Here is a 144,179-nt window from a genome sequence, read left to right on the forward strand (position 1 = left end):
CACTGCGCCCAGAGGCACACTTGTTTGTATTGTTGATTTTCTATAGCACTGTTGGTTAAATGTTAATTGAGTTTTTCATTATCGATTTGTGCTGAGTTAAGTGTCTCACAATCAAAGGAATTTCTTCCCAAATTAGCTTTAAGGGTCTCTGCAGGTGTTGCCATTCCACTCGCAGTGCTAGGTTCTGTGGGCATAATTGTTTGTTGTTAAACCATGTTTCTTCGGTTATGAGCACGTCTGTTTGGGTTTGGAACAGTAAAACGGGATTGACCTACTGACAGCTCCGAAGTGCTACAACTTACATCGTCCAAGCAGAATATACTGTTTTCATCCCACAATGTAATCAATGACAGTACAGGATCTCTGAAGCATCTTTGTTTTAGCAACTTTCCACTGACTACATGCATCCAACCCCCCATGAGATCTTTGCTGTTTAAACATAATCAATGGACTGCAATTTCAAAAACCCTTCTGTCTCGTGGCACTGTAATTACTCGCAACGTATTTCACCTACAGAACATATTAGCATATGCCTAATCATACTGAGTGAGATGTGTGTGCTGTGCAGCTAATGAAATGGAACATGTTTTAGAATAGTAACAGCAATTTGACAGGGCTCTGCAGCAGTCGTTGAACACCCAATCAAGTTATAATAAAGCAACTGTGCCTTAAAGCCCATCGAGTATAACAGAAAAAACACTGCAGACAATGAAACTGTTTTCTTGCCTTAATCGATGGCTTAAAGGTGTGAGATCTGCAAATGGATCCTAAACCCCTTCTAAAGAGCCTATTATACGTAATGCAGTTATGTAAGATTTTTGACATGTGTTTGTTGTAGCTGACATGATAAAGAATTGTCACGTGAGGGTATACACAACAGTGGATAAAATGTTTGTCAGTTTAATGACAACAGTACCTTTACTTGGAGGACATGTTTAATTCTAGTGAGAATCTTCTTGCTTTGGACAGCAATCAATTAGCCAAAAGAGTCATGAACATGGCACTAAAGAAAACATGAACAGCAAGTTTTTATTCATGCACTACATCATTGGATTTATGCAGGCTTTCGTTGACTTGGGTACGTATCAGAGCACTGAGGTTAGGGCTTCAGAGTTTGCAGTTAGTACGCTTAATATTTTAAACCACTCTTGTTTTGTCAGACACAGAGATAAGGGAATGGAGAAGCGTAACTGAGGAGTTTTAAAGAAAATGTGGAATATGCATGTGATAATAGACATAGACATTTTTGTTGTTGTTTTTGAAATAATGTTACGTTATTTATCTTTATTTTTTATAGGTTTGAACAATGGGCGCCATAATTAGCATTTTGTTGGAAATAATAGATCCATTTGAAGATAATATTTAGCTATGCACATGCACATATTTATAGAAAGAACACCATTAAACGCATGCAGTTACTTGGCACAGTGTAAACCAGTGAATGGTAATGCGATGGAAGCCTGTCTGAAGAAAGTAAGACAACAGTAACTATAGAGTAAAGCACAGAGAGGCAGAGATCGACACGAACAGTGACAGGCGGTGAGAGGAGAGTTGAGGAAGAGTTGCTCTGAGCATCGCCTAAGTCATGCTCAGGGCTATGAGCATGTGACTGAGGCAGTGTGAGTACTGCAGTGGCAGCATTTGGTAATTACCACTGTATCACAACATGTCCTCTGTGTCATCATTTCATTAGCTACGCATCCGCTCCCAATATATGGTGGGAAAACATATTACCATCCCCCTACCTTTTTTTTCTTTTCTCTCATTATACCATTTCTGATTAAAGTTAACAAGCTGTGGATGAAGAACACTGCATAGTTCACAGGCGTTTAAAAAAGTACAGATTTTTTTATTATTCGCAGCACATCAAATTGGAATGGTTTACAACATATGTATCTGTGTCACACATACTGTAAGTCTATAGTACGTGTGGTTCAATGTATTCCATAAAAATGCATAATTTAATGGTGTTTTCCCAGTCAGCAACATCACTCAATCCCATTAATGTTTATAAGATAAAGACTCCTGGCTGTGTTGCAGTACTGAATAGGTTAAAAAACCTTTTGTAGATATATTAATTAAAGCTGTCCTGCTCTCTCTCTCTCTCTCTTGCACTCCCTTATGCATGGTCCACAACAATGAGGCAAGCAGCCTCCTTTACTTTTTACAGTAAGACATGGGTGGAAAGTTTTGTTCAAACAACACGACTCCCCAAGGACCTTTCTCTGGGGTAAGGAGTGCAGCTACCTGAAATTTAAGTAGGCTGGATAGCCACAAGCCAAATCCACAGCAAGCAACAGCAGAGAAATAGTGTAAACTACTAACGCATGAATAAAAACATAAATGCAAATGCAGATGCGCATTTTATGCACATGCTTACCACACACATTCGCAACCGCAAGCACAACAAAATTTTGGTTTGCTTCAAAATTCCGAGGTGCAAGGGGGGTATTGTCTGCTTCACAGTCCATGGCAAAAAGAGTCACAATTTGTGTTTCATTGACGTCACACTCGATCCAGACTCACTGATTACGACTTATAAGCTATAAGATTCAACCACACACTAGATCACTAAGGCACTCTGAACATTTCCACAAGCCAAATAGACCAATGCATTGAATATTTGTTATTAAGTTAAAATGTTTTTTTTTTTCCCTGTGTGGAACCTTTTTTTAATTAGAGGAAGAAAATCCTTCTGCATTTATCCTCATGAGGACGTATTAGGGCCCTTCAGCTCAGCATGCTGTGAATGAGATGCCAGCTCTGTACATCAACACACACAGGAAGTTGTGTTTGTCACACAGCATGGATCCATACCATAGGTGGCAGCCTTTGGATTCAATGACTTTAAAGACCTTTGCTTGACATGTAAAGAGACATAAAAAAAAAAAAGAAAAAGTTTCTTGTATAGCAGTTGGTATTTGGATGTGCATACACTTCAAAACTTGCTACTGAGTTCAGTTCCGACTTGACAAATCGAGTGCAAATTAGTCCTCTGAAGTGACACAAACATGCCCAAAACAGTGACGACAAATCTCCCAATGTGATGAAAGTGTCAATCAAGATAATTTAGAGCTCCCTCAGTGTGTTAGCAGCAAGAAGCTCCAAGTGTATTACAGTGGTATATGACATCCTCTTAAGCGGAAAGACTGTGTGTGAAAGAGTTTGAGTTTGAGAGTGTGTGTGTGTGTGTGTGTGTGTGTGTGTGTGTGTGGGTGGGTGGGTATAAGGGGGAGGACTTTTCCCCTCTCATCATTTCTCTCTACCGGCATAAATCATCCTCATCCAATTATGATAAAGTCTGTAGCCTAGATTACATGGGTTTACCATAGGGCAGGGAGAAGATCATTCTTACAGACGTCTTCTACTGTGAATAAGAGTGAGAATTTCATTTGGGCTTCAACGGGGCATGTCCTTTTAATTAATGGGCTCAGCTGAGTTGGAGACGGTGCAGCTTTTTAAAATGCTAAATGGTTTTTTCGGATTTTTTCTCTTTCTTGCTTAACAGAACACACACATTTACCTCTCCCTCTCTCAGTGCTGTCAGACTCACTCTTGGTGGCATCTGTGATTAATTTTGCCAGCGCTGAGAGGTTGTTCTGGTAGGGTATGAAGTGTGTTGTTGTGTGTGTGTGTGTGTGTGTGTGTGTGGTGTGTGTGTGTGTGTGTGTGTGTGGTGTTGTGTTGTGTGTGTGTGTGTGGTGTGTGTGTGTTGGGGGTCTGGGTGTGTGCATGTGGCTTAGGTGAAGGAGGTACAGACCAGTGATGAGTTGAGAGGATAGTGCCTCATGTCATCTGCAATCTGGCATTAGGCTGGTGTTTTAAACAGATCCAGCGAGGGTAGATTGTTTGTATAGGGAGGATCGGAACCACAGCACCACACGCACCTGGTGAATTTGTCCTGGAGGAAGGACAGGACAGACCCTTATGGAGGACAGCGTCAATGAGGTTAGAGAAATGGAGAGGGTGACAAGAAGGGGAATGTGGGAAAATGTGGTAACCAAACGTAAATGAGAAACGTTGCAATTCACAGCTATGAAGGTGTAGGAACTTTGTATTATTGATAGGTTGTTATATGTCTGAACCATTGTAACGTACAATGGCCTTTTGTTAGAATAGCACATGGAGGAAGCTGTTTGACGGACAGGTGGAAGGATTCCCTCTGGATAAACTACAAGCTTTTCTGCATAATTAGAATGACAAATCAGAAGAAGTGATAATTCTCCATTGGTGCATCATGCCATGATGAATTTCTAAATACCCATTTTAAAGCATGACAAATGAATTTGGCAGTGTTGCGGTACTAGCAGGTAGAATCGGGATGTACTGTTAAAACTGCTGGTTTGTGCACATTTTCAACCTACCTATCAGTCTTTAAAGACAGTGCAATATTTAAGGAAGTGCATATATACACTTTTTGCAGAGAGTTTACATAACAGGATCAATGCCAATCTAATATCAGTCCGCTAAATATGAAGCACTCTATTTTATTGATGTGTTTCTTGGATGGGGGCAGTGACTTCCTGGAGTCTTGTCATCATGAGGTTGCCAGGCAACCAGCAGAGACTCTAGGAAATCACTAGCAGATTAACAATATGACATTATGTGTTAATTAGTGAGTTTTTAGAGGTGCTAGTAGGTTTTTGTGCCTTTGGACAAAGCCGAGCTAGTTGTTTTCCCTTTTCCAGTCCACTTTATGCAAAGCTAAGCTAACCAGCTGCAAGCTGTAGCTTCATATTTACTGTACAGATATGAGAGGGATATCAGTCTAGTCTACTCTCAGCAAGAAAAGTTTGTCGTGTATTTTGCTACTGCTTTAAGGTGGAGTAGCTTGGCAGGACCATATGTACTGACCTTGCTGTTGACTTGAATGCTACCTAATGCTATGAAGGCTTCAAACAACTACCACTATATCTACAGCTGTGTGTCATCATAGAAAATGAGCCAATAAATGGTAAATTGTAGATGTTCCATCAGACGGTCTTATTTGGACATGGCAACAAGGGGCAGAGGGAGAATTCTGGCTGCACTGCAGATAGTTTACCCTCTGAAGCCCTCGATAACCTCCCAACCCCCCCTCCCCCCCTCCCCCCCCATCCCCTGCATGCACCGTCACCCCCTCGCCCCTTCCCACCTCCTTCCCCCCCTAACCCACTGGTCCCTGGGGCTACCATTTGTGAATTCATCTCTGCCCTCACAGCCCTGCTCAGCTGTCACATCGCATCTCGCACGCGCAGACAGTCAACGATAACAGTGTTAGGGCTTTTTATATTCCATACACCCAGTTTCCACCTCCCTGCATGCAGCGTTACCCACAGTCTCTCTCTTCTGTTACCCCAGCAGAGTGCTGGTCAGCCATCACCATGGCTGTGGATGGGTGGCAAGAATTAAGCTCTCCCCTGCTGTTTGTTTCTGTTTTGGTTTCCTCTAGTTTTCTCCTTAAAATGTCTTGAATGTTTTTTTATTTTTCACTGAGATCTTAAAAACGATGCCCTTAAAATCTATGTGAGAGCATCACACGCTGTTTTTTCACTTAGATTATTTTCAGTGCTGCTGCTTAAAAAATAATTACAAGGAATATTGAATGAATCATCTTAAAATAGCAAATCTAGGAGGTTTAAACTAAAAAGCTAAAACACCATGGCAACCATAGAGTGGTGCTTAGTACACACACGCACACACACACACACACACACACATACACACACACACACACACACATGTTGTAATGAAACTGTTAGAGGTTGAAATCTCGAGGCCAGAGTTTAATTTTTACATAATATATGAAAGCGTTTATAATTGCGTCATAAATTGTTCCCGCCTCCTTTGAAAGCTGGGGTAGGGAGTCATCTTTGGTGTCAATGGGTAAAAAATCCCTTATCACCTTTCAGCATATTGTAATTCGAGTAGTCTGAGATCATTGGCACCTCCTCTTAGCTCCATTTTCAGACTTTAGAAAAACAAGACTGTGTCGGGAGACTTTGGCCAGTCACAGGTCTTTTAAGAGAGAGAGAAAGAGAGCTTTCCTAGTGGATGTTTTACAAATGCAGGTGCGTGTGCACGTCTGTCCAGATGGACGTGTCAATATCGTTGAAGTGTTTCAGAGATGGAGAGAACTTGCCGTACTTCTCCTCGACAGATTACAGGCTCCCAACTTCATTGTCCTGTAATATCTAAATATATTGCAGCGGTTGCTTGTGTAGGTAGAATTATCATAAAAAAAGGTGATGAGTGGCTATATTGAATGTTGCTAATAGTTTAGCCTTCTGCTAACTGTAGCCAAAGGCTCAGGGCTGTGGCTGTGTTGCACGTGTTGCGTGTGTGTATGAAGCACATGCTTATGCCCATGTGAAATCAATATTTTTATATTTAAGATTTGGAGTTTTACACTGATGATTGTGTTCAGACAACAGAAAACGCTATCGGACACAGGGCGAGTCCTTGAACAAAACTTTTCCAGAATTCTTAAGACTATTTTACACAAGAAAACAGTAGAATTTTGGCTCACACTTCATGCTTGGATACAAACAAAGATGGCAGCCAGAAATAATAGCTGTCTATCTAGCTGTCTTCCTTGTTCAGGTGAAGGCAAAGACAGCTTGATAATAGGGCACACATACAGATGTGATGAACTCTTGTGGAATGCCAAATGAGTTCAAGGTAGATGTCGGGCCCCACACTGTCCCTGTCATTATCAAACATGGTTGATATTTGATACTGACTTGCTGATCCTGTCCCTCTGGCCAGTGTTATGTCCACTAGCATGTGAAATCTAAGCAATACCTTCTACATGATTGTAGAATTGTATCTGCTGCTATTTTGAATTCAGCTAGTAACACTGGTGAAAACAGGATCAGAACTCACTCTGTTGGGTACCTGATTAGAAAACACTCATTTTGCTCGTTTTGATGGAACCTCGACTTGTTGGTGTATCTGCAAACTGCAAACTGAATCTTGTGCCCAGAACTGTCAATTTATCTTCCAGGGTGCTCACTGTTCAAACATCAGGACATACGAAAACAATAAAAAATATAATAAAAATATAGTATTTATGTAATTTATACCCTCCCTTCTATATAAGTGGTTTCTCTGTCCAGACTCACATTTTATATATAAAAGCGAGAGAGCATCAGAAACATCTAATCATAAACCTTGGGGATCTGTGTTTTAATGGAAGGTAGAATTTACGACAGGATACAAGAGGAATGGGTTTAGCTGGAGGGAAAAAAAAATGTTTTGTGAAAGCTGGTCAAGTGCACTGTGCGCAGTGAGTGAGTGAGTGAGTGAGTGAGTGAGAGAGTGCAGTGTAGGGACAGGAGGTCAGTGGGATAGAGATAATGAGAGTTTGGCAGAAAACAGATGAAGTAAAAGAAAGGAAGATGGTACGAAACAGGGCAAAAGTCAAGGTGAGGAAAAACATCTTTCATCTTCTTTAACAACATGGGTTTTACTTTCCTAATTTTGATAATGCATCAAATCAGTTAATTGTAATAATCAAGATGTTATCATTATCAGTGGTAAATGGAACCATGGCTGACCATGGGGAACTTTTTCAGCCTCTGAAAGGGGGGCATGCCAGAAAAAGTTTGAGAACCACTGGTTTAACAGGAGAAATGAACAGTGGCTATTGTACTAGTGATGTCAGTCATTTTCAACTAAATTGTTAGAACTATAAAAAAAAAGAGGAAAATCAAACAGAAAATCAGAAAAGACAGGTGTTCCTTTACTCCAAATGAAGAATTTCTTTTGGCAGCACATCCCCCATTACAGTACCATGGAGACAGCACTGCAGGTCAGTGGGATGGAGAGACTTCAAACGCACGCTGCAGGCTGCAGTCTGTCAAATTGATAGCACCTCCATGTGCATCCCTGTCAAAACAACTCCAATGACTACATGAAAGGCCTGTTGCAGGCATTGCACTTGAAACTTTTCTACGAGTTGTGTGAGAAAAACAGTTGAACTTTAAACAAAAACTCGTTGAACTTGATACACATTTGCAGTAGTGGGGCAAAACAGTACATTCAAGTTATTCTGAAACAGAAAAACTTTTGGCTGTAACATGCCACCAAACACAAGTGACTGTCAGACTAACTTACCATCAACCAAGTCCAGGGTGGGCATTAAAAAAAGTTAAATGGCAGTAACATAACTGCCTTGTTTTACATCTTGAGTGAAAATGGGAAATACTAGCGGGGCAAAACAAGCACCTTTAGGAGAATCCAAGCCACAGGGAATCCTTAGAAATGAAGACACGCTAGAGAATTCAAGAATTAAGAGAGTATGTATGTCTCCAGTTTGGAGATGAGGCCAACAATATTCTTTATCTGTGCTGCCCCTAATTTGAATTGTATGAACTGAGACGTTTAACATATTGGATGACAACCAAATTTATATGACAACCAGAATAACAGTTTTGGAATACACCCTTCACAACCCAGGTAGATTATGTTGCTTTGGATGAATGCATTATTACAGAGATAAAGCCACGCAAAGCAGTGTTTGAAAAGTTGTCGTTGTGAATAACTGCCAGAACGTGGCGAACCACTGAACCGTTGCCTGTGTTATGTCCTCGCGTGCTGATATTAATTTTTGCTGACAGTCCCTTCCCAAAACCCCTTTATCACACCCCATTCTCCTGGACATATTTGTGTAGCATGTCAAAGGAAGGTCTCTCTCCCTCAATCACATGGATGCAACCTTCCAGATGCAGACACACAAGTTTTCAGGTGTCACGAAAGTGCGTTGCTTAAATCAGCTGCCCCATTCAGCGCGACGATAAGGAAAAAGTTGAGCATGAGAGAAAAGGGGAAATAATAACACGGCGTCACTCGACTTGAGTGAGTGACTGACTCAACTTGTTATTGAACTATGCAAAGCTGACAAATAAAAAAAGGAGATGAAAACACAGTATGTCAGTTCTTCAATTTCACGCAAGAATGCCTTGCATCATTGCAGTGTATCCCTATAATAAGGAGCCTTTGCGTTCTGAATAGTGATTACCTCTCTTCCCTCAACGGTGCCACACAGCTGCTCATCTAGCTACTTCAAGGATTCTTCACACACAGCGGCGCCTCACGCCTGACCTTAATCCAGTCATAAAAGGACACCTTGGTGTTTGTTTGCCTATGCGTCTGTATGTTTGCTTATGTGCTAAAGCGTCCGTTAAGCTCGAACGTGACTTTGCGTACAGGTCACTTGCAACACATTAAAGAAGGAGCCGCAGAAGCAGGTGTCTCTCTGTTTCACCTTTGTCTTTGTCGGTGCTTTCCGTATCAACTGGGACACCTGTCACATGAACAGCCCTCTAGGGTGCTTGCGCCTCGGTGAGGAAAAGAGAAGAAGCAGGAGAAACAAAGTGGTGCAAGAGGAATTAGGCCGACAAGGACACCTGTCAAGCTAGCAGGCAGGTTGCCCAACATGGTCCTGCAACTGTGAATGTGATCGATATCGGGCTGACGTTGTAGACAGATGTACACACACGAGCACAAGCACGCACATAACCCAAGCCGCAACTATCTCTACTCCCTGATTACCCTAACTCACTTATTTATGTGTCCACTTATGCCAGCAAGAAAAATGTCCTGCATCAGCACTGTGCTTCTGGGCCGTGTTTGCCATTAAGCTTTTGATTGCATTATGGGACATAAGCATGATTGATGCAAGTGGGGAAAATGGTGATGCTGCAGAGAAAGGACAGTGCGCCTCCACAGATAAGTCAATCCATTTGCAGATTGATTATTTAGATCATTGCGTAGATGACTTGTTCAAGCGAAGTCTGTTGATAATTGTCACGAATCTACAGTGAAAACTATATTAATACACAGAGACAAAGTATATACACCAAGATACTCCGTTCTAAGCTTCATATTTATAGATAGCAGCTTTATAATTTGAGTAGAAACTGCACAAGCTGAAGCTGAACTGCGTTGCTGCCTTGGATTTGTCTGAAGCAGTTGAAGTTGAAAAAGGGAAAAGGGATGAAGAATGCAAACTGTAGTGGAAACAGTGAAAAAAGTTTAGATGTGAGTCACATTGTGGAATTGAGTTGAAGTACATAAAGAGGAACTGAGATGCATTGCCTCATGCATAGACTAGACTATAAATCCTAATTGGCTCACTCAACTTAAAAGTGTATTTTAAATGGCCTGCACACAAAACTTGTTTAAATGCATAAAACCTACGCATCATAGGTGCTCTCCAGTACTTAAGCAAATAGCACTAAAGCCCTTGCTGTCAATGTATATTAATGATTTCTCAACACAAACAATGATGTGACTAAACCAAATCATTTTGTGTACAATTAACTGATATGTTAATAATATGTTAGGAGTAGACTGTAAATGCTACCATTGTGCTCATTTTCAGTTTATTGCTAGTTTTGTGCTGTGAAATTTTAATCCACAGTAATATTCCTTTACCAAACACCCAAAGGTTAAGAAATACATGGTTGACAGCCTATATAAATTCTACACTCATTTTCACTATTAGCCAATAAACATGAAAGATAGCCAACTGAAATTAGCATTAGCATTACCTACATCCACAGCTCTTGTTACATTAGCGTACCTTTACTCTGTGTGCGAGCCTGCATGTTTTTCAGAGATATGATGCTGCATATCAGTGAAGCCATACAGTTAAATCAACTCCTGAAGAGGAGATACTTGGATTACTTGCGTGTGAGAACTGTAGTTTTGAGAATGCGGCAAACAATCACTTGTTTTTCCGTTGTATAAGGACGCCTTAACACTCTTGTTAGACTGTCTGATGATATAGCCTACACAGGTACAAAGTATGTCCAGGTGAAAATAAAAACTCTTATAGGGTAATTTATTTTGAGGCTTTTTTAAGGTGACAGTAAAAATGAATTTATTTAGAGCACCAACACAGGCTGGAAATCAAGGATGAACTATTTCAAACATGATGTGCCACAGGATGGAATTGCACTATAAGGAATAACCTGCCATAAAAATACATCCTAATAATAACCTTGTAAAATCATTAATTCATAGCCTGATCAACTGAGAAAGGAGTAATTTACTTTCATAATATGGCGTTTGCCCTTTACATTAAGCCTGGATGCTGAGTCAGAGCATTATTCTACATTGTTACTGCCTAAGCCTGCTCCTCAGGGCAGGGTCTGCAGATGATGACCATGACTGATGACTTGGTTGTGCTGTTCTTGCCGTGTGGGTTTCTGTTTCTTAGACCTAACATAGGGATTACTCCCATATCACTTCTGATTAAATCAGATGTATGCCTGATGCTCCGTTGTTCTTTCTTTCTCGTGATAGCTCTGTCACATTCACTCATCGTTGCCATTTAATTCACTCCAGAGCCCCAGCTCTCAGATGTAGTTCCTGGTTTTGCTCTTACAGCTACAGCTGAACATCAGGCACATTGTCATCGTGTTTGGAGGGATTCAGTTACATCTGCAGTGGAGTTCATAACACCATACTTCATCTTCCCCCCTTACCCCTTGTCTTTTCTTTCTCATTCTCCAGTTGAAGAGAGATGACAAGCTGATGTTCTGGAGCCAGCCAGTCACGCGCTAGCGGACGGTCTTCGGTGTAATGAGTGACAACTCCATCCTAGTCAGTCCCAGCAAATCAACAGTGAAAACAGAGAGAGCTGATCCGCAGGCCTAATGGAAACCACTGGTCCACTGGTAAGTGCCCGTCTAATGGGCCGGCCACACAGACACACATACACTCTCACACAGAACACAGTAAGTCAGAAAGGATCGAATCCAAGGATATTGTCCGTTCTTGCCAAAAGTATCTCTCATGTTGGATAATTCTACAGATTCCTGTCACCACTGCCACTTGACTACATTAGACTCAGAGAAAAAAAAGATGGACCTTTGAAATAACAGATTATGCCTGTGTCAAGGGAACTAGTGTGCCCATTAATAATTCATGGTCAGACAATAAGAGAACCATAATATATTTTTTTCTTCTCCACTGTGTGAAAATGCGGTATACTCTTTGCTGCAGGGGAGGGCAACTCTACACTTCTTTTCACTTCTATTCTATCCTCAACTTCCTCTGTTTTTCCTGGTAGACCATCTGACCAAACCATCCTCCGGTCCCCCTAGGCAAAACTGGTGGCAGACAAAGGTCATTAGTAACCGTCTGGACATTCTCCCCAAATAGCACCCACTATAGGAAAACCACCTGATATTAGCCCATGCGCCTATCATATTGTATTTCCTGCAAGCTGATGATGGCTGGCACCTCTGTTGACAAGTGTAGACTCTATGCCCCCCCAAGCCCCAGTCCTGACAAGATCTTGAAAATCCTGGACACCTTGTCTCTGACACCCCTTCAGTCATCCCTCAGAGGCTGACTGGGGGATGGATGGAGAGAGGCAGGGATCCAGTGAAGGGAAGGGCTCGCCAGCAAAAGGCTCTTAGCAGCTCCTTGTCTGTGCACTTTGATACACACGAGACTGGCAAAAAGTGAATAACAGGGAGCTTTGTGAGAAGTAATCAGTCAGAAAAAAATCTGGAAGGTCACAGCACTGAGATAAGGGAAGTCCCCACCTCATGGCTGTCACTTTTCATTTGGGATCAAGTCATCTTTTTGGAAATCAGATGGTTATATTTAACCTCTGTCAGGTATTCAGCTCAGGCTCAGTCATTTGAGACACATGCAGCATCCAATCCACTTTTTCTGCTCTGTTCTTTTCAACACCGAAACAGCTCTTGTTGATTACTGAGACCATTTGATGCCAGGTGGCAAGGCCTATGAAGTGCCATTTAATAAATAATGATCTATAATGGTGGTGGTTCACAAGTACATTTAACCTGTGAGTAATGCTGTCATTTTCTCACTTGTGTGGGTGCTAAAAGTCTGAGAGTCCCCAATTGCCCTAAATGAGCAGTGCAGATGAGTAGCTCAGTAGTTGGATTGTGGTCTGTGACTGGCTTTTGCCTGAGCTAAATTGAGGCTATCTGTGGGGGGAAACCACTGATCTTCTTCTTATCTCCACTGATGCTTCTCACTAAATGTAAAGGGGCAGGAATCCTATCAGAGAGAGGCATGTGGCGTAACAGTGTGCGATCTGTGTGCCCACCAGCCCAACTTGAGTGTCTACTCCAATTATGATGCTCGCTCTAACTCGCTATCTGCAGTGTGCTTCCCTTCTCGGGTTTTCGCTTGTTTGACGCCATAAGGTAACTGGCTCAATTACAGCCCTCATTCAGAGAGACATGTCTGGACGTAAACACAATTGCCTCAAAGACAGAAAGGTGGAAAAGAACAAATAAGGATGAAAGAAATGTTGAATGTTTTTGTGTCGGAACTAAGTAAATGTACCCTTTTCCAAATCCACGGGTCAGCATGACTCGGTAATGATTTCCTGGCGCATGATTCAGTAAAAGAAATAATGCTCTCTGCACCTGTGCAGGTAGTCAAAGCTGGTCCAGCTGTGTGATTCTAGCTCCTTTTGTGGGCACTTAGCCAACATTTGCATTTATTTATGCTGTAGCTTGCTCACCCAAGAGGCACCGTGATACCCTGCCAGTATCATCTCATCTGCTGCCTCCCGTTTTAGTGCAAACTTACATTCTCACCTCAGGCCCCCATACTTAGACATGAGTTGAATTATGCATGACCACCTCACCTTACACATACACACACACACACACACACACACACACATTCATATATACATACATTCTAGACTTCTTCTAGCCAACGCAGTATCACATCAGTTCATGTCCAGGTACACAAAATTTAATCTATTGATTTTGTGTACCTGAACACGAATTGTTCTTCCTTTTTTTTCGTGACACACAGCATGAAATGGAAATATATTTTTTGGATGAATGTAGTGCTAAATTCATTAACAGAGGTAGGTTGGGGTGGATGGCGGGTGTACAAAGCCCACAACATTCACATCCAGATTTTGGTCACCACATCCAGATTTTGGTCAAAGTTAGGGAAAGACCATGGTTTTGGTAAAATATACCTACCTAAACAAAAGCATAAAAAAGTTTAATAATGCTCTAGTCACCAAAACTAGATATTTGTCGGTCACGAAAACAACGAGAAGTTCCTGTAAATGTAGAGGAATCACAACATTTTGTAATCCTTTTTGTAATGCTTTGACCAGCATCTGTTTTGCAGGTCGTGCTGCTCAAAAATAATAGTAATTTCTGATATGTGTCATTATACATCTGAATATTATTTGACCTCTACAGTATGGCAACACACAAATTGGTTTTCTTTGGGACTGAAAAAAAAAAAAAAACTAATGTTTTTGCAATGAGAGGTAATATTCACAACAAGACAGGGGGAAAAAAATTGCATGTTACCTTTCACCATAGTTTTTCTTCCAGCTCTTCTTCATTAATGTGAGATGAGTGTTGTGTATAAAACAACATAGCCTCAAACTGTTGGCTCGGCTCCATCGTAAATGTGCAACTTGGCTGGCAACATCAAGTAAACAGCAAAATGACTGGGAGGTATAAGGGAATGGTAAATCCCTGTTAATAGGCTGTTGAAGAATGTAAACAGGGTTAATGTCAAGGTTGCAAAGACTGATGAAAAAAAAAATCAACTCAATAAGTGGTGGTAACTCTTTAGTTACTTGCAATCTAATAAAACAGAATGTTATAACTTTTAATATAAAATGTAGAAATGTTAATACATACAATATCATATTCCCTAAAAACATGTTCCCTGAAGTAATCACCCATTTAAAGCATCTGTCACCTCATTATTGTTCATATACTAACTGCAGTATATTACAATTACCATGTACTGGAGAATAGAAATTTAACAGGCTCAGTCAGAATGAACAGTCCATGTGATACAATGTAACATACAATATAATCAGAGCTCAACGTAGTTTACACTGAACAGAGCCATGACTGAAGTGTAAACAGGACATTTCCTGTCTGGTCTAGACTCTAGACTGTCACATAACCTGCCGTGTAAACAGAGCCCAGCGTCACAAAGTGTGAAAGAACACTGGCGTGTAGTGTACAGGAAGTTCAGGTCTCTCACCTGTCTTTTCTCAGCCTCCTCCTCTGTGTGTGTGTGTGTGTGTGTGTGCGTGTGCGTGTGCGTGTGTGTGTGTGTGTGTGTGCGTGCGTGCGTGCATGCCCGAGCGCGCGTGTGTGCGCGCATGTGTGTGAGAGGGAAACAAAGACACACTTAGTTGCCCTCATATGCCTCTGAAACCATCCCATTCCTTAATCCACATATCTACTGGGCAAAGACTTCACTTTTATGAAACAGCATCATGAGAGTTGCCATGCCTACAGGCTCTCCTTGTTCTCTGTAATTGCTTTCACTGCCATTAGCCCAACCAGCTCTTACTGCTCTCGCACAGGACATAGCCTGTCATCATCACAAGCAAGGCACTGACCAAAAAAGGAAAAGAAAAAAAAAACACCATACTTTCTCCTCCACAGGCCTATCTCTCAGGACGCCTCACCAACAGATGTCCAGGGATTACCCCATCCCAGTGGAAAGACACTGGCTCTGTTTTTGTTTGTGAATTTGCTTTACTCACTCGAAAATGTCAAGTATTTTTAGACAAGACTGTGCTGAGATGCTGAATGAGTGGGCTGCATAGAACATGCATCAACACACTGGAAATCTTCCGTTGTGACAGCAGGTGATGCCTCTGCAGTGTGCCATGGTTTTCTCTGTTCCTCACTCCTGTGTATACTGCGTGAAAGGAAGTGTACCATTTCAAGTTAATAAGACTTATGCAGACTGGACATGACATTACACGGGTTGCTTCATATAAAGACGTAGTGCACTATTCAATCATAATTTAACCTTTATTCATTTTAATTCGGGATACAGCATATATTTTTTGCATTTTTGCATTACCAGAGAATAAAACTGCCAAATATTACAACCAACTTACAATGGTCGGTACTATAATTTGATTGGTTCAATTTAGGCGTGCAATAAAAATAATTCATACTATCACTACAGATCTAATGGCCATACAAGCAGTTAACTGAGTAGGGGGCGACATTAGCCATTGCTTTCTTGCCTGGCTTAATAGCATGAGGGGTGCTGCAAATGCTGATGTTGCAAAGGGACAGACGTCTTAAATCACCACTTAAATCTCAAGATCACATAGCTAGTGCTATGTAAAAACATTGTAGGCGACAGCGTTATGATATGCTTCAGCTGGTAGCCCACCACAGAAACTAACAGTGCATGTCCTAGCATTGCTGGCCCTAAGACAAACCTCACTCAAACAGCGCCATGGGAAATGTACCCCCAAAATGCCATGAAAGTGACAGTTTCCGGCATAACAGCATAACAGCTAAATTTATGTTTGATGTTAAATATACCCTTCAAGTGAATGGGAAAGTGGTTGAACACTTTTGGACCCCATCTTATAAAAACCTTTTACAGGCCCACTGTCCCATTAGCAGCTTGCACGCACGGCAGCAACCTGTTTTGCAACTAGTATCGTAAAACCCAGAAACACAGTAACTAATACAACAATAAAATACAGATGGTGTATATGCTTTCTCTATACGCATGCAGTATGTCTGTATTTTTACATTTAGTTTAATTATGATCTATATGCAGTAATACTGTATATAACAATATTACATTCTATAAAAATATATATATATATATATATATATATACACATACATATATATATATATATATATACCATTGTACATTTTACCACATACTGTTTATCGATTTTTTTTTTTTTAGCTGGTGGTGTTTTTGTGGTGTGCTTAATTATTTACACGGAGGAATTTCAATGTGTGTTGCTTCTGCTTCTGCCTCGCTCTTCCTATCTATCTTAAAGGCTCTTCTGCCTGTCAGTTATTCTATTCCCACAATGACTCCCTGCCATCTGGCTATCTGATATATTGATACAGATTAGCGCTGGAGAGACACATATTAAATCGTAAGAGAAAATTTAGTTAACCCTCTCTCGCATGAGAATCCATTTCCATCAAGTTCCTTTGCAAACTATTTATGTTCTCTGCTTCCCTCACACCTATTAACCTTTTGTTTCACTCAATTGAATTTGCAAATGATTCTCTTGTGAAGGCAAACTCAGAGATAAATTCTCCACCGGACTGAGGTAATTGTCTATCGATGGAGATGTAGCCGTTTGAAGTGCTAGCTCATGTGAGGCTTTGAAAGAGGTTCTATGAGTGTGTGTGATAATAAATGCTGCACACACACACACACACACACACACACACACACACACACACACACACACACGCTCACTCACACAATCACTCATACTCTAAGGACTGCTGCTTCAGTAGAAAGAGAGAGAGAGGGGCAGGCCGGCAGAGAGGTGACAGCATCCAAGCCAAGGTGACCCTCTTAAATCTATCAGCTGCTCTTAAGTGTGTGCACGGCTGGGAAATACGATGGGCTCCAGAGGCGACAGCATGCCCACTAAATGTGGTTTCATCCTGGCATGAAGACATGAGCACCCCCGCTTTAGATGAAACCTTCTGTATTCTAATAATGTTTCAGTACTTCAAAGCCCACAGTGCTGCTACCGTACAGTATATTTCACTAAGCTGCTGTGTTTTGAAACTACACTAAAAAAACGGAGGATGGAGGAGTATGGCGAAAGACCATGTACATCTGCAATACATTTTATCAGACTTAGTAAACTATTTTTATGCAGATATTATACTGAGTTACAGTGGCTTAAAGGAAGAGTGTGGCATTCACATTCTTGCCAAGAGTTAGGTTAGAAGATCAATACCACTAAAAACGATGCTACAGCCTGTGGACAGTTAGCTTAGCTTAGCTGGTCCTGACCAAGAATTAGTCCTGTGCGTAACCCTCTGTTAAACCAGTTTTTTGTACAGATTAAACAAATGATAAAGTGCTATAGTGAGCAAGCTTTAGAGGTGCGAGTAAGTGCATTTTCTTACCTTCAGACACTAAGATAAGCTAACCAGCTGCTGACTGCAGGGTCCTTTTTACTGGACAGATATAATAATGGTATTGATATTATCATCTTACTACTGCGCAGATGGTGAATAAGCATAGTTTGACTTAATAAATGTCAAACTAGTCAACATATTTTGTCTTAAAAACTGAAAATTCATCAAGTCATTGCTTTAGTGTGGACATGAGTTTTCAGTCCTTTACCAAGATTCTTTTAGTAACATAATTTAATTTGAAGGATATCAAGGCATCTGATAACCAATAATAATTGTATAAAAACAATATGTTCACAACTGAGCCTGCATCTTCTCAAGAACTATCAAAAGGACGCCATTCACTATGTCCAAATCTTTGTAAGTGAATATGGGTATTAAAAGTGCTCTGATATTAAGGTGCAGCCAGGGCCTCAAAGCTCTTCTCTTAACACAGTCATAAAGACGTATATTTACCTTCCTTGGATGTAATTAAAGTGCTCGTCCACTGGGACAGTGAGACGAGCCTGCTCACTCTGATATGCCGCTAATTGAGACCACCTTCTCGTACTTGAAAAGGTCACAGGGTGTTCCTCCCCCCTCTTTCTCCTACAGTGCAGCCACAGCCACAGAGAATTCTTCCGGTATTGGTAGTACCATGTTGACAGATGGACGAGAATATATTCAATGAACCATAACACCTCTGGGTCAGTTTCACTGACGTGGTTGTCCTTGGATTGTTGTTGAGGGAGGACTTCTATAAATGGTGGCACTTTTTCTTTTGTCTGAGCTTATCCTCTTTTTTCCACAGTTTGAAGACAGCTCCTCTCTCTTTGCCTCCCCCTCACTCTTACCCCCCACCGGCAAAAGCTCTGGCTCTTTCCTCCATTTGCTTTGAGCAGACTAATTACAATAACTGCACCTGCGGGATCCATTTTTTGGTTTGACACATTGGGTAATAGAGAGCAGCGATTAACTGCTGTGATTCATTGTTCACTTCACTGCAGTCATGTGACATGATGGGAGTTTGCTCTCCCTGCCCAGTGTGTGTAGGTAGACAAACAGACAGATCTGCTGTGAACATTTCATTTTATATTTAACTGCAGGCATCATTAATATACAATTAGAAAAGTTTTAGTAAATCTTGAAGTTATTTTTCCTCAAAGGTGCTCTAACAAAATCAAAGAATTCAGATTAACCTTCTGTTTCTGATTAATATGTAAATTTAATATCATCAATTGACAGTTTATAAACCTTAAATGTTATATAAAGTGTGTCCCTAATGACATTGGCCAATGGGCACAGTAATGTGTTCTGTAATTGTATTTAGTAAGTAAACAACACTCGAGCTGAGAAATTAGCTAGATGAGTGCATAAACAAAATGTGTCCCTAAGCTTGTTAGCCCACCTCCTATCACAAACTAATTACAACAAAGTTGGATTTTTTTTTTTTTTTTTTCACAAAATGGTTGCAGTGTGTCCCTGGAAATACAAACACAATAGGTCCCAGTGAGTGACACCTGCCAGCAGACAAGGCGTATCTCTGCATTTCCATTAAAGCAGATTCTTCAGGGCAACGGACTCCCCTTCCTTTGTCCTTTAAAAATCAAGGGGCTGAAAAAAAATAAAATCAATGCTGCTTTATTTTGGTTCTCCGTCGGACACGTACAATAGTAGGATGGTGAATGCCTTGAAGGAGGGGAGGGGCTAGTATTTGGAGGAAATCAATACATTTTAAGTAATAATACAAACAACAATGTCTGTAAATTAAATGTAAAAAATAAATACATTTCTAAAGCAATCTTTTGTTGACCTATTGGCTTATGTCAATTGCAGATTTGGAATGAAGAAAATGTTGATCCACCAAAAAAGAAAGACCACGGTAAGTCCCTCATTTTCTAAGTCATTCTTCTTTTTACTGCTCCAGTTATGGCAAAGGGATTTGATTTGGCTGTCCCAAGATCATCCAGAGGTCCCATTATACTGTATCTGCCAAGCCAGATGTGAAGAAATGTCTTGGTAAGAGGTGCAGGGGAAAGGTTCCCTCCCTAGAAGATGAAAACAATGAAGGTAATCACCTCTTGAGTGAAGAGAGATAAGCCGTTGAGAACTGAAGAGGTATGCTCCTAGGGTTTAACATACTCGACCTCGTGCCCCTGTGAGATCAAGCAATCAAAGTCAAAGCTTGATGTTGAAGTCAAATCAGCCTTATTCTCACACTCAGAAGGGGAATATTGAATGTGTCTGTGGGTAGGAATCCAATGTAAGTTTTACAGAAAACATTTACAGCAAAGCTTGTTTCAATAGCTGATTTATTTCTCTGCAGCAGCTTGGCCTGATCGATGTTGTGTTCAACCTCAGGAACCTATGTGAATCTTTATTCTTTCTGTAATGTTTCAAAGTTAGTGCTGACGTGACATTTGTCTCATACTGCATACTTATGGGTTGAAACCAGAGCTTGAATTAATAGGGCTAGTCACTCACTAAAGTACAGTGTTGGGCAGTTAGGCTACCTACTTTCCATCCACAAGACTTAAATTCTCCAGTGCCCAAGGACATCAGCTGCCCTGTTAAAAATCTCCATCTGTCCAGTCCCATCTGTGTGGAAACATGGATTTGCTGTCCAATTGTTCACAGGTGAACTTGACCAGTGATCAAGGTGAGCAACCACCTGCACTAGTATGTATGACAGTTGGATTGAATAGATTTTCAACCAAAAGTGTTTCTCCTGAAGGAGAATGAATTTATAGACTTCCTGATATTGTATTGTTTCAAAGGTGGACTGACAGGGTCAATACACAGCACTATGAGCAATAGTATTTTCTGGAGAAGCTGCAGATGAGAATTTGTACATTTCCAAGGACATTTTCTTTTTATTTATTTATTTATTTATTGTAACAAGCAAGATACCTTTAATTGTTTAAGGATTACATTAAATTATATATTTCTACTGTATTTTCCATGTGAAATAGAATACACTTGGCCATTACAAGGGTCATTCCTATCCGTACTAGGAATGTCCGTACTGAGAATACAAAGTGCTATATGGCTTCTTTTTTTTTTACTAATGTCAGCAACATGCCAACATGGGGACAGTTCTTCAAATATTCCTAAAGTCATCGTTCCACCGAAGCGTTTTTTAATTCAGCTGACTAATCCAGCCACGCTGCTATATCATTCAGTTCTTTTTTTCCTATTCAGTGGGCACTTCTGAAACAAGACAAGGCTGTGCAGGAATAAACCATCTGTCCTTCAACTTAGTACAGCAATACATTATTGAAAACGTCCCAAAAAACAGCATTGTCTGACTCTTAAGTTCCTTTCTCATGTGCCATTAAGCCATCATGCTAAGCTGCTAAGCAGTCAGACCCATTCAAACTTGTCTTGTTCATCCATGTTCGTCGGCGATCAGCTGAAGGGTTTAAATTGTAGAGGCAATCTTGGCATCTCTGCCTGTCTAAATGTCTTTTATTGCCCAAAGTGCTTTGGATCCTGAGATCAAAGAGGAAGATGCATTTATGTCCATGTGAATTACTCTAGAAATTCAGAGCAAAAAAAATTTCCCTGTTTGCTCTCTACTTTGTTTTTTAGCTTTTAAGCTTTCAAGTGCGGATAGATCTCTGTTCCTTTGTTGTCAGTTCTATTCTACTCAGCACACTCTGAGCTGTAATTGTGCCTGTTAGACAGAGAAAGTCTTAAGAAGTTCAACAAAGTTGCTGTCATGATGTAAAAATGAGTGACTCATTTACAGTACATGTACTGTGGATTAAAGAGGAGACTGGAACGTGGCCTGCAGAGTTTTCACTCACAGCAATAATCTTACGAATCTTATGAACTACTTTCTACAAGAGCCAACAAAGACTGTCCCTGAGGGAGAATGACTTGAAACCTGTTTTTTTTCCACTGTACCACATTGTTAGGTAGAGTTGCAAGAGAGGGGGGATGTAGACCTTAGTCAAAGGTGGGCCAAATTGTTTCTTCCAAGGCTTTGACTTTTATGAACTTGACTATTTTGTTAGTATCATCAGTAAATGCTGGCCAATCTTAATACCAGAATCAGATAGCTAAAGAAACCTCTGACTGAGTTACAGGCAGTGAAAAAAAAGCCAGAAAATGGGATGGAAAGTCAGCTCATTAAAGTTTCTCAGTGGGATTGACAATACTAGCAAAAGTTTATTCACTTTTAATATCAACGTTTTAAGTAAATGTAGGACTTTTGGTGCAAATTTATAGTATTTGTATGATGGACTTTACATAATGGTCTTAGATATTATTTGTTTATATGCAGACTTGATTTCGTGATTGAACTATACGTCTTTTTTAGGTCATTAATGAGATCAACGCAGGGCTTCAAAGATGTTTGTAGGTCCGCACTCGAATAATCAGACAACCAGGTTTGCCTCCGACTCTTGAAAGCGGAGTCTGTTTGTCAGGAAGTGAAGTTTTAAGCCCCGCAGAGGACCAGACTGGAGCCTCGTGGCAGCTCCGCAAAAGGGAGCTTTATTTTTAGCTGTTGAACAACAGGAAGGAGAAAAGGAGGCCAATTCTACCTGGCAAGATATTTAGGAATGATGACATCGGCTCAGTGGAGTGTAAACTGAGCATGGGGAGGTTGGTACAGTTTGATAGGTAGAACACTGTTGGGGGGGAGAGGGGGTGAAAAGTGAGGTAAAGAGAGAAAATAGACAGTGGAGCAGTGACAGAGGTTGCGCAGTATAGGACTCAGGTCAGAAAGTTTCTCTGATGATCACCGCAGGAATGATATATAGAATTCCCATGATCCTCTGGTTAAAGAAAGAAAGGAGAATTCAATAAACACAGTTATCGTTCATGCAAATTGGCTCATCATAACCCCAGTCAAAGTCATATTCTGGAGAAGCTATTTATATATCTTTAAATATCAAACACAATTGTCTCTGTAAACACTTAGGAGATGAGCTATAACAAATATTACTGAGGGGGAAAAAAGGCTAGAGTAAACAGCAAGAGATAATATCAGCATATTTCAAGTTTGTACCATCCTTGAATTTATAATCAGAATATGACCTTTTACTGGCTGGCATCCGCATTACACTATTTGAATACTTGCATATCAAAGTAACATCAGAATATTAATGTACAAGAAAAAAACAACAACAATACAACTTGGTATAATTATCGAGCCTATTCCCAGAGTTGTCCGACACCATCAGTGTGTAGGGCAAAATAGTGCTGTGTGACCAAATTTTTCACACCACCAATGGATGGTTTCAGCAGATTGAAAACCCTGCTCAGTTTGCATTGTGATGGTATTGAACACTGACATTAGCAGCAATGCGGGGACTTGATTTCTTTGATTCAAGATACTCAATTCACCAGCAATTCTTGCAAATATTTTAGCGAGTGCTTATATTTTGACATTTTGTCCTATATGTATCAGTTATCCATATGTATATAACAAATATCAATACATTAAATGGCCATTTTATTTTCTCATATTGCAACAAATTCTCCTGCCACCTGGTAGCAGTTGTTCACCTTTGACCGCTCCTCCTCACACAGCTTTTGTACTGTGCTGACAGCTCTCAGTGTAGGCACGTGATCCGTATACTCTCCAACTTGGCTCAGTATTCCATTGGTGGTACTGCATGTTGGAGATACTGCTGTACTCAGTAAGTGCCGCTTTTCAGTGATTCGTTCAGGTACCAGAAACCCGTGAATTCTGTGCTCGTCTCATGACAGGCTGCCGATGCTGCGCCCGCAGTGTTTGGCGAGGCAGGCTTTTGTAGCTTTGTTGTTAGTTTTGTTGTTGTTTTGAGAATGGGTGTATTAGTGTATGAGAAGACTCAAACTGCCAGCCACTTCGCCAGTATTCACCCGCATGAAAAATACAGTATATTCCCTCAGCAAACTGTTTACTCAACTTTTTATTTGTCATCCGAGATATCGCAAAATTGTGCTTACAACAGGAGGGATGAATTGCATCCTGGCTTTGAATTGCGTGAGGTCTGTCAGAGTGAGAATGGAAGAATTCAGTTTGACATTCAGCAGCCCAAAATGAGTAGTTTAAAACACACAGTGCACTCTGCATGCTCTCAATCCTAAATGATCACAGAAGACAAGCATCATCTTCAGCTTGTTGTGCTCCCTCTGTATCACCTGTATGCTGCACAACCCCCCCCCCCCCCCCCCCCCACACACACACACTTGAAGTACTGCCAGCACTTTAAATGCAAATAACATATCAGGACAAACTATACAGCAGCCTTTTTAGGAGGCATTTTTGTAGATAGAGATTAGTGAATAATTTAATGGCAAATCCAATCTGCAAGTCACAGGGGTGGCATGCCTGTGTGTTAACTTGGCTTACAAGGTAGTGCTGCAGGGGAAGGCCTTCTCTTCTTTTCATTACAGAGGGCAGATTGGGAAATGGATCAGGCTCTGCATTCATTAGTGTGCACACAGCGGCGTGATTACGGCACACAGACCTCCAATTCCTCACCTGTCGAGATTTTCTCACAGGGAAGTATTTTTCAAAGGGGAAAATGAACGTTTCCCCTCATAAACACCTTTGATTTCAGCTTTGTCCAAGTATGACAACCATTAGCAGTTAAATGGCATTAGGTGCAATTAAAAGAAATGATGGGGAGGTAATCACTGGGTGCCCAGAGCTATCACCTCCACTGATGTGTCTGAAATATGCATAAGGAGGAGAAGGCAGTGGCACAGGACCGGGTTCAGCCTCTAATTAAGAGAGAATGCCCCCAGTAACTCAGATGTCACGGAAACAGCTTGATGGTAAAATCTCAGGGGATGAAAGGTCAAACTAGAAACCCAACAAATCAAGATACTGTATGTACACGTGGTCTCAGACTATTTTACCAAACTCCCTCAAGCAGACTTTTCAGACTTCACAATTATAGTATTAAATGGTCTGAGATTGTGCTCTTTCTAAATTTTAAGAAAGCTTTTCATCTCTTTTGGAGATCACTTTAATAATAGCCTTATGAATCAGAGCGCACAATGAGCTAATTAACAAACATCTGATATCCCACAATTCATACTCACTTGTGTATTTTTCTTGTTTCAAAAATGTTATCAATAAATAATGCTGGCAGCATCCAAGAGTGTGACTGAAATGTAAATGAGATTTGGGTTTTAACTCCCATGTTCTGCTGTTGCATTCTGGTCTTCCAGGGAGTTATTTTTGAGCTAAATTTAGGTCATGACTTGCAAGGTGTTATTTTTAAACATCAGCCCCTTTAGCCAGTGTCTCAGTCACAATAACTTCAAGCAGGCTTGATTTGCATTTTTAAAAGGGACAGCTTGAAGATCTGTTTTTTTCAAGAACACGGAGAGAAGTGAGTTGTTGGCTGTGGTCAGATCCATTGTGATGTGGAATGAAACAAGTCATGCTTGAAGACACTGTGTCTGAACACCCTCACTCTCAGCATATTGAAGTGAAAGTGGCTGACTTGGATGCTTGCGTGGCACTGTGAGTCACACAGACGGGCTTTAATTAGTTTCTAGGTTCCGTGTTTCAATCCTCAGTGTCTATATTTGGATGTTGAAAGGCTTACTTCTCATATTTGTTCCGGAGTTTAACTTCACCATTAATGTTTGGCTCTGGTGACTGACCACATTTTTTTTTCTTTTTTTTCTTTTTTTTGCATAGAGGTAAATGATTTGCGAAAAATGACTTCCAAGGCCACAGTAGGCGTACGTGTCATTGATGGCTTTTCCACTTGACCCCTTTTCCATTACAGAATTTGACAGAGCTAGTATTTAATATTCTGCTACTATTCTGGGTCTTTCAAAGATCCAATTAGACTCCTGAATTTACTGGATTATGACACGACCATTTGGGATTTAAAAAGCTTTGGTTCAGTCTTTGTAGAGGATTTATCATAGATATTTTACAGGGGAAAAATTTAATTGGAGCTCTATTTGTGTGTGTGAAAACATACAAATGTGTAAAAAACCATCAATTTGCCTTCCACTGTGAACACAAATGCAGACACGATTTTTCTGCAATTTTTACATTTCACACTTGTATTGAGATACCAGATATATGGCTGTAGTGATGCTGGCTGTCTGTAAAATGTATATAATATAAGACATATCATGAGTGAAATAAGCAATGCCATGACTGCATATTTCCACCTTGGAACTGTAGTGAACCACTGACAGTCTCATAAAAATGGATTCAGACAGGCAGGGCTTCATACATCACAAACCTAAGGAACCAATCCCGTTAACTGGCGGGGACGGAGAGTTTGCATTGGTACATCCCTAACACTGTGTCAGCTACCGCCAGTTACTAGCTAACAAACAATAAAAATAAGTAAAAGATGCTAACTACACCAGATATTCTGAAACTCTGCTAGGCATTAATTTTGGTGCACAGCATACTCCTCATCTGACTCTGGGTCTGACTGAGGATCAAATGTGTGGCTAAGGCTCTCTGATGTTTCCTCAAACACCTAACCATCTTGATATGTACTGCTCTTTCACCGCTCACCAAAACCTTGTCAGTCAGAGAGTAAGAGTTTGCATTAGCACAGCTATTACTAGCACTGTGTCAGCCATTGTCGGTTACAAGCTAACATCCCGATATGCACTGCTCTTTCACATGACAGCCTAGAGCAAGCAGCAGCAGGGCATGATTTCTGATCCAGAATTTCTCAATGAGGAAGTAGGCGTAGATGTGCTCCCAGCCCCAGTTTTCAGAGTATTTTTACATAGTTTAAAACATGTCTGGGGAGGAACTTTAAATAATATGATGACTTTTTTTTTTTAAATTGCCCAGAATGCCCCAAAGTAATCCACTGATAGTAGTAGAAGTTCATTCATAATGTGCCCTCAGATTGATCTCTCAGTAATACACTGAGAAAATTCATTATTTACTATACTTCATTATGCTGTTTGGTTCACACCTGCTCATGGTACCATACACACACTAATGTCACTCTGTTCTGTAAATGTATGCCATCTTGCTTCAAGGAATGCCATCAGACATCTTTGTTGTGGTACTGGTAGGGAAAAGTGTGACCTACATGATGTTAACAACAGCCTCCCTGTTACACTGCACATCCAATTTACACCTTCAGATGTTTTATTTTGAAAACAGTATCGCTTTTACATTGCCATGGCAAGTAGCAAATTAGAAATCATATTGCAGATGACTGGCTGTATTTGTTTTCCATTGCCTTCTGAATCTCATCTGCCGTGCTTGACTGATGCCCCTCTTCAAGTGGTGCAGGAGCCCACACCGTTTGTCTGAGCTCCTCCATTTTTTATGTGCACAGGAGGTCTTGCAGTTTTTTTTTTTTTCCCTGTCACATTTTGAGTAATTTGTTTGCTGAATCACACAAAAGCCACTCTCAGTTCAATGAGCATCCCTCAGGTTTGGCCAGGGAAAAAAAAAAAGTGTGCTCCTTCAAGCACAACTCTCATGTCCATGCAATGTTCTGATATTTTTCCCGGTTGTTTGGCGTGCCAGGGGAAAACACACATTGTGTATTCACCAATCACAAACAGCAAGTGACAGAGGATATTCCGCCACAGTGGCCAGATATGTGAAATCTCTGGGAATGAGTTTCTGCCTGCGCCGTGCCAGAGTGATCTGCAAGTATAATGGTTCTGGCTTGCATGGGCTTATCCAAAGTAAGGGAAGTATTTAATGAATTTAAAAGACCTATTTAGTATTACACCATTGTGGAGGGAGGCATCCATCATTTGTTGGACTATTCCCTCACAGCCTTGTCTACTTGACCATGACATTGCCACTATAGTGGTACCGTGAAATGGATGTAATTAGAGTCATTGTATTGGACGTTCACACAATTAAGTGACCCAAACATCTGATGCTCTCCTCTTAAGGTTTTCTTCTAAGTGTGCTCCTTACTCAGCCTGGGTTGTGATATTCAACCAGGCTCAAGGTGAATTCTCACTGTGCATGTGTTTTATGGCATGTCTGGAAATGATTCTTGTTTGTTGCGGACAGGCGAGCGATATATCACCATACCGTCTTTGCCTTCCGCTTCCTCTCCGTGTACTTCATTTCTTCCTGTTGGAGCTCATTAAACGGGGCTAAGGGACTGGGTGAAGTGAGCTGTATGTCCTGAGGAGGAAGCTTGTCTTCCAAAAGCATTACCATAACCTAGCGCATCTATCCTCCAGGCGTGCCAGTCTGCCTCTCCCCACTCTGTTTGCAGTGGCCCTGAGCTATGTGTGTATATTTGCTATTATTAGGTGGAGAACTGCTGGAAGGTATAGAAATATGCCAGGGAGGGCAGCTATTTTTAACAGCTGGTGCTTGGCCTTGATCCTTCTTTTTCCTCCCTCTTTTTTTTCATGTTTGAGCATGCTGTGTTTTCTCTTGCACTGCTGTGAATTGTTCCATGTGCTGGCTGGCCATCAGTGCATTGCCCCCTCTTTCAACTCCCTGTCTACCTTCCATGCCCATGTGCTGATAAATCACAACGCTCTTCCACCTCTTTTAGCTCCCTCATGGCAACAGACGAGTAGACGTGGAAGTTGGCTGCAGAGACAGAAAAGAGTGCGACGTATATTAAGGGAATCACAGAATTGTGTAGAGTCTATTTTTAGAAAACGTATCTCACACCTTTTAAATGGACTCAGCCTGCAGCCAATTAATGAACCGCATAGCCTGGCTTTTAAATAGTTTCTTGCAGGAGCTATGCAAAAATCCATTCATATAGTCCATGATATACACCGTAGTCCTCACTGACATTGCAGTGCTAATGCAGGCAAGAGAACCCCTCCTCTTCCACTATGCAAGCACCACAAGCTGAGAGCAGCTCCAGAAGCAGCTCTCCCTCTCTCTCTCTCTCTCTCTCTCTCTCTCTCTCTCTCTTCCTCTCTCACACATGTACTCGCTCACTCTCTCCTCAAACATTTGTCTTCACAGTTTTGTTTGACTATCATTTCCTCCTCTCCCTCCAACACTACAGAACACTTTCCACTTGCTTTCCATTCAGTTTTTTTTTTGGCTTTGACCCCTAACTATCCCTTTCTATCCTGCCAAAAGAAAAGAAACGGGTGGGAAAAAAAGAAGAAAAGCTCTCTCCTTCCTTTCCCCTGTTTCAGCTGCTTGCCTCAGACGCACACAGCAGTGTTATCAACCACTTTAAAAATCATCAGATAAGATAATCTCTTGATTGCCTTGATCATATTGTTCCTGGGACACTTTTGAAGGCAGACAAAGACATGAGAATGATATGACTGTGTGATTATATCATCCTCTAAAAATTTCCAATTTGTGATCTGTCATTCTTACCTGGAGTGTAGCAGCACAGTGGAACTGCTCCTCTCTTCTACCCATTCATCTGTAAAAACAAAAAAATAAACAACATGATTTAACTGTTCTGCATCCAGAGAGTTATTTTTGGTGTGGAACATAAGAGGTATAATTATGACAGCCATATGGCATTTTATTTTCTTATCTGTATTTCGACGGCAGCGCAGAGGTCATTCCACCCGTGTTCCACGCTGAAGTTAACAGTGTTGTCAAGGCTACCACATGCAGAATGTGAGCCCGGTGCAGAACACATCATTTTCTTTTTCCATTTTTAAAGCCATGACCACAGCCTATGCTGCATGCATAGCCTGATGTTTTCACATTATACGTCTGATTATGAACCCCACGCCGGCTTAAAAGAAGCTTGTGTCTCATTTGAGTTTGGGAATCAAAGTGGACAAAAATGCATATCTGGATTTTCTGTGGCACTAAGAGATTTTACCAGGACTGAAGGCCTGTAGCGTCAACCTCTGCTATTACACGCACCATAACGGTGAATGTCATCACCCACGGAGATAGAGGAACGAAAGAGAGAATGACGGTTATGAAAGACTGTAGATGGAAAACGAGAGAGAAAGTGACAGAATGAGAAGACAGAGAGGCTGCACAGCTGGCATCAGCCCAGCAAATTCATTTTGTGGGGCCACAAATCAGTCAGTGTTATGTGAGTCAGAATCCACAATTTGTGTTTGCAATGAAACAGCAGCAAGTGCTCACGGTGTTGGAGCACGATCAAAGTGGATTGCGGTGCAAGTGAACACACCCACTGGAGCAGACGTGGAAAACATTTTGCTTTTAATTCACTTAAGTTCCTTGTTTAGCTTATTTAATGAACACTTGTGTTAGAAGCATTAAATACAGTCCTGTTATCCACCTACAGCGCAGCAGCTGACCCTACGTGGTGCAGACCAGTTCAGTCATGCATAAATGGCAACTATCCCCACGAGGCATGTCGTGTACAAAAAATACCTTGTTTAACCTTATCTTGTGAGTGTACATTCAGTAAAACTGACTTTCACCATTTTATAGAGGAGAGTAGCATTAGGCCTGACACTTCCTATACCAGTGTAATATATTAGTAGTGAATATTATTAAGTGTATACAACCCACTGATCAAGCTAGCAAATGAAAACACACACATCCTGGAATGTGAGGTGAATACAGACCAGGATTTCTCTGTGATACACTACAGTGTGTCCTTATTAGAAATACCTCTCTTTTTCATGTGCAGCAGCCATAACGCTCAGTACATTAATGAGCTAGGTGATATTTAGTGGGTGGCCCTCCTGACTAAAGCAAAGTGACAGCTGCATGCTAGGTTGTAATTTGTTTCTTATAAAACCCCAGTTCAGTGTCCAAGCTCATTATATGTGAGAATGTGTCACAAGCTGTATTTCACTGGTAAGTAAACAGCAGTTTCAAGCACACAAAACCTACAATTTCAAGGGCTGATGCAAGATGGAATCATATCTCTGCTAAGATATGTTGTACCGAACTGCAGCACTATGCTTTTGACACAATACAACTGACATTTTTCTGGTGCAGTGTGGTGTGCTGTGTTTTAAAAATGCACTGGTTTACAAGTTGTTGGCTCACCAAGAATTAGAAAGAAAAACATGATTTTTGTCATTCAGATTTATTCAGTCTGAACGTTCTATTCCAAACGTCTTCCTTAGACAAATACCAATATCATAGACAATATTCAGACAAATAAAAACATGGGTGTGTTAAAGCTCTGCCCTAGAACAGCTAATGCAGTGTGTATAAACTTGCATCAGTCTTTCATCAAGCTTAAAATCAGAGAGACATGTAAAGTCTGGGTCACTCACACCAAAATGTGTTGTTCCATATTATGCATATCTAATGGGGAATAAATACAATTTAAGTCTCATTTGGTGAGGTGCATGTGAGTCATTACCCTTTATGTCCCATTAGCAGATTTTACGTCTTAAACAAAAAATAAGAGATTCAAAAGATTCATGTTTACTACGTTGCCTTTTGGTGATTATTTCATAAAACTAAGTGTGCTCCTGAGGTTTGGAAGCCTCAATATGTTGTGGCAAATAATGTCATCCTCTGAGGCCATGTTTTTGATTAGTTCTGATATTTGAATTAACCAGCTCACCTACCAATAAATTAATTTTGCCCCAAAACAAACAACAAACAGCTAATTAGCTATCAGGATACATTACCTGACAATATAGGAACAAGGACATGTATCAGGAAGAGATAAGCAACATATGTTTAAGGAATAGTGCACTGAAAATCTTTCTTTTTTTTTGTCTGTTTTAAATACTTATCGCCTATAGGCTCGACTTGTGAATGTGGAAAGTTTTTCGGTTGCTCTTTTGCAGAGGACAGCAGTTGTTATTAGCCTGGATTTACTTTTGAGACCAGTCCTACAGCATAACCTGATTCTCCACCGTTAGTTTGTGTGTTCAGCATGTTCCAAATATACAGCTAGCTACACAAGCTAGCTAGATACAGAACTTTATGTCAAAGTAATGTACACAGTGTTTATACTCAACAGCAGAAGTGAAAAAGTTGCCATATTATTGTGTTTAGCATTACTCAGTAATAAGTTTTTCGGATGCACCCTGCCTACATCACACTCATACAAGCCCAGATGGATGAATGGCTGATTTTAACAAAGCAATATGGTGCATACTCACAAGCCTGCACACGGAGAGGAACGCTATATACTACATCATGCTAAATATGTCATATTGAAATAAACCTCCTTAAATTATTCACAGAAAATCCTCTAGAAATGTAAATACATTAAAATTCAACCAATTCTGTTTTAGGTCTATTTATGTGGTGTGTGCATTTGAACACTGTTAGACTATTTTTGTGGCAAGAGGTTGAAGCAATCTCTATTTAGAGTTAGCTGCAAGCCATCCCAGAGGACCCGGGACTTGTAGCTGCATTTGATTGTGTTTCTTCTGCCCATGTCTCTGGAGCGTTTGCATCTACTCAAGCATGAGAGTTTCCATAGAATGTGCCACTTTACCTGATTCAAACATGATTGACATGTGAGGCAGACTGAACCTCCATTATCATATTCATTACCTGTGTTATTGGAAACCACACATGCAGGGCTGAGCTTGCCACCTCATATGCAGGCAAGCTTCCCCAGGAGGCATGAAGTTACCCGTGCCTCTTTTTCTCTGGCTAATGTTAGTCTTATATATGGAACTACTCCCATCACAACTTGTCCTATCCATGCTGTGACTGGGTGTGCACGTGGTCAGATCCCATCAGGATAAATTAGGAAGACTATGAATAAACTTGTCTGTGAGGATGGAGACAGGGAATCAAGACAGACATTAGAGTAGCACCTCCAAGGCATTAAACTGAACTTATATGATGACCAGAATGTTGGTACTAACTGTTGTGCTTTCATCAGAAAGAAAAAGGAGTGGTCTATAGAGATATCTTTTTTTTTCTAACTTTGGTGATAAATGAAACCTGTACCCAGCCTGAAAGGTCAGGACAAAGATGGAGGCTTGCATTCACAGCCAGAAAGGTGATAAATTGAAACGGTGATAACCAGAAATGAACTTTTTATCCGTATAGTTGGCTGCTTTGTTTTTGATAATCTATTCCTATAACATCCCATCCATCAATAAAAACACATTTGATGTGAGTTGGCAGACAATGATAATCATTCACACTGTTTGCTGACAGCATCATGAAAATGAGAATTGAAAAGAGAATGTTTTACCTTATATCTTAGCCTTTTCATTTTCTTTTCTGTGATCATGGAACAGTCTCATTTTGTATGTGTGCATGTGTTACTTGTGAGAGCTGAAGTCAAGAAATCATGCAGAACCAAACACCAGTTTCAACGCACTATGAATGGACAAATCAATTGATTGATTTGTGTAAGTGTGTAAATCCCAGTCGCCTGCAGATGGTCCTAAAATCTCCTCAGTGTGATTAGCAGCTTCCTGCTGAGAATGCTAAGTAGCCCAAACAGCACACATATCAGAGCTCAGCAGTGGCAAAGTGTGGAGTATTAGAGCTACGCCTTCAACCAACCAATCCCCCCCTGACTGTCCTTTTACTTGCCTGTCACAACTAATTTGAATTTTGGCCAATAATTCTTTTGTTTTTGCTATTTTTCTAAATTAAGCCTAAACAGAGGGGGCAGAAAATACAACTTTAAACTATACCCCCCTTTACACTGATCAAAAAAACCCACTAACACCTGGCTTTTGTCACCAATGTGAAAATGAACAATAGGCCTGTTTGGTGATATTGGTTACAGCTCCAATCAGCAGTGATGTAAACATGACACCCAGGTGAACAGGCTAAATTTCATCCCTTTTCCGTGCTGTGACATCTTTCAGAACACAGACACTTAACAGACCTGTCACCTGCCCAGCACTGTGCTGTTAGACCAGAAACACTGGGACTACACTTTTTGCTGAGTGTGCTGCGCTCGGGGCTGCACTCAATAAGTTTTAAAAACCCAACCAGGGGATAAGACGCGACGGATCCATTTTACCAGTCTCCACAGCAGCTAGCAGCTCACCCTTTTCATCTTGGTTGTGAGCAAGTATAAAGTATAAATCTCATGCAAAACAGCGTAGCAACACGCATAAAGGTAAATACTTAAACTTTTGTCAGTATTGTCATGCTACACATTGTTAGCTCAGGTTTTATAGAAAATGAGGCTAAAATTAGAATTAGAAGAGGATAATTATTGAATGAGAGTGATTAAATATAACATTTAAAATGCTGATATGTTTGGCCTTCTCTGAAGGCCTAGAAGACCCTGAGGGTTTCTCACTGGAGCTCAGACAGAGGGAGTTGTGTGTGTGTTCTGCTGGCAACATTTGGTATTTCTCTGAAAGGCAGTTCTCCTAATTGCGTGATCACTGTGATGATACAATGTCAGTGTGGAGAGGAATGTGTTTCTCCTTTAACCCCTGAGAAAGAAAGATATTTATGGAGCATCGGTGATGTTTCATCGGAGTAACCCAGGCTCAGTGAGGCACAGTGATGCCTCATGATCTTCTGTATCACAAAAAAATCCCTGCACAGTCAGACGTTGGTCTGTCTGTGTGTATGTGTGTGCATCACATGGTTCACATTGCCCAATACGGATATTATTGCATTGTGCTGAACTTTTCATTTCTTGGCGTTCTTTCTTGGTAGGGCTTGTCAAAGAAATGATCTTGCTTCACTGGTCCCTGCATCAGTCATGCTTCAGCCCATAGTTGCTCTAGAAAATTGCCTGGGCTTTAGAATAGTCTCCAGCTCGGGCCATGGAATTGTCTGTGACCAATATCGTTTTTTTGCCTTTAGAAAATGATTTGTGTTTTTTTTCCAATTCTAGGGTTATTCAGGCAGCCCCCAAAGCACGCACGACATAATCCTACATCATTTTTTGTCTAGTTCAAAAAAAAGAAAAATCACATAGCTCATTTTATCCTTTGGCTCCATGTGTCCCTACTTTATTTATTTATTTCTTTTTTCTTTTTTCTTTTTTTTTTACTTGGCCATGTCTTTATCCGACAGGAGTTCCCTTATCTTCACAAGGGAAGTAGCACAAAATCATGCATATGTGATAGCTGCCACATGGTGAGTCAGTCACTCCTCAACTGCTGACATAAATCTGTCAAAAAGTAAATACTGCATGTAACAATAATGACAATATGAAATTATTTTCACCTTTACTGATAGATATCTAATCAGGAAGACAATTTAAAAGACAATATTAGAGTGAAAATATAAACCTACCTACAAACATTCACATCTACCCTTCTCTTCTCATTTACAAATTGATTTCATTCATGTCTCATAGTGGCTGATTATATGAACTGTTGAGTCCTAGTCCTAGTTTCAAGGCATATTTCAAATCACAAGTGTCTGAGTCATATTTAACATCCATGCCTCCACTTAAATTTGCAGTAATCGATTTGGCCAATTTGGCAACTTGAGGGTAGTAGAAACAGGCTGCAAGCAAATTTGTTGGCAAACAGTTTTTTAATTAAGCATCCAACAGATACAGAGCAACATTAGCATTAATTTGCTGTCATGTTTGTCTCCACCTAAATCCACCATTCACTCATTGAGTCTCCTCTCCTTTCCATTCACTCTACACCTCCTGAGGGAAATATCTGGCTCTTTAGCAGCAAAATGCTCCACCATGTTCACCAGCTTCTTGCTAATTGTGTCTGTCTGCTGCTTAGTACTGGACAGGTAGCATACAGTCGTGGTCAAGTGAACCGAAACAGTAAAGTTGCATGAAAACCAAATTAATGAGTAAAAAGATACTGAGCTGAAGGGAACTGCAGAGTCTTTGATAATTCTCTCTTCTTATTATTACTATTGTTAATATAAAATATTGATTATAGCAGCTTTAAGTAAAATTTTTAATGAAGAGGGTACCTTCTAAGGTACATATATTTCTATTTCTACTTCCATAAATGATTTCAATACCTTCATCTGAGCATGATTGTTCCTGTTTTCCATTTTTTTTTCCTCAAGCACATCAAGCCTCTCTCCATATCAAATCATTTTACATCTATGAATTGAAATAAAGTCCTTTTGGCCTCAGCTTAGTGACAAATCTTTTGGGTACAAATAGCCCTTTCATAAATGCAATCACACATTTGACCTTGCGGGCTCCACTGGCCAAGAGAGTAGCTATAAGGAGCTAGAGAAGTGTCCCTCAGTCATTTAACAGACAAATGGAACAGGTTTGTTCAAAAGCCCCTTGAAATCCTCGATGAAATCTGTGTGTTCAAAACCTCTGAACACACACACACACAGACACACACACACACACACACACACACACACACACAGTGTCATTTGCACAGTTGCCCTTCACTACTGGAATTAGAAGCAGTGGTGTCTTTTTGTGCAGAATGGTGTTTCAGTTTTCATTGAGTGCAGCTACTACTAAGTAAATGGTTCCCCAGTGGTATGGATATAGTATGTGAGACTGGGGGTAATTCTTAAATATGCCCTGTGGTGTTACTCTGTAAGTGTTTACCAACAGCTTGGTCATTTCCCCGAGTGATGAATAGAGACATGTTGAAGATGGATGCCCCCCAGCTACACCCACACCTGACATACAGTATGATGCAAAGCGTCTGTTGATTTATGCCGGCTCTTCGCCACCATATGGCTCACATCAGTCACTCCCCAATGACCAGGATGGAGACCACTTCATCAAGGAAAGGGCAGCAGTGGTAATAGTCATGGTTAAGATTGGACAAGGGGCAAGGAGGTGGGGGGGGGATTTCAAAATCAGCCAAATCAAACAAACGCCCTCAGCACTTCACATGCTCACCCTCCACTTGTTCCTCAATCAAGCTGGTCTTGTTTGTTTGCGAAACAAAAACGGGCTTGCGAGCCCTCCGTCCTGTGTCAATAAACCTGAAGAGGAAAAGCGATCAATGACAAAGAAGCCATTCAATTTACGTTTAAATCCGAGGCTAATCAGCTAATTTGTTTGGTTCAGTGTGGTATTCTAAGCTCCCCACAAAAGGCTACTCAAATGTCCTGGTAATGAACATAAAGGTTGTTTTATTTTACACAAGTCAGTTAACTGTGGTTGAAGGAATTTTGGTTATACAAATGCCACAGTTTCTCTTATGTATGAGCTTATTTTGTCAGAAAAGGTTTGCTCTCATTGAATAATGGTGCTATATAAGAACAGAAAAGCTTTTGGGAGCAAAGTGAGACACAGAAGATTGAATTCATGCTCAGGTCGTATTCTTGTTATTAGCAGATTGTGGTAATAATGCACACATTAGCTTACAAGCACAGGTTTATTTGTCAGGACGAGCTTCAGAGATGAGGTCATAAATATGATGAAGGTGCACTTTTAAATGAAATGGCAGGATTTCACTTCTCAGCTTACATACGACACCTTGATGGTAATAGTGTGGTGTTCTTTTATACTCTCTTACTAATGGAAAGGCATGTTTAAATAGACCAAACAACCTCCGTCAATTAAAAATTTATTAGATTTTTCTTTTCGGGTGGTTTCTAGAGACGGGCAGGATGCGGCATTTTCCTGTATCCGCTGGTGTGGAAAATGCCAGTGTTGAGGAAAACAAATTCTAATGCAGCATGCAGTGTGCTGGAAATTATATTCAGACGTGATTGATCTGTTTATCCAGGATTGGAGCGGGCCACAATTTAACATTATTACCTTTCCCAAAGTCAGAGCCGTGTGATTTAAAATAAACAACCATCAGTCTTATTGCACTCCTCCAAATGACACCATCATGTGTGTTTGGCTTATTCAGCCGTGTACTCTTGCTTTGGTTGATGAATTCATTCATTCACTCATTCATTCAATCATTCCCATTCAGCACATTCACTTACCCACAGACCCGACTAAGAGATGTCAACTAACAACGGGTTTTGTTGTTGGGTTCCTGGATGCAAATCCATCGTCTGAACCTCTCCTTTAATTAGAGCATGATAACATGTTTTTAAGCTCTATCCTTTTCTGCCTCATGTTCCCTGCGAAAGGCTCATAAATAAATTGAGGAGGAACATCCACTCTTGAACTCACTGGGCTTTACAGTCCAAGGAGACAAGTGCGCTCGGAGTAATGTGGAGCAGGAAGTGGTTTAAAATAGCTATTAGCTCCTTGTCCTATATCACAGTTTGTGGTAATGATGAGCATAGAATGCAGATACTTCAAATTTTAGATTTTAAAAAAATCTGTCGAATGTTAATACGTAAAATAAAATGAAATCATTTCATATGGTTGTTGGTCTGACAACTTAGTTTACTCTCAGTAAAAGTCGTGATGCATATGAGATGGGAAATGGAAAAAAAACATGTACACTATAGTCTCAGTCGGATCTTTATATCAGTGGTTGTGTTCTCTACACTGTACAGCACTGCTGTTTAACACAGCTCTGACTGTCAGGATCAGCTGTGTGTTTAAAGAGAGGCTAAAATAATGAACATTGACCTGGAGTACATTTATTTTATTGGCTAAAGAAGAGGCTGACAATTTGAATACTCCTGAGGTGGGGTTGGTATGGTACAGGAGGGAAAGAGCTTTACTGACGCATAAACAAATATCCGATTTGGATCAATAAGCCGAGTGGCCAATGCCGCCTTGAGATCCTCGCCATAAATCTCAGAGGGCCACCCTCTCCCTCATTAAATTATAAAGGCTCTGTGAGCCGTGAAACACTAACAGCGGAGCATCACACTGGTTGCTAAAAATAGAGAGGCCTAAACAAAAGACAGTTTTTTTTTTTTTCTCCACATCCATATTGTTACTCAAGAATCCTTTTAACTATCCACTTTTCTCATTCCCTGAGGTCAGGAGAGAGAGGTGGCCGAAGCCTGGCATCCCGGCGTGCTCGCGTGTGTTTGCAGGGTGTCGTCCATGCATCAACAAAACACTAACACATCCCTGTGATGTCATGATGAGGGAGATACAGCTGTTCTGGCGGGATGGGAACTCTTGCAGAAGCGCTCTGTCTCTGCCAGGAGGGTCCGAGATGCATCTTGTTGCTTCAATTTAAATTGCAAATCCACTTAAAGTACATAAGTCAAGAGTGCTCCCAGCTAAAATGCAAGCCGTGTTGGGTCGGAAGATTTTTAAAAAATCATGGGCCTTGCACTTAGGAGGATTACATTTTCATGCGCTAAAAAGAAAAAGAAGGAGAGGGGGGGAGGGGGGGTCCCAATATATCATCATCATCACCTCAAAAAAGGGGCAGTGCGCACAGCAAATAGTATTTATTCTGAAACAATATCACACATTTCTCCTCAAGTCTTATAATAAATTTCAAAACTGCTCATATGTTTTGAGTGCAGTGAGAAATGGGTGTGCAGGGATTGCTGAGCTCTCGGTGATGTGAAACTAATCAGGGAGAAAGAGCAGTTTCCACACTAGTGACTTTTCAAGGCCCCATGGTATAAATATCAACCATCTGTGAGGCCATCTGCATTGGGGTGCTATATCATGCACCAAGGCCAAGCCACCAAACGCAGGCAGGTTGCCTCCCATGGCACCATCCACACTACATGCGGGACAAGTAACTTATCGCGGAATCACCACTATTAACAATGGATGTGCCCTAATTTCTAGTGTAGTGTGTAGTGTTGTCATCCGTTTAAACATAAGTGAGGTCATCTTTCAAAAGGTGCAATCATGATAACCTCAGAGCTGTATAATGCATTCTGTAGCTGCATAGTCTGCCTTTCCTCCAGCTCTCATCTTTCTGTAGGAAAAAAAACTGCTTTTGGGGGGAAAAAAACTGAACATAGATTTAATATATGTTGGCTCTCAGTTGCTTTTTCTTTTTTCAATCAAGTGCTTTTTTATCTGGATTTTTGTGATTGCAGGGGCAAACATGTCTGTTATAACCAGCCATCCATCATAGTTTGACAGCTGATCGTCGCGGGTTTTAATGTAAGGCTGGACCTAAATGCAGACCAAAAACTCCAATGCGTGAAGGTGGAATGAAAGGACTTTACTGAATCAAAAAAAACTCAAGGAAACATTGAAAATCCAACAGAAGTTCCACAGGGTAAAACAGGGTAAAACAGGATAAAACAGGATAAAACAGGGTAAAGCAGGTAATCCAAACCGAGTAGTCTCTGAGAAACACGAGGGAACTGAACAGGAAGCAGAAGCATGAGGTAACACTGAGAACTTAAAAAGACAAACTGATTCAGACAAAGGGGGAGCACAGAGACTAAATAGACACAAGGGAGGCAAGGGTGATTGAACACAGGTGAAACACATTAGGGCGGGGCAGACAATCAAACTACAGGGAAACGGAACAAAGACAGGAAGTAAAAACATAATGAGACAAAAGGAAAGTAGCTACAAAATAAAACAGGAAATGACAATGACCAAACTCATAAAGTGCATACATAACACAAAAGCTCAAACATAAAATATCTGTCATGGCAACCCATGACACTGATATTGTAACAGTTGAGAGTAGTTTTTGCTTTTGCACCCTCTCTGTGCTGTGGCGTCTGTGACTTCCACAGAGATGTGTTGCAATGAGACCGTGACCTTTTAAATCCAGGTACAAATACAAAGAAAAACCGAGCAACACAAAGAAAGATGCCAAGTGTTGTTATAAACAAAATGCCCGGCCACACGAGACTGAAGACACCACTTCACCGTGTCTTATCTGCCTCTGTTATGTTGCAGCCTCTGTGTCTCATCAACTGTTCACTGTGTACATGTGTTTCTTTGTGTCTGTGTGTTTGTGCAAGACAGAAAAAAAGAAGAGAATGGGTGTGTGTGTGTGTGTGTGTGTGTGTGTATGTGTATGTCTGCTTGTGCATGAGAGACATTGTTTCAAGCTATCTAGTTATTGGAACGGAAAGGAAAGGAGAAAGGCTGGTGCTGAAGAGCAGGCCACTTGAGGGGGGAAAGAGAGAGCAAGAGAGAGCAGAGGGGCCACCGGCGAGCAAAAATCCTTTTGTTATTTCTGTAGTTGTTGAGACACAGAAGAAGGGGGGGATTAATTTGTCTCAAGGCCTGAGAGCAGCCATCAGTACACAGCTTCCCCCCTCCTTTTTGCTGTTTGTTTACCTAACTTAGACCATGCTGCTCTCGCAAAATATCTGACCCAGAGACAGTGCACGGGATAAATCTGGTGTGGCAGTTTTGAAAAGATTGATAGAATAATCCTAAGATTGAGAAGCTGCTGGACAAAATAAAAAATGGTAAGCGAACAAAAATACGCCTTCTGGTTCAAAACAGATGTTTAAACTGCCTTTGATCAGGAGCCTGTGTCATCACAGCCTGCAAAAATATAAATATCCCAGAAAATGTTTCATGCTTATGAATTTCAAACACGTGCTACTGCTTGTTTCTTCCTCTGAAATCACACCCAGTGAGCAGTGGCAATCCAAATCCCTCAAAAATTATAAACAAACACACACATAAATAACTAAACCTAAATACGATAAAGTAGTGATGGGCCTGCAAGTAACAATTATATTCATCACTGATTAATCTGATGTTTATCTTCTTGATGCATCAATGAATCAATAATATATCTGTATAATTTGGTCTATGAAATGTCAGAAAACATGACAGTCACGGTCTGTTAAAGCCCAATGTGATGTCATGAAATTGCTTGTTTTCTCCAACCAACACTTAAAAAAAAAAAAGCTAAAGATATTGAGATTATGATGACATAAAACGAGCAGCAAATAATTACATGTGCAACAAGAGAAATTCGAGCAGTGTTGCTTGAAAACTGATTTTAAGGATGAATCGATCAACTAATTGACTAATCGACTGAGCGACTAATCGTTTCAGCCCTAAAAATATAATAGAGTATTGTGAAACAGTGTAAAATAATGTATATTATATGTAGCAGTGTCATAGTGATGCTTCAGTATATTGCACAGCAAACTACCTCAAGATAACACTGTTCCAATATTAACATTAGAGTCAGATGGTGAAATTTAAGATTTAAAAAAACCGACCATATTCTCATTGAATCCCAAAGTCTCACTCACTATAAAGCCTATATGCAATTCTATAGTGTAAGACTATTATTAGCTCATAACATAATCTCCTTAAAGGCAATTTTATTTCCATTCAAATGACAGGAATCAGCTCACTCGTGCTCACAACAGCTAACAAGAGGACCCACACCCTCCCAACCAGCCCGTCAGTGTTTGTAGCAGGATGCTCGGGCTGTGTAAGAGAACTTCAGACTCTAGAGGTCTCCATCCTTCAGCATCCCCTCATCATCCACCTATTCACCCCCCTCCTCCGCCTCCTCCTCCTCCTCCTCCTCCTCCTCCTCCTCTCTGGCATTTTGTGCAGCGGAGGAGGAAAGGAGGAGAGACTGCTGAGTAGGAGACAGAGGGGACCCTGAGACAACACGTCCCACGCCAGAGCCAGACAGCCAGGGAACTTTGATTTGACGCCAAGTAGCCTGCGATGAAAATGACGATGAAGAGAAAGAGCCACGTTTCTTGTTCTGCTTCTTCTTCTTCTTCCTGGGAGGTTTAGATGTGTCGGGCGTGTGCAACATATGATGTCCTTGGACTCATGTGCTCAATGAAGATTCCTTTATCTCTGATTTTGCTGCTGAATTCGCTGATGGTGCCGCGTCGTTGTGCCCGCACTTAGGTCAGCCGAATGAATGTGAAGGCAGTCTGAGCGCATTGTTTCCAAGCTCCGTTGCATATGGGATTTCCAGCCGTGATGTCTGCAATATTTCGCTCTTTGTTTCTGGGTAAGTCACTTCCCATTCCCCTTAAAAGATTATGAATTCATACAGAAAGCAGCGGAGCGTGTTCGACTGTCATTTGTCACTGAGGATGTGGACGTTGATGTCTGTCGTTATTATATTTCCAAAGATTTTTGTGTGTGTGTGTGTGTGTGTGTGTGTGGGTGTGTGTGTGCGTGTGTGTGTGTGTGTGTGTGTGTGTGGGTGTGTGTGTGCGTGTGTGTGTGTGTGTGTGTGTGTGTGGGTGTGTGTGTGCGTGTGTGTGTGTGTGTGTGTGTGTGTGTGTGCGCGCATTTTTATTTTTTAACGTCCTTAACACGTCTGCCAAATGTTTTCAGCACCGATTTGGGATGATGTCAGAATATATTTATTTCCGTTGATTTCCTATAGTCACTTGTGCACTTTATAATGCTGCATATGAGAAGAAATTGCTACATTTGCATGTATTTGAAAAATGAAAAAGCACCAACCCTGTTTTCCAAAACCACAGCCTGCTGTACTTGGGGGGGGGGGGGGGGGTAGGAAAAATGAGAAGGGGATAAAAGTTCACCTGACCCCTCCCTTTAAATCTGCTACACAGATTTATCCAGCATGCACCTACAGTATATGTGCATGTGTTGACACCAGATTTTCAAAGGCATGGCTTCCTGCAGATAGGCAAAATGCTTCTTGCCATTTCAATGCGGGCAAAGAATTTAAAATGTAACACATGCAGAAACCACTGAAATTTTCCATATGCTGTTGTTTATTGTTTGGCCCAATTTAAAGTGTTGTGAAATGAAAAATAGTTCAGATTTTCAAAGCAACATCATTTGTTTTTGAGTTTGAAATTAGACTTTAAAAGGTTAATTGATGATCATAAAAGAAGGCTTCCTTTATCTACCAGTAGTGACAGCAATTGATGTTATCACCACCACTGCTGATACTAATACCAACACTGCTGTTATTACGACTATTGCTGCAGCTATCACTGATATTACAGTAATGCAGTTAAAGCCTGGAGGAGATTCCAGGTACGGAGCTAAATGGAGGATTGTTTAATACCACTGTGACTCCGCTGACTGGAAGTTACTGTGAGACTGTGTGTAAAAATGACTTCCAGTAAGAGGTTTCACACTCATCATCTGCAGTAAAACGGAGGGAGGGGGAAACAGAAAACTCCTCGTTGGCTATAACTGGGGGAAAACAAGAGACCCCTGAGTTGAAGTAAGAGTGGTTTAGAGTGGTCGTATGAGGAATAATGCAGCTTGACTGTTCTGGTTTGAGTCCAAAAGTCGTGCTCTCGTCTGCTTGCTGTTCATGTTGCAGTGTAGAGAAAAATCAAGACACCAGCATTTGTGTTTAACTTCTCATTTGATTCGTTCAGACATACAACTGATGTTATTTGCTTCTGCTTGATGTGGCTTGTGCTGTGGGCTTGTAAATGCCTAAAGAGGTTGTTATCTTCAGCTCCCCATTATTCTGTTACTTCCATACTGTGGTGACCTCTCAGGGGAGCACCCTGCCCTTTGCCCAAAGCATTCTGGGAAAAGCTCCAGTTCCCCTGTGACCCTGAATAAGATAAGCAGCATAGAAAATGGAAAAATTGACATATTCCGTGGACCTGCAAACATGCTGACGTGTTAGGGGTTACACTGGTCTGCCAGTGAATCCAGAGTATGTGCTCAGTGGTGATGGTCACTGATCCTTGGTTTAACTAAAGGAGCTGACTCGGCATTGGACACTGCATACCAAGACATTTTTTTTGATTCAGTTCATCAGTCTTCTTCAAGCCAGATACCAATGCCTTACTGATGATGATTATGATGATAATGATGTTGATGATGATAATAAAAACACAAGCAGTTCCTAGCTGGCACAGTGGATCCAGCAATGGGAAGGCGTAAACTTAACACATTAAACGACACAATAGCACTTTATTCCCTAATAAAAATAATAATGATACACTTTTCTTAAATTAACCATCAGGCTATGCCAAGACTATTAAATGAGTTGTTGTTGCCATGGTGAGGCATTTTCTCCTCTCTCTGTCATGTCACAAGATATGACTGTATAAAACAATTCATGCGGCTGAAAAATGATATTAGGCTTGATGTCCAGCACTGTTGCAACCTGGGTCATGGATCTCTCATGCAGGAACAAAATATCTGCCAGTCAGCCAAAAGAGCAAGGAAATATATGTAGCTTTTCAGGCTAGGCTGCTCTGCTGTGCCAGACTGAAGGACATTTTCCCGAAGTTATAGCCTGTATTAATTCAAGATCAACACCAAGGCCAAGTAAAGAGAGGAAGTGGCTGTTTTATTATAAAAGAATCAATAGTCATTAATAGGGGCTCATTTCCTTTTTATTTGGTTTTGGCTTCGCAAGTCATGAGACATCCTTAATTTAATATGTGTTGGAGATGTAATATCCACTGTTCACATTACAGATAAGTAGCACAATTAATTGCCACCGGGACTTCTGTAGCTCCCTTCGGTAACCCTGCCGATTCAAAGTAAGAAACAGAACAAGGTCAAATAAAATAACTCGTGGTGCAGTGGTAGATCCAGCCAGGTAAAGGAGACTGGTGATGGATTGCTTATCTGTCCTCGCGCCAGGATTAAATGATTCTGAATGAGAGAATTTGAAAATGACTATCCAAGAAGTAATAACACAGTGTAAGTCACTTGACAGAAATGTAATTGGAAAGAATGAGCAGCTTCTCTCTGCAAGAGCCCAAACCCTGCACCCACACTTGGGGGAGTCTTATGTTCGCCTGAGCATCAGTCTGTAAGGACAATGCGACGTGAGTGATCATGGGAATGAAATTATCCCATGGAGTCTTAACACTAGTGTGTGTGTGTGTGTGTTGATGCATGTTTGTTTACATGCATGCTTTTACTGTATACTGTGAGTAACAGTGAGAAGATGGCAGCGTCTATGCACGCATCCTAGTGTTAGATGTAGATAAAGAGAGCAGTGGCTCCAAACAGAAATTCTGTCCCCATTCTATATTTAGCATGTCTGCCGGGGTAGGCAGAGGATCTCTGAAATGTGAAGATGACAGGAGCCTCCTGAGCCAGAGGTTATGAAGTGACATCTTGATGTGTTTGCGCCTGAATCACACTCCCACACACACCCAGGCACAGACTTCTGACATTCCTTCAAACCCAGAGACATTTCGATATTTGACGTCTAGTTACCATACATTAAGGTTTTGTTTTGATCTCCCTTTGACTCACATTATTCTTCAGCGTTATCATGTGGCATCCCCCGTGTTTATTCTCAGCTTTGAAAATATTTGTTTTTTGAGAGCATGTGATGAATTTGGCAGATCTGCTTTGCGGGAATCCGAATTTGCAGGATATGTAAAGAATTTGTCAGTTAGGTGTGGAGGCTTGTGCAGTGTATTGAAGTCAACCTTCATCTCACATTGTGGAAGCATAAACTTTAAAATGACTTTCAGTCTCATCTCAGTTGGTGAATATAATTAATTTACAAAAAGTTTGTTTGATGAATGCGATGCAGACATAGCAACAAAATGTTCTCACACAGACGGAGCAAAGGGACAATGCAAAGCATCACAATAAACATACAGTATGTACTCAGGAATCAATATCCAGTAGATATTGCATTCAAGCTGTAGTACACAGTACAGTATAGCGGCAGCTGTTGAGGGAAAATAGCAAATAGCTAGCTGTGCATTGCTCCAGATAGTGAAATAACTTCCCTTCCACCTACAATGTCAGCTATTTGACATGCAGAACAAAGTGTAAACAGATTTCCATCAAGGGAGGATTGTATTACTCAAAGCAAAAGTGGCAAATCTGAATGGATCAGCAAGGGCAGAGCTCTGTGGAATACAAAACCTCGACCAAGGTTGACTGAAGAGGCCTGCAGATGAGTAAAGAGGTCCAGCCGTCCTCAAAACAATTGACCCATATCATTAACAAACACTGATTTGCCTTCCAAGCACTTTCCCCCTGATGTGTGCGGCCTCTGAATGACAGCGTGCTTCCCTGAATAACAATCCGTCCTCCTTCTGTACCTGAGGGATTCTTCATGTTTCATTGATTGTGGTGCTTTTAGTCAGAAGGTCTTTCTATTCTGTCGCAGCAAGCTGGTTGCCATGTTTGAAACGAGAGTGTTTGTAGGTAAAAGTGTACCTGCTTTGTAGAGTAAGTGCTTTTGTTCCTATGAGTGGAGGGTCGAGGTCGGCTGTGTTTTTATAGCAGCCCGAGACATCCAGAGTAAAAAAAAATAAGAAATAAAGGCCACAGTGGTGGAATAGACGTAGCCTTTGCTGAATTCATCTGTTGTTTCTACAGTATTTCTTTGTCTGACTGTTCGTCATCCCCCTGGTGTGTTTCTGCCACACCCATAATTTCCAAGCTATCCACGTTATTCTGTATGAACCTTTTGTCACTTGCATCTTGTGAAACAGATAAGGAAACAGTAAGACACATGCCTCGACAGAGCTGGGTTTGTGCAGTGTTTCTGACCTATAAACCCTCCCCCTTTTCATCCTTCACCGGGAAAATTACTGCCAGATTATTTTGGAACGTATGAACAGGAACTGCCTATTTCACTTTACTGCTAATCTTTGACAGATGTTCTGCAGAGGCTCACATTCACATTAACTGGAGCCACATGCGCAGTCCACACATGACAGTACACCACACCCGTGTGCTGTACTGCTGTACAGTACACAAACAATCAAAGACACAGACATTTGGAGCAGATAAACTAACACATGCATGTGACAGCTGCCTGCTGTTTTGTACAATTCATGAAGCATAAGATCATTTTATTTGATCAGAACTCAGACCCATGTGAGATCGAATTGAGATGAGAAACAAATCAAAGGAACACATTTCCATTGTTATGAAGGTGTTCCTGTTATTTTAAAAACCTATCAATTTGGGAAAGACATTTATCAAGCAGCAATCCTGTCTCCAATAAATTATGTTTTATAATTCTAAATTGTAGCCGCACATACAACTTAATAGAGAAATCTGGAGCTAGAAAGATGTTGACATAGGACATACCAGCAGAATGTTCACTGACAACATATTTGTCACATTTGTTTTCCTCGAACATCCACTCTTGCGATACAAAATCCACTCATGAACTAAAATGCAATAAGAACCTTATGTTTAGTTAGCAGTTGGTTAAGGTTTAGAAAAGGATCATTGTCTTGCTTAAATATTGAAAAAGTCAACAGTGACAAGACGCCACATGTTAACTTCAAGTAACAAGTAAATGTTTTAGTTGATGATGCAAATGAATAGTGTATGAATATGAGTATGAGTTCAAAGCAGAAATGCTGATCATTCCCTGTTTCCACACTCTCAAATGTGAGGATTTGTTGTCCCTTTGTTTCTGTTTTATATGTAGGGTTAATGTCTTGGGGTGTGACCGGACTGACAAAACAGGCTGTAGGCAAGGTGTCACCTTGGGCCCCAGGAAAATGTGAATTGATAAATGAAAACAATAAACAAGAGATTACTTGAGAGGGAAAATGACTGGTAGTTGCAGTCCCTTTATATTTACATTGATTTTGATAGATAGAAGGCTAATTATGGATGGAAATGTATTATTGTGTGACCACAAGACAGCAGTGACACTAGCACTCACCTTCCAACATAACCCTTCTCCCTTGAATCACTTGATCCTGCTGCGTCTTAATTGCTCACTAACTGGCCTAAGCAGAAATGCATTCAGTTAACCACGTCATTAACAACAGGATTCGTTGGCTTTGCATTATTGCATCAGGAATGTATATTTTATACGACCATGTCCCAGGAGTCCCCATCCACTATGGATATCAAACTGTAAATGGCATAACAAGAATCCATTTACTTTTACCTCTTTTTAGTATGATTATCATTTTTTTCTTCATCTTGCACGCAATGAGTTCATCTTGTAGGATCACTATAACTATATTGATGTTATAATTAATTAACTCTTCTGCCATAATGTCTGTAAGTCCTGTCCCATCTACCATCATCATGTATTATGTCTTTTGTCATGTTACGTTGCATCCGAAGAAAACGCAAATGAGATAAGACAATGCATGAAATAACAAGACAGCGGATTTAGCACATTACAATCAGCTACTCCAAAACTAAAACAGGTAGTCCTCTACCACCTTGTGTAGTTCTGACACTAACAGGTTACATTGGCCTTCAGTTCCCTGTAATCTCTACAACCACGGCCATTTCCTCCAAAGGGAGGATTTCTGCCTTGTTTGCAGTAGAGAATAACCATGAAAGTCAATGAAGCAAGCACAATTACAGCTATTTTCTACGAAAATGTGAAGTGATTTGTTCCTTGTGAGCATAAATATTTTAATCAAGGTCTATCATTGTTTTATGTAAGCAGTGAGGAGATCAAAGAGTGAACAAAACGGTGAGATAAACAGCAGATGCTGTCGGCGAGTTGGCGCGTGGAATTGTCTCCCATTGATTCACCCCACTGAAGGTCTGTCCTGATATTAATTCTTTGCGGCTATTGACATTTGCTGGATATACAACTCCATCTATCACCAACTGAGTGCTCTTCGGGTGCAAGAGCAAAGGTGATCAAAATTCATACATCTTGCTAAAACACCATTTAAAATGATTTGTTTATCAGTGGTGGGGGTTGAGATACTATCATCTCAGAGCCCTGTTGTGGTGCTTTCAAGTGCTTTCTGCCTTACTGGAAACTGGCAGCGCAGAATAAAGCTGGCATCCTTGTCTTCTCTAAGCAGAACATGCTTTTGATCTATGTTCTCTGTCTCTGAAACCAGGTATGTCTCTGTTTTGTGTGCAGCTGCTCAACGCAACTGTGCTGGAAAATAAACAGCTCAAAAAGCCAAATCCCCATTGCTGAGGTGTCGTTCACTTTCAAGGAGCTTAGCATAGTGCTTACATGAGTGACACAAAGGAGGAAGAAGCAAACTATTGATGAAACACTGACACAGAGCCAAGCAGCACAGGAGCGACATTGGTTGTGTTACAGTAGAGGTCGAGCCTGTGTGTGTGCTTAAAGGTTTCCCCTGTCACCTGGAAGCCTGTCAACATGAGCGAGGTTCAGCAAGGCCTGATCGCGCTGATTGCACGTCAAGTCAAGATGATATGAAATCATTCTCTTTACTCAGCAGAGTGGACCTTTGATTGGACGCCACGGCGTTCTCGCTGCAGGTTCAAGTTGTGTGCTGAGCTTGACATTTTCATTGAGTGACAGAGTGTCAAAACCCCTGTAAACCATCTGCCAATAATTGATCATCTCTTACTAGTTGCTTAGAACTTTAATTGGTCGTGGGGTGCACCTGTCGGACTCCAACCTGTGCCGTGCCTCATCTCACACTGTGATTATTGATTATCATATCCAAATATCAACTTGGACATTCAAACAGCATCACGCCGCTGAAGTGAGAACCAGCAAGAGAATGCAGTTCACAGCAAAACTGTGACCGCAGGGAGTCCTCCCCGTAAACCTTAAAGCAAAAGATTGTTCATGCAGACTGAAAGAATTATGAAATGTACATGTATTTGATTTATTCCGGTACAATGCAGATGTACAAAATATTGACTTCTCTTTCATTCAGCTGTAATTCAATCTCCAGAATTAATTGCAGATAAATAAAAGCAACTTGCCTTACACCACATAATGGCAACCCTGGCTGGGTTTTTTTTTTTTTTCCTCTTCTTCCTCCTCTCCCACTTTTCCAATTGGGAGCTGACTGAATGAACAGGAGGAAATGTTCCACGTCGCTCTATTTAGACGCCTGCTGTTCCTTTCAATTTGAAACAGACTATTAGCCCAGCAAGCAGGACACTCCATTAGGTGTTTTGAACCCACATGCCACGTTGTCTCACTCCATTTCCTCTTTTGCTTGCCAGTCTTCCCTAAAGCGTTAGTGGCTTTAATCAGAAGAGGCCCTCCTGCCCTTCAGACATTTATCTTCAGCCGCTTTTGGTCGTCACCGAGCAGCCTGGAAAGACCTAAAGATGGATGGTGTTTTGAAGGGAGGGAATTTGGTGGCCATTGATTAGAGTGCTGGAAGACAAAGTGGTTACCTGCACAAGACCTGAACACCATCTGGAGGATCCCCCCTCCACTCTTAGTGCATGATAGCTAAAGTCAGGACTCAGCCATCTGTCAAATTTAGATCTATACTGAGTGCAAGGGAAAAAAAGGAGACGAAAAAAGTTCAGATCATGCCGTAACTTTATATTGTTGGCTTAATCTGTTTATTGACTGTAATAAAACTTTGGCCTTTAAAGCTCTGCAAGATATGCAATTCTGCTAATTAATTCTTTATAGGGATGAAATCCTTGGTCATCAGAACCTTACCTCATGTCAGTAGGAACTGTCAGAAGCAATAAGTTAGGTCCAGCCTTGGGTTGCCAGTGCTGCTCTCTTGCAGTGGATGTTGTGTGATGGATGGTTTAATTATCCAACCACAATGCAAGCCATTTGGTCTGTCATAGCACAGCGAAAAACATTGCAAACCTAATATCACTGATCAATTGCTAAGTTGTCCACAAATTAAGTATGTAATGCCACTGATTGTACTACAGCTGTCCTTTCAATATCTCATATTAAAGAGTACATGAGCCCTTTATCAGGCTAAAAGGTTGAGAAGTTTGTTTCCACAGAGATAAAGTTTCTTATTCAGCAGCTCAGACTGTGGGTGTAAGTACAATATATATCACCAGAGCTGAAAAAAAGCTTTTTTCCCCTCTTGTCCTCCCACCTCTTTTCCCCTTTCCCAGAAAAGAGGTTCGGAACAGATGGCACCACCACCTTGGTTTTTTCCAACTCGTTAGACTTGACTTGTTGATGGAACGAAGCCTTTACGCTATGCTGCCCATGCAGATGTGAAGCTGTACATTTTTTTTTTTTAATGTATCCACTGTCAGAAACTGCCCTGCAGTGAGGGTGGTAGCAGCCACCGCCTGAGGAAACCTACAGTGTGGATGCAACACTTTGATATTGTCTTTTTTTTCCCCTGGTAGGACTCATTTCCTTCATGATCATGAAGGTAGCGCCAGCTCTGCTTGGACATAAAGTGAAGGTGGAGTGTGCTTGTGCTTGTTACTGCCGCTTAAACACTCATATACACATGCTCTCTGCAGCTGTAGGCAAGTGGTGCTCATGTGATTGTGTAAACTGACTGCAGTAATGGAGTGTACCTCAGAGACTAGCAAATTGATGCCAACAACTTTACAATCATAACGGCATGTTTCCTGCATTTGTTTTTGACATCCTCTCCGTTTCTGTTTAGCGCACGCTTGTTTAGCCTGGCCCATCACGCAGCTTGTCAGACCCAACTTAAACAGCACCGCATCTCTTGTCGAGAGACAGACGGGGCCTTAGGACTGCATTCAAGATGCCTGTCATGGTTTGGCATTGTTGTCCACACTGTCACACTTTAAAAAAAAAACAAAAAACCTGTCTTATTGTGGTTGCTAGTTGAGGATAGTGATGTTCTTCAGTGTGTGAGCAGTGCAGCAGTGAGTGAAAACTGTGACGCACCCCGAGCTTGATGTCTCTCTCAGAATTATTAAACATGAGGCTTTTTTGGACCTCACATTTTCTCTCAGCAGCAGACATAAGTTTTATTTTGTGTGTCTTTCTTCAAGAGGGAAATCAAGAGTGTTAGCATTTGGCTTGATTTGCCTGTCTGGGGTCCAAAGACGCTGTGGAGGAGGAAATAGCAGAGTTTGCAAATTCAAGCTCTTAAAATAATTAAAGTTGGCATGATGACTCTGCTCTCAAGACGGGTCCAAGCTTAAAAAAAGACAGCTTTGGGAGTTACCCCACAGCAACAGCAAGTGGAGTTATACTCTGAAATTAGAAATAATGAAGGTTAGAATATGAAATGCACAGATAAGATGAAATAAAACGCATGATGCGGTCACTGTGGAGTGAAATGAAGCTTTTGGCCACTGACCCATCATACCAGAAAACAAACATTTTTCCATTTAGGAGAGGGAGATGCTGTTTACTCTATTAACCTTTCTTCTCGGTTGCACTCTTGACATTGAACAATGTGGAAGAGGCCAACTCCTCACTGGCCCTTTTGCTAATGAGGCAATTAAGTCTATCCTGCCTTGGTTGAGCAAGCGGCCGAGAGAGCAAGGCAAGTCATCTGCTGTCTCAGCAAACACCAAGCATCTTAGCCGTGCTGCAGTCAGATTGCACAACAAGCCCGGCTTTGTTGTGGTGGTCGCCCAGTCGTTGTGCTTCTCCTTTGTCAGTGCGACCCTTAGCACAGCTGGAGATCACAGGCAGCATCAGGCTTTATTTATCCATGTGCGCTGAATCACAGCAAATGGAAATGGAAGAAAAACACTGAAATAAAATTATGTTTGCGCTCTGTTTGTGAAGCCATGGTGGATGGTAACTATGTAACACAGCTATTTGCACATTATTTCGGGGTAATACCAACAGCACATAGAGCGCTGTTTAGGTATCAAGTAGTGGACTGTTATTCTTTCTCCCTGCATCACAGTCCATTTCAGAATAAAACCTGCCTGATATGTTGTTTTAATGCTTCAGAAAACTCAAAGAATATCTCAGAAATTGGACTTAAAAATTGTATTTCAGTGCTGCCTGACCCTGTTTAATTTCTTTACCTCTGTGTGTCCTGTTGACTTGAGTATGTACCTTGTTACCAGCCACGACAGCAGAGCGGGTATTGTTTTACCTTGTGAGTCTCATCATAACAAAATGTGGTCCTGGAGACACCTACTGTTGCAGGTGTTCATTCGTCGGTCTGTATGTGGACAAATTTTGTCACACATCATCATCAACTGTGCAAGATACAGTTACAAAATGTGTATAGTTGAGAACAAAATGAAAGCCGAAATCAAAGATGGGTGTAGTCTGACCCATGAGTATTGAGTACTCATGTAATAATGTAGATAGGTGTGATCCCATCACAAGATGATCTCTAGTTTCTTTATGGTTTGAGTTATTCATGCAGCTAAAGGAGTCATTGCTGGCAGCTAGACTGAGAGGATACTGGGCGACTTAGTCCAGTGTCAGGAGTGGTGGACACTGTGGCTGGAGATTTACTGTAGGGTGCAAAGGAGAGGATTAAGGATGAAGCTCTGATCCTGGTCCCACAAGACCCTTGAGAAACCTGTATTCTGATAACTAGAAGACCAATCCACTATGAGTGGCAGAAAGAAAGAGAGCGATGTGAATGTACAACCGTGTGACTACATACTTGATTGAGTGGTTGTCAATGTGTGTGTTCATGTCTGGTTTTATCATCAGATCCCCTCTCCGACACATGTTTGAGGGAAAGCATGGAATTGCGATTGTCTCAAGAGCTTGCCAGGAGAACGCTGATTGCTGTAAAATGTGCTGACACTCAGCATCCATTAAAAAAAACACACTCTTGTAACAATTGTTACCCAATTAAATGAGTTTGACAGCAATTAGCATGTTTCTTACCTCTTAGCCCACTGACTGGCTGCTATGAGCAGCTGCTGTGTCATACAAAAGGGGCCTGCATTAGGGCCTAAGTTAATGTGTTTAAGGGATGCACAATTCTAACGAGCGATAACGGAAGGCTTACGGCTGCTCAGAAGGGATTAGGGGACATAGTTGTCTGTCTTAAAGCTCAGGCTTAACCATCACACTCTTCTTTTTTTTTTCCCTCCTCCATCTCTCCTCCCTGGTAATGAATCGCCGGTGTTTCCTGACACACGAAAAAGAACGTCTCACTTGGCAGCGAACGAAGACGGCCGCTCATTAGCTGTGGAAAGGTATACGGAACCAGAAAGACAAGATGTCCGGACAGATTTGTTTGAAATCAATAACGGTCTTCTGAAGCTTCCTCTACAGTATGTGGCTGCCACAACTTACCAGACAAGATTCATGGGGGCTTACGTAAGCAGGCAAAGGTGCGTTTGATCCACACAGAGATGCAGTATGTAGAAGAAGAAGAACAAAATGAGCACCGTGGCTCCTTTGAGCATCACCTTTCAGCCCTCTTGTGCAGGTTTCACTGTGCACTTTAACATATTTCCCTCTGCGATGTGACCGGATCAACATTGAGAGATTACCTCAGCTCGGTGTGTGAGACGCGGATGCCTCTGAAGTGGCAGGTCTGGAGAATGACAGAGCTACAGTTTTCAGTTATGGGACACTAAAGATGCATCGTGGCAAGGGCGGCAGAAAAAGTGCACTGTTAGCAATGGGCTGCACCACGTGTATTTGCTGCTGGCTAAAATGACTGTCATCGGACAGGACAGGGTACATGCCATGCAAAATATACTGAATAATACAGAGAGCCCCATCATCACACATATGCGGCTTTCTTTTTCATCATTCCAGACTTCACCCTTTCCTCCACATGTACTTGGGGAAGGGCTCTCATGACATGAAGAAATGATTATTATTATTCAATATTCAGCTCAGACGCACAAGACACTCTTTTACTCTTTTGTCGCATTTAGCATGTGCACCACTGTGTTATAGTGTTAGAGTCACAGTTTAATAAAAAACCAGGACAGATGATTCCACTTACCTCTGGCTCCATGTATAAACCAATGCTGTTGTTTATCTCAAGCTAAGAGCCCTCTTGTGAACATAAATAGACCTGGGTGCAGTTTTTTTCTGAAGCAATGTCAGTAGGGTTTTCACTCACCCCTGTGCTGCCCCTGTGAAGTGTATCAGGAGACCTTTTCATTGGCATGCAAGTTAGCACCGTCTTGTCGCCTGGTGACTGTACCACACAGGGTCTTCAGGGAAATCATCATGCAACAGCACTGGTACATTTTTGATTATGAAAGAAAGTTATTGTGTACGTGCGACCTGGTTAGAGCACCGCCCACCCTGGTGTCTCCTTCATGTCCTTGCTTCACTTCTCTGTTGTCCTCTTCTTTAGTCAGACCAACTGCATATATAATAATAATCCCCGCCATCAGTTGATCTCATAGAAGAGAGAGCAGTGGTTATAGGCGGGGGGAGAACAGACATTTAACCTGCTCTGTCCAGTGGGTGGAAATTTGATGTATCATGGCGCACATTACCATCTGACTACATTAGCATAGCCAGCCGAACATAGGTTTTGAAAGCCCTCATTATTTTACATATCGATTTTTGCTTCACTTCACTTATAGCGGAGCTGAAGTAATCCCACTTATTGTTTATTTATCCTCTCCTCACAGCGTACAGCATTATATTTGATCAGAAGGGAGAAAAACAAACACAGTTTATATTTTTCAGACCCCTAGATGTTGTCTTTATTGCCATTGTTTGCCTGCATGGCATTGGAACGCAATAGAAGTATGAATGATGTTTCACTAGACTGACCAGCGTGGTCATTAATCCTAATATTTAGACTCTAGCCACCATCCACTCCCAGCCGCGGCTTGACTACAAGTAATCATAGCCATACACCCGTGTGTATTGTGCTTGCGGAAAAAACACTACAAGCGCAGAAGCTTAGTCCATCAATCTAAGAGGCCAGACATTTTTTTTCTCCAACCCTGTGTTGGAGGATTTTACATGTTGCGCTGCCCACCCCCCATCCTGAGGGAGTATGTTCATGAGCCCTCTCTCTTACTGTCCTGTCTCTTCCCAATCCCCCTCTCCTTCCGATGAGACATGGGGCCCGAGCGGACGGAGCGTGTATGGTTCTCCGCCGCAGGGTCGTGATGGATGGCCACTCAGCTATACGCGCCTTGCTCACCAGAGGCCGGCCATATTTCTCCTTCACTGCCCGCGTAGACCTGCATCTACATGAGGACTGTCAGGGATGCTGCTTTCTGTGAGCTCAGCAGGGCGGAGGAGGAGTATTTGATTATATGTAATGGAATTACAATAATCTGATTCCAAAAAAGATGACATCTGTAATCTGTTGCAGTTACTGTAAATATGCAGTAATCACATCACAGATNGGGGGGTGGGGGGTGGGGGTGGATGTGGATATGTTGAGGTGGAGTATTAGCATCGTGGTGACCCAAGGGTCTTATTGGAGGCTATTGCTCGGTCATAGGAGGAATAAACGCTGCAGGGTGCTCTGCATGGCGAGCACACTGCTGCTTTTGGGTCAGAGAAATGANGGGGGGTGGGGGGTGGGGGTGGATGTGGATATGTTGAGGTGGAGTATTAGCATCGTGGTGACCCAAGGGTCTTATTGGAGGCTATTGCTCGGTCATAGGAGGAATAAACGCTGCAGGGTGCTCTGCATGGCGAGCACACTGCTGCTTTTGGGTCAGAGAAATGAGAGGGGAGAGAGAGGGAGAGAGAGGATCCGTCATTGATCCTGTGGCATTAGCCTGGGCTGCAGTCATAATGAAGCCAGTGCTGTGTGCTCTATGTGTGAGTTTTTATGTGTGTGNGCTCATGTGATTGTGTAAACTGACTGCAGTAATGGAGTGTACCTCAGAGACTAGCAAATTGATGCCAACAACTTTACAATCATAACGGCATGTTTCCTGCATTTGTTTTTGACATCCTCTCCGTTTCTGTTTAGCGCACGCTTGTTTAGCCTGGCCCATCACGCAGCTTGTCAGACCCAACTTAAACAGCACCGCATCTCTTGTCGAGAGACAGACGGGGCCTTAGGACTGCATTCAAGATGCCTGTCATGGTTTGGCATTGTTGTCCACACTGTCACACTTTAAAAAAAAAACAAAAAACCTGTCTTATTGTGGTTGCTAGTTGAGGATAGTGATGTTCTTCAGTGTGTGAGCAGTGCAGCAGTGAGTGAAAACTGTGACGCACCCCGAGCTTGATGTCTCTCTCAGAATTATTAAACATGAGGCTTTTTTGGACCTCACATTTTCTCTCAGCAGCAGACATAAGTTTTATTTTGTGTGTCTTTCTTCAAGAGGGAAATCAAGAGTGTTAGCATTTGGCTTGATTTGCCTGTCTGGGGTCCAAAGACGCTGTGGAGGAGGAAATAGCAGAGTTTGCAAATTCAAGCTCTTAAAATAATTAAAGTTGGCATGATGACTCTGCTCTCAAGACGGGTCCAAGCTTAAAAAAAGACAGCTTTGGGAGTTACCCCACAGCAACAGCAAGTGGAGTTATACTCTGAAATTAGAAATAATGAAGGTTAGAATATGAAATGCACAGATAAGATGAAATAAAACGCATGATGCGGTCACTGTGGAGTGAAATGAAGCTTTTGGCCACTGACCCATCATACCAGAAAACAAACATTTTTCCATTTAGGAGAGGGAGATGCTGTTTACTCTATTAACCTTTCTTCTCGGTTGCACTCTTGACATTGAACAATGTGGAAGAGGCCAACTCCTCACTGGCCCTTTTGCTAATGAGGCAATTAAGTCTATCCTGCCTTGGTTGAGCAAGCGGCCGAGAGAGCAAGGCAAGTCATCTGCTGTCTCAGCAAACACCAAGCATCTTAGCCGTGCTGCAGTCAGATTGCACAACAAGCCCGGCTTTGTTGTGGTGGTCGCCCAGTCGTTGTGCTTCTCCTTTGTCAGTGCGACCCTTAGCACAGCTGGAGATCACAGGCAGCATCAGGCTTTATTTATCCATGTGCGCTGAATCACAGCAAATGGAAATGGAAGAAAAACACTGAAATAAAATTATGTTTGCGCTCTGTTTGTGAAGCCATGGTGGATGGTAACTATGTAACACAGCTATTTGCACATTATTTCGGGGTAATACCAACAGCACATAGAGCACTGTTTAGGGATCAAGTAGTGGACTGTTATTCTTTCTCCCTGCATCACAGTCCATTTCAGAATAAAACCTGCCTGATATGTTGTTTTAATGCTTCAGAAAACTCAAAGAATATCTCAGAAATTGGACTTAAAAATTGTATTTCAGTGCTGCCTGACCCTGTTTAATTTCTTTACCTCTGTGTGTCCTGTTGACTTGAGTATGTACCTTGTTACCAGCCACGACAGCAGAGCGGGTATTGTTTTACCTTGTGAGTCTCATCATAACAAAATGTGGTCCTGGAGACACCTACTGTTGCAGGTGTTCATTCGTCGGTCTGTATGTGGACAAATTTTGTCACACATCATCATCAACTGTGCAAGATACAGTTACAAAATGTGTATAGTTGAGAACAAAATGAAAGCCGAAATCAAAGATGGGTGTAGTCTGACCCATGAGTATTGAGTACTCATGTAATAATGTAGATAGGTGTGATCCCATCACAAGATGATCTCTAGTTTCTTTATGGTTTGAGTTATTCATGCAGCTAAAGGAGTCATTGCTGGCAGCTAGACTGAGAGGATACTGGGCGACTTAGTCCAGTGTCAGGAGTGGTGGACACTGTGGCTGGAGATTTACTGTAGGGTGCAAAGGAGAGGATTAAGGATGAAGCTCTGATCCTGGTCCCACAAGACCCTTGAGAAACCTGTATTCTGATAACTAGAAGACCAATCCACTATGAGTGGCAGAAAGAAAGAGAGCGATGTGAATGTACAACCGTGTGACTACATACTTGATTGAGTGGTTGTCAATGTGTGTGTTCATGTCTGGTTTTATCATCAGATCCCCTCTCCGACACATGTTTGAGGGAAAGCATGGAATTGCGATTGTCTCAAGAGCTTGCCAGGAGAACGCTGATTGCTGTAAAATGTGCTGACACTCAGCATCCATTAAAAAAAACACACTCTTGTAACAATTGTTACCCAATTAAATGAGTTTGACAGCAATTAGCATGTTTCTTACCTCTTAGCCCACTGACTGGCTGCTATGAGCAGCTGCTGTGTCATACAAAAGGGGCCTGCATTAGGGCCTAAGTTAATGTGTTTAAGGGATGCACAATTCTAACGAGCGATAACGGAAGGCTTACGGCTGCTCAGAAGGGATTAGGGGACATAGTTGTCTGTCTTAAAGCTCAGGCTTAACCATCACACTCTTCTTTTTTTTTTCCCTCCTCCATCTCTCCTCCCTGGTAATGAATCGCCGGTGTTTCCTGACACACGAAAAAGAACGTCTCACTTGGCAGCGAACGAAGACGGCCGCTCATTAGCTGTGGAAAGGTATACGGAACCAGAAAGACAAGATGTCCGGACAGATTTGTTTGAAATCAATAACGGTCTTCTGAAGCTTCCTCTACAGTATGTGGCTGCCACAACTTACCAGACAAGATTCATGGGGGCTTACGTAAGCAGGCAAAGGTGCGTTTGATCCACACAGAGATGCAGTATGTAGAAGAAGAAGAACAAAATGAGCACCGTGGCTCCTTTGAGCATCACCTTTCAGCCCTCTTGTGCAGGTTTCACTGTGCACTTTAACATATTTCCCTCTGCGATGTGACCGGATCAACATTGAGAGATTACCTCAGCTCGGTGTGTGAGACGCGGATGCCTCTGAAGTGGCAGGTCTGGAGAATGACAGAGCTACAGTTTTCAGTTATGGGACACTAAAGATGCATCGTGGCAAGGGCGGCAGAAAAAGTGCACTGTTAGCAATGGGCTGCACCACGTGTATTTGCTGCTGGCTAAAATGACTGTCATCGGACAGGACAGGGTACATGCCATGCAAAATATACTGAATAATACAGAGAGCCCCATCATCACACATATGCGGCTTTCTTTTTCATCATTCCAGACTTCACCCTTTCCTCCACATGTACTTGGGGAAGGGCTCTCATGACATGAAGAAATGATTATTATTATTCAATATTCAGCTCAGACGCACAAGACACTCTTTTACTCTTTTGTCGCATTTAGCATGTGCACCACTGTGTTATAGTGTTAGAGTCACAGTTTAATAAAAAACCAGGACAGATGATTCCACTTACCTCTGGCTCCATGTATAAACCAATGCTGTTGTTTATCTCAAGCTAAGAGCCCTCTTGTGAACATAAATAGACCTGGGTGCAGTTTTTTTCTGAAGCAATGTCAGTAGGGTTTTCACTCACCCCTGTGCTGCCCCTGTGAAGTGTATCAGGAGACCTTTTCATTGGCATGCAAGTTAGCACCGTCTTGTCGCCTGGTGACTGTACCACACAGGGTCTTCAGGGAAATCATCATGCAACAGCACTGGTACATTTTTGATTATGAAAGAAAGTTATTGTGTACGTGCGACCTGGTTAGAGCACCGCCCACCCTGGTGTCTCCTTCATGTCCTTGCTTCACTTCTCTGTTGTCCTCTTCTTTAGTCAGACCAACTGCATATATAATAATAATCCCCGCCATCAGTTGATCTCATAGAAGAGAGAGCAGTGGTTATAGGCGGGGGGAGAACAGACATTTAACCTGCTCTGTCCAGTGGGTGGAAATTTGATGTATCATGGCGCACATTACCATCTGACTACATTAGCATAGCCAGCCGAACATAGGTTTTGAAAGCCCTCATTATTTTACATATCGATTTTTGCTTCACTTCACTTATAGCGGAGCTGAAGTAATCCCACTTATTGTTTATTTATCCTCTCCTCACAGCGTACAGCATTATATTTGATCAGAAGGGAGAAAAACAAACACAGTTTATATTTTTCAGACCCCTAGATGTTGTCTTTATTGCCATTGTTTGCCTGCATGGCATTGGAACGCAATAGAAGTATGAATGATGTTTCACTAGACTGACCAGCGTGGTCATTAATCCTAATATTTAGACTCTAGCCACCATCCACTCCCAGCCGCGGCTTGACTACAAGTAATCATAGCCATACACCCGTGTGTATTGTGCTTGCGGAAAAAACACTACAAGCGCAGAAGCTTAGTCCATCAATCTAAGAGGCCAGACATTTTTTTTCTCCAACCCTGTGTTGGAGGATTTTACATGTTGCGCTGCCCACCCCCCATCCTGAGGGAGTATGTTCATGAGCCCTCTCTCTTACTGTCCTGTCTCTTCCCAATCCCCCTCTCCTTCCGATGAGACATGGGGCCCGAGCGGACGGAGCGTGTATGGTTCTCCGCCGCAGGGTCGTGATGGATGGCCACTCAGCTATACGCGCCTTGCTCACCAGAGGCCGGCCATATTTCTCCTTCACTGCCCGCGTAGACCTGCATCTACATGAGGACTGTCAGGGATGCTGCTTTCTGTGAGCTCAGCAGGGCGGAGGAGGAGTATTTGATTATATGTAATGGAATTACAATAATCTGATTCCAAAAAAGATGACATCTGTAATCTGTTGCAGTTACTGTAAATATGCAGTAATCACATCACAGATGCTTATGATGCTTCAGAGTTATTGCATTGCTCAGTATAACTGTGGCATCTAAACTGTGGAATTTTTCATATCTTGGAGAATATGTCGATTAAAATAAACCATGTTTAACTGAATGCTTTTGTGAGAGTGTGATGGAAATGAACAATTCCAGCAGCATTACTTGTTACAATTTTCTGCAGGTAATCAGCACTTTAAGTAATTGCCTTTGAGTGTAATCCTCCTAACCGTCATAACTGGTGGTGCAGTGAATGGTGGGCTGGTTGGGGTTGGTGTGATATGGCAGGGGGTGGGTGGTAAGGGGGGGTATTGAGTTCCTCTGAGGGGTGGGGGTGGATGTGGATATGTTGAGGTGGAGTATTAGCATCGTGGTGACCCAAGGGTCTTATTGGAGGCTATTGCTGGTCATAGGACGAATAAACGCTGCAGGGTGCTTCTGCTGCTTTTGGGTCAGAGAAATGAGAGGGGAGAGAGAGGGAGAGAGAGGATCCGTCATTGATCCTGTGGCATTAGCCTGGGCTGCAGTCATAATGAAGCCAGTGCTGTGTGCTCTATGTGTGAGTTTTTATGTGTGTGTGTGTGTGTGTGTGTGTGTGTACGTTACTGACAACTCCTGTAAATATCTGCATCTGGAGTGTTTATATCCCAGTGATTAATTATAACCCGTGTGGACACGAATAAATCACTCCGAGCATGTGTGCACGTACATGTGTTTGTGTATGTGTGTATCCCCAGATGGCCTTGTGTGAGCATATTTGTAGTGTGTGTGTGTGTCTACCGATTCTATTTGTGCAGGTGTGTGTGTGTGAGTGTCTGTATTCCCACGTTCAATTGTGTGAACATATTGCAGGGTATGCATTGTCATAGTGTGTGTATACTATGTGTATGTATTTCCCTGACTTTGAGTACATGTTTGTGTTTGAGTGTTTGAGTGTGTGTGTGTGTGTGTGTGTGTGTGTGTGTGTGTGTGTGTGTGTGTGTGTACACAGTGATGAAGCAGGAGATGCTGCTTGGCGACTCATCCATCATTTTCCCCCCTGGCTCACGGTGCCCTCAGAGGAGCGTTGCGCTGTCACGGTGACATTGGGCTCATTTTGGACTAGAAAAATGGTGCATCCGCCCCCAGTGTCCCCGCCGCACGTTGCCTCCCCACCTCCAGCCAACCAGCCAGCTCAGACGCCGCAGTAACACTCCCTCTAACAGTCTCGTACTAGTTCCCCCGCCGTCAGCTTTACACGCCGTATCCACAGGGACTGATTGCTAATCAGAGCCTGGGCCCTCGTTTGTACACGGACGTTTAGTGTGACTGCTTCAGGTGGGCTGTCACCTTCTCTGACCCTCCCCACCCCCCATCCCCCACTGCTGGATAACCTTGGAAAGAGTGGAGGATGGAGAGGCAGATGTGGGAGAGAGCCAGAGAGAGATGAGACCACTTTATGAGCGTCCCGGGGTCTCTCTGCTCCATCCTGCGTCCCTCCCTCGCTGGTAATGTACAGGGTGAGTCAGCATGAGCAACTGCAGTATAGCGGTCCAATCACTCTGTTTACGCTTGCCTCTAAAGAGACAATGCCAATGCTGTGCTGCCAAGCTGCTGCTGTTGCTGCTGCTGCTGCTTGCTGCTGTTTCATGACCCAATGTGGTATCTGTGTGTGTGCACGTGTCCTCCACCTCTCTTCACGGATTTGCCCCTGCTGGACAAGGCAAACACACATAGGACAAATGTTCACTGCTGAGAGTGATGGGTTTCACAGTCAAGGAGACACGCTGGGCGATGAATGTATTATCTAGAAAGAGATGAGGAAAGGAGAAAGAGGAAGGAAGCGCGGCAGATAGTGAGAAAATTGTATGCTGGTGCTATTTTTCCCAGTCCCACACCGGTGTGTGCTGCTGCACTACAGCAGGCCTGATACAACACACAGGGCCACTTTCTCTCCCATCAATAGTTAGAGAGACAGAGTGTGTGTGTGTGTGTGTGTGTGTGTGTGTGTGTGTGTGTGTGTGTGTGTGTGTGTGTGTGTGTGTGTGTGTGTGTGTGTGTAAATCTGTATATGAGTCTGTACTTTGTGTGTCGCAAGTAGTGCATGTAGGTAGGCACTTTTCTAAGCATGTGATCCTCTGAGGACAACCCACACATATAATATATACAGCCATGATATAAACAGCCATCTAGAACAATCACATTAACTCAAACTCTTATACACACAGAAAATAGGTGCTGCTTAACACATACACACAAGAAGACACAGACTGTTAGTGCAGACACTGGTAAGCACATAAACGCATGCAGACATAGCTCAACAACCAGCTCCCCTTATGTAACAGCAGTCACCACATTTTAATGTCATTCCTCTCAAAACGGCACCTTGTTGTTGGAGGAGGAGGGGTGGTGTGGGGGGGCGGGGGGGTGAGAGAGAAGCAGAAGAAGAGAGAATGAAGAGAGATAGACATAAATGGAAAGAACAGAGGGACACAGGGAGACACAGGAAGAGGAATAAGAGCAGGAAAAGAGGAGTTGGGGGGTTGCAGTATGTTTGCCCCCCTGCCATTCTCCTGTGTCTGCAGCTAAAACAGTTGCTTATCAGTCCTGACACGGAGAGAGAGCATGCATACACTCTATATGCACACATCTCCTGCTACATCAGCAGAGGTACGCACAGACACAGCTTTCCCCTCAATAAGCCTCCTTTCATAGATAACCCCTCTCCGGCTGACAATAGCAACAATAGCATAAATCCTGACAACATCCAGCAACAACAACAACAACAGCGATGGACAGCTGCATCCTCCACTGAACCCACATCAGCACATTCTCCCTTCTTCCGACATCCAAACCTGCCTTCTTTTTTTATTTTGAAAAGGCCCAGTTTCCAGAGAAGCAAGCATCCTGTTAGGGACATGTCGGGTTTGGTGGCCCATTGATCAGCCTGTGTGGTGTCACTGGAAATCAATTGCCATCCATCCCCTTCCATTGGAGATCTCGTTTCTTCCATTTGCTTCTAGCAGCGCGCCTGGCGACCTCACATTCCCACCTGACCTCACCTTTCCCATAAGTCAGGCCGAAGGTCAATGTCTGTTATTAATTTGCATGACCTTGTTGACTGTAATGTCCTATTGAGCAGTGGCGCGCCTGTATTGTCTTTCATACAGTCCTGAGAATAACTTCCTTCCTGCGCGGGGATCGATAATGTAGTGCGGGACGTAAGAGATGGTACGCCATTTCCCTCGCCGTAATGACAGGATTCATGGAGAATATATGCTAGCCAGGCTGGAATCAATAGCTCTAATGTAAATGTAAACTCCTCCCTTCCTGTTTTCGGCGGCAGTGTTGTGGTTTGTTTATGTGCATTTCTATACGTTTCAAGCAGATTTCTATCTGAGAAAGCTGCAGTGAAGGCATTTTACTGTGTAGGGTTACAAATATCACTCAGTTTTCTTTTGAACATGGCAGCCAAGCATTATGATGCAGTGCTTCATGGCCTCTTATCACAGCCTCTCACCATGAAGGAATGGTGAATAGCGCATTTCAATCATTCTGTCACGAGAGAACTATAATCTTTTTCTTCTGCGTGGCATATGTCCTTCCACTTCTAACTAATCCTTATTATGCCTCAGAAGCGAAGGTCATTGTCAAAGCCGAGGGGTGATTAAGTTAATCCACTTGTTTTCTGAATCCGATTTACCTCATTTTCCAAACTAGGGAACAATGTTCCGGCACAAAGACATCAAGATGATAGTGCGGCACGCATTAAGGAGGAGGGCCCCTACACTGGAGAGACTTCTATTATCTGTCTACATCATCTGCATCCCATTTCTGCTTCCCAGTTCTATCAGCGGATTTCTAATGACTGCATTCAAAGATATCTCTGCCATATGGAGTGTGAGAGTGAAAGTGAGAGGAGAGCACCCAAGTTAAAAGCTGAGGATCTCTCCTAGCTCTCTGTTATTCATGAAGCGATCTATGTCGCTGCAGTATAAGCCACTTGCAAAGCAAACCACAGTGCCCTGGTGAGCAGGAGCCCTGTGCTGCTGCGGCCGGCCAGCCTCAGTGAGTTACGCAGTGCAGTGGCATACAGTTGACTTCATTAGCAGGGCCCTCCCTTCAAGGGGATGGGTTATTTACTACTGCACCAGGCACAGACAGATGCTCCACAGATATTGTACTATAGAGATTTGTGCAGGTACAAATAGGTGTGTGTAAGTGGGTGAATCTGTGTGTGTTTAAGGGGCAATGCTGTTTGTATCCCTTAAAGGAGGAACATCACATTTAACCTGTAATAAATCCTGAATCAATGCAAATAAAGTGATTAAAACATTTCCATGCATCAGTGGGTGAATGCATTGTATGTATGTGTGATTGTTGTAACTGTAACTCTGCGTGTAAGCTCACACACAGGATGGCAGATGTCCATGCAAGCACACCGTTATGGTATGTTATATGTATGTGTTCGTCTATATTCCCATGCAAGTCTGCATTTATGAATATTTTTTTATAGATTTTTAGTGTGCGTGCCTTTCAGTACATTAGCTTAGCCATTAGCTTCCGTCTGTCCGATCTCATCACTCGTCTGCCTGATCATCTCGTGGCAGTGATGATGCTGTTCGTAGTAGAGAGAAAGGGAAACGGTGTGAGAGAGAGTAGAGCTGGCGACACACTATGCTCATATTTTCCCAATTATACATACAGTTTGACAGTCAGACATTGGTTTCATTTCCTACAAAGTTCCTACAGAGGACAGTCAGATGTACTTGCATTTATATCTGAGGTGTTGTAGTCCCGTGACGTGAGCCGATCTACAACTCAAATCTGAATCTCCGATGAGAGAAAAACCCCAGAGGAAAATGAGAGAAAGTCTCAAACTTCTGTTTTTCTGGGAGCTTTCATTTTCATGAGATCATGGGTTTAGTGGCATTACAGCACTCTGTGATTTCAGTCTTTACCTCACCTTTGAATGTGGTCCACTGTGCAATTACAGAAAATCAGTGGATGATGGTTGTAAAGTATGTGATTTTTAACCCTTTCAAACTTCTCGTGTGCAGGAGTAGAGTGCTGCATTGGCCTGAAATTTTGGCCCAGGCCTCTTGCTGAGCTTGCAGCAAATATTTTTTATTTTCACTCACCGACTTTTGTAGTTTCTCTCTCTTATTCATATAGTATTACATGTAGGGGTGGGCAATCTGAATCTGAATCATGGACTATTTTACTGTGTGGCAGCCATCTCCCTCACATTTTTGCCCCCCCCCCCCCCCCCCCCCCCCCCTCCCACTTACTTATTAATGTTGTTATTGTTGATACTTGGTGTCAACTCAGTCACATGGTCATTTTTATGACTGTAGCTACTTCGTTGTTGTAGTTGAGGACTGTTATATGAAACTGTTCCTGATACAGTTCTTTTTCTTGACAAACTGCAGTAATAAAAATCATTGTAGAATTTCTAATTGAATTATAGATGACTACATGATTCTTGTAAAGCGTGATGGGTTCCATATGTGTTGTTGGGTAGGAGTGAAAAGTCCCGGGCCAGTTTTCATCCCCAGTCCCCCTTCGAGCTGCAGTTTGAGCCCCAGCTCTCCCTGAATTTGTCAGGCCTGTTGGGAGTTTGGTCTGGGTTGCACATTTCTATTGTTTAGTGTATCACAAGCATGAGGCAAGAGAGGAGAGAAAAAGACAGAGTGAAGTGACAGAGAGGCAAAAACAAGACAAAGAAAGGGACCGCGATTGAATGTGGTGCAGACAAATAAACAGCGTTAACCTAAAAGGAAGAAAAGAAAAACGTGCACATGTTTAAGAGTGTTTAGAAGATCCTGTTGTGAAGCTCTCAGTCAGTCATAATAAACAGGCCTTATGCACAATTAAAGACACCTGGAGCCCCTCCATCACTTATTAAGTCAAGCTTATAATCACCCCACTGCAGATCTAATAGCACAGCACTGTTTGTGTGTGTGTATGTGTGTGTGTGCGTGCGTGTGTGTGTGTGTGTGTGTGTGTGTGTGCACAATATTTTTTTTTCCTCTCAGTCTGTCACTCCCACAGCTTTGCAAATTAAGGTGTGACCAAGCCAGAATGAGATCTCTCCATACCCAGAACAAACACCATAATAGGCATCTCGAGCACAGACCCTATTATTTTTGTGTGACAGGTGCGCTGCATTTTATATGATGCTGGTGTTTTTGTCAGCTCTGGTTCCTCGTGATTTTCCCTTCAGAAACACCCACATTTTCCCCCCCAGAAGATTTAATTCACAAAGTTTTTGCCCCTTCTCGTAAACGTCTTACTCCTACACTCAACAGTAATGGTTATATAACAAAGAAAAAAAGAAAAAAAAAGAAAGCTTGATTGCTTTTAGGTGAGGAAAATGCATAAATGACACATTTGTTTGAAGAAAAATTGGAGCAGATCACTGTCACTTGAGAAGAGCTGTTTTTCACTTTTGACTGTTTTTGAGCTTTTAGCTTGCGAGAAGTGCTAAAATTCAACTTCAGAGACAGGTTGTGTAATCCACTGGCAATATTATTAGTATTTTTTCAAAGCCATAAAACAAAGATAGACAATTCTTACGTCTGAAAATGAAGATTTGAAAAAGTCAGAGTTTAAAAATAATGCCTGAGCTACTTTTGGGTTTTTGGGGAGAAGCCTGTAATGGACTTCTGATGTTTGGCAGAGCCAATGATAGCTGCCCCTATTAATTTAAATTTCTGAGGGGGTAGAAAACTGTGCAAGGCGAGAGAGTAAGTAATGTCTCTCGCTCCTGGCTTTGCATTATGAGTATTATGCAGCAGGTTGCATGAGGTGTGTTTAACTTGGACTCATTGTGAGAAAGGCCAGAAGCTTTCAAAATAAAAGGAGCCTTTATCGTCTCTGTTATTCTCCAGCTCATATCCAGGACCACATTTGTGCTTGCTCCACAGTTTCTGGTTGTTTGTGTAGCTGGCCTCTGGAGCAAGAGAAAACTACAATCAGCAGAACTTTGAAACATTCCACTTTCCCTTGTTGTGGGATTTCTTTCTACTCTGCAGCCCACCACCCAGGGTTTCTAAGCGTCCAGTTAATTTGGCAAAGCCGGTCTGCTAAACAAACCCTTTGCACTCACTCTGAGACTCAGTCCCGAGATGTAGGAGTCCCACCAATCTAAATATTTTATTACCTCTGAATCTGGAAGACTCTGAAGCGGGGAAGAGGGAACTTTAGCTGAACTCCGGTTTCTGGAAAAATCCCATGACTGCATCCACCATGATTAAGGCTTAAATTAATTATTACGGAGCATTTCATTAGAGAGAGAGAGGGAAAAAAAAGTGTATGCAAGGGGCAGCTTAATCGTAGCCCATTTCCTTGCTTTATTGCTTGCTGAATGACTGTTTGTGATGATGAAGCCATGCTTGTAGTGGCCAGTGTGGGAGCCGATTCTTATCACTTGAGTTCTCATGGCTTTTGCCAGATGGAGCTCTTGGTGGCAATTTCTGAGCTGCAGCACAGAAAGCTGAAGGAGGAAGTATGACACACTGATGATAGAGGGCCTAAATGGTTTTAAGCATGAAACCTTGTGTCCCCACACGTCCTTATGGGCTATTGGAGTTTATGTTAATTAGCTTGTTTAACAGCGCGGCTGACCTCTTTTGGTCTGTCTAATATGTTCTTCCTTGAATCCTGCTGCCTGGAAATGATCACAGGTACTTTAATCAGGGATGAGTATGAGTTTGGGTTTTTAAAGAACGCCATTAGCCGATACACTAGACCCTCTGGATTTCCTCTCTTCTGGTGGGCCTAGAAGGCTTTTGTTAACCTTTCCCCTTCAAGTAAGTTAAAGTGCATCTGTTTCGGGACCCTGGCTATCCAACTAAATCAGTGTCTGCTTTGATACTCTGCCTGTCCCTACAAATTATCTCTTGCCTCACCCTGGGAGCTGGAGCGCAATGATCCATTTGAGCAAGAGAGACACCTCCCCCATTACTCTCAGATTGAGCTTGGCACCCCTCGCACTGCCACGCTGGTCATAGACAGGGCAGAGTGGAACTCATTTGTGTGGAAGAAGGGGTGTTTAACCGCATTAATCTGCCCTAAATGGATAAATCTGGTAAATTTGAGCTGCTGTACCTGCATCCTAATCAGACAAGACACCATTTACAAAAGCTCAATTTACAAAAGCCATTGCATCACCAGCATGTCTTGGAAAATTAGCCAGGCAAATAGAGAACGACAGCGAAGCCTAAGACCCAGACATGACTGATTATAAGATGATTTAGTGAGTGAAAAGCGGTTTTGACTCACTGAGAGAGCCATTGAAGACGAGCGTCAGAGGGTAACAGACTGTGGTTTATGCTGTTTCATCCTTGTCTATCTCTGAGGAAAAGGAAGGAGAAGCAGAGTTTGTACAGCTCGAGGTGTGTGCTGTTACTTACCGAGAGCACCGAGAGAGATCTGAACTCTGGTCAATAAAAACACCATTTCTTACAATATCTCTTAACTCCTTACTTTGTTTGCTGTCTCTGTCTCTGTCTGCTCTTCTTCAACTAGCATCTTTCACACTGTTCCAGAAAAAAACATCAGTTTGTCAAATGTAATTTCTGCAATTAAACAGTTAAGAAAACGGGGTCTACAGAACAGATAAAGTAAAGAAGAAACCACATTAGACCCCTAAAGGTGCACCGAATCAACCTTTGACATGGTTTCCATTTATTTCTCTGGAAGCTACCGAGTCTGACACCTCGGCTCCACTTCATCTGCATAGCTGCTAATTTACTTATCACAATAAAGCTGCTAACAATCCAAGAGGAAATGAGAATCTCCTGGTGACAGCCAGTGTAAATCCTCTGGCATGAAATCAACATGTTTTTATTTGTAGCAACTTTTTTTTTTTTTTTTTTTACTAAAGATGTTCCTCATCAGTGTTAATCACTTCCTCTGTACCTCCTTTGAGTTGTCTGTTGAATTAGCAATTCAGATGAACTGCAACTCCAACACAGTATGTTATACTGTATATTAAGCTGCTGATTAAAACAGTGAAATAAATCACAATTCTTGAGGCAGTTCATTAGATGAGTTAACGCCTTCATATTGAGTTTTGGGTAGAATCCATTTTGTTACAGAAGAAACAGAAGAAGAAGAAGAAGAAGAAGAGTGTAACTTTCGAGAAGCTTGTCAAAGCCTAGTTGGATTCACTAAATGAGAGGCCAGGGGGCTGAAGGAATCTGGTTTCTCAGTCACTGCTGGGCTGGGATGGGTTGGATGGGTTGGGTACCAGATGTTTGTGGACATGCAAGGCCCTTGCAGCATGCTGCAAAATGTGAAAAAGCTTGGCACATTCAATGCGACTCTCTCCTTGGCTCAGTGTGCTTTTGTGCAACTTAGCCTGAGTCCCAGCCCTCCTTTTCCCCAGCTTCAGTCCCAACTCCAATCCAGAGACATTTGTTTCTCATGAAGTCATATATTTAACCATTTCTCTTGCTATTTCTTCCCCCATATCTACTTTCCTTCTTCCTACTTTTCTAGTGATGCGATACCCTACACATACACATACCCTACGGTATGATATTACTTCATTACAAGGGTATGATATTGTTCCAGCATGCTCTTACAAAATAAACAACCTTATCTGGATTCAGGAAATAGAAAGAGGGAAGCTAATCAAGGTAATTAGCAATCACTGTCTTGACTGCAGCTCTTCTCGCTTCTTGCTGTATTGGCATCCGGTGGATCTTTGCAATCATCTGAGCCGAGGTTCCCACGTAATCCTGATTGGCTCTCCTGTCTCAAAGTGCAGAATCAACCATATTACAGGTTTAACCAATAGGAGTTTAACCGCCAGCAATTCATCCAGTGAAGAAGATAGATTGAATGAAGGTATGTGTCCTCTGCCCACATTCGTCTTGCTAATATGTCTGGTCTCAAGGTTGTTAGTCCTCTTGGCCCATGGTTATTTCATCCTGGGTTTATGGTGCAGCATTTTGCTAACTTATCACTATCATGCCCAAGGGGGTCAACCAGGGGGCTTGATCTGTGACCCTCCAGGTCTGCACAGCCGTGCTTCGACCACCCCTCCACCTCCCACTTGGATGAAGGATGGCCTGTTAGCGTCACGGGGAGCACCCATGCGTCCCTGAAGCTGATTAAAGCACAGGTTGATGGGTGTTATTTACTGCATGGCCCTCGTGAATGAGTGTGTGTTGTGTGTTCTGTTTACGTGTGCATGCGTCTCAAGGACTCCAGCAGGTTCCTGGCCTCGTAACCCCTACCCCCATCCCCACCCCTCGTCAGCCATGCAATGGATCATGTCAGGGAATGAGAAAGAGGGGGGAGGGCAAGATGGCTGTCATTTCTTTCTGCTGGATGTGACACCTCTTTAGCCTTGGCGAATAGCTGGTTGAAGGTTGTGAAGGTTGAAGGCTGCTGACATGCGCTCAGACCATGATATGCCTGAATGTGCTGTGTTTGTGTGTGCGTCTGGGTGTTCGTGATAGCTTTGTGTGGCCTATTAGCACACACCGTCTGTGTTTGTATGTGCACGCATGCGCGTGGACGTGTATATGTGTGCACCTTAGACGACATTGCAGCTGATGGCTTGTCACTGATAGCAGCCCCACCGTGAAACGAAGGTCACAGTACTCTCTGGGTTTCATCTGGCCCTCTCATAGGAGTACCGCTGTAGCTGTCAGCTAATGAGACAGTGGAAGGGAGTGAGGGAAACAGAGGATAGATAAAAGCTCTGAGAGGGAGGGAGATGGTGTGTTAATGAGAGGGTAGAGAGGAGAAAAGGGGATAGGTACAGAAGAACAGAAAAGAGAGGAGAGAGAGGAGGAGATATGGAGTCAGGAGGTGTACAAAGCAAAAAGCGAGAGAAAGGAGAATGAGCACAAAAAGGGGAACAACAAGAAAGCAGGAAATAAACTGCAACAGCAGAAAAGGGCACATCAGGTAGAGACAGAGTTGCACTCGTGGGAAAACAGCAGACAATGGGGACAGGGAGGAGAAAGGCGAGGAAAATTAAAAACAAAACTCCGCTTCAACTCAAACAAGCCATAAAATGTAGTAGCACAGAGCAGCAGAGAGCTGTTGCAGAAACAGTATGGGAGTGGCCTCCTGCAGTCTGCCATGCACCACACCTTCCTACCGGAAGCATCCAGCCCTGTCTCCTTTACATCCCCCTCTTGTCTTCTTGTCTTTCTGTCTGTAACTCGCTGTCTTTCTGTTTTGCTCCTTTTTTTTGACTTCTCCTCTTTTGTTTCCCCTCATTCCTTTAGAGGGAGCTCCCAGAGAGCACCCTGAGGCCACCGTACTCAGGAATGATGGATTGGGTCGAGGGTGCGTGGAAGCGGAGGGGGGTTGTGTAGCACTGCAGTGTAGCATGACTGATGGGAACATGCATTATTTTCCTGGAGGGCTCAGGCAGCGAGGGCCAGGATGTAGTATATCGCTGGCGCTCGCTAAAAGGGCCCGCTGCACAGAGGAAGGGACACTTTTTTAATGGTCATTCTGTAACCCTAATTCATGACCTGCTATTCCTATCAGTGTGTATTAGCTCATGGCAGCGACAGAGGGAGGAGGAGGAGGATATTGGCAGATGTTCAAGCTGCACTACAACATTGGCTCCTTGATGGTTTGCCGACCAACCCTTGTTCTCCTCCACAGACTGCAGAGCCGTTAGCGTGTCCGTAAAGGGCTGCTTGGCCGAGACACTATCCAGTGACCTCCACCTCCACTATGGGATGTCATCCCACACCCACTTGCCTCACTGTCATACATCATACATATGCATTACTTTGGCCACCAACTACCTCAGACTCTCCCCGTTTTGTTTTTCCGTCTCCAGGGTGAGCTTAAAGGGGGAGTCATTTACAAAATGGCCATAGACATCCACCCAGCCGCTCCTCCTACACTTTTAAGTCATGTCATAATGTTTTAACTTAAAATCAATATTCTGGACTGTGAATTTCCTGCGACTTGGTAAAAGAAAAAACGTTTGTAAATGCACCGTCCATTACACTGTGCCTGTCGTGCTGTGCATATGTACTGTAGCCTCGGCCCGGCTCATTCATTTATAATGAGTCGGTTATGACTCCCCTGAGTCATGCTGGAGACTACAGTCTTACTGTTCAGTCAACCAGAACCTCCTGTAGGAGCAGGAAAGGCAGGGATGTGCCACCATACAGTGTTCCTAACACAAGAGCAGAGAAATGCTGCTGTGATATTAACATCACATGTATAAAGGGGCTCAGAATTACCCTTCTATTTTGCACGAAGCGTTTGGTTCTAATTGTAAATGTATCACCACGGAGCAGAATAGCATAAAAAACAAAACTCCAGCTGTGGTGTTTTTCCGAGTGTTTGTTTGAAGGGAAGCTTATGATGACCCATTTGAGTGAATTTCATGAAGTATGCGAATGTGAAAACTCGCCAAAAGAAGAAAAAAAAAATTAAAGGCCGTGGTTGTCAGTGTGGGATTTACTGGAAAATACAGTATTTAAAGATTAACAGTACACATCTTTCTACGTGGTGCAGTGTTATTTTCTTTCAGCATACTCATACAATACGCCATTTCTTCAACCCACCTCCCTATAGATGATTGATTTACACATCTCCAAGGAAGAGCTTTTAACTTCCCATCATCCCATGCTGTTTCATAGCTTGTTCGTTTTATGTTCAAGTCATTAAGGTATAAATTCATAATGATTATTTAGTACTAAAGGAATTTCACAAGTCTCCTGTCCTGCACTCCCACAGGCGAGAATTTCTTTAGGATAATTGCGTGTAGTAAATGTCAGGAATTTTACTGTCAAATTTACCCTGCTTGATTCATGTAACATTATGAGTGAGTATTTACTGATGACCTCTGTGCTTCCTCACTTTTCCTCCAGTCATATACTCATAGGTCTGTCCTTCATGCTTTTAAAATGATCTCTGAGAACAGCTGAGAACTGTTGACCAGAAAATTAGAGAAACAACATCAGACTTTTAACAATCCCTACCACCAGGCTGTGCAGAGAGGGAAAGATTGAAAGATCCTAATTCTGCTTTTGGGCTGTATACATATACACAACATTTTATATTTTAATATTTGAATAAAAAAAACTTGTATTTCATAAGATTATTTAGTTGGTAATTATTTGTTGAGTCAAGCAATTTCAAAGCCTAACTTGCAGTCCAGTTTAAAAAAAAAACAGGGCTCAGAGGAATCTCTGTGGATAATTGAGAGAGATTAGAGTTGTAATAATCTTATCCAACTGTGGAAGACTGAGAAACCCAGCCAAGTAGGGTGGCAATTAATTTAGACAGGAAATAGTTATAATAATAATAGTCATAATAATCACAGTGGTGATAACCTAGATACAATCTGCCTGTGTCAAATTCGCTCTGGAGAAAGTTCAGCAGTTCCCAACCACTGGTATCAGATTTAATACCATTTGAGTAGAATCACCACAAAAAACATGTCAGTGTCTAGAGCGTGTTTGAATTCTGCAGGCTTTTTGAAATGTGCATACAGCAGAATCCTGTGATTGAGGTGGTTGTAGCTCAGAATCTGTCACACGTTATTTTAACCTTTATTAATGCTGATCAGCAGACAGATCAGTGTAACAAAAAAAAAAACACAAAAATAACACATAATGTACGTCTGTGGTTTTAGCTGCCTGAGAACACAGTTTTTATTGCTTACTTTCCAAGAATCTTGGCTGCTGTTAAAGACGCAATGTATTTGTTCAGCTGCAAAATAATGTGTGTACCCATATTAAAAACTTCAAGTAAACAAACCCAGAATTGCATGTGGCCATCTTCCTTCTCCGACAAACTTACTGGTCTGATCCAGTAAGTTTGTCTGAGAATATTTTCCTCAAAACTGGTAAATTTTGTTCTCTGCCCCAGAGAAGAGTTTTGAGGATGACATGCTTATCCATCTGCTTAAAAGCTCTCATTATTTTGGATTAACTCGAGCTAGTGCATTACCTTGGCATTTTACTTTTCAGGTATGCTCTGTCAGGTTCAATGTCACTCACACTCACTCCTTCACTGCTTTCATCTTTTTTGGTATTTTTGATATAGCTTGGATGCATTTGGCGCATTGCTTAGTTAAGTTCAAGGTTTCTTGTGTGTCAAGTCTCATTGCTGCCCAGCCTTACACCATAACCGATGTCTGTTCAACTCCGTTTTATTATATTGCATTATCCTGTGCCTTATTCAATAAGCTCAATACGCAAAACAAGTGCCAGCCTATTTTATGTTACATGTCAGCACGCAGTGCTCATCTGTAACAGGATGACTTCATATTTATAATGAAGACAGGGTTTAGTGTTGAATTAAGTTTAGCTGTTGAGAAGTGGAAGGTACATGCTGTTCTACACACTGCTGTCACAGTCCAGCCATCTCCACTCAGCTTGGATCTTGTGGGACTCTCTCAGGTATTTTGGAGTCTGGGAACAGAGGCTTTGTGAGGGGAAGAGGCTGGTGCCAAGTGACTAAAACCTAAACACTGTGAGAGCACACTTCATCCCCTCTGTCTCCTGCCTTGTGTTCCCCCGTTCTTTCATCTGTCCCTGCCTCTGTCTCTGCTCTCTTTCTGTCAGATTCCTGCTCTCCCTCCTTTCCATCTCTCTCTCTCTCTCCTTCTCCTCCACTCCCTCGTTCTCCCTCCTCTCCAGTTTCACTCCACCCCTGCTTTTATCTGTGTTTCTCCATCTTTCTCTCCCTAACCACCCTCACCCCCCCACCCCCCACCCCTCTCCTGCTGTGAACTAGTGGGGCTGCAGAGAACACGGAGCCTGAGGACAGAATGTCAGGAAGTCAGCTCCCATGAAAGGCAATGGGTCGCCACCATGCCTGTATAAGGCCAGATGACTGGCTGGTGTTGTGTGTGTGTTAGTCTGTGCGTGTGTGTGTGTGCATGTGTGCGTACGTGCGTGCGTCTGCGTGTGTGTGTGTGTGTGTGTGTTTATCTATGGGTGTTTTGAGTAAATTTACTTATGTGTGCTCTCGTCGTGCGCACACAAGAGCTTTTGGGTCTGAATGAGTATGTGTGGGGTGCAGGCATTCACTTTAGTATATGTCATGTCAGAGTGTGTGTGTGTGTATCTTTGTGTGACTGCAGCCCAGCAGCAGGCTGACGTGTGCCGTGCAGCCACAGGGACCGAAGGGGTTCTGCTCTCTCTCAGCTAATCCAAACAAAGCTCAGGCTGAGCCAGAATGAGAAATGTCTCCACTGTTGGTCATAGACACAAAGGGTCAACCAGGAGGGGTGTGGAGGCCGCGGGTTAGTGTGTTTGTTTGTGTGAGTCTGTGTGCGTTTTTGTCGATGCATTTGCCTATATTTGTGGGTGTGCAGGCAGTGTGTTTGCCTGCATGCAGCTCTGTATTCTCTCAGCGTACTTGAGTCGAGGCACTGTGTTAACTTGCAGGAGCTTCTTGGTGGGCGGGCTATTCTTATCCCCAGACTTACCTGATTGCCATGTATAGTCACAGAGACATGATAAATTCACCCTTGCTGGAACATATTCAGTCTGCACCAGAATCATACACAAGGGAGTTAAAGAAAAAAAAAACACCTCCACACACACACACACACACACACACACACAAACAGAGAAGGGCACATACACCACTGCAACACTTTTATTTCTCTCTATCTATGTCCATCTTCACATGTATAGCCAGCTTCTTCTTGTGTTTATCTCAGTCTTAAGTGCTTCCTCTAGTTCTATATACAAAAACAACTCAATTTATTTCCTAAAAGTGGAAACCTCATATAAGTTTGTTTTTTTGTTTTTTTTCCCCGTTCCAGTAACATTTGCACAACCCATTCTCATCTGGCTCTTTCCTCAGATTCCTGTTGAATTTCAAAACTCTAACCACTGACAGTGAATCTGCAGTTTCCTCAGGGTGACTGGTGAAATACAGTCGAGGTTTGGAAACTCGACTCTTTGCCTGAGCCAGGAGGATCATTAGGCGGTCGTCATCGACAGGGTTATTGTGTGTCATGGGTTTTCCAGTGAGCTAAGGGGTCGCAGTGAGCGCACGAGGTTTGCATTCGTGGCCAGCTCGCTCTGGAGATCACAGAAACCGTGGCAGCGCAGCGCACATTTGTCTTGAACCTAATAACATTAACAAAAGAGGGATTTTAATGTTTACCCCCACCATACAAACTAAAAATCCGGTTGAAGAAATTTGACGCATTCCTTGAGAAAACGGCTGGAAAAATCTCGGCAGCGGAACCTTGAATCATGATTTGTGAAAACTCTCATAGCCACTCGCCTCTGAAGACTTGCCATGTATGTGAGGGAACAATAGGAACTCACTTCACTGCAGTGTGCCTGAAGCGCTGCTGCGGTCAAGAGGCTATTGTGAGGCCAGTAGTCTGGCGAGAGTGGAGACACCCATCGCACACATTAGTGTCACTGTGGTCAAATGGGAGAAAGAGGTTGGCAAGGAGTTCGGTTGCGTGATGCGATACGTGTGTGCTCGTGTGTGTGTGTGTATGCACACAATGAGGGTTTCAAGCTGAAGGATTGCAATGAGAGTATGGCAGCATAACAAAAGAGAGAGAATAGATATCCCCTTTTTGATGCAGTTTTACATGTTGGATACTTTTGGATGTTTTATGGATTCATTTAGTCTCACTCGAAACTTTTCTTAACATTAAGGATGTGATGCTGGATACTGTAGGTCTCACCAAGTGATTTTTGTGGCCTGTAATGTCGCTGATGCCCTTTTTGGCTTTGTTGGTCTATAAATGTGTGTGTGCATGTGTGAGAGACTGTGTGTGCGTGTGTGTGTCTGTGTGTGTCCCTGGAACCCATCGGTCATAGACTTTAGAGCAGCTGTGACTGGTTTGACCTCTGACCTCTGAATATTTTACTCCCAGGGTGCTGCTTCTAACAGACTGATATTTTTTCTTCACTGCATACCTGATTAGAGCATTTGCATTATGATCCCTTATGTTATCTTGTATTATATGTTATTATAATAACAAATAATATATGTTATTATTTGTATTGCATGCAGTAGGTTTTTTTATGTGTAAGATAATAAACGTTTTCTGGCATTGAAAACTGAACTTTTACCTTCGGTGCTCTTTCCTTCACACCTCATCGTGTTGAATTCCTGGCAGTAATGGAACAATGCAGCAGTGGAGCAGTCCATTTACAGTGGGGTTCGGTCCATTTGCAGTGGCACATGTTCAAACACTTTAACTATTTGGCACGCTGCGGGTCTGGTGCACTGTAGCATAGCTTGGTCCCAAAAGTGGAACTAGTTAGAATAAAATGAAACCACAGACGCTTTATGTAAAGCCCCTCCCATCCATCCATAGCTCGCGGCCACAAGTAACACTGCCATTTCACAAGCAGGCCAATTAAAAGCCAGTGACATTCAGGTGTGGGAGACAGAGTGACATTAAAACTAATTCCTGCTAAAACCCAGTGACATTACAGAAACAGTCGGCCAACTAGAGCACAGACATTCACTGACCATCTTTAATCTACTGCGTTCTTTAGTGAAGAATGTAGTACTGTGTAGGGAAATTGCCAGTGGGACCTCTCCTTCAAATGTCATTAGGCATTTTTCTCTGAGCTTTTAGCAGTTGAGATGATCTACGTATACTGTACTGGGGACCTGGGGGATTGAAGAGGAGCGACACGGCCTCCCTCGAACCGTGATCAGAATAGAAATCACCTTTATTGCTGAGGACATTAACATGTTAGATGCATTTGTGATGCATCACTTTATGCATACAGAATGTAGACCTGCGCCTGCTTATGTTTGTTAAAGATATGCATGGTGCGTGAGAGTACAGGGAATTGCACATTGTTACTGTAGTGACAAGAATACATTAGATATGCGGATGGGATGTGCTAAAGAAGAAGGGGAGTCCTCCACCCATTCTGCTGTAATATCCTTGCTCTCATGTTCATGCAGATGTTAGTCCCACCCCCCCCCAGCCCCCAAGCCCCCAGCCCCCAGCCCCCCTGCCTTTGCATTAGTGTGGGATAAGAGCAAGGCTGTAATAAAGGACATCTCAGGGACGAAGGACATTGGGGCTTGAAGGTCGTACCACGGAGTCGATTGCACATTGCTTAGGGCAGCACTACTCTCTCACTAAAGTGCGCATGCACGTGTATGTTTACAAATCTGCAAGGTATGCACAATATAAGTAGTAAGAATGTAAGTGCGTGCACCGTGCCTGTGTATGTGCTTGCACAAATGCGTAATTAGGTATGCACGCTCCATCTAGTGAGTATATGGGAAGGGAAGAGGACATTCTGGCTATACGCTGGATGTGTGTTTGCTCTCAAAGACCTTGCTTGGGGCTAAACTCTTCTGCTCATTAAAGCATACAGGAGTAGACTTCCTCCCCATCACTCTCGAACAGAGCGCCTTAATCAGCATACGATGCAGCCCTGATCGCACTGCTTACACACCGAATGAACATCTGCATTAACAAGTCCAGCAGATATTACTCTCATATGTGCACATCCCAAATGATTATGTAGGTGCACCGATACACGCACTGTGAATGCATTATGCCACACGCATGTACACACATGCGCGCCGCACATACACAACCAGCGGTGACAGATCTCAGGTGGAACAAAATCCTCTGTCTCTCTCACTGACCTCCTCTGCTATCCCTCTATTAGCCTGGCTTCTCATGCGGAGCCACAAGTGTCACATCGCATCACTGGAAGGCACCACTAATAGAAATATTAATATGGGGAAGATGAGAGGGAAGAGCTTTTTTTCGCCCCCTCTCTCTCCTTTTCCCCTCAGCAAACAGATTAGTACCTAATCCACCAGGGATAAGGGGAGATAAATTGTTCCTGATTGGCTGCATTGGGATAAATAAACACATGTCTGCTGCAAATGGATCTGCAGAATGCAATTTTTATTAAGTCTTTTCATCTCATGTCGTGCCTTAAAATTGTACTTTATTTGAAATAATTGAATTCTGCCGGCGGGATAACTCCACTTGTTTTCCAGTGCAGTTTCACTTATTTCAGGAGTTTCCTCAATACATGTTGAGATGAAAGTATAATAAGATAGATCAGGCTCCGAACTCCAAATTCATTTATTTAGGATGCAAATTAAATTTCCTCAACTTCTGCAACATTAGATGAATTTTAACATGGATCTTTAACTCTTTGTCTGAGCATCTGTTAAGTGTCTCTAACAGCTTTGGTTGGAGCCCAGTCTGATTGCCCACAGATTTGTTTGATATTACTCTTGGTATAAGATGCTTTTTTATGTGGCCTTGCTTTTAACAAGGCTACCTCATCACCTTGATCTCAGCTGTGATGTTTTTACTCAAAGCCTGATACCTCTTCAGATGGAATTAATGGTTCGGGATGTACCGCGCCAGCATGTGGCACATAGGAGCAAAGCTGAGATGTCTGAACAGTTTCTTCTTCTGAACTCAGGGGACAACATTGTCATCGTCCTGGCGTTGGTCCAGCCATGCATGGCACAGGCATTATATACCCTCGGCTGAGCAGGCGCCATGCAGGGGCAAAAAGTGGGCTTTTCACGACAATAGCTGTTTGTGTGTTGTGTGTGTTTGGGTGGGTGTGTTCCCCATGAGTTCTGATGTACAGCAAGGCTGAGAGATAAGAGAGATGTAAGATACATTATGATGGTGGGGGATAGGGCGGTGGAGCTGGTGGTGGTAGTAACCTCTCCCTTTAGCCTCCACCATTTCCCATGTGAGAGCAGACACGCGGGGATGGAGTCTGGGCTTTGTGATGCCTGTGCGGTGTAATTCACAGCAGAGATCAGTCTGATCTGAGATGCTGTGCGGCCAGTGGCACATGGCTTCTTGAGCAGGGCATCACACGCAGTGGGACAAGTTGTCTTTTTTAACACTCTTCCTCAAAGTCTCCCAGTCTAGGCAGAGGGATTTGCACTTTTCAATTTGTCTAATCATGCATGAAGATTCTATGCTGATCTTGAATATTGTCATGTAAGATTTGATGTCCACATCTGCTTCTTATAGCCCCTTCTTTTTTAGAGAGTTTCTCACAATTTATCACAGGGAGAATCCCGTCGCCTGCTGGTCAGAAGTTTGAACCCGTTGTCCTAAGTTCCTAAAACAAGAAAACATCGGACCGTTTGTAAGTCACCTGACGTTGTCAAGACAGACAAGATGGGACCTGAAATTTCCAAGATTCAGGTTGCTTAACACTGAGGCCTTCTCCTGACATAAACATACATTCATGCAAATCTCAAGTGTCAGCATGCTGGAATATGCAGCACAGGGACACAAGCACACACCCGGTGGAAAGAAAAAATATTATTAATACTATACTAATAATGTTAAAATTTAAAATTTGGCATAATGGGTTTCATTATAATCAAATTTGTCAGCACCAGAGGGAAAGAGGCAGATGTAGGGAGAGAAAAATGTTTGAAATAAAGCAGAGCTTCACTTTTTTATTTATTTGTTGTTTTGGTAAAAATGGAAGAGAAAGTGTAGGATGGAAGAATTGCCTCCCCGTGTGAGCAGAACGTTCTCAATGGTGCACCACATAAACCTTTCACTGGTCAGAGGCTGTTTTTTAACCTTTGTGTGGGATCCAAAATGCCAAAGAGCCAAACATCTTTCATTAATCTCAAGACAAAAGCTCCTGCATCAGCACAACCTGCAGAGTGCCAGCAAAGTGAGAATCATTTCCCAAACTTTTAGAGAAACAAAATACACCACCAGGCCGGTGCTTCTCCCACCTCTGTTAGAACGCACTGCCTACAACGTTTTCCTCAGCACCTTGTTCTTTTTCTAATTAGGAAGGAAATACTGCCCAAGGGCTGATGCATAAGGGACAAAGCACTTAGCATGTCTGGCCCTAACTAAGATTCTACATTCTAGTTCCTAAAATAAATCCATTTATTGCTCCCTCCTGGGTATGCTTTCTCATGCCTAAAAGGAGCACGATGTTGATTATAGCTTTAGCTGCCACACTCTGTAGACTACCCGAGCTTAAGCTGTGTGGCCAAATTTAAATGAAAGGACTGTGGGACATGAATTAGCATAATACACACATAGAGGAAAAAGAGGGAGCTCCAAGGTAAAGCCTGAGATGAAGTGACTGCTCCTTCTACAAAGCAAAAGTTAAAGTCCTCTTGTCCCCCACCCCACCAAAATATCCACCCCGACATCCAGATGCTATAATGTGTTAAATTGCTACCTCGACGCAATGGCATATATCCTCAGATACACCTCATACACATTCATCCTAATGTTTAATTCACTTGAAAGTTGAGCACGGGGCATGTTTTCCCTTCTCTCCGCTCCCTTTTTCTCCATCTCCCTGTGGCGATGTCACAGGGGATTAAGTCACTGAGGCCATGGGACTTGTTTATGATTCATCTGGAGGGAGGCTGGAGCCCGTAGTAGTACCCACAGGGCAGGCAGTTAGCAGGCTACATCCCCAGCTCCCTCGCTTTCCTGTATGCTAACACAGGACACAGAACACTGAAATGTGTCTCACGGCCCTCATAGAGATGTCGTAGAGGGAGAATTATTGTTGAGTTAGATTTCAGGATGATGTAAATCTTTATGATGTAAATCCTGCGTCATGGTCCATAATGAAAATTCATGAAGGGAGGCTGTTTTACAAAGGAAATAAAGCATAAATGAATGTTTGTCATTTTTTGATTGGACCAGTGCAGCCAGCCCTATAATCGTGAAGTCCCTGAATGACTGACTGATTGAGTGATCATGCTTCCACCATTGGTCATCTGAATGCCACGTGACTGAGTTGGAGTTTCCCCCAATGTTTGGTGCTCTTTCAAAATGAATTTGCACCAGCAGTGTCTGTTAGGGTGGCGTTTACAGCCTCCAGTGTTGCCATATAGCACAATTGATGCTAGATTTCGAGTATTTTTTTTTTTTCAAACAAGGCTGGGTGTAAACCTAGTATATAACTGGACCATGTATTGGGGCCAAACGTGCTCAGGCAGGCACCTTGCCACCCTATTGTAAATTTGTCTGTATATGTGAGCTCAGAGAGTCGGAGAGAAGCAAAACTCTGCCTAGTGTCAGTGCCACTAGGCAGAATGCAAATATGATGTGATGATGTCAGCTGTTTTAAAGTGGTTCCATGACAGTTTTCAACTATGTCCTCAATTTTACACATTGACTATACACAGTCAAGCCATATTCTAGGTTTTGACCTGGTCTTGTTAGATTACTAATAGATTGCCTACCTTGTGGTAATAAAGTTAATCAGGTTTTTTACCAGTACATGAGGAAGAAAGCTGAATATCCAAATACAATACTGTCTATTTCTCCACAGGAGGTTCACTTTTATGACTTTGGTATTTTTGGCCATATTGTTGTGCATATCTAAAACACATTTCCTGTGATTAAATCAGTTTATGATAAGTTCAAGGATAAATCTGTGGAAAAAACGTACAGATTATGTAAATGACTTTATGAGAAAGTTTGTACAAAAATAACTCTTGTTATTTACAACAAAATAAAACAAATTATAATCTTTTCTATTTTCTTTTGTTTGTTGATCAAAACTATCTTTTGACTCCATCCCAGGCAGATTCAAACACAAAGCACCATTGTAATGTGTTGTCCTTATTGATGACATTTAAATCTGCTCCAGTTCAATCTCAACTAATTGCATGTCAGATTTTTAACAACCTGTTGGACTTGATTAACTGCTGTAATAAGTGTGTGTGTGTGTATTGTGGTTAGGCTTGTTTTTAATAAGGCGTCACACAGTAGGTAAACCACAACCAGTGCTAAAGGTTAGTTTGAAGCACATGTTCAACCACAAAACAAGCTAATCTCATGCCAGCTTTTTCTATTGTTCCGCTATTACTGGTCTCCTTTGTGATGAAGAGTGGTTTGTTATTAGTGACAGACTACAGTAGAATAGTGGTATTCAACATCACTGTGCTTGTGTCAAGGGAACTAACATATTACCACAGTTCAGTGGGACTTACTGTCTTCTTTTAATTGCTCTTTTAATTAACTTGTGTCTAGCCTTCGTCTTGTCAGAGGATGCCCGAGCACGCCATTTAGCACAAGGTAATGAGATTAACCTCTCGTTGACCAAGCAAATGTAGATTACACATTATGGCCAAATGAAATGAGCTGGGCTTTATTTACTCATGTGTACAGGCAGGCGGCAGGCAGGCGAGCCACAACTCTCTCAGCGGTAACATAGCTAAAATGTCAGGGGGATAGAGGGGAGTGCGTTTGGCATCGAGTCGAGAGTGTGGCCTACCAGCTGTATGGGAAGGAAAGAGAAAGCAACCAGCGCTGGAAAATAGTACGAAATTCTCCCACTATGCCTCGCTATCTCAGGAGAGGCGAATGCAGACAGTCGCTGAAAACAAGTCGCTAATCAGTCAGTCACACTAACACAAGTGTTGGGCTGCACACACAAACACAGACACACACCTTCTACAGCACCACAACTCCCCCCTCTGTCTCTTTCTCATGCTGTCTCGCTCCACACATTTACTCATAAAGAATGCAAATGACACCCTCTCCCTCCATTTACGCACACACACACACACACACACGTATACAATGACATGACCTCTGGTGAAAAGACACGCTCATTGGGTGAGCACACTAACTGGTCGAGGCAGGAGGAAACAACACGTGGCATGTTTGGCTGTTTTTCACTTCCTTCTTTCCAAGTAAATTCTTGCTGAAAGTTTCTGAAGTTGCTCAACACTGACTGTAATGTCTTTGGACGCAAACATGAACATTATGCCTCAGAGATCTTGAAAACACAGTCATATCCTGTGAGTATTCAGGATTTCTTCCTAACATGCACACTACTAACTTAAAAGTAAAATGCTCTCTATGGGTTATGTGATATTTTATATGACCACATATTCTCAAAGGGGCATTATTTTGAAAGGTTTCTTGGCATCAAAATAGGTTCCACTATTGTCAAAATAAAAAAAGGCATATTAATGTTTTTATAACTCAAACATGGATTTATATCTTAGAATCACATTAACAAAAATGAAATGTGTCTTTGTAGTATCATTGCTTTTTTTGTTTCCTGTAATCCATACAGTATTAGTAAAAGCTAACTTTTCTTCATTGGTGCTAATAATTTTCGCTCCACAATTCTTGCAGATTGTCCTCATTTCCTTTGGCACATCAGCTAACAGTTTCTGCGCCAATGTCCTACTTTAAACATCCTCAGCAGCTGTACTCCCATCTTAAAAAAAAAACAAAAAAAAACAGAATAGTAGGTGACAGATCCCTCACTGTTTTTAGGCAGAATCATATTCCATCAAATGCACCTTTAAATGAGGACTGTGGATTTATTTTATCAGTGAAACTTTGGGAACTGGCAGCGCTTTATCGAGGAAACCTCTCCTGGGACAGTGTGAGCCAGTTGCTCAAGCTTTAGTCGTGACCTTCGCCCTCGTCTCCTCCTCCTCGCCCGGGGTGTCACTGCGAGCAAATGTCCTTCTCCGAGCCCGAGTAAGCTGCCTCGGCCCAGCTAGAGCCGCACCTCGTTTTAATCAGGCTTTGGGGAGTGAAATATGGGCCTGGCGAGCAGGCTGTACCCGAGCTCCATTCATCTGGTTTCAATCTTCTCTCCGCCCTCGGATGTGGCTGCGTGGGCATTCCTTTTACAGACACTTGGGGGGGGGGGTGGGAAGAAGTGGTGCTGAGCAGCACAAAGGCCAGGCGTATTTGTTTGGAGGAGTATGTCTACATGTTAGTGTGTGTGTGTGTGTGCGCGCTTTTGTATCACTGTTAAGAACCTGCAACATGCAGGCAGGAACTAACTCCGGTTACTTAAGAAAAGCTACAAAGTGCTTAGGCTTTTATTTGGTGATCCTTTTCAGGGATGGACAGAGGGATTCACTCAAACCATCTAAAACTACATCATTCACATGTTTCTTGGCTGACCTTTAACAAGTTAATATGTCTTTTGCTTTATTTTTCATTGTCAATATAAAAGCATTCCATGTACATTCTTTATGGAAAAGCTGCTTTTGATTAGGCGCAGCCCACAGGCACATACCATTCTGTGATTACTTGCTCTCCACTCCACCTACAGTATGAATATACTGTACTCGAGGTGTGCTTTATGCATGTGTATGCAGCAGGTGATTAAGGTTAGTATCCTGCATGAACGGGCTTGGCTAATCATAAGGACAGATGGTAGGTTGGTCCATTAGCTCTCCTAAATGAGCCTAAGTGAGGCCTTTCCTGGAAGCCTTGCAGCCCCTGTTGACCGCCCCAGCCATCGTGAAACCACCACTCTGCCTCCGTCAGCTGCCCCACCGGTCAACACCTTTCAGTATACAGCTGCCAAAACAGGCGTGGCATCTGCTCACCTCTGGGGAAATGGCAGCCATCGACATGTCCTTCCTAGTCACGGGCTTGGATGGATAGGTTACCTCTTTGTCCTTTGCAGCAGCAGCAGCAGAAGCAGCCACAGTGTGAGCGGCTGTAACAGTATCATCCCCTGATTTGTGTACAAGGAGTCCCCTGCTTTGTTATTTTCTGCTTAACTGATCAAGTAAAATGATATGTCAGATGCATACCATAGGACTGGCGACAGCACTAATATGTCAGTGACGCAGTGCTGGGCGGATGGAGAGAGGGAGTTAGCGTCCCGTCTGTTTTCAATTAACTGATGAAATGTACAACATGGGAGCTGCTCTGTTGTGTTCAGTTCCTATTTTCCCGTGGATCCAGCGAAGTAAATTATAATTTTTTCTGAGAGAGGCTTCACCATCTAACCCCAAGTGATCTTGGACTTTAGACAGTGACAAATAATAGCAGTGACCCAAATAATGGAATTAAATCCATGTACGCAGAGAGGCAAGAAAGAGAAGTAGAAGAAGAAGAACAAGCGTGCCCAGAATCCCTGCACACTCCCGACTATGAGCTCCCAAAATGTGGTGCTTCCATGTCCAGACTGGGGGTACATACACTGCCTCTATAGCTGAGGTTTAGTGCTGCTCCAAATATAGCGCTAGCTCAAGGCTTGCTTTCCTCCCATTCCACTTGCTCGTCACGTGCCAACAAACTTAACCATACAACCTACTGCGGCTTTTATTGTCTTCCCACAAGTTGTTAAATGCTTCTTTGAAACACCATGGGGGTACTGAATTGCATTTAATAAAAGTCAGGGGTGTAATACTTTATAGTGCATGAGCTAGATAGTATTTGAAGTTTTCATCGGTCTCACACTACTGTGAAGCATCCATCATCAGAAAGAGCCCAGGCGACCACGATACATTCCACTTCCTGTGGTCATACACCTAGTCAGCTCTCTTTTCAACCTAATGGACATAAAAAAATTGCAGATTGCAGCAAAATGGACTTGGCAGCACAAAAGCTTATTAAGTATTGATCCACTGAGGTCAGTACCCATGTCCAGCCACTCCAACAATGTGAGAGGAGTTCGCTCACATACTTGCCGGCCACATTGAGATTAGACCACATAAATAACCGGGGAAATTGAGGAGCATTTTGTGTCCCGGGGAACAGAAACCCGTGGTTGCCTGATGTACCGCGAAAAGCTGTAGGAGAAAAAAAGGTTGTTTATATGTGCAGTGTGGGCATTATGGCTGTTTATATCATCGCTAGCCCATCTGTCCGAACTCCAACAGGGCTTAGATGATATGATATCATGCCATAGCAATGCCCACCAGGAAAGCTTTAAGTTGATCAGCAGCAGGCAAACCTGTCTTCTACAGTGTTTTAATGAATACAGCTCATCTTGTTTCTCACCACACCATCTGTCAGCCTTGCGGGGTCAAACAGAGCTTGAACTCGGCGAAGAACAGCATTCCACTGTGCAGTATATACTGTGGTGTCTGTACCTACACTGGAGAGCTCCGTGATGAATATTTTCCGTTCTTATTCACAAAGCCACGGCAACAAAAATACCTTAATGCCACACAGACCAAGAATAAGCTCAGCCCTGGGACAAAAGCTTGTTGAAAACGAATGAATAGGAAAAATGTTCTGTGCAGGAATGGAGGGAAAGTTTTCTTTGTGAGGGGAATGAAATTTGATTTCTGTCAAAGTAAATATAATTTTTCTAACTTGATTTGGAGTTGTTTTCTTTTGATAGCCCAATTCGCTGACTTGCCGCTTTGAAAACAAGCAGTTGTTTTCTCTTCAGTCCTAGCTAGTGGAAATGAGTTTCAGCAAAATGTCCTTGACAAAAAGAAATGTTTCATTCCAGAATTAAGTTTTTGTTTTTTTTTGTTTTTTTTTTTGTGGATGTCTTAATATGTCAAAGGACTCACTCTCCTCTGTCCTTCATTAAAATGTGTTTTCTCAGTGGGGGACAGCAGGTTTATTCAAGGCTGTGTGCATGTGCTCCAGGGCCCATGTGCCCTTTACACACACACACACACACACACACACATGTACTCACTCACACAGCTTCAGTTATAAGTTTCTGCAGATATGTTAACTCTCTCTACTCTTTGCTGCATGTTTCTCCGTACAGTGTCAGATTCGGAGACGCTCATGCAGAACAAAGAGAGAGTGCGCACACACGCTGGTTTGTTTAAGCTTTGCCAGATGTTGGGAGGATCCCTTGCTGCAGCATAATAGAGAGGTCACTGTCCAAGCCCCATTTAACTGAAGCGTGTTATCTGGTGCAAAACAGACCATTTGACATTTGGACCTTGTTTAGTCTCAACACATTAAAGGGAGGAAAAATGTCTTGAATGGTGTTTTTTTGAAGCCAAATGTAACTCCGTAAAACGGTTTAACACCACACAAGCTTCTGGAGATTATTCTGCAAGTCAGGCTGAAGTCTCTAAGATGCATTGCTGTAATTAACATTTTAAATGGGGACCATCCTTTCCAAAATGATGAATTGGTTTTTAATTAAAAAAGAAAAAGAAAAAACTTCCAGCCAATGACAATCACTGTTTTCTTTGTGGAGTTCTTCTAAGTCTCCTGCTTGTCACTCTTTCCACTTGGTCACGTGTCGTGCTGTGGTTTTTACAAAAGCCACGTAAAGGGTGGAAAGAATTAAATGTCAGACTGCCTACACTAATGTGCAGTGTGTCTTTTCTTTTTGAATACACTGTAAATGTGTACTGTGCTTATTCTCATTATTTTGAGAACCAAAACCCAGAATAGTAAACTGGTACATGGATGGTAGAAGCAAGCAGACAAGCAGCATTTGTCGTGCAGGTTGGCGAGAGCGTTGCATGAGAATGACGGACCAAAGTGTAACCCCTTATGAGAAGCTCTGTGCTCTTTGGACCGTTACAGGCTAAAACCAGGAGATTTATGGAGCAGGCGTAGCATCTTGGACAGCTACACCCATGAGTGTGGGTGACGGCACCAGATGCAGTGTTGATAAAATGTACAGTATAGCACTGTAAGCAGGTTTCACTGACTCTCCCTCCCTCGGGGCATGGTGTAATTAGCTTTTTTTCACCCCATCGTCTCCCTACTTCCTCATTTTGCAGAGGGAAAATGCAGAATACTTTGGGGGAATTAAAAGTGCTTGTCGCGAAACTAATTTCGGATCTATTTTGGTGATCTGTCAGTGGGATGGCGTCCCTATCGCTCGGCGTGACAGCAATGACAAAGCAATGAAAGGGATGCTAATAAAGGCAATAAGAGCACCACGAGGTGAACATTTACCACAGGGCCTTACATTATTCAGACCTCAGTGGTATTTCATCTCTCTTTTCCCATTCCCATTGGCCCTCCCTCTCTTTTCCCATTTGCTCACCCCCTCCAGGTTCAAGGGATTATCGTGGGAATGATTCCCTTCCATCTTTTCCTCCTCAAACCCACCCATTACTGCTCCAACCACAGATCTTAGAAACCTCATCAGAGATGAACGTGAACAGGACAACCCTTTTAGAAGTTTTCCTCTCAAGTGATATTTTCATCATTACTTCATGATGACTTAACTGTATATGTCTGTATAGTTATATATAATTATAGGCCTGTGGTGCAGCTGTGTTAGCTGTGAATCGAGGTGATGTGATCTGAATATCATTTTTGCTGTGTCTGGCTGGTGTCATTCGTCAGTAAATGATACAATGTCAGTAAAAACTCACTAGCTGTCAGTAGAATGTGATACTTTCCTTGAGGGGAATCAAAAATGACAAGGTGTAGTGACAAATGACAAGTTGTGGGGAGATGCTATACTTTAGGCTAGGGTTGCATGAAAATAGTAATAAGTAATGAGGAAGGAGTTATTCAGGAACTAATTTTAAGATATTGCTAATTAGCAGTTAGGTCTTATTTGTTCCTTACTCCTTGGTAATTCCTTGGTAATGACTCTATGTACCGTACTGTAAAGTGTAACCCACAAAAGCTCCGTGTCAGCAGAACGGAGCGTCGGTCGCTGGGTGTGAGGCGAGGAGGATTATGGGATTTTATCCCTTCAAAGAGCCAGCCTCCAGTCAGGGAAAGAAACAGCCCCTTTGATTTTCACAGGAGCAACATATTCATGAGTTGGACCTTGAAACTACAAGGAGACTGGTGTAGTGTGCCATATTCAAAACATGTGTTTTAATGGAGCATGATAACTTGGTACATTGAAAGAGACTTACCCCTTAAGAAGCTGTAATTAAAAAAGGGAGTTGTGGCTGTAAGAATAAAGGACTCTCTCCCAGAGTGTGCATGGGGGTTGTTTTCACAGGCGCTCAGTTTGCACTAACAACTGGAGGCGGCCTCTTGTCTGCTGAGACATCTGAAGATGTCATGGCGTTTCAAGCCTAGTCTCTCTCCAAATCCTCAAAGACATCAGGAAAGAGGAAAGGGCACGATGTAACCTTCTATCTGTGAATCTCTGTGCCACATCGGTGGTATTTATAAGATATATGTTTGGCATTTGAATAGCCAATTCAGGTCACACAAGAGCAATGTACTATTGGTGGGAGCAGACGCAGCCTTTTAAACAGCAGCACACGCTGAGCTGTGAGTATTTCACTATTGTCTCATCAGTCCTATGCTCCTCTCAGCATGTCCCCAAGTCAGCTAAAAGCTAGCTTTATGTCAGCAATAAGAACAGATGAATTGTATTTGTATTTGCCATGGCAGATTTTATTAGTTACATGCATGAAGTCCTATATTTTGGAGAATTTGTATGGAGCCCAAACATTTCTCTTTCTCCCGCATTTAACCGTATTCCTCGAAAAGCCTGTAGTTGACAGAAGATATAACATTACTTGTACAGATTGTGAGCGGTGGGAGACGATTGTTACTGTTGCCTGCTGCAGTGAGGCTGTACACGTTACTCACATGTGACTTGAGTCTGTATGCCTGATGACGGCCGTAATCCAAATCACAGGTTTGAGTGCAGAGGCACTGATTTACTGTCGGCGGAAGAAAGTCCCTCGCATCTCTGTTATGCAGATATGCAGCAGTGGAAGAGTCTCTGTGACAGAGCATGTGTTCCCATAAAGCATACATCATACACACCAGATGTCACGCATGCACATAAAATGAAGCCGGGCGCACATGTATTCTATACAGGAAAAAGCAGCGTGAATGCACACAACAGGAGATTGTCAGCATGAATAAAACAGTGATACCTCCACTCTTTTTCTCCTTTTGTGCCTCTGTTAACCTGTGTCTAAAACCACCTTTGTGATGCTATAATCCTTCCTCCACATCAGTGACTTACAGTAAGTGCTCAAAATAAGGCGTTGCACCATCCCTCCAACCCTCCCTCAACCCATTTCTCTCTGTTCTCCCCCTCTATCTCTCTTGGTCCCTCTCCCCCCTCTCTGATCTGCTGTGTTTGAGTACCAGAGGTCATAAGCTTTGGACATGGCAAAGGCCCCAGCCAGGCCGATGTGCTGACTGAGGGGATATGGGGCTTGACTTTGGGCAGTGTGAAAGATCCAGGCCTGGCTTGTTTGTCTGTCTGTCCGTCTCACTGGCCACACTATAATAAGATTGCAGGGCTCTGTAAGGCGGATTTACTGGAGCACAACTCCCCCTAGGGCCTTTTCATAGAAATTGGTTCCTCCATATTTCACCCTAGCCTCTCACTCTCTCTCTCTTTGTCAAATGTGTCTATCCTTCTCTCTCACACACTCACTCTCTCTTTCTAAACCTCTGGTGTTAGCTCCTACTTCCCTTTGTTAATTATAATATGCTTCTTCCCTTTCTTTCTGTGGGTTAAGATTGAACCTAGACACAAGCGGAAGCATGAAGCTGAGCCAAATGGAGCTCAGAAAAGCAGATACAATGGAGGAGAAAGAGGGATAGAGGATATGGTGGGAATATGGCGCCAGCTACCATATCACAAGTCCTCTCCACATTTATCTCTCCCTCAAGATGGCCATGTTTATTTAGATGGCCTTTCCCATGTTCTTATGGAATCTCCTAAAGACATGTGAGTGCTCACACAGCACCATGGGCAGGAATGTTATCTAGCTTAAAGCTGATATGGCAAACAGTTTATTTTAGTGGGTCACCTTAATGCAAATTTAAGCCAAGTTCAGGAACTCAAACATGACTGACGATACAATTCTTTAATACTCTGTCTGCATAGCTACCACAGAGATGGATTCTGTTGTGTCCCATAATTGATGTTGACACAAATTTTGGGGTCTTGCAGTCCAACCGTCCCAGCTGTGCACACGGTGAATGAGGCCAATCCAAATGCAAGTGCACACTCGGATCAAGGCGAGCTTATTTTGGGAGCACTGTGTCATCCATTCCACAGCACAAAAGCCCCTCTGCAGGACCATAAATAAGTGGAAAAGTGGGGAGCAGCGATTGTATGTCAACCAAAAGAACCCCCCTATGATTTGTCTGCCAACTCTCTCTGGCAAAAATCAAGACGGTTCTCTTTCCATCACAGATAGAGCACATTTACAATGTTTGTTTTTGGTGAAATACAAACAATTTGTTTGTTGGTCCATGAAGCACACTTCTGACACCAGCAGTGTTGGACTTTGTGAGATGACTCCAGTCATTGTTTGAAGGTCAATTTAAAGTCAGCCAGTCAAGTACTTTGTGTGGGAAAAGATTGCAATGCCTCTCTTTTCTTGGTCACCTGGCCCTATCTATCTTTCACGTGAATTCTTCCATTTACGGAGCCTACAGTTGAAGCAGTGGGCAGTTAGGGATGAGGTGGGAGGTGAGAAAGGAAGCAGGGATTTCTTATCAGGCCTGCTACACAGTGCCTGGTTCAGCCCCGGGCTGCTGATGGGTGTGGGAGCACTGATTACAGAGGTTGGCCTGAGGAGCTGAGAGGAGACAGTGGGCACAGGTCTCCCAGCAGACCCCTATACCACCATCAAGCATTAACGTGCACCATTAGGTCCAACCAACTACGCACACACACACGCACACACACACACACAGTCTGACCATTCTTCCTCTTCAATAATCTTTATACTGCAAAGCTCTCTCTCTCTCTTCTCTGACATCCAAACTAATATCGGTGGGGAGCCCACAAGATGAATGACCCTGCAAATGCTGCATTAAAAAGTCATAAACGGGGATACCTTCAGGGTCCACGAGCTCCTCTATGTGGAGGGGTGGCCCTTATTTTTCTGCTGACTAATGATTTGAACCGAGCAGGTGGTCCAACAGAGCAGACGGACCTCAGCAATCCATCCTGTCAGTCCTTCGCTTCCAATGGGGCATACAAACACTCCAACCATGAAGTGCTCGCTCTCTCCGTCTAACTGGTGAATGCAGATTAGAAACCTTAACTTTGACTGACACCGAGTATCCTGCAGCTCAAATTTGTAGTCCAAGGCTCACAAAGTAGAGACAGAGCTTAAACAAAACTTGAAGAACTGCTGAAATCCACCAGATGATGTCATCTACTACTCTTTGCCTCTATGTCCTGTGTCAGCACTGAGTCATTGTTTTCACAGCACAGAGCTGACATTTTCATTGGCCCAAAGATCACTTATGGGACAGGGTGTTGGCTCTTGTGAGGGTGGACAAGTGAACATTTGGCCGCATGTGGAACAACTGACAGCATGTGATTGTGTCTGCAGAGAGCCAGGGCATTCTTTCAATGTCTAGCTCTGGATTGAATCACTCCACCGCAGACATTACACCTGTGACTGTACATAGTTGTTGTTCAAATATGGTGTCCCACATCAGGATGTGTATTCATTCTGTGCAAACAGGAGGAAATATTTAACCTCTGAGCACCTATTGAGTTGCATGACAATGAAAAGGAGATGTAACAATATTTACACAACTGTACATTCCTGCATGATTCTAAATGAGCATCTGCCAGGCTGAATAACTTTATCTGAAGCACTCAGAATCCCCCGGTGCTGCTGGCTCGTTTGGCAATTAAATTAAAGGCAGGTAGTTAAGTTAAATGTTGGAGAGCCAAAAATATCTGTCACATTTGAGTGTGTAAGCTCAGCAGAGCTCTGCAGTATTTTACAGTGATTCTACCAGGTGGAGGGAGTCGAGTATCTCAGCAGTGCACCACCTCCTCTAGACGCACACAAACACACACACACACACACACACACACACCATCCATAGTTTCTGCTTCCAGCAAACCCCCTGTGACGCCTCTGGCTAATTCCCCTCAAGCCCACCGGGCTGTCCAGCATCCTCCAGTAAATTAGCCTTGCTGCTCCCCCACTGAGACACAGGCCCTGACAGTCTGGCCGGTGCCCAAAGTCACTCGCTAGCGCGCACACATAATTATTTCTACTTTTTACTATAGTCCGAGTTCTCTGGTACTTGTGTCATTATGGTTGCATGATTCACTTGTAAAAGCTATCTCAAACTTTCCATTTTGTCGACTTAAAAGTGGGCAGGGCTAGTCTAGGAAATCTGAATAATTCAGTTACTCAATAATTGTATCACTTCAGTCTTACAGCAGAATTGTCTGTGTGCAAGCAGTGCAGTTCCTAAACAGTCAAAAGCTCTCTACCTTCCCTTTCCAAGGCCACAACTCCCCAAAGCCACTGCTGTGAATAAAAATGCGTTTTTTGACTGCCCTTGTCAAAAGGGGTTAACATAAAGATCACCGTAATACTTCTCTCTCTCTCTGACCTCTTATACAAAACTTCATTTCCTGTGAAAAGAATCCCCACTCTGTCTCTCTTCAATGTCCGGGTGTGACATATCTCAGCATCTGTCAGATAGTGATTGGGATTCTGGGTCATATCTCTCGCTGCGTCTTCCGTCTCAGTTTCCTATCTGCTGCATCCGCCTCTTGTCTCAAGTTTGGATCAAGCTAGTGTCCCCATCTGACATCTCTCTATCTCTCCCTCTTCTATTTTTTCCCCTCTCTCCATCTCTCTCTCTCTCTCTCTTCTCTTCCTCTCCCTCAGTTCTTTTCAGCCTGCTCTCAGTGGGTGCCCAGACGGAGATGAAGAAGGTTGTTGGGGACAATGCCACCTTACCATGCCACCACCAGTTCCCGTCATCCAACTCTCTTGACATCGAGTGGCTACTGCAGAAACCAAACTCCAAACAGAGAGTGGTGAGATAAGATTCCTTTTGCCTTCTTTTTATCCCCACCTTTCAGTGGTCATATAATTTCACTGTATCATGACTGTAGTAACAATAACTTACTGTTTTTTTTAACTATAAGGACATACTTAAACTGTGAAGGAATTTTCTCCTATTAAGCCTATTTTCCTTCATTTATGCAGGCTCTCCACACAGGCCACACACACGTCACTTGACCATAGTTTGATCTCTCTGCGAAGAAACATCTGCTCATTTCCTATTGACAGTGGCCATAGCAACCAAGGTTATAGCGTAGGCCCTCCTAGATAAAGACAGACAGAGTGTCCGGTGGAGGAGGTAAACAGGCATGATAAAACAGCCAGTGTCTTAAGGCTCAGGGTCATTAGATACAGAAGCCCTCTCTAAGAAGAGAGGTACAGGGATATACAATCTGAGTAAAACTTGAGTCAATGTTTATAATTAGATCCCCAATAGGCTCTTCACACATGCATTTAGGTGATGTGGTTAGGTGAAGAATAACCTTATTTGGACCTGTAGTCATTTGCCATGTGAGTCTATTTATACGCCCTGCCTAGGAGCTGCCTTCACAATTGGGTGGCATTACACTGGTTAACTTGTTGAGATTCGTACTGCTCGTCTCTCTTCTACTCGATGCATCAAGCTTCAATAAATAGCTCTTCTTAAACCAAGTCACATTTACAGATTATATTCACAGATATCCCAAAAATGTCTTCCTTCGGCTCACAAGATTTCCCTTACTGGAAAGTAAAGTTAAAAGTAAAGTAATGTTTTTAATTTTAACTGCTGGGGTTACAGAACATCAACAGCTAAAACACAAACCTCTGTTAAGTAGTTTGGTATATTTTTTTTTACCTACTTTACCTGCTTTAAATACTTCTACCACCCCTTCTCCCTCTCTCCCTCTCTCCCTCGATCTTCTATCTTCCATTTGGTTCATGCTGATTGATTTCTAACAGGAGCCGTAATAGCTGTACGTTAACTCAATGCCTAAAGTTACTGTCACACTTGGAGTTTTAGTGCCTTCCACAAAAGAACAGTCATGAAGCCAGAATGTTCACCAACTCATTTTGTAGTTGTAACCTTGGACCCTTTACTCTTTTCTAGAGCATAAAAGGGACAATCATTAGAACAACTTGACAACTTAAATTTACAGTTTCCATGAATGTGACTTTCCACACCTCTAAGAACACAGAGAAATAAGATTTTCATTACTTTCCATCAGACAGGTGGCTGTTAGCTCATTAGCATATCTAACACCACTGTAAACCTGAAGAACTGGAATCTTTTAAGCTAGCTAGAAAATGGTTAACTCAAGCGCACATTAGCTAACAGATGGAGCAACATTATTACTGTATTTCTCCTTAAAAAAAGGCACACTTTTTCTGAAACATTAGCTCGTTGTGTAAAGTCTATGCTGCATATGATGATTTTCAAGGTTTCACATCATAAGATTTAATGACATGAGCAAATTAAGCATCTCTGTCTTTTAAATTGTTTACCGACAACTGAACTATCATGTAAGCAGACAAAAACATTCCAAATGCATGATTCATGTTATTACATGTTTTGCTATGCTCAGAAAACGCTCCACTTACAGTGATATTTCAAAATCAATCAATGGCAGCTGATTCTAGACTTGATCATAACTTCCAGCCTGAAATAGCTGCACAGCTTTCACCTGGCTGAAAGTCTTTAAATGCCCTGAAGTTGTTTTTGTGGTCTCACAGCATCTGAAAAACCTTTTTGGTATTGTTTCATCGCTTTTGAATCATCGCTTTTCTTCACCCAAACTGAGCATAGTATCTGGTAACAGACAGAGCGTAAAATCTCACCAGCTTTCTGTCGGAAGAAAGAGATTTCCTTTCTCTTTGGAAGTCGTTTCTTCGTGCACTGATGTGTTGGTTAGCACAGAGAAGTGTGACACTGTGAGAAAGAGAAGAAAAGGCGAGTGCGGAGGGGAAACAGAGGGGCTAGGAATGAAAGAAAAAGGAAAACAAGTGTCTTACGCTTTGATGATTCCGAGTGGGGCTGCCACATTGCGATGAATATTTAACAGGAAGATAACATTGAAGGCGCCATTAATTAAAATCAAACGTCTGAAAATTTGATTAGGACAGAGACTGCGCCTGTAGCTGAATGAATAAATCATTCTTTTGTTCTGCTGGAAGGCCGTGTTGAGAGGGAAAGAGCATCTTGTCAACATTTAGCCTCTGTTAGCAAATGTACAGGCTACATGTGTTTAGGACACAGAGGACCTCGAGACAGGGCATGTATATAGATGACCAAAACTCATCTACACTCCTCAAGATGGACAGTAAAATGGTTTCAACCATTAGTGTAGCTACTCAAAACAATGTGTGTTACCATAGCGACAGCTGTAGTGGCACAGACTGGGAAAGATGTCCTTTTCCAAACAATGTAAAACAATGAATGACGTAGGCTTTCCACAAATTAACATCCTTTCTCGAATAATTACACCAGCAGCAGTGTGATATTAGTTATGGCTGATTGTACGCTGTCTCAGTGAAAAACTGCCCTTCCAGCTCACGGTTTTGAACATATTTTATTGGTATTCATTAACAATTGTCACACATCGAGAGTGAGAAAGTGGGGAGTGTCTCCAACAATGACAGTGTCTGCATTGTTCTGTATTCCTCTGCATTCACTATACAGATACACTACTGCTATATTAATTAAAAATCATTATGAACAATAGTTTGAAAACAAAACCTAAATGTAAATGTTTGAATGTACTCTTGGTTTGTGTGTGATTTGGTCTGAATGATCTTTAACAGTCCCTCCTTGATCGAAGAATAGCTATCATGTTGTAGCTACCATGAGCTCTCATGATACTTAAAATAACCTCTCTGTGTGGCTGCCAACAAAGCTTGCAAGTCAACAAAAAATCAGTCTAATCAACATAAACATTTTTACTGCAGTAAGTAAAAATAACTGAGCTGTTGTTTTTCATCTAATGGAGTCTTTTATATATCCATCCAAAAAAAAGCGAGGTGGCAGGGACGCTTCATGTCTGTATACAGTATTTTTAGTTTTTACTGAATAAACAAACCACCTCATTTTAATTGCAAACTATGACAGCCCCAGGCCATTTTACTAAATTATACTTAAATTCCTCACACTCACTGCGACTTTAACTCTCTTTATATTGGTCTCATAAGTATGTGTTCAGAATACATCCAGACATAACCAGAAGCACAAATACACATACACAGATAGTATAGTTTATACTCACATACAATATTTGTGAGTACGAAATGTCCAGTTTGTGAGGGCAGTAAAAGTGTGCCCATGAGCAGATGCTTTTAAAATATGTCCCACTTTGTTTAGGTGCGAGGGCCGTGCCGCTTTGTGCCCGCAGCTGTGGCACAGTAATGTATGTCTGTTTGCATTCAAGGTGTGTTTGTACTTTACGTGTTTGCTCAGAAGTGTGTGTGTGTGTGTGTGTGTGTGTGTGTGTGTGTGTGTGTGTGTGTGTGTGTGTGTGTGTGCGTGCGCGTGCGTGCGTGTATGTGTGTGTGTGTGCGTGCGTGTGTGTGTGTGTGTGTGTGTAAATGGCCAGTCGTCACCTGTGATCACAGCAGGTGCCCCTGTTTCTTAGGCACTGATGCGCTGTGGCACCGGCATTTAGCAGTCCCCATCTGCAGGCTCTCACTTGCCCTGAGTAATAGGCCACTGTGACAGCTGTGTTTGTTTGTGTTTGTGTATGTGAATGGAGTGAGAGAGAAATAGATGAGGGGGGGGGACATAAACAAGGATAGGATAGAAATAAGAGGAGAAAATAAAAGCTTTCCAGTACAGGTTTACAGATGTTCAATGTCTACAGTGAAGTTTCAAATCATCCGAGTTTTCCTTTGAAGACCAAGTCTTGGCAAACATCAATGAACTGTGTGCTAAAAATAAAAGGAAAAAAAGAAAAATAGATTGTGTCAATCGCAAACTGTAACACAGCTGTTATTTTCTGTACCAGCCTAATTTTAATGTTGGTTTCAAAGATCTGATAAAGATGCACGTCATCTGATCATTGTGTTTATGTTTTATATTTTATTCATTATGTGACAAATACAGAACGTTAAAAAAGAAAACAACCACATTATTATATACTGTATATTATGCAATTGCATTAAAATGTGCATGCATGTACATCAACATGCATACATGCACCTTACACATATGCATACATATACAAACATATGTATGTGTGTATATGTGTGCATCTTACACATGCAGTATTCATACAAACACACTGTATGTATGCATATATGCAAGCACATGCACATACATAACTGCATATTATTAACACATTTTAACCTACTTTTCCTCCACAGTAACATGTATAATAATAATGTACCTCAAAATACCGCCCCAATTGGTAATTTTATCATTTTGTTAAATAAATATTTTTTAAAAAACCTGATGCAATACAAATACTTGTGATTCTTTATATAAACTCAACAGACACTACATTACATTTTTGCATCTTTGTTGCTAATGTGCTGCTGCTAAGCAACAAACAAGACAAAACTGTGTAAAAATAAACATAACCTCCTTGGCAGAGGTAAATAGAGCAGAGTGAAATAATACCTGTTAATTGTCTGAACATATAGGTTACTGTGCACTTTGGACTAAGTTGGGTATGAGACATTTGTTTGGTTGTTCTAGCCAGTGTGCTAACATCACGTCAGTGCCGCTGTGGGTACTTTAATCTTTTATCTCAGCCCAAGAATAGATTTTTATTTGGTCAATTTGACAGCTCCGCTTGCAGAAAGAGCATAAGGAGATAACAGTGCTCACAGACAATCAGCTAAATGAACACTGGCATTCCAGCGAATGCATTCATTTCTAAAATATTATTTCCCAAGTGTTAATTAATTAAAGAGTGATTGTTAACAGTGTTACCCATGAGTGTTGGTATTCTGTTTTCCTCAAAACTGTGCACCCAGTGAGGGACTATGTGGATATGTCTGAGCTGTGTGTACACCATCACTAGAGTTATGTAATTTTAAATGTTAATGGCAGGCTACCAGTCAGACATATTACTGCTGGGACTTAGAAATTAAGTTAACCATACGTATTGTTTAATTGATATAAAAGCCTTATTTGGGGAGTTGTTTGTCTTAATTATCACCAACAATTAAAATGATAGTTTACATTACCAGGTCCAAGAGGAAATTTGTTCTAAAAGGAAGAGTAAAGCAGGTGAGCTGTGATCTAGCACTCACTATAAGGCATTAGGAGCTTGTCACAGCAGAGTTTGGTATTTAGGATTTAGCCACATTAGCACTACAGAAGGACAGATGCCTGCTAACCTTCCTCCTCAGCAACAGTCTGTCTCGCTCAAGGCCTGAGTTGAATACAATAAACAACATTAAAATAAATCTATCAATTTTCTCCTCTTCCATGTCTAGATCATTACCTTCTTCGGGGGCCAAGTGTACACCAATGAGGCAACGGGCAGCGAGGCCAGCCGCCTGTCCTTTGCTGGGGAGTACCTCGGTGGAGACGCCTCCCTGCTGATCAGTGACCTGCTGCTGACCGACTCCGGGGAATACTACTGTAAAGTCAAGACTGGGGGGAAGTACCACTGGAGCCAGGTCAACCTCATTGTGCTGGGTGAGTGTTCTCAGACACATTGTTATACACGCACACACACACACACACACACACACGGTTACAGATACACACACAGAGGTGCACATGCGCATGCACATCTGCGCACATGCCATCAGGTTATGAAGAAACCCAAACTCATCTGTACATGGAAAAGGGACATATACACCCTCTCTCTCTCACACACACACACACACACACACACACACACACACACACACACACACACACAGAGCTAATCACTGGATCATTAGCCTGGCACATTTCCTCCGTCATGCTGACTGATCTAATGATTCAATTTGATTCAGACAGTGTGATTTGATTTTGTTCATGCTGTTTGGGTTCGTTTGGATTGGTTTGTTGATGAGGTGAGACCAGAAACATGCGACTGGGTCTGGAAGAGCACAGAACTGATTGATTAAGTTAGGGACCGAGTTACATGGACAAGCAGCAAGTTAAATTCATTTCTGTCCTCTGTAAGATCTATGAGAAAACAGGCAACAGACTCTTCTCCAAGTTTGAGGTATATAGTCCCTAATGAAATTTAGTAGTTGAAGATGACATTGAAAAAGGCAGCTGTCATCAATCTAGCTGCTGATAATCTACTTAGGAAAATTACTTGCAGAAGTCATGTCTTAGGTCTTGCATCTATAGAAAAGCCTGTTTTGGCCTCATAAGCCACAGCAAAGTCATCATTGTACATTTTATCCTCCTCGTTTTCTTCCTTTTCTTTTCCCTCATTTGCCCAATATACAGATGGTTATAAATGGCTTAGCTTTACAGCTAGCTCATTGGTAATATGTGTCTCCGCCTGCATATCTCAAATAGCTAAACAACTCTGAAGGACAGACAGCAAAAGGGGAACGGCTGCAGCACAAAAGCCAGCCACAAAGTCCGGCGGGAGGAGCGAGATCGTTCTCAATGTCAGAAAAGCAGGAGATTTATTAAAACATCATGGGAGATTAGTTCAACCCGCGGTTATTGGTTTTCTAATGGAACAGTCTGTTAATCCTCTCGCTCTCACTCTCCTCTCTCTTCCATGAAGACATTTCAGTGAGTTAGTGCCTCCATTTTTACAAATTGCCCTCAGCTTTGCGGTGACACTTTCGATTTTGAGAGAGACGAACATTTGCATTTTTCTCTCACTTCCCACACTAAGATAATAGCTTGGCAGCCGAGCTGGTAGCTGGCTTGGCATGAGACAGTGTGCGAGTGTATGTATTTGTGTGTGTGCCAGGGTTTATTGGTGCCTCCAGTAGTTGTGTATGTGTTTACGGGCCAGCCTGCACGTTCATGCCTGGATGCCTGCACTGTGCGTGGATTTGCATGTGCAGATTTTTTTTGACTTAGTTTGTGTAAGTTGGTACAGTATGTGTTATATTTTTGTGTACATGTACCTAAATATAGGTGCATTTGTATTTGTGTTTGTGTGTGTGTGTGTGTGTGTGTGTGTGTGTGTGTGTGTGTGTGTGTGTGTGTGTGTGTGTGTGTGTGTGTGTGTGTGTGTGTGTGTCTTAGGTTACGCGCTCCAACTGCTCCTGCTGCAGTTAGGCCTAACTGACCCTGACAGAGCTGCGAGATGCACAGATGAGGCGTCAGTGCACCCCGCTCAGCTCCTCTCATTATATTCCTTACTGAGTGTGTGAGCAGGAAACGCTCTGCCTCTGAGAGCCGGGGATGGAGAAAAGGAGGGCTAGACGAGCAGAGGGAGAGGTGCACATAAGCTATCTGGCTTTATGTACCAGCTATCACTAAGTCACTACATCTCAGCATTACTCAGGAGTTACTTATACTCAACTTTGCTGACAAGCAGCAACATCCAAATACATGAAAGTCGACATCGCTAATATGACAGCGCAACAAAAATACAAAATAGATGTCTAAATTTAGTTCAGCGCTGATCTAAAAATATGTCACCCGCGAGGGAGAAAAGGGTGTGCTATTTTCTTGCTTTTATAGCATAGCAGTGCCTCTCGGCGTGTATCTAAACAGAGCGGCTCAGCAGGCTCCAGCTATACTGCAGTCTGACTCCAGCTACTTGACTATGACCAAAACCTTTGACCTGTGGAGAATATATTACCACAAGCGTTCACAGCTAGCTTTGGGGTCACATTGATCCATTCCCTGTGGGACAGTTTGTTTTGTTTTTTTTTTTCTATGTGTCACCAGCTCTGAGAAATGAGTGTCATGGCAAACTAGACTCCACCTATCCCTCATTAAAAATTGTAGATGAGGCCAGTAATGGATATAGATGGATACATTCAAATAAAATTTATCATGTATGTCAAAACATTTCAACTTTATGTAACTTAATAAACCATTTGTGTTATTATCTCACTTTTATGGCTTTGCTCTTTGTTTTATGTGGTGTTTTATTATGAGATGATACGCACTGGTGTTGGACTGTTTCACTTGACTTTACATTAAGGAATAACTCGTGCGTCAATAAATTTTCTATTTACAGTCCATTGTAAACTATAATTCATCTTATTTTAGACACTTAGAGAATAACATCATCACTAAGCTACCCATCAACAGCGAATGGAAGATTGGTTTTATGAACTGATGTTTGAGCTTTTAAACTTTATAATAGAAATAACAGAACAAAATTAGAAAATGTGTCTGTGTTGTCAGTCTACAGCAATGGCACGAACACGAAATGCCTGATTGGATGGTGCTGCAGATTCATCTTTTGTTTTGTATCTTTGGCTAATTGATAGATTACATTATATCCACAAATTGAATAATTTGCTATAAAAAAATTAAAATGATACATGTAAGACTCTTGCAGTAAGTGCATCAGCTTCCCCCTTTGTTGACACAGGAAGTAAAAGTAATATCTAAATGCTTGATGCAATTTGATACATCTGCACCAGTATGATAACGAACAAATGTTTGTTCATTTGGATTAAACTCTTCCTGATTCCCATGTGTTTTTACAGTCAAGCCTTCCAAGCCGAGGTGCTGGATGGACGGCAAACTCCTGGAGGGCAGTGACGTCAAGCTGAGCTGTAAGTCCAGCGATGGGTCAGACCCCATCAGCTACAAGTGGGAGCGAGTGCTGGACAAAGGCAAGAGTCTGGGCAAATTGCCAAACCTGGCACTGATAGGTAAGAAAAATAATTGGCACTGCAGTGACGTGCTGATTCACCATCCAGTGCTCTGCAGAGAAATGCTGTGAGGATTCATTTTCATATTAGTGATTTTTATAGGCTGCATTTATCCAGGGAAGTGTTTTGCTGAGCACATCATCTTTCCTTCACCTCCTCCCGTCTTTACATTCATATATTGCAAACACTGACACCTAAATCTGCCCAGTATCACCACATTCTCTAACTGCTTGCTCCTGAGCTGCTTCACTACAGTAATTAGCAGTTAAAATGTTTTGCCCAAGGGCGCTTAGATGGGCTCAGATTGTCCCAAATAGGCCACTGATTATTCATGCCTTTATTATCTTTGACTATACGCCCACCCCCTTTTGAATTTAAGCAATACGGGACCACATTATGTGCACTACACATTTTTTCTTCAGGAAATCAAATAGAACACGGCCCTGTGATTTCTACTTGTACTCTGTTGGGATGCGTTATATAAACACAAGAATCCAGACTGATACTACGATTTGATGGAGACATCTGTGACGTTGAAATGTCAGCTTGGCTCAAGTGGATTGTACCTGTTTGCATGAAGTCAGTGGGAAGTGAGTATTTTCTTGGATTGTGTGTAAAGAAGAGAAAATCAAATGTAATACACAGAATTGGACTGGCAGCTCCCATGATATTCTGTACTGAAAAAAACCAACAGAAAAACCAACAAAAAAACATTGGCTCAGTAGTAGCCCTGAGGCTCACTTCATTCACATGGTGTGGATTCTGCCATTCCTCTTGGATTATAACCAGGCATGTTTGTCTCTAAATAGTAATAGAGACCATTGTGTATTCTCTAAACTGGAAGAAACACCCCAGGGCTGCCAAACCCACTGTCCAGTGTTCAATTGGCATCCGTGCAGCACGTGCCCAGACGAAAACCTTCAAATTAATGACCTCCACCAAACAACACCTGTTCAGTCTAATTAGTTTTCATTGGACGATAACACACAGAGTCAGCAGCCATTATTTATGGGTCTGGTGAAAGGTAATATCACATGGTTGTCATTGGTAGGGATGACTGAATATCCCATGGGGCTGTGGGGCTCCATCGCTCTCCCAGACACACTCCTGCTACTCTCCTCAAGTCCTCCTCAGTGTGATGGGCCTCGTTCTTAAATAAACACTTGTCACTCTTTCTGTTTTCCTCGTGGTCTGCCTGTCTCTCTCTCTCTCTCTCTCTCTCTCTCTCTCTCTCTCTCTCTCTCCATCCTTCTTAAGTTATGATATGTATTTTAGTTGCCTCTTCTGTCCTGCAAATGTAATTGACATTGAGGACGATAAACATGCAGGAATGCTTGAACACCAACCGTCTCACCAGATGTCTGCATAAACTGTTTTTATTCCCCAGATCTCAAGAACCCAGAGATTGTGACCCTTAGGAATCTCACCATGGACAGCACAGGCGTCTACAGGTGCACGGCGAGCAATGATGTGGGAGAGGAAAACTGCACAATTGAGGTCACAATGCAGCGTGAGTTTCGGGGAGGGAAAGGGAGAGTTGACCTCACAGCGCTCACCTCAAACCAAACTGCCACACTGATTGATGGTTATTGTTTCAAACTGCAGCTGGAAATACATTTATTCCCCCATCTCTGCCTTTCTATCTGCCTCCCCACACGCTCACCCTCCCCAGTTTCCCCATAGTGCTCCAACACAAGGGGCTGCACTAAACTAAAACTGCTGGCTACTGGTCACCACCTCTGCTCCAACAGTTATGTTCCACTGTCACTCCAATACATTTCCTGAGAGGCCTGGGATGGTTGGGGTCATGTGTTGAGAAAATTACATTTCTAGCACCTCAGCAGCAACAGTTTGGTATCCCCAAACTATTGTGGCAAAAAAGCGAGTGTTGAAGTATTTCCAGTTGATGAGCATGAACCATTACAATTTGTGAATTTAAGATTAAGTATGAAAACTATGAACAATATTTGACAGTAAGTGTGACTCTCTCTCTCTCTCTCTCATCACGTCTTCCTTTCTGTTCACAGATGTGAGGGATGTAGGTATGGTAGCAGGTGCAGTGGTGGGTATATCCCTCGGTGTCCTCATTGTCATATTAATCATCTGGCTCGTCTTCCGGAAGAAAGAGAAAAAGAAGTACGAGGAGGAGGAGACTCCAAATGAGATCAGGTTTATTCATCCTCCTTTCTTCTCTTTTTTTTGTCATTTTGCATCATTTTACTATATTAAAATACTAAAATTGTATGGAATTACATGGTCATGCATGTGTTGACATGTAGGTAGAGACGGGAAAATAATATCTTGCAACAATATAAATATAGCCTTGCTCAGCCACCTGGGGCAGGGGGTGGTGCACCTGGAGATGTGGGTGCTGCAGCATCTTCAGTATCCCAACTTCCTGCAGGTATATGATCTCAGGCCGAGTAGATCACACACTTACGCAAATCGGGCAGTGGAAAAAAAAACAATAACAAAATACAGACAAAGAAAATGTAAATGTTACAGTTAACATAAATTACTGCCTAAGTCCACTTTGCTTTGGTGATTGATGTAGGTCCTGTTGGACGCTGAGGTCCAATGCAATCATTTCCTCATAGATCAAATCTTTTGGTGTCAACAGATGAAGAGCTTGCCTTGATGAAGGTCTTGAGGCCAAAAGTCTGGCTTCATAATTAAATGCTTCTGTTAACTTAAGCAGAGCCTAAAATAATTTCTTAGCAGAAAACTGTGAGGAGAAAGAATTTTAGAATTTCTTGCAGTATCCTATGTAACTCCTAGTGTTACTGCCGCTGCTGCTTAAAATTTATTTAAAACATTTCTCAGAAAGGTATAACGTATAATAAGTAGAAACAGGGTAACATTTCTGATTTCGCTAAATGCTATAGGAATCATGAAATTCAATTTACGCCACACACTGTTACTGTGTGACATTCAGCATTCCTCAAGCTTAGTCAAATGCTAAGTGATATAGCAACAGCCCCTGTATGCTTGGATGTGTTTGCTGTCTGCCTATCTCCCTGCCTGTGTGTGTGTGTGAGAGTGTGATCAGAGTGAGGGATCACACTTGTGTTTATTCCTCACTCTAAAGCCTGCGTGCACTGGAGGACCCTGTGGATCGCTAATGACACTTGTAAAAGCAACAGCATTTTTTTGTGACAGACCAGAGTTGGTGTAGGTGCATATTTACTGATGTAACAATGAATAATGCAGCGTGGTTGAAGGACAGCTTCGAGTAAATAATGTAGATGTGATGAAGTGTTTTCTGTTTTTATACCATGCACTGAGCCTTTCCGCTAATGTGCTCAACCCGACCACACAAGCTTTAGTGACGCACATCTCTTGGGTATGGATTTAGAACCAACCTCTATCCTCCTTGAAAAATTTTTTTTTTTTTTTTTCCAAGAGTGATAGAACCCACTCTGGTGTGTCTGAGGATGTACCAGGTAGCCAACACTGCACAGATGAGAGGTTTCTATTTCTGATGTTCTGTAGAATCATAAGCCGTATATCAATGGGATAATATTACCTGCTGACTAAGGCTCACAACCCACACACCCTGCTGACCCGGTGACAGTGATTTATAATAACTGCAAAGATCCTGTGCAATTTTAACACCATCCAAGTAACAATCACAGCACAGATTACCTCAGTTTTGATGATTAATGCTACTCTCAACTGAATTCTCCTGTTTTTGCCACATTTTTAGCCTCCATCTGTCGTGAAAAACGGAGGGAAAAGTGAAATTATGAGGGAAAATTTTCATTGTGCTCTCAGCAAAAAACTTTTTTTTCCCTTCCCCGTTGTATCAGGGGAACTAGTGATTTCAGCAGGTTTCATTATTCCATGCAAATGTGTTTCGCAAAACTCAAGGGCTGGGGGGTATCTCATGAATTACATGAGGTTCCCACATAAAATCTGTCCCATATGAATAGGGCCTCAGAATAGTGTGTGTGTGTTTGTTTGTTTGTGTGTGAGTGTGTGTGTGTGTGTGTGTGCGTGCGTGCGTGCGTGCGTGCGTGCGTGCTTTTCTATTTTCAGAGGTACAATTCATACATATGAACTTATATCTTTGTTTTTCTGTGTCTGTGCGTCTGTATTTGCACCCACAGGGAGGATGCGGAGGCTCCGAAGGCCAAGCTAGTGAAGCCCAACTCCCTGTCCTCGTCCCGCTCCGGCAGCTCGCGCTCCGGAGCCTCCTCCACCCAGTCTATGGTGCACAACAGCGCCCAGCGCGGTCACCGCCCCCGCCCGCCTGCTGTAGCAGCTCTCAAGGAAAACGGACAGCCTCCAGGCTTCCCCCAGTCCCCTCCAGCCTACACTACAGTGGTGCCCCCCAAGACCCCCGAGCCCCCTACCACTCCCAAATTCAACTCTAGGAACATGTCTGGGCCCACACCCCCAACCCTCATGGTCCCTGCCCAGACCAAGGCCTTTCAGACTGTGTAGGACTGAAAGCCAAGCCCTTCCTGCAGCCATGTGAGACTCCCATCCCTGCCCAAGCCCCCTAGCCCCCTCCTAAAGACTCTTCCATAAACAAAGAAATGCAACTAGTTAAAAGGATGTAATTAAAAGAATCAATACTATTAAGTCCAAAACTTTTAATGAATGCATACTTAAAAAGGGAAAATACGACATGCTTGCCCCCTACTGAATTACATAAAACAAACAAAATAAAAGAAAAAACAAGACCCTAGATGCAACTGTTTGTGTCTCATGGGTAAAGGCAGAACTTATTTTCTGAGTTCCTTCTTTTGGCTTTGGAAGGCACAGGAAAGCACCATGTGCAGTGAGGTGGAAGGAGCCCCCTAGTAGAGCTTTTATTTATTTATCAAATCAAACAGTTAGGCATGCAGCAGAGAAAAAGAGAGGAAAAAAAGGAAGGCTGGATAATAAAGTAAATCCAAACCTTGAGCCAGATACCAATGGAGTTATATAGCTATTGAGCTTCACTTGTCAACAAATTCAAGATGGATCCGAGCAGGGAGAAAGCACGGAGGAAGAAAGTGCGGGAACGTCAGACAGCTACAGATTTTTTTTTTCTCTGGGCGGAGGGGACTGGGGGACATGTGGTGATTCTGTGATTCATGTCACCCTGCACCTCCGATTCGCTGCTTCCAGCACCTGCTCTGAAACCACAAAACCCTTTGCCTCCCATGGGCTGGGCCGATTGTGCCCATCCATGTGGACAGACACAGTGTGCGGCGTGTGCATCATCTGCCTCAGTGCTCTCGGTCTTTTCGTGCTCTCATAACGAACCTGCGAGAAGCCACAGCGGTCCTGAGACTGACTCAGCTGGCTCACAAACAGCTCATCTGCTTTACCAATCAGCAGGGGAAACTTCAGGTACAAGGATGTAGCATCGGCAGTGGAGTCAAATCAGTGGAGTTGTTAACCCCCCTCCCCTCCCACATCCTGTCTACATCTATGGACATCCTTTTCTGGAACTGAATATATACCTGAATAATTAAATAGTATGTATTAGGCCTATAGCGAGTCACTACTTTAAATATAGGGGATAAGCATCTAGTAGACCAGCTGGACTTGTTTTTCTTTTCTTTTGTTTCTGTTTTCCTGTGTCTCTTCTCTCTGGACAGGTTGTAAAGGGTGACAGACAGTTCTGTGTCCATTCATCCATATTAAGAAGTGCCACCAATCCCTAGGATGGGTTATTATTGTTGCTTTTTTACTCTTGTGTTTACGTGCTATACATTTCTGAAGTGAAACCAAAATCTGTCACCATGAATGTGTGATGTACAAAGATGGTGGATCCCATTATTCTCAGCCTCCTATAAAGGTACTGAATCAATATTCAAGCTAAGGCACAAAGAATCGACCTTGACGTTCAATTTTACAATTACTAATCCTGAATGAAGGGAACGAGGAGTATGATTCTGCAGACTTTAATTGTATAGGGTGTGTATGGTATCATTGTCAGTACTCTCCCTGGATCCATAACAATGGAGTGGCACTCGATTGCTGTCTCGCTGAATCATCGGGTCCTGCTTGGCTATTGGTTGAGCTGTGCTATCAGCCAATCCCCCTTTGTCGTATCCTCAGACAGACCCAGTGCGGTTTGATTGAAAGTAGCTGAAAAAAAGGGCAAGTAGCCTATCTAGTGTGCCTTTGCAATCCCTCTTCCCTTTGATGGTTTCTTTCTTTGTCCTTATCTTCAGCACACCAGTGGTTAAGTCTCTGTTCACAATCCAGCTTTGAGGGTCAACAGCAGCAAATACTGAGAGATACAACTTCACAAACTTGCCCTAGTAATAACACATGCAGCCTAGGGAGCACCAAGCAGAGTGAATTATCCGTGGTGAGAAAGCAATCCCATGTCAAGGGACAATGTACTGTATATTCTGTAATCAGTCTTGTTTTATATTGTACATACAGATAGATATACGCACATGATGTCATTTAATTTAATAAATAAGGGTATGTGAGGAGAGAGATTTCCCCCCTTACAAATGAGCCAAATGGGAAACCCAAACATGAATTTAAACCCTGAACTTTTGGTACACATGTTGTGTTCTCAGTTAATTCATGTGAAACAAATATTATCATATAATATATAGAACAAATATGATCTTTTTTTCTGTCCAGAGGAAGATATCTTTACAACTATTGGCCAAATTCTCATGAGATGTTGGATGTATGGATTTTATTGATCCTGTGAGAATAATTTATTTTCATTAAAGTGACCCAGTGACCTTTCCTGAAGTATCACCAGTGATGGCTCAACATTTTCCCTTGACCAGCACTTTGGTCAATAATAATGACAAGTCATCTTGAAAAGTCACTGCCATATTTCCACAGAATCTGCCATGAGTATTTATAGTCAACACATGATGAATATTTGGGTATGCCCTGACCTTTAATCTGAAACACCATCCACCTAAAACTAAATCTAATATACATACATTTTATTTTCATGATTCTATGGCCTTTACTCTCAGGACAAACTTAACAATTTAACCTCCACTACTGGTTCTATTATTACAGCCTGTAATGAACATTGCTTTTCTATCTTAGCCAGTAGTGGAGTTTTAGTGTTGTTTCACTTACAAATCAGAATTTTTCCACTAAAGTAAAACCTTAACATTAAATTATTTAACCACAAAAGTTCTGTAAACCAACATCTGTCCAAAAAAGAAAAACATGTGGTTTGACTTCACATGTGGGCTTTCCCTTGTGACTCAACTGTAAGGGAATTTTAGAAAAAATGCCTTTTATATTCAACTAGAGACAACAGTTCGTATTTGACCAGGGAAGCTACTGTGTGTGTGTGTGTGTGCGTGCGTGCTTGCGTGCATGCATGCATGTTTGTGAATGTGTGTGAGCGCGTATGTGTGGGTGTGTGCATGTAAATTCAGTATAAGCCCTTGGGCCACACCCACACATTCTCATGTTAGCCATTCAGTGAGTGAGAAGGATCCAGTCAGGCAAAGTAACCTCTATCCAAATTGATATGACTGCAGACTGGCAGTGTTTATTTTCATTTTCATTGACTTACATGCTTATTGAACTTGGCTTCACAGGCGGCAGTCTTTTTTTTTTTTTTTTTTTTTTTTGGGTGTTTTTTTTTTTTTTTTGCTTATGGGGGTGGCATCTCAAGACAAAGCAAGTCCATAATTCATAACCATCGTCAGCTCTGGAGGCCACTCGTACCCTCTCTTCTTGCTCTTGCTGTCTCTTAACCCAGTATGCACTTGGCCCTGGGTGCACTGATGGCATCTCAAGGCACACACATTCATACACAATACAAACAGGTAAAAGTTGTATATACAAACACACATGGAACATCCAGGTGCACATGGAAACACAGGTGTGTGCTTCAAGCACATTCACAGTTGCACATGCACACACACACACACACTCACAAACACACACACATTTTGCACAAATAAAAGCCCGAACAGCAATCCTTGTTATTTCTGCTCCTTCAGAATCAATTTGATGGATTGAATGTCTGGAGGTATTACGACTGACTGATGGAACCAGGATACTAAATGCAGCACAGACAGGGACACTCTACACTGCATCACCCAGGGGACATCTGCACGCACACACACACATATACAAAAACAGCTACTGTAACAACACACACTTGCATGCAGACACACATGCACTCAGAGAGACAGACACTGCTATGCATCTTAAAAATGTAGGTAGCATATGCTTCAAGACTTTTTTCATGAGAATCTGCAAGAGAAGCACTGGGAATCAGGAGAGGTATAACAGGATTGATATTGAGCCAGGGCTGTAGGCTCCTGCCATTGAAATTCCCTCCACCAAAGATGAAAGTAGCAGTGGAGATGGAGGATGGGATGCAAGTCTTCCAGCTGTTTAATTCCTCCAAGCTTTTTGATTTGCTTTCCAGCAACTGCAAGTCTCAGGTGGCAGATTCCCCAGTTTATGAGCCCTCGCATTGCATCTCTCCTCTCATGTGTGCAGCTTTATGGCCTGACAAACTTGCGCTCTTTCCAACAAATGAATTTTAAGGAGCTTTTGTCAGTTCAGTAGAGAGTGGAGAAAGAAAGTCTTAACACTCCTCGGAGTGTCAGCAGCACATCCGATATCATTCTTTAAACAGTATCCATCAGCACTATATATTGTCTTATTATCAACGCTCAAAGGTGCAGTAAACATGATTACATCATTAATGGTTATCCTGCGTTATATGATAGGAGTATGAATCTCATGTAGCCACAATGTTTTATGTTCTATTAAGCAGTTTTATTTTGGATTAAAGCTGCTGAGCAGGGCAAAGTGATGCTCAGACTTTGTGGTTTGGCCTTGTGTCTCAGTATACAGGAATGTGATGTATCGTTACTTTTAAGAGAGGAGATGGATGGGGCTGAAGTCAACCTCAAGAGAGAAAGCAAAGGTACCTGCATGTCATAGGAGATTGAGCAGATGAACGGGAATGCTTTGCTTTGATGTAACATAACTGTATTCGGCTATAAGAAAAAAAGGAAAAAAAAAAAAAAATCTACAATTGTAAATATATTCACAGAAAAATTTTATGAAGCTTTATTTTTGTCTTCTTCTTTATTTAGATTTTTTTCATCCACGTACTTTGCACTTTTTTGTGTGCTATGCTCATCACCGGCCTGTGTGGGATCTGCGTGGTTGGCTGTTTCTCTTGACTGCATTGTTTCGATGTCAGGGGGAGACACGCTCAGTACGGTGTTACTAAAGGGAAATATAAGACACTTTGGTTTTCTTTACTCTCATCTGTTTTTTCTGCCGTGGCTTCTCTTTGGTTTTGTAAAACAGTACAGAAGTTTTTTGTTTGTTCGTTTGATGAAAACAATCCATGTAAATATCACAAGTAAAAAATGTATATTTTTACGACTTCTGAGTTATTACTCTTTCATTTGCAAATAAAATATTCAATGACAACTTAACTGGTCTTGTGGCATCTTGATTTGGATTCAGCTCATTAAACTGGTTACCGTTCGACAGCCAATTAAGAAGAAAGAAAAGAAATCACAGTAATCCCTACATGCTCACAGTTGCATTACCAAGCTGTATCACCAAGTGTAGCAGTGGTTAATGACTAAATGTTCAACATAATGAATTAGCTATCTCAAGTAAGTTTCAAGACTCAGCAAGTTGACCTTCACAATGCAGAAAATCAATCTATAATCTTCTATTCATGTGTGCAGGGCGTCAGCCTTCTCAGTCACAGGAGGATTCTCATGTGCATGTGCTATGGGCCCAGACATGCAGACATCGGATGAACGGTTTCAGCTACACCTGGTAAGCAACTTTCACTGGAATGAATCTTAGAAAACTATATTCAGTTCTGTGGTATATCCATGGCTTAAACTTGAAAGGACACTGGGATAGTTCTTTAAAGTATTCTATTACAAATATGGGCGTCACATTCTGCACAGTTGTTCTAACTAAGCCCATCATGAGCCATGATGGCTGAGGATGAAGCCTTCACCCTCAACAGGCTCTCTCGATCTGCAGCCTCTAAATGCGACAGTCACGCCCCTGGCAACGAGGTCAGCAATATCTATTGACCTGTCAGGCACTTATTGACTGACATTCATCTCTTCCCTCTGAAAAGTTCTTCTTATGTTGACAATCTATTGAACTGCCAAGATGGAGTGTGTGTGTGTGTGTGTCAACCCTGACTAAAGAGACAGGATGTGACTTTATCTTCAAGCTTCAAGGATGTGCACAAAAGGTATGACAAGGAGTCCCAAAACTAGGTTGAACATGTGGAAATAACGTCCTGAGTAAATGCACATGAACAAACCACGGGGGACAATACGGCTGCCGGTGTGTTCTCTGACATCTGTTTGTTGAGGAGCTGGCTGCAGACTGCTTGCTAAATTTACATCTTTTCAAAACACAGCATCCATATTAAGCAGGATCAAATTTTCAAGGCCATATCACATTTCTCCACTCCCTGTTCCATGCCTCTGTGCCCATTGTTCCACATGATTAGCCATGTGTGATAACACTGTCATAAACCCATCTCATTGGCATGCCCACGCACACACATACACAAACACGCACTTGTAAATATATGCACATGTTGTGTTGACGTCATTTGGTTAGGGCTCGGATCACCAGACAACTAAAGATGACGATTTCTAGCATTACAGATAATATGCGTTATCTACATTTTATATAGAAATTATCTAATGTGGCTTTTTGTGCCTATTTAGGACACATTATTGGTTTTGTGTCACAATTTTGAATTAACATGGAAAAGGGACACTCACACTCTAATTAGCCCAAATAGAAAAGTCATAAAATATGTCATCACACTGATAAGAAATCTTTTGGCTCTGAGCAGGCTCTGTAGCCTAATTAATACCAAATCATATTTTGCTCTTGGTCTCCCTCTGTAATCTGCAAAGTAAATACTTGTAGATTGCCACACAAGGCCTTCATAATTGAAGTCACTTATATAATTGCACCCCCTGGTGTCGATCAGGGATGGCTCTCTTGTTATCTGTGATGCTGATAGGTTCATAATGGGATGAGAGGAATCATAAGTCACACATCACACATCAGCAGTTGAGATTAGTTAATTAGAAATCTCACGTGTAACCTAGATAAACGAAAAGGGGTGCTGCAGGAAACTTTTAGAATATGAAGATCTAATCACAGGATATTTGTGTCACTCTTTTTCGATTTTTCGAAGTTTTTATGTGTGTAAGGCCTGGACAATGTTTTCTTGTTTCTTGGACATTGACCTTATCACTAATAACCAGATCTCATTTCCTGGGTCTCCACAGATAACTCTAATCTAATTTAAGCATGAACAAAAATATCAAAGAAAGTTATCAATTTCTGAAGCAATTGTGCCGTGCACTGTTGTCCTATAAGGTTCATTGAAAGAACATAGCAGTAATATTATTAGTGGGTCTCACTGGGTGCCGCTGCTATACATGAGCGGCTTTGCTTAAAGCTCCCTCTGGTGGAACCTGGTATGTGTACCGAGGGCAACACACAGCCATACAATGATTAATAGCAGTGCAGGAGAGGTGTAGTCGTCACAATGCAGGTGAATGCAGGTTAGAACAGTATGATAACAGGCACTGCAGTTCAAACAGCTACTGAGTATTGTTGTAAAGTTAATTTTAATTATAATAAAATCTTTTGTCTTTGTGTTCCATTGATCTGAAAGTGTGTCATCTACCACCAATGGCTTTAGCACAGTATTTTAGCATGCCACTGATGGCAGTAAATTGGCTTCACTGTTGCCAATCGTTGTGAATAGTACTGTGGACTTTTACCAGTGCTTTGTGAGTCTTTGCACTGATTATGTCTGGGTAATGAAAATTACACTGTGACCCACATTCAAAGTATATTTCAGTCTGTGACAACTAAACTAATTATAGTGCTGCTATAAATTTACATCGAGAGGTTAATAGCATGCTATTTTTGACACTCGTTCGCCTGCTAAAATTCTACTTTAAAAACTTGACTTGTCTTTGCATATAGATGGACTATGGAAAAATGATCCTTTTGTGAGGGCTAAATTGCAAACTAACTACCTAATACTGTTCTATCTGACAGCACAGATTATGATTAATGTACCTGTGACATCCCTGATAAATGTAAGCATCAATTTACATTGTCATTCTCTGATCCGCATAGCTGAAAAAAACTGTTGCTTATCTAGAACAATTGTGATATTTTTCATATTATATTTCAGAGCTCTGAAGTAAGCCTGTGCAAGATGTGTCACCTTCTCTGTAGCTGTGAGGTAAAATGCCTGCACACTCACCTGGTTTTCATAAGATACATAGCCAAGAAGATATCTTCAGTATTAATATATATTCAATAATCAAATATTACATTTTCTTTATTTAACAAGAAAAGCAAGAAGCATGAATATCAATTCAGTAAACTAGAATCTTAATTCTGAAAACTATTAGTCCGTCTAATTGAAAAATGAAACAATTAATGATACAGTTTGTTTTGGGGTTTTTTTTGGAGCCAGTAAAATTAACTTTAGGGTAAATTAGATACAGAAGATCCATAATTCTATACTCAGAGGAGGAGAACCACTCAGCTGAGGATTTCACCTTCAGGCTCTAATACATGGTATCACACACATATGCTGTACATTCAGGGTATGTTGCATCATTATAGAATCCATTTTTAACAACACAAATCCACTCTGGACACAGCATAAAGCAGCAGTTTGTGACTGATAACCACGCTGGCCATCAAAATTAAGGTTTACAGATGGATTTATAGTTTTACATAGTTCATATATTTACATGTATAATACATAAACTATGTATAAAATTTGACCCTATTGCATCCAAGTCTTGGCATTATCACACCCACTGCACCAGTAAGTGACATGTTTATTTAAAAACATCTGGACATCTGCATACAGATCTTTGTGAGGTCATAATTTAATTAATTTTCTATACTTAATAAATCTCAGATACTTGTGCACATTGACCAATAATAATGGCCATAACCTTGACTTCTTAGGCAAACATCAATTACCCTTTCAAAAAAATCTTAATTTATACATTTTCAGTTCTTGAATGGTCCCAAAAGGTGTATGATGTGTGCTATAGATCTGCCTTTTACATATTTCAGTCAACCCTTAAAAGTTAACTTCTATGCTAGTTTATGACAGTAGAAAAAGTGAGTAAACCACACTGAAATGCCTTTGTACCTCTGTGAATCCCACCTCTAACGCCCTCAGATCTCAGAGGCTCCGTAGGTAGAGACTTAATGAGGACACTGCAGCCTCTGATAAAAAAATATTTATATTTTATTATAGTCTTAAACATTGTGCTAATGATTTGTGAAGAACAAAGTGAGTGAAATAACTTTCTCACTTTGCTGGGAATCTTCAAGGACACCTGCTGGTCCCCAGACTCCCCTATGAAACATGAAGCAGTTCCACTTCGCCTCGCAGCCCGCAGAGCTGAAACAGAGACGCTCCAACTGCAGGTTTTAGTGTAGCCTACAGTTGTATCCCCGCACGGAATACCTGCTGTTTACCTCTAAGAGAACTGCTAGATAGCGAGTTCCTTTAACGTCGTTAATTGCGCACACCTGTAACAGAGGACATGGCCTTTGGGCATCTCATCCCTCAGCTGAGACTGGAGGAGCCACCGGAGGACAGGCTGTTCAGGAGCATCGCCTTCCGCCCCTTCCTGCATGGAAACCAGCAACGTGGGAAGTCAACTTCTCCCTGCCGTGATAGAAAGCGACACAAGTAAGAGTCTTTATATTCCCCATAGCATTAAGTTTGAAGGGTTTAGGCTTCCGGCAAGGACATAAAGTTATGAATGCACAAGGAGATTATTGTCGGTGATGCTGAAAGGATTAAATTTGGGTGTAAGGAAATACAGCTGAAGCCCAGCCCACCATATACTTTAATGAAAAAGAAACCATACTAATCCAGTTACAAATTCAGCCCTGTTCCTCCGGTCTTTAAATGTCAGAGATATTACAGTGACACCGTGGAGGGAGGGATAAAGACGGCAGAGAAAAAAGCTACAGCTACCTGCCCAGTAAATTAGCAAACAACATCCGAAGTTAGCAGCTACCTGATGAACATACACATAAGCTATATACCGTGCAAGCTAAACTTTCGCAGTTGTAAGAAATCAAAACAGAGCTTTAGAAAATATTAGACTTGCATTCAGTTGGTGGTTTGAAACCAATGACTGTATATAAAAAACACAATACCAAATGTCTGTTGATGTTGTTCTCACGTCTCAATTTAAGATGTGTCTAAGGACTAGCTTAAATACTCTAAATAATCTTTCTCTCATGTGTAGAGTATTAGGTCCAACTTTGAGGATGAAAAATAGTGTTAATTTTGCCAGAACGCATTTAAAACAATCTGAAAATACAAGTTTAAATGTTAAACTTCTGTACACCAGTTGCGTTGATATTTGTAAATTGCTATTAATTAATGCAGTGACAGTGAGAGGTTAGCTCCGTCCATAGGCAGCCAGTGTTTCTTGGCCAGCTGTTTCTCGTTGTCTTGACTACGGTCATGCTGATTGTAAGGAACTAATTAAAAGTGGTGGATTGTAGGCACTGTATTTAGCATCATGACATAACTTGATGAAAATCTACTATACAAGATATACTTTTCTTGTCACAATAAAGCTTGTTATACCTGTGCAGCTTGAAATATCAAAATGATGTTGCTACTGTAAACTGAAGGCTGCAGAGATATAAATACAGGCTGTGGCAGACATGCAGTACACTGTCATTTTCAGTGGAGAAATCCTCATAAGAGAGATGCTGTAATTTCAAGGAGTGTAATTTCATGTCCTAATTTTACACTGTAATTAGGCCGACACATGTTTTGCGTTTTTAAGTACAGTGTTAACACTGGAAAAAGTAAAATGCCAGTAAATAAATTACCATAATGTGATTTTTTTTTTTTGATATTAATTGATATTATATTGCTCTGCAATACAGGGTCCAAAGGAAATTATGAAAATACTCAAAGCTCTTAAAAATAAAAAGAATCAAGTCCCTAGAAAAACAGTGCTCACAGTAGTATTCAGACACAGCTCTCCATGTTCCTGTTGGTGTGTGTATCTACTCGATGCTTACTTTCATAGTCTGGAATTGGGACACAGCATTTTTTACGTAATGAGGTTTACCGGTGAGATTCTTCAGCAAAAGAGAATCCTGAGCTTTAGTTAGGGATAAAGGAGCTTGACTGTTGCAAGATGTTATAACATGACTTTAGTACGAGATATTGCTGTGAAACTGCAGACATCCCTGCCTGTTGCTACGGGAACTGTCACCTGGGACAATTAGGATCTAATTGGGGCTTTGTCTAATATGAAAACTGGCTGTTAGCAGCCACAGTGGTATAGTGATTAGGCAACCATCTCTTCCTCTGTTGAACAGTTATCAGCCCCTCCAATGTCATGAATCTATCTTGTGATTCTCTGGGTAGAAGTGATGCATGCCAACTGTGTCAGAGCCAGATTACACAGCTCAGTGATGGTGTTGGAGCATTAAGGGGCATCTGTCTAATGATGTGGTTTCTAAAGAGAGCTTCTGGGCTGAACAAACTTTGTTCTGCACAGTGATCAGATTAAGCTAAAAGTGTGAAATATGCCAAATTTCTTATGACATACCCTCACTCTGGGCAGAAACTCACAAGGATACTTTCTGGCCTAAGGAGCTACTTTGGTGTTGTTGCTTTTATCTCATAGGAATCATGTTATAAGGGAAACAAATTGAATGTTTTCTGTCTCATTTCGATCGTTGCTGGAAGCAGTGTAGTACTATCGGTTATGGTGTTATGTGTTTAGTGACCCATTAACTGTTAGACTACTAAACATAGTATAAAAAATGTATTCACTCTGGCAACTTTTGGGCAGTAGCATGCTGTTTTAACCTCTTCCAGAGAAAGAATGGGTGACATCAATTATCATTGACATTATGAGTTTACTCTATCACTGAATGGTGCACAGTTGTCACTTGTCAGGTACCCAAGCTTGTCTCAAGTGGATGTAATTTGAGGTTTAATACAATTGTGGTGCCAGCCCCTCTGGCTGTCTGTGTGGCAGTATAACACTGTAAAAATGTCACTGTTGTCCTGACAGTTTTTTGGGCTACATTGCTGCCGTTTCTTGCTGTGGGCCATTTATAAATCTGTGACATTACTCACCACTGAATCATATTTTTTGCATTGCCTACAAATAAATTTGCTGTCATCAACCAAATGATGGGAATCGCATATCAAATGATAATGGGACAACTTACAAAGCCCAAGGTATGTAAGTTTCAGTTTTTGCAACTTCTTGCCAGGGTATTACTCAGAAAACCCCAAACTTCTGCTCTGTTCTTTTGGGGCATACTGTACGTTCAGTCAGCGGGAATTTTACTGCCAGTTGATTAAATTGCTCCTAGGGAAGCACTAATAAAGAATTCATCTGGTCCAGCCCATAACAATTTTCCTTGGGTGGCATCTTTCCAAATGGATGAGTATGGATGCATTCGTTACTTCACTTACTCATTTCCAATCAGCAAAATTAACAGCTGCTGCTGCCAAACTTGACGTCATAATGTACCTGTTCAGGCTACTGAGGACAGGGAAAGACAGAGAGGGATAATTAAACAGCTAAAAGAACAGTTAAGTTATTTTATAAAATATGATACAGCATAATAACTTTTTCAGTTTGACATATAAGCATTGCTTGCTTTTACCATTTAAATTCCTATTTATTATATATTTCTGGAATCTGTCAAGAGTTGCACTACTGTCTATACAGTATATGTGGGCACATGGAAAAGTAGATCCTCCTGACATGTTAACCAGGTGTGTAAATCATGTTTCAATCATCCTGTCTGAGCTTTTATAACCAGCAGTAGCCATGATGCTGGTGTCTCAATGTGCAGTGATGGCACCATGATTAGAAATGTTCCTCTAACTCATGACTTATGCTAAGGCTGATGGCACCAAACTTGGCTGAGGTGACGTGACACAGATAAGGATCAGGGGATCCAAACATTGTCAACAACATTCTGCCTCCATTTTCATTCTGTAACAAGCGTGTTCAGTCTGGTGAGGCAGAAACAGCTGAGGATGTGCTGAGACCTGGCCCAGAAACACATTTTTTCCAGTTTCGTGAGTCAAACCAAATGTTGGGGTGGTGTACTAGATGGACAGTGGCAGTGCACACATTAACACACACACACACACACACACACTCACACAGACACACACAATGAATAGATGCAGAAAGTGTGAAGTGATACCAAGTGATACAAACGTGGCAAAGGGAAATATGTGTAGGAACTACTCAGGCTTTGCTCTGACCCTGCTTGTGAAATAGAAGCATGAAAATTTCTAATTAGACTGTGTATGATATGCGGCCTGGGTGGTTTAAATTATTGAACTGTGTCAGTTTGAGCTCTGCAGCTGATTCCGATGCACTTTCTTCTCTGTCACACTATCCTACATGGATGCTGTGACAGTGGATCCCGTGTGTTCCCCGGGTTCTAATGAGGACTCAGTCAAAGCTGTGACTAGCAAATGAGGCAAGATCCAAGTCTTGGTCAAGGAATTGATCTTTTCTTTTATCTCTGCAAAATCTTATGCAGCAGCTCCCTCTGATAAAACACAGCTAAGATCAAAGCCATGGTGTAGAGCATTTTAAATCTGGGTTTAAGAAACAGACTCCCCCATCCTGGTCTGTGTTGGCAAGCACAACTATTAGATGGGTGGTTGTTGACAATAGAGAGAAAGAGAGAGACACGAACACTCTTGGATTGCCTACATTCTCATTAAAATGTTTGAACATAAGAGGCAAAGCAGTGGTTTTCACAAAAGTTAGTGCACAGTTTTCTTTCAAAGTACATTTGGGATGGCACGTGTATGCTAGAAGAGGTTGTGCTACTTTGCTCACTGGTAGTCATTTGCATGCTACAGTGCTCTGTTGGGCCTTAAGTCTGTCAGTGCTCTGTGAAACCTGCTGGGACGCTTGGGAAAACACTTATTTTTAAAATTCAAACTCCACTTGCTGTGAGAGTGTTACAGACTTTAAATAAAATGCTTTTTAATGCCCACAAATATTTCATCATTTTTATGAGGAGTCAGTTGCTTTACCTTGAGTTCTTTACCAGCAGCTACCATTTAATATTTAACATAGGTGGTTTAGTTTTTCAGTCATGGCATATCGCACTGTAACACAGGAGATCTAATATGTTGCTGCAAGGAACTAGCTGATCATGCAAATGCAGATACTTTTGCTAAATAGCTGCATTTAATAGTACTTATCAAAGCTCTTTCCAATTTGCCACTTAATCACACACACACTGATGGCAGCAAGCTACCATGTTCATGGGCACTTTGACATGTGGACAGGAGGAGCTGGGCAACCCTGGGATTAGTGAACAACACACAGTCACAAATACATTGATACTGAACATATGATCATAATATACAGTAAGTGACCTTGCCTTTTGTGTGACCACCTGCCTGCCCTTTGACCTTTTGCTCTAGGACTCTCTGCATGTTGCTACCTGTTGATTCACCTAGTAAAAACTTCACCAAAGTCCACCTTAATATACTGCTTAAGATCTGGGGAAAATCTGTTGTTGATTATATTTCCTACACACATACACACACATGTACTGTATTCTACAACTGACTGGCACCTAGTGAAGTGTGGGAAAACTGTATGGGGATATGGCTGTTCAGCTTCAGTTAGGAGTGTGGCAGCTGCATTTTAGCTGTAGATGGGAGATGAATAGAAGGAATTGTTGTGTTCAAGTCTTTTTTTTCAGTGGCTTGGAAAAGTCAGTGTTGAATTTTCACGACACTCAGACTCTTGATGGCATGCTTGATATTGTACAAAATCATGACAGAACAACTTAGAAGATATTAACTTCTGATGTCTCTCAAACATGTGTGTACTGTAGATGCACAGCAGTGAATGCTTGTCTGTGGAGTTCAACATGTATTATAAGAAGTTAATTTCTGTAAAATAATAAATGATAAGCTAGTCTGTTTGGTCCATAAATTATTAATTTCTCCAGCATTCAGAAACAGCAAAGCAATCATGCCGATAGGCTGCAGAGTCAGTTAAGCTCCTCTGCAAGGTAATTAGATTCAGATAATCCAAACAACAAAAGCCGTAATCCTGCTCAAATTCACTGCATTCTGTTGGTGTTGAACTGGCAGACCTGTTAACAAACTGCAGCCAGAGAGATTATAAAACTGAGCTGTTCATTGGATGACAAGGCACAAGTTTACCCACATTAATGTTATGCCATATGTCGTGGTGAGAACTGGATAAATGCCTCGCTGTCACAGGGATGTACTCATATGTGTTTGTGTGTGTGTCCAGGCAGAGCTGTAGAACCCTGCAGTCCAACACATGCAGCAATGGCCAGATGGTTAAATGTTAGCCAATGTTGCAAAAGTTAGAACACCAATTCTTTATATTTTGATGATGGTTAATTTCAGACACTTATTGGTCTAATCTATTAATTAGTATATAGAATTGGTAAAATCTTGCAGAGGCCTTTTGGGATTTATTTCAGCTACTGAGTTTGTGTATTGTGACACAAATTTTGACATCAAAGGTTTCCAAATGGTTTCAGTGCTATCTTATCAACCTTCAAACCCTCAGTGACAACAATGTCTGACAGCCAATTTTTCATTGCGTTAGGACCCTTATTTGATCTGTGGTCAAAACTGACAACATATTTTCTGCAGAAAATGACAGTGATTGGAAAAAAAATGAAAACATACCCATATTCACCCATGTTTTCATAACTGCTTGTCTGAATAATGTCATTACTTTTAAGGTGGTCTACACCAAAGCTCTTAATGAGTAAATAAATAGATAAAGAAAGAAACCCTTTGTAAATTGTTGTTTTCTGAGACTTCATTATGGTACAGTTTTTTGTATTCCGTACAAAGCATCATGTCTGTCAATACCATGTCTCATAATACCATGCGTATGTATGTCCTGGCTCCTCAAGTGACTCGGCTTTGTTTCTCCAAGGGTATCATCACAGAGCCTGTCTCACCCAAGGGCCCCAACTAATGAGCCAACGCAGGGAAAGTGATTTAGTCTCTACCCTACTATCTCCATCCCATGCAGGTCAAAGATAAAACAGGGTGAGTCCCTGGGGTCATGGCGCAGTGAAGCCCTCCAAAGTCATTTCCTTTCGTCTGTCTGTAGAGCCAGATTAATTATAGACCAATAAAAACTTGGATCAGGTCTAATTAGTGAACATATTGAATATATGCAACCCTGCACTGTTAGCATGTACCTTAATGGTTGAAAAGATGCACCTGCACTCTAAAGTAATTCCACGCATCTTTCCACTGTAATTTATTTCTGTTGTATGACAAATTTAAAAAGCATTTTAACATGCAAAGCTCATTTACCCAGCTGGTGCCCTCTAGGATCTAATGTGGTAAAGTGTCTTGGTGCTGATCTCCATTAAAAGCCTTAAGCCTAAAATCAGGTCTTAACTATCCCTTGGTTGAACATTTGGGCATCATCACCATCAGTATTAAAGTTGAAATATTTAAATCCCCAGAACATTATACAAAATACATTTCTCCCTGTATTTGGGTCCTGGTTGCAAATAGTAGCCACACAAATACAGTAAAAATAAGGTAGAAGACCAGAACAGTATAATATTAATATAATCCATTAATTTGTTCACACCACTTGACACTCAGTCTATCCTAAGTATGAACGTCTGTCACCTGACAATATGCTGCTGATCATTTCTGTGCAACATGTGAAAGAACACGTGTTACAACATTAAAGTACTTGCAGGTTCCAGCTGATCATCAACATGGAGTTTTGCATGTGAGGCTTGTTGTATAACCATGAATATTTTCACATTAAAACATCCACAAGAATGACATTAGTACACTGTAAAATTTATTTAAGCTCATACATACTAATTAATAGAATATCCAGATTTACTCAGATCTTACATCCCTCATTCTTAAAGTAGTCATATTCTATTTTTACTATTCATCTTTAGCGTCCGTATCATGCACTGTGGTGTAGATTACTGTCCACATGGTGGCACAATAGCTTTACTCTTGCTAAGAAATACTGAGCAATTATTCATAAACAGACAAGCAGCCTCTGAAATGTACAATCTTGTAAATTCTCAAGGTAAATGAAAGGGTTTGAGTTATTTAGTAACAGAGCTAGGTCAGGTTACCCTTCAGGTTATTCTCAAAATGTATTATAAATAAGTCAGGTCAGAGTCCTGCCAAGATATCTTAGACAAGTCAAATGATGTTGCAGCTGGAGGCCAGAGAGTAATGCTTCTTTTCCCTGTTGGGATCCAAACAGATTTATGACATCTCCGATACCCATGGAGCATAACCACAGTGATACAAACATGCAGTTCAGACTCTTTCATCGACTAGCTCCTAAGGTTAATTAGTGTGGGAAATGGACATGAAAGTTGCCTTTGACAGCACTCACAGGGGACGGACATGTCAGGGTCTATAAGTGGAGAGACACACTGTTTATGCTGCTTCACTGTTTTGGATTATTAATGGGAATCAAGAACAAGATCTGAAAGAGGCCTGTTTAGAGGAAGGGAATCATATTTAGCTGCCTGCCCAAAATTACATTTTCAGCTGTGCGTGGAGCGGGCATCAGTAAACATCTTCACACTTAATGAGCCCATAATTTCAGTACAGGCTGTCACTCCAGTGCACACTCCAGTCATACTCACATTGCATTTCTCTGACACAGTCGAGATAACAACATGCCCCAAAACCTTATGAGATATTGATGAACTATCTCTCTTGTTCTCCTTGCAGCTGTCTTGCTATTATACTGTACCGCAAAAGTAGAAACTCAAAATACTGCTGCAGTTGGCAACTAATCCTGCACGTACTCTGCTGGTGAGAAACAAATTATACTGTTGGGCATTAAAATAATAAAGGAAGGTCTGTTTGTCACACTGTAGCTTTAATATACGGTAACTTAACATTGCTTTTATTTCCCAGTCATGTAATGTAGTTGCTATATCCATCTTATGTGTGGAAATAAAGCAATTTGCATAGTTTTTATGCTGGTTTTTACATTTTTCCAAGGATTAAGTTGAGAAAGATGAAACCACAGTATTCACACACTGGTCATTACAAACATATATAAATACCTGCACACAGACACAACATGAGACACACATACAAAAGTACAACATGTGAGTATGTAACCATAAAATGTTGAACTGTTCTTTTTAAGGCCTTTTATTTCCCTGTTTAATTAAGCAGGTGTTTTAGAGTTAGGGTCCTACCATCCCAGACCATTTATTTTGGGGTGATAAATAGATAGATAGATAGACAGATAGGTAGGCGATTGTTGAATTAAATCACAGTGGCACAGAACAATGACAGTCTTACATAATAATGTAAAATAGTCTCTTAGCCAAAAGCCATGATGACTTGCACAAACCGCCAGTTCCTTTTTCTTGCTGATAAATCACCATGTTATCTGTACAGAATTTCATTTACCACACAGCTGAGCTACCAATCTAAATTATTCAACAGGCAGTACATCAGTGAACCATTTAAACACACTTGCACATGCACACATATCTGTTCCTTTCTGTGCACCTCGCACTACCTCAGTCCTCCGTTTAACAAAGCCCTGGAACATCTATCATTTAGCTCATGTACTTAAGCCCCTGTAATTAAACACTATGTACCACCCTCAGAAGAATCAGCCTGTTCTGTCCCTGATCATACCTGCATTAACACCAAATACCAGTTTGTGTCACATAATAAAGATGCAGCACCGCCACACAGCTCCCCGTCAAGATCAAGCATATAATTGTGTCCTCCATGCACATACTGTATGCAGTAAGACCAGTGTCACTAATCCTCCTCATATGTATAATTTATAATGTGTGATAATAAATGTTTTTTTCTTCGTGCTGACAAAGAGAAGAAGAGAGGGTGGAATAAAGTGTCACTTTGTAACAGTATCTTCCTCCGTGCCATGACTTTATCGTCCTCCCCTCTCCTCTGTAATTATACTCTTACTATTGCTTCCCTCTTTCATTGCTTTGGAGAGGGAGAGAAAGGCTATGTCGAGTACTCTCTCTTCAAGCGTTTCAATTATGGTGTTGTTGAATTGAGGGATTTGAAAGTGGAGAGAGGTCAAATTCATCACTCAGTTATATTAAATCAGTGAGGATAAATATCAGCTCATTTATTTAAAGCTGTGGCCAGAGCTCATATAAATTACACTCTGGCCATTGAACAATACCCATTCCAAAAAAGTGAAACGCATGAGCCATCTTGGGACACAGCTGCAGAGATTGGCCATCCTCCATAAGACCGGCATGCCAGTTTCATGTCTGTGAGTGTGTGTAACATATGTTGTGATGGACTTGTAAATTCCACCACCTTGACTTTTGAAGTGAATACATTTTAAGTCCTTGGGAATGAGTGGAACATACTGCAGTTTATTTCATTGTTTGTGGAAATGCAAAGAGAAGAACCATCTGTTTAACGGTTTACCCACATTCCCAGTTGAGTGGGACTCATTCTCATAAAGTACCAATTACTGATCACTATTTGACCAGATGTTTTGCCTCGAATACCAGCAAGTTATTAATCTTCCATAATGACCAGTATGTTGTTTTGTATAATTACCAAACCTTTTAACTGTGCTGTTAAACCTGCTGTGCTGCTTAACATGCACTTCACTGAAGGAAGTTACAACAATAATAATATTAATAATGATAATTGCATTTATTATTATTATTATTGAGATTATAATCCCTCTCCTCTCCTGAGGTATCATACAGTAGCATCAGTTCATTACAGCATCAATACCTCAGTTGCTGCCCATGTTACATGACAGATGTCAGGGATCACATGAGAGTTGTACAGGCACCCAGTGGAGTTTTTGAACACCAGTGGTGCTGTAAAAGCGCCATGCATCATTTCTGTCAGAGGGATCCAAGCATGAGGATGAGATGAGAGACATTTTTGCAGAGTGTAGAGGCAGTAATGTGCAAATGTGAAAGTAGAAGAACTCAAGCAAAAAAAAAAAGGGCTTCCCAAATGTGTTCATGAAGTTGCAGATGCATTTAATGTGTTAATGTGTTAAGCCTGATGAGTATACAGTACATACATGATGTGTTTGTAGTGTGAAATAAAACACATTTGTTTGCAATGTGAACTCCACAGGAAGCTTTTAACAGGCCTATCATTTGCTTCTTAAGTGTTCCTTGGTAACACTAATTATCCTTGGTGACTTCTAAATTGGATAACTTCTGCTTCAAACTGACATTTTAATATATTAGCATAACAGATGATTGAAGACAGATGGTGCAATGGAAATGAAGTTTTGAAGTGGTGTATTTTTTCGAATCAAGCAGAGGAGTTTGAAGCTTATGTCACACGAAGGGCCTGGGTCTAACTGACATTTGTTTTATGGTCAGGTTGGCATGATACCGTGACACGTCTTTCCTTCTAAAGTACAGTAAGAGCCCAGAAGACGGTTACTTGATGGTGTCATGCTGAGTCAGAGAGAGCGGAGTCATTAGGTACATAGTGAATAACAGCAGATGATAGTTAACTTGTGATCTTGCGTAAGGAAAAGATTTACCTGTGAGCTTGACCTCACAACCAGCTTGCTGCTGTTACACAATTTCTGCTACAGAAACTCAGCTTGTCACTATTTGCATGTTTAAGTTCAAAAGTGTGAGTAATTTATAGAATTAAAAAAAATGATTTTAGGTTAATACTTCTAATTGGTTTTTAAGATGTTTCATTTCTTCTCAGTGAAATCATCCTGAGATGCTTCACACAGCATTCCTACAAATCTCTACAGACTAGTTTTCTCTGTGTGTTCTGCTGTTGGAGGCAGCAGTAAAACAATTACAACTGTTCTGTGCAATCATAAAATATACTAATATATGATTGAAATATTTCTTTATTAGTAATTTAGGCTTTTCCATTCTTTGTTCGCTCCATTTAACATGTTTTCTTAAATGCTCTAATTCCTAATTAGTTTTACAAATGTTCCTCATATTTTACTGCTATTTTATGATGAGCTGAAGCCATTCAAGAAGCAATACATTATCCACACCTCTTTAATTGTTCTAATGTTAAAAGCCACATTATGAACTTTGGATCAAATCACTCCAATTAATTTTAATGAAGCCTACAACATACAGTAAGACACAGGACTGCAGCATGTTAACAATTCACAGTTTCATTAAGCACTAGTTAACAGGGCACATTGTTCCTTGACCTTGTTTGTTATTGTGGGAAAATCTGCCCTCAGTTCACTTTAATAACATGAATTTACCTCCCAACCAAGACAACTTTCAGAAAGCCTCCATGGCAACTAAGTTATTAATGCCCTGCATGCCCTCTGGGTTTTGTACAATGGTTGCACATCTAATGGCCAGACTAACATACTGTCCCATTTACTAGCTTGGGATGGCAAGCTTCTCTGACAAAGACTGCCACAAAATCACATTTACTGTAACTTTGTCAATGGAATGAAGCCTGAGGAATATGAATGAATACCTAGTATGCTTTAGTTTCACCAGCAAGAAGTGTCTGCAAGAGCATTGAGCTGCATTACATGATTCACCACTCAATTTCAACCAGCAAGATTGATTTCGGGTTTTTTTTTTTTTGTAAAACATAGCAAACAAAGTCTTTCCCTCTTTCCCTATAGAGTTTCTCTGCTCATTTACTTTACATTACAGCAAAAGCTTCTGAAAATGTTTTGTGTTGGTTTTGGTGTGTGTTGGTCTCCAGCTGCTTGTTGGCGGTAAAACTGCAGGCAGGTGACTTCCATCTCTGTGCAGACTTTTTAAACCTTTAGCTTATCTACAGATTAGAGCTGCCACGCTTTACTTTTTCATCACAATGAATTCTTTGTGCTGTTATAATTCTTGGAGGAATTTCAAGGCTTGTTTGATTACAGCTTATAGACTAGTTTTACACACATTTCAAGAATTTAAGTCTTGTGCTCGATTACTTCCTGGCCTTTTTTTAAACTACATATACTTTACTGTTTAAATGGTTGACTTTTCTTTTCTTGCTTTTCTCCTCATAGTTATAACAGTAGAGTCTGAGGTCAATATCATATCTTTAGGTCACCAGTAAAGTTCCACCTGTGATACATCAAGACCTGATTCAGACTTAGCTGTTTATTTGCTGAAGAATGTTTGGCTGAGACATTTTCTGTCTCAGAAAATCTGAGTTTCAGACCGAGTGTAGTTGCCATAACAATGTGTAACCGCATTTGGACTTGTCTGACAATCCATCATCAATCTTTGTACGGAGGAAGACAACAGTTCACCCCACTGACATGTCTCCTGTCAAATGAACAGCTGTATCTTCCTCTCAGCATCTAACATTGTGATATTTTTACATGTGGGAACTTGATATAAACAAATGACATCGCCTATTCACTGAATGGCTTTTTTTTATTAAGAAAAAAAATTATAAATTCCCAAGTGATTGGTCTCCAATCCTAGCCGCTGGACCCTTCCCCGCCACCTGCTAATGGCTCAGGTCACTCCAGCTCTATTTATATCCCTCAGGCAACTCTGTCCCTCCTCCCCTCCTGCTGTTATCCCCTTAAAGCATGGAGATTTTCAGAGAGAGATGGGTAGGTGGTGTTGGGAGCGTGGGTGTAGTTTTAGGGGAGATTCTCATAATAGCGCCTTGCTGTCCTCTTTCTTCTGTTGTGCATTACGGCTGAAGGCTCAAAATAGAACATCTCTTGGGAGCATCCAATCACGCCTCTGGTAGCTTTATGCACACAGGCACACACAGATACAGTGTAGCCCATTTTTTTTTATGTGATCACGGGGAAATAGGATTTGCAAGTGAGATGTTACTGTACAGTGACTCATTCTGGAAGATTTATTTTATTCATTACATCCATTTTTTACATCACAACCAAAGCTTCCTTCATTCTGTGTGAATCCCTCCACACACTGTTTCCGGTTGAATGTGTGAGTAATACTTTGTCGCCCACAAAGCAAGGGTTGAATGTAATAGAATCTAATTGTGTATATATAATTGTTTGATTGTAATAGGAACCAAATACTTGTCATAGCTGAAAGAGCTTACGTTTTCTGACCCTCATGTTGTGGTACGTGTGAGAACATTATCAGTAGAGACACTATAACACAGAAGCACATGTTCCACTGTATAAAAGGAAGGAGAAACCAAATGCATTGTACAGAAATACTCTTTGATGAAGCTGACAGGAGGTTTTTTTTTTGTTGTTTTTTTTTGTATGTGTGTTTGTCTTTGTTATTTGCATACGTTTGTGTGTACAGTACAGTGTGTGTGTCTGGGTGCCTGAGCCACAGTGGATACGAACGCATGCCAGAGTGAGTGAGCGAGCAAGTGAACGAGTGGAGCAGGATCAGGAAGGCGAGAGAAAGAGAGCAGAGAAGGAGACAGAAGAACCACAGAGAGAGAGAGAGGGAGGGAGGGAGAGAGAGAGAGAGTGAGAGAGAGGGCTTTGTGCAGATAGTGCAGGAGCAAGTCGCGATTCCCCAGGAAAAGGGAGGTGCGTCCTTCCATCTTCTCATGGGAGATTTAAACTGGCTTCAGATTGGCTCCAGTCTGACGGAGGATTCCCCCGCTTGTGGAGTACGGCTCCCTCTTCTAATGTAACACTGGACTTTGTTGTGAAGCGGGAGAGAGGCGCACAGGAAGGAGGGAGAGGAACACTTGCTCCGACTTCCTTTGTACCCAGCCTGCTTGACAGATGGCACTGGCAGAATGATCTTTGACTCTCACCCAGCGACCAGTCCTTGCTCCACTCACTGAGGTAACGTATGTCAGCTCCTCTCCGCTTCTAGCAAAAAAAAGAAAAAAGCTGCGTGCTCATACATGCTTTCTGCTGCACTGTGTGCCTTGAATGTGCTTGAATGAACGTGCAAAATGAGTATGACAGCTTGGTGTGCATGCAAGTATGTCTGAAATATTAGTTCACAGGAGAGAACAGGAAGTACTGTAGCTCAATCACCACCTCATCAGCACCTTGTCGAAGTGGACTTATCTAACATGGCTTAGTTGGTGGAAGTGTTTATCAGCAGTTTTTATCAGTGGTGCTTTTTTTTTTCTTTTTGTGGTGTACTATGACTGACCTTCATATGCTATATGCCAGGGTAACCTGAGGTCTATATAGTGGTCATGGGATGCTGAAGGGCAGCGTCCTGCTGCCAGCACTTTTTCTCCTGAGTCTGCACCCACCTGCACTTTTTTTTTAATCGCCCATCCTCCGTAAATAAAACCAGTGTTGCTGTTCTCTGCACCTTGACTGGCTGTAGCAGCCTTACAAATCATGGTGACACAAGTTCCAACAGAAGCAGGTGCCATGTTGGAAATAACAGGCAGTGTTGCAGATTTTAACATTTGTGGTGTGATGCTTGGAGAGTTTGGGATTTGCGTGGTCATTGTTGCAGAAAAAGGTAAAATTAGTGCAGGGTCCCCTGTTTATCTTGGAAGGTACAAAAAGATACAAAGAAACAATCTAAACTGTGGAAATATTAAGAAATGTTTGAATAATTGAGACAACATATGGCAAATGCATTGTTCTACATAGATAAGTTATACATAGATAAAAGGACAAATTTTATTTATTTTATTTATTCAAACATTTTACATACTTAAGAGCAATTGTTATAGTACAATTTAGAAATAACTGCAAACATCAACTTCAGAAAGTACATGTAACCAGAGATATTGTGATTGAGTTCTACTTTTGGACTCTTTCTAACTCAGGATTAACATCAGATGACTTGTTGGCCACTTGCCAGCCTTTCTTTTAAAACCCATGCTTTCAACACAATGTGCTAGCTTCTCCCAAGCAGCCGACACTGTTGGAAATGTATTGTTTAATTTCCTTAGAAAAATAGATGACAGTCTCTGTAATATCTATTGACAACCTGAGATTTTTGAATGTAGGGAAGTCTGCATCAGAAACAATAGCTGACTAACCGTGCTTGTCTCTGTGTAATAATTCACTCACCTTCACTCTCAACAGCCCTCTCTATCACACAGTCTGTCGCCTGTCCTCTAACTCCTGCTCTCAGCATGAGGTTGATGTTCAGAGGAATCCTCACAACAGAACATTGATTGTGCCTAATAAGTGACATAAGACAGTGTGACACTATAAAATGAGGCTTTCAACATTTTAAAAATAATTTTTATTGAAATTCGACCACACACATTGGAGGTTGTTCTCCCTGCTACTTGCTTTTGTTACATAGTCACTTAGTGGATTAAAAGCACACTGTTCGTTTTACTTAACTAACATTTGATAAAACAATTCAACATATAAAACAATTTTATTTTTATTATAGGACTGTAAATGCTTTGTTCACTGAAGATTTTTTTTATTTACTGTTAATAAATCCCTCAAAACTTGAACAGCACTAAGATAATCACATGAAATGTGTCAGAACAGCACTGTGAGAGTTCACAGGTTGCCTCCCCATTAGTACTTGTGTCCATCAACAACCGTGTGTCTAGTCATTGCATCCTTGTGCAGAATGGTTCCCCACTTGCACACCTACAATATGCAATATGCTGTGTATCAACGAGATGCTGAAAATGGAAATGAAAAATAAATACACACTAGTGTGTCTCAAGGGACTGAGGACTCAGAAGTAACTAAACTAGAATTACAAACATTATCAAGGTGTGAATCATACTAGCTTGAAGTTCTTATAACAGTAGTAAATAGCTATATAAAAAGAAACTTTTGATATGTACTTTTTCAAAGCACATGATCTGGCACAAGTGAAATCCAGGACGCCAACGCTGAAAAAGTATTTGAAATATCAAGGTCTCAAAATTCATGACAACATACTATTTGTGAAAAACACAAGTGGCATCAACAAAGAATTAGTCTTGAAATGAATTCAAGGAACAGGAACATGATGATCATATTTGTACAGAATTAACAGGTTAACTGCAACCTATTCTGCCCCCACCATTATACTAGAGCAGTGTTCACGAAGGGATTTTAATTACTGTACTACAAAGTTGGCATGCCTTTCATGAAAGAGTTTGTTTCATCTGCCCTTTGTAAAATGTATTATTATTATTTATTATTTGTGTTGCCATTTGACAGATTTTGAATATTGTTTGATACAAATTCAACACATCTCTGATTTGAATACATCTCTGTCCTTCAAAGGATTTTTTTTTACCCTTTCCAGACTGGGTTGGAATATTTATCAGAAGCTTGCACCAAATAATTCATAATAATACATAGAAAGGCCAAAGGCTGCATTACAAGAACACAAATAGTCTGGTAATAATCATCACCGATACACTGCAGATTATTATAGAACCTTCCCATTCATACAGCACTAAGACCCTCAGCATGCATGTGCACTAGCCATACTATACTTTGAGCTAATTAAATATTTAGCAGACATGGAAACCTCTGCAGTACACGCTATATAGGACAACACCAGTTTAACTCAAAGTTTGCAGAACAAGCTATCAAGACAGGAAAGTATTTTTAATTCTTTCATGATTTTGGATGGAATTTCTGATTGTTTTGTTACGAGCTCTTCTCTCCATCATTTTCCTCAGCATATTGTGCATCAACAGATTTGTAGTCAGTCTTAACGACATGCATGTAGCTTCCCCTTTGTGAAGAGGTGTCTGCAGGTGCATAGTTCAAAATGTGGTATCTTGTCCTTGTCAGTTTAATGTGTTTATTTTTAGCTTTCATTGACCCTGCTCAGAATGAAGATTGATGTTAGATTCCCTCCCACTGTATTCTCAGGGTCACTCTCCAGCTCTCCACTGCCCATGCTGAAACTCACACCATTATGTATAGATTAAGGATGCTTTGGCTTCCTGTCTCCCAGACAAAGTGACAAAGCAGGTGATTTGTAGTCCCTGCAGTGTCGTAGTTTAACCAATTCCAGCCTAATTGACAGATATGTGAGAATGTCGCTGTGAGATAAATGAATGTATTAAATGAGGTCAGAGATTTGAGATAATACTTTACAGTCAAAGTTTAACCTTTTGCTCTGGATGGAATATTATTATTATAGGGCTCTGCTGAACATCATCTCATTAGAAACCGCTTCCATGTATTTACAGACTAACAGGTGCTGACATTTTTATATTTTCTTTTTCCTTTGCACTTCATTTTAGATTTCTTATAAATAGAATAGAAAGCAAAATTTGAAAACCACTACAATAAATGAGGAAAAAAATGATCCTACCCCAGAGTCTGTCATGATGCACCCTGTGTTGAACACGGCTCTAAACTATTTTACAATAGTTACCTTGTATGTCCAGGTAGTGGACGTTGAACTGCTAAACGCACTTCTTTATTCATGGCACCATTTGCCACCTCGAGTACATTCACCTTCCTCTTTTTGTGTGATACTTTCCTGTATGAATGTTTATATATTGGTACAATCTATTGGTGCTTAGTACTAAAGCCTTTTCCTTCACAGCAAGAGGCATAGTATAAATTTAATAAAAGAAAACACAAGTGGCCTGTGTTGAAACTGTATCTCCATGTAATCCCTGTCCTAATAAACACTCTTTATAAGCATTCCCTTACTAATCACCTGCTCACTTGCTAATGAAAATCAAAAGCTCTGAGGGTTAGCATAGTTGGCATGTTTGCCTGGTATTAGCAGGTGTTACCATAAACCAGATTGACTTCAGTTGTGGGGAGACATGCTGAGTTTTACATGGTGCACTATTTAATTAGTACCAGCTCCTTCCACACAATGAATGGTTTACTGACAGACTTTAATGCTGAATCATTTAAGATTTATTGTGTCTGCTTCAGGGTTTGTCTGGAATTTCACACATGCCATGTCGATGGTGTTTATTCCCTGTTAATTATTGATATGATTTAAATGAATGACTCAGTTCACATTTTCCATGCTTTGCCTGACTATTTCATGGATTACAACTTGTTTTGATTCTGTACAGTACATTACAGATGCATTTGAGCATCAAGTATAAATACGATGTTATTACTCAGTGTTGACATTAAAAGCAACAAAGGCTTTTGGTTGTGTTTATTCTCTGTTCTGAGGCATCTGATACAGATGCTCCGTCTTTTTGTGGCAGCAGCTTTTCCTGTGGCAGCATAGTGATGTTGAGTGAGTGCAGTGGGAAGCAGCCCAAGGTTGTTGTGGCTTTCAGCTTAATCTCTTGAGATGGTGAGTGAAGATAGAAGATTTCTTAACACTTCTATCTAGGAGAGGGAATTATATTTCACATCAGATCAGATGTGATTGAAGAATCTGTACTCTAATTTTAAGTACATTTTGTATCTTACATCAAAACAGCTCTTTTTTGCTCTAGGATCTAGTTGCATGAACTATAAAAATGAAGAAGAAAATGACCAAATCAGCTCCCCTTGGCCAGTGCATGTTCTGAAAGCTTGCCAAATGTAAAAAATCAAAAGCTGTAACCTTAAATGACTTAAACCAATCACAAAAGGCTCATATTTAATGTCCAGTGAGTTCTGGTTCTATTATAAAGCATATTAGTTCAGTTCTGGTACCCTGTATACTTCAGTTTTTCATGTAGCCAACGGAAATCATAACATCCAATGATCATTTAGCCAATGCAAGGGAACTTGTTTACTTTACCTCTGGGAAATTAACAAGTAACATGCAAGCAAAACTAACTTCCTACATGTCACACTAGAGAGTGGATGAGACAAAAACAAAAACCAGGGGGTGGGAACAACACATGGTATAATTAGCAGCTGTCATCATGATGCTTGTATAGCAGAAGAGAAGTTTTTTTTGTTTGTTTTTTTGCCTACTGCAAGCAGCAGTTATCTCCAAGAGCTGGAATCCATTTACCAACAGTAATTTCCAAGTATTGTGTACTTTCAGATTACATATCATGGCAGAGTGTGTGTGTGTGTGTGTGTGTGTGTGTGTGTGTGTGTGTGTGTGTGTGTGTGTGTGTGTGTGCATGTGTGTGTGTGCATGTGTGTGCGTGCATGTGTGTGCGTGCATGTGTGTGCGCGTGTGTGTTGGACATTTACCATGATACAAAATTAAACTGTTTTCCACTTTGCAGATAACCTTTGGGCACTTGGCATCTCATGCCAGTAGTTACCCCACACAATAGGGCAGAGGAACGGCACTGTCAGGGCCCATAAACACAGCATGTCATTGGTGGAACAGACATGTGGCATGCTGAAGGCAAAATTTAGATGCCTCGACAGATTTGGCGGATATTTCCTGTGCAGCCTGTACAGAAAGTAGAATCAAAATAATTAATAGCAGGTTTTGTGCGTTCAAAATGGAAAATTTCAGTGCCAGATGATGAGACTGGTGATACAGACTGGAGAAGGAGTTGGAGGAGGCAGAGGAGGAGGGATATGGGGCCCAGAGGAAGGATAGAAGGCTGCAGACACCGTCCAACAACCCTTGATGGGAGGAGAGATTAAATGCCTTTGTACAGACATCAGAGGACAAATCCTAATAACTTTGGTGATCTCCTGACTTCTCTCATGGCACCATGAGCCTCACATTTGTGGCTGTGAGTGCAATAATAACTTTTGACTTAAATAAACTGCCAACAAGTTGAATTACATCATGATAACAGTAGCATTTTGTTTAAAGGAGAAATTTGTACGTTTCTATTGCTACATAGCTATTCCAACTCTGGCTACGTGGCAACCTTAGCATTAACAGCTGTTCACTTACCAGCAGTGATCAATCACAGGGAACCTAAAACATAACTAAAAACCGATACTGCCTCTGCAAACACAGCTTAAGGGGTTTCTTCCCACAAGAGAGTCACCTCCTCTCTTCTCTGTCGTACAGACAGACAGGCCTCCAAGGTCAGCGTTGCCTTGCTTTGACTGGCTAACCTTTTAATGGTTTCACTGGCACCGGGGAGTCACTGAAATCACCGTCAACACTTTGAATTGTGGGACATAATGAGACATAAGGACAAAGTTGCCCATTTAAACATTTTAAATATGCATGTTTATGTCTATGTCTCCTGGGGACCTTGTGTCTGCAGCTTCCACCTCTTCAGTGCTGATATCAAATCCCTCAGGAGTACCAGTGACAGCAACCTTCCAATTACTGCTCAAACTGTTTTATTTTTTCTGTATGTCCTATAGGCGACCGACCTGTCTCCTGCTTTCTGCTTCTTTTTGTTTGATGTCCACAGAAAATCAGTGATAGTCGTTTTCTCGGCTGACCTTTGGTGACCCCTTCTTTACTTTTGTCTCTTGCTGCTTCATGGGCTCACCAAACTAACTTACTTACTAAAAAGTAAGTTTTTGCTTTGGCTCAGTGTAGGTCGTGGCCAGCTTTTAGGAAATAATGGGAATGAGGATGTTTGAGAGCAGAAAAGAAACACAAATGCAGCACATAGACAGAGTGAGAGATGACTTTGAGGAGCTTTTATAGAGCTTGGGGGCACATCCCTGCTCCACCAGTTACCTGCAAGACTCAAAACTACAAGCAGACCGTAGACACCAAGACAGCTTAAGCAGGCCCGAGGCTGTCACACATATCACAAATGTAATGAAATGGTCCCCAGAGTGGCTGTTCATTAAAAAAACACCCAACTTTGGTACACTTGACTGCTGAGCAAACCTAATGAATGTGTCAGAAACTCCAGCGTCTCACATCTCAACTACAACAGAAATGTTACAAAAGTTTGGTCTCCATTCATTGTACACTATTTTTAATGAGAGCCAGCACTTATCATAAGTCCCTCATGCAGTTTCCTGCTCCTCCATATGTCATGCACATTCTTCTGTGCTCAATTAGTTTGAGCTTTTAAACAAACACGACAGGTGGCATGATATTGAGAAGTGACTCAAATAATTTTTTTAGTTTTTTAGTTTTTTTCACTTGTCTCAGTTCTTTCAAATTGTGATGAAGCTACTTCTTGTGGCGACTATTTTTGTACATTCACATTCACGTAGCACCAGCACTGTTGATAATGTTGGCATCATCGAATCCAATATCATGATAATGGTGTGATGATGATGAAGTGTGCTTTTCCTATGGATCACTGGAAATGTGAAAACCCCGCAGTAGTGCTTTTGAGATAATGAAAAAACCAAGTAACTGGAAAATGATTCATCTGTATTTTGCATATTAATGTATTTGCAGTAACGAAAAAAGGCTTTTTACCCTTTTGCACATGTGCTGTGACAGTGTCCTGCTTTTACCCTACATTTTGTTCACAGTTGAGTGTAATGCCGATACAGTAGCCCGTATGTTTGATGCCCGTCTGCTTGCAATGGCAAAGACTGTTGTCAACATCCAACACAGAATGTCAACCACTTCTTTGTACATTTCAGTATTATGCAATGTATTTCAAATATAAATGCAGTCAAAATATGAAATGCAGTTTTCAGCACTAATTTTGTTTTTCTATGGTTTCATATGCCTTCCTGACAGGTTTCAATATGTTCAAAATTAGTCAAAAAAACATGAGATCAAAGCAAAGCAGTCATTTCATTTTCATTCTGTCTTGAAGGGAATTTCTTATTCTGACTGATTATTAAAGACAAATTAAGTTCATGCAGCAGGCTGTCATAAGTTCCATAGTAGGAGAAACCTTTTATGTGGAAACTGCCTGGTTAATTGAGTGGATGGATTTCCCAGTTCCGTTCTCTCTGGGAAGCAAGAGAAATGATTCCTCCTTCTGATTTTGGGAAAAAGGCCTCGCTTTGTAATTTAAAAGGACTGTGACATCTTTAAAAAGTGATTCTCCACACGATCGTGTTTGTCACAGAAACTGAGCCCTGCAGTATGTGCAGAGTGGGTCAGACAGATGACACACCAACTGAGATGGGAGTAGGCGGGATGTTTTTTCTGTGGTAATTTCTAGATTTCTTCCTACATTCATGCTGTAATACTGTACATGCAGAAGCTTTGTATCTCTTCCATAGTGTTGTGTTTCTGGTTTGAGAAGTTTCTATGGATATTTTACTACTTTTTTTCCGATGTGAAAGCTTTTCACTATTGGAATCCACTGACTGCAGCCTTCGCTCTCTATGATGGAGCAAACAAAAAGCCTTTTACAGCCATAAATGATGCGTGTTTTTGTCGAGTGTCACTTTAAAACTATAAAAACTGTCAGCACTTCAGACAGTTTTTATTACACCTGTGATTCCTATTGAGCGGTCGCTGTTGAAACCTGATTTGTTTCTTTGTTATAGCTGTTAAACTACAATACAGCAGGTCTAACTCAGAGCCATGACGGCAGATTTATGTGGACAGAGACCGTGTTCAGTGGTGCTGATGCTAAGTAGAGCTGATAAAATGTCTTTGTGTTGTCAAATAATTTAATCATCAGGACGGTTTACTGACACCTGCTCTGCTCCATCTGTCGAGTTGTCATTGATCGTCACGGTTTATAATTCTGACTTTTTTGTTTTTTTCCATCAAGGTGGTCGTGTTGCAGTGTGTAATTGTACCAGAAATAAAATGTTCCATCTTTCTTGTCCAGCATTTGAAAACCCCTTTTCACTCTTTCACCATTCTTCCTGTCATTTCTCTGCTTTTCTGCTAAACTGTTAGACAGGCGGGACATATTTTTAGATTATTGCAGTTATGTACTCAAAAGATTATAGTGGATCTCAAAGGACACTCAGCAGGTAATTGTGACAAAATTAATTTTATATTAAGAAGGGATTCTGGCTTGTAGATGATACACCAAATGATTTTATAAATAAGATCTGCTGAAGTGAAATTACAGGGAATCTTAGTTTCCATAAATCTGGGACTGTGACATCTGTTGACTCATATTAAAATGTTTTTCTTCGCTGTGCCCCAAGGTATTCCAGGCGCAGTGTTGTTATCGAAAAGGTAATGCAAAGTCTGCAAAGTATTGACTTCCTGTGTGTTTTTGGCTCATAAATCAATATCCCATCGTAGCCTGTATGCGCTAAGTGTAGCCAGGGAGGTTGTTTAATTTAACACATTAGGGCTGTATTAACAACAGGACTACATATTGATTCAGGGGGAAATTTAGCAAAATTGAAGATATCCATTACTGTCAAAAAGTAAAATCTTTCTCAATTAACTACTAATGAGCAGTTGATGCTGTTGTCCTCAGAGAGACCCTGAATATAGTCAACAATTTCTTCAGCTGCAGTTGGAAAGGTGCCTGTTTTTTCAGCAATAATTACCTATTCGTAGCTGTTTCCAGAAGACTGTTCACGTCTAACGGTAGGTGCTTAATCACATGTCACTTGTTTTATAAATAACAACGTCATGACAGATGTCAAACCTCAGTCTGAAATAGCAAGTTGACTTTTCCATTCTTGTTTCCCCGATAAATGTGACACAGTGCAAAAAAGAGATATTTCGGATAATAATTTCTAAAAGTGAAACGAATAATGTCACGCTGATTTGAGCCTGGCTCCAAATGGTTATCATCTTGTAATATATAAATACTAAAGACAAAACAACCTGGTATAACAGCACTTTAGTTTGTAACTGCTTCTGCTGATGTTGTAATTGGATAACATGCTGTGCTAAAGAAACAATAACTCATTTACTTTCTTCTCCATTGGCTCAAATGAGATGATCTACAATAATACTAATATAAAAGCAAATAACCCTAACATGATTAAGACTGAACCCGCCTGAAATTACACCACATAATTAGACAATGCTAAATTTTCTCCGTAGCAACACAGTTAAAGGTCCAGGCTGCAGGCAGAAGGTTATGTAAGGATATGGGTAATTACATATTATTTTATGAGAGAAGAAGCAAGAGCCTGATTATGCAACAGGCTGACAATTTTCTTGCACTTTTCACACTCTATTTGCGTCGCTCTGACATGAGGCTTTAATTTTTAGGTAATCAAATCAGATAGTGATAGATAATTCGAGTTTCTTGAATTTGGAAGCAGCAGCTGAGAAAACCGTGTCACCACGAGATCCATTTGGTAGCATTTCTGGAGCTTTTGATTGTGTCCCGTGATCTTCATCAGCAGATGGAGTTCTGCTGTTGAATGTCGATGTCCAACTTTTTATTTAATCGGAGCATTATAAGGACGTCTTGTGGACGGTGGCTTGATAGTTGAGGTTTAAAGGTTCAAATCAAACAAAAAATGTTATTCAAATCAGATTTAAAAGTTCAATTCGTAGGTCAACATAGACAAAAAGTCCTTAAAGCTCAGGAAAAAAAATTAAATTTCAACATCCACACTATCTCATGACAATTGAATCCATCTGCTGAGGAAGATCATGGGACACAATCAACAGCTATAGAAGAAAATCTAACCTGACATTTTGGAAGATTGTTTACCATATGTAGAAATCATGTTCAACCTACTCTATATATCATTCTCATGTATGAATAGCATCACCTATAGGCTGTAGCAATTTCTATATCATCACCCATCACCTTTTATAGCCGGTTGATTGGCTTTCAATTTGTAAAAATCGAGATTCTGTAAATTAACAGCTAAATATTAATCTAGATATGCAAACTATCAAAAACATAATTTTCACAAATCGTTTTGATAAGAAAATATTGCCTCCCCACATCAAACTTATATCACTCATATACTAATGCAAAGGGGAGGTAAATGACCACCAGGAAGATTTCCCTAATGTTTTTCCAGTCATTTCAATCACTGTAATACTGTAAGCAAACAGTGACACTGTTATGTAAAAAATATTCACTATTTATTGTAAAAATGACACCGTCAGAACAATTCAGGCCTTTCAGTCTCTTAAGTTTATGTGCTCCACATTTGAAGAGGGGAAAGCTCTGGAGGCTGTGGACATACTTGAAGCATTCGAGGCTCATTATCTGTGCTGAAGAAGCACCCCTGAGTACCACACTGTACGGACACTGAGTCAGCCGCTAGTCCCCAACAATTAAAGATCTATTTTTCTGGCAAAAGAAATAGCCGTGGCTTTTGTCTGCCAGCTGACTTTAATTATCCGGTCACTTTTTATAGTCCCTGAATCTCAGACTGTCAGGTTTGTGTTCAGTCAGTGCCTTTTCCTTGATTCCTCTCAATCCATAGTGATTAAGGTTGATAGATCTCTCAGGGTGAAGGTGTTCAACTGTTCAAATCTGCTACTGAAGATGTAATTCATCACTTTCCTCTGTCACGCTGCTCTTCCATAAGCTTTAGTGGAATGAGAGAAGATGTTAAAAATAGCGTAAATCCAACAAAACATCATCTTCAATACCTCTATTGTTCAAAGTCATAGTCATGAATAATTATTTTCTGATGGCGCATGGTCTGTTTCCATGACAATAATCAAAGATTTATTTTATGCATGTATGCAGAGTGATATCAGATCACAATCCACATATTCCTGAATCAGGGTAAATTTTCAGTGACTGTAAAACTGCATCAAGTGCAAAATGCACAAAGACACACAGCTACACTGACACATGGAGCAGTATCGCGCCTCTGGGAGTGTGATTTTCACTCCTATGACTTCATGGTTTATAAAAGAATATACACACAGTGTTGTGGAGACAACAGATTGTCGCTGTCTGCAGATTCAGCTGCACACTGTTTGTTATTCT

General features: G+C 41.6%; 1 protein-coding gene across 1 annotated transcript; it reads left to right on the forward strand.

Moving 5' to 3' along the window:
• Positions 1-42,205: 42,205 nt before the first annotated feature.
• Positions 42,206-109,482, forward strand: LOC111222562 (CXADR-like membrane protein). Its single transcript, XM_022746337.1, has 7 exons — positions 42,206-42,419; positions 95,750-95,901; positions 101,339-101,543; positions 104,483-104,650; positions 106,038-106,160; positions 106,678-106,819; positions 108,760-109,482. Exons 1-7 carry the CDS (start codon positions 42,371-42,373, stop codon positions 109,094-109,096), a joined length of 1,176 nt encoding a protein of 391 aa, XP_022602058.1. The 5' UTR covers positions 42,206-42,370; the 3' UTR covers positions 109,097-109,482.
• The last annotated feature ends 34,697 nt before the right edge of the window (positions 109,483-144,179 follow it).

The sequence above is a fragment of the Seriola dumerili genome, unplaced genomic scaffold (genome assembly GCF_002260705.1).
Source record: "Seriola dumerili isolate Sdu_G_001 unplaced genomic scaffold, Sdu_1.0 BDQW01000102.1, whole genome shotgun sequence".
Lineage (NCBI taxonomy): Eukaryota > Metazoa > Chordata > Actinopteri > Carangiformes > Carangidae > Seriola > Seriola dumerili.

Excerpts from the sequence above, each read along its gene's own strand:
- LOC111222562 (XM_022746337.1), top strand. The coding sequence starts at position 42,371 with ATGGGATTTCCAGCCGTGATGTCTGCAATATTTCGCTCTTTGTTTCTG. Across the intron at positions 42,420-95,749 it reads ATTTCGCTCTTTGTTTCTGG|TTCTTTTCAGCCTGCTCTCA; the intron begins GTAAGTCACTTC and ends CCTCTCCCTCAG. Across the intron at positions 104,651-106,037 it reads GCCAAACCTGGCACTGATAG|ATCTCAAGAACCCAGAGATT; the intron begins GTAAGAAAAATA and ends TTTATTCCCCAG.